Genomic DNA, 144,179 nt, shown 5'->3' on the forward strand with positions numbered 1-144,179 from the left:
AGATATGAATGATTACAGCACATATCATGCTTTACTGCCACTACTTGGACTCTGATGGCTATCATATTTACAATGATTGCAGGATTGCAATGCATTTGTAAAAAGTGTTGTGCATTTCGCCTGCAGCATTATCATAGTTATTTGGGTAACAGGGTAATATGGCTGGTACATAATAAAGGAATAGTCTCATGAGTTTCTTGCTGTTGTATGTATCACATGTAGCTCAACTGTATCCAAGCATGAAATACTTTTGTGCAGTTGTATATCAGATGTTATGTACTTATGCATGGTGACTGGTGAATTGCAGAAGTTTAATATCAAGTGGTTTTGAATGCACACACTAACTTTGCACATTGTACACTATGATTATGAATCTTACCAAGTGCACTTTTTTAAGATGTAGCATACATTACTGTGCTTTCTATTTAGCCTCGTTTTGTGTCTCCAAACGCATAGGACATAATTTGTTAAACATAACTTCACTTTAATTGTATTTTTTTTTTGTTTTGCTGATTTCCAAATATAATTTTATTTCTAAAGCGTCTTGGAATAATATTCAAAAAGTTATTTGGTCACTTGATATCAGTAATCAACGACACTATGGAAGATACCCATTTTACCCAGTGGCTGATTAAAATATATGGCATCAATCGCATTAATATTATTTGAATGATCACATGGCATAACTGTCATCTGTTTTAAATTAGCAGTTTAGAAAGTTGTAGCATGAGAACTGCTGTTCTGCAACTTACCTTATTGAACATAACTGAAGCTGAGCATTCCAGAGCATGTAAAACTGATTTAACCACTTCAGTTGCTAATCAAATCCACTAAATGATTGATGAAATAATTAACACTGCATAAGACATATTCCAGGACAATGAATAATAAAATACTTCTCCAAAACTTTCTGATGCTTATTTTCTACATGTATTAATGTACTTATTGTATGCATTGCAAAAACATGCTGGCGCATTCAATGCTCTCAGCACTGAATAACTCTTTGAAGTTAGCAGCACTAATAATTCATTCCCTGTAACAAATGAAGTTTGGCAACAAACTAAGTTGTCCCGGGACATCTTCATGGGGGGGGTTAGGTTAATATTAAGGAGAGTTAAGTGGGTAGGGGAGGTGAAATGGTTAAGTGGAGGTAGGAATGGTTGGGAGTAAGTGAGATAATGATGGGGAGGGGCTTAAGAGGTTTAGTCTAGTGTAGTGGTTAAGCAGTCACATTTTTGCGTGAACTTGCTACAGCAAGTACTATGTCCTTGATGACCTGTAGGTGCGTAAGGGTACCAGTAGGCCTTGGGGTTAATAGTGGCAAGGTATGGTAGAGTACATTACAGTTTTTACTACCTTTTTTTTTTTTCTGTTTTCCAAGGTTAGGGATATATATTTGCCGGATGTTTTTTTTAAGTTATGCCCCTTTTGGTAATCCTTTAGGACGGAGTAGGAAAGGGGATTTCTTTTAATACTTACAGATTTATTTAATTTGTGGTCAAGGACAGGGTTGGAGTGCTGTAGGGTGGTTAGGGTCAGTAGTTAATGGGGCTAGGAAATGGACACACATGGTGAACATGACCTGCAAGTGCAGGTCCTGAAGGTGGATTTTAGTAGTGAATACCAAGGAGGCAGCAAGGTCGTTGATGGGGTTGTGTGGTTATTTCACTGCGGTGATGGCTTTCCAGCTCAGTGAGGGAGTGGAAGCATGCCTCCCTGTTACAAGAAGCAGCGTAGCTTTGCTGTAAAATAAAAAAAAAAAAAAAAAATGAAGCAAACCTTGTAGTTTTGGTTTTGTCATGTGGGATGGTTTTGGGTGCTTCTGCGGGTTGCGGTGCACCTGTTTGTTGCATTTGTTTGTCAGTTTTGTGCCTTCCTGGTGTTTGTCGTGCGTCCTTGGTAGAAAACGGTACTGCTTGTAAGAGTAGTGAGGGTATTACGGGCTGTGGGTTGTACCTTTCAAATGATGTGTGGGTTCGCAGGCATTTTCATGAGCTAAGATAGGCAGGTATTGCTGGTCCTTTCCTGTGTGCATGCGTAGCTGCAAGGATGGGGAGTTTGTTGGAGTTTTAAGGAGTAGTGGGTTTTCTCCTGATGTCAGGTTTTGAATTCCAGCAAATGTACTACTACATATTTTCTAGCAGACTGAGAGTTCTTCTGTTAACTGCTACACGCTACATGGGATAGCGCGCTCCTCAATGGTTTGGTAGCAGTTTGTATTTCTTGTTGCTCTTTATGACTGGCTGCTGGAAATGGTTGTGGAGAGTGGTGAAGTCGTAATTTTTCAGGCTTTGAGATGCCTGTCATCTGCCCTGTAGCTGCTTATTCCTTTGTTGTGTGATGTAGTGAGGCGAGTACATTGGTATGGCTGTGGTCATTTTTTAAAAAAAAAAAAAAAAAAAAAACCAAGCCGCTTGCCTATACGATTGTACTTGTCTGCTTAATCGTTCACATCAGGAGGGGGAGATAGACTGTGACATTGGTAGGAGCAAACATCTTTCAGTTGTCCTTAATTTTGGCCTTCTGTGTCAGGGAGAAGATAGTTTCTTTATTGCTTTTCGGCATGTTAGGGTTTTACGAGATGGCGGTTGGGACTTTGTGACTCAGTTTTAATTTGAGTGGCTGCATTCTTTTCTAGGTTGTTGTTTCATTTATTGAATGGTTGATGTTTATAGCATGGTGCTTGGCATTGCCGGTGCTGCTTGGAGGCATGGAGGCACTGTGGAGAACGTGGTGTCCTCTTGTTTGTGGTTTGTGTCATGTGGGGGATGACAGGTTGCTCTTGGTCGACTGAGTGACTTTTTCCGGGCTCTGGTCCTCGCTACCTTTACACTGAGTGCATCGTAATTGTGTGTTGCACAGTTTGAGATAACTCATGTCCTTTCTTACAAAGATACTGTTCTTGCTAAACAATCTCTGACAAGGTTCCACTGTATTTGTTGAAGGTTTCAGAATGTATTTCTAAAGTGACTCAGCTCAGAAGTATCCTGAATATTTCACATTAACTGTGGAGATTCACATCTCATAATTGTTTGAAGGATATCAGGTCAGGTTGGTTTTATAAAAATGCTTAATGTCATGCATATATTTGTGCTGCAAAACACGAGCCTCGCTCCTCTAAGAAATCAAATCTTATAGTGCAAGGGAAACTTACACTGCATCAATAAGCTTAAAACCAACAGCAGCAGTGAATAATGTTTCATTTCAGAAGCAAAAGAAACTCTGCTGTCTTGTAATTACATTTGTGTTCTCTTTATAAAACTAGTAATACTTATGGTATGGCAAAATATTGTTAATAAGCAAAATTTATTAAAAAAATATCTATGGTCAGAAGATAATAAAACAAAGAAACTATTTTAATTGGAATGCATTTTGCTTTAGAAGAAACCATTGCCTTCAGGGGGTGGGGACAGATGCAATAATGATTTATTATAAAGATGTGTTGCTTCACAACAGAAAATTAAACTTCATATATTTCTTGGGGATATTGGAAAATCCATCTAAACAGTATAAATTTGAACTGTCCAATTAATTCTTGATTAATGACTGCTTATGTTCTACAAGTTAACATATTGCTAGGACAGTCTAACAGGGTTTATCTGTCTGGGTGCAGACATTTTAATACATGCCCCAGGATTCACGAAGCCTCCGTGTAAGAGTTATAACTCTTACACGGAGGCTGCAGTTAAACGAAGTGATGTCAGCATGCTTTGCATATTCATGAGAGCATGCTGAATCACACCTAAGTCTAACACGGTCCGTGTAAGACAGTAGGGGGCGTGTCTGAAGGCTGAGCCCTGCAAGCGGACACACCCCCAGAAGTGTAAAAGTGCCCAAAGTAAACACCCACAACAGAGTCCACGGAAATGTGAATAAACACAACACAACACATGCCCCCACAGACTATAAACATAAAATATATATAAATGAACATGTTATATATATTTTTTTAAATTGTAAAGATGTTTAACCGTGAGTGCGCTCGTTTGCGCGGGCGTGCCCGTAGTGCAGCTACAGTTAGCAGTCAGTGGGAAAGCATACAAGAACTAAATATGCAAAGTAAGCCAGGAAGCAATAGCGTAGCGGTAGAGATGTTGGCTGAAGAGCAGGCATTCATGGTTCGAGCCCCCACAACACCAATATTTTTTTTTTCAAAATAAGAAGGAAACAAGTCCCTGACAAATATGTACACATAAAACCCCAATATATGTAAAATGTAATGAAATTGCCCATTTATACTGAAGAAATGTGAGGTAACAAAAGAATAAAAAATGCCAGATGTGCCCATAGATGAGCTACAGTTTAACAGGGTGAGTGCATCTGCCCGTAGATGAGCAGTGGTTTAACTGGTGCAAAATGAGTGCCCGTAGCTGAGCAGTGGTTTAGCATGCTAAATCTATGTGCCCCTAACTGAGCTGAGCGTAATATGCGTGCTAATAGCCAAATGCGGCTTAAAGCAGCGTACCCCGTTTGCGCGGAGCTGCACACCGCACAAACAAGCTAACCGATGGGCAACGTTGAGCAAGCCGTATCAAAACTGCCTTTACACAGACACACCCCTCAGCATGTCTAGACAGTCATGAAAAATAAAAAGCAGTGGCCAGGTTCGAACCCAGGATACTATACACCATAGTCAAGGTACAGAACCACTAAACCACGACAGCAGTACCTTTAAATGCAATAATAGCTAATATATAGGAATTAATACAAACTAGAGCATGACAATGCAGGTTTACTGAAGTTGATACAATTCCAAAATGGCCAATCACAGATATGTGCGGGAAAAACGGACTATATAAGCTCCATAGGCGGGAATACACAGCATAAATGATTGTAGAACAGACCTGCAGGCAGAATGTCAGGAGTAGGAGAGGGTAGTCGCTTTCGAGCACAGAGGTGGGGTGTTGAGGAGTCCAGGTACATGGCCTGGCTCCTAGTCCACAATCATGAGGCCCAACTCATGCAGGGCCAGGTCCTCTGGGGAGCATACAGGACTGAGGCGTGGGACCGGTTGGCTCATGATCTCACCAGTACCACAGGGATTCCAAGGACTGGTGAGCAGGTCCGTCACCACCATGCGGACCTGAAGAGATGCAAGCAGGACCAACTGAACCTTTGGATCCAGGAGGCCCGGCAAACACCCAACGCCCCACTACTGAGTAAGTAACATTTAATTATGTATGTAAAAAATTAAACTAGCTGATATTATGCAGATGTGTATTCCAATATTACTTCATTTATATTACAGCTGCAGGTGTCCGTTCTGCGAACCGCAGAGCCTATGGCGATAGGCTGGTGCGGTTGCACCACCAGGCAGGTCAGTAATCCACTACCAGTAACTGTAAAGAAATATAAAAGTATGACAGTCAGCAAAAGAGTGCAGTGTAGTCAGTAAGGAATAAAATCTGCAAGTAACAGTGTGAAAGTGTATGCAAGTATTGCTTGATTACAAGAGTTTTCAGCCTGTAAGTTTAACCTAAACATGAAACTGTCCGACATATATTCTGAAATAAAAATGCCCTGCCTGTAAGAAAATAGTACACAACCTGCAGCAGGCTGAAAAGTATAGCTGCAGAAGATGATGAAATCACATGTGTGAAATATATCCCTGTGGAAATACTGAAACATGACAGAAGTGAGACTGCTGGAAAGGATTGTAATAACTACTGTTAAAACATGTCAATAAAGCCTAGAAGTACTATCCTGAATAGTAAAATGAAAGCAAGTGTGAGAGTGTGAGAAAGTGCCATGAATCCAGCAATACAGTAGTAATAACCCCTGAATAAAGTATACTGCAGTCAAGACAGAATGAAATGCATGTGAGATTCAAAACCTAACAGCAAAATCTGTTCAAAGTGTTGCTGCATCTGGAATGTGTATCCCAAAATCAGGATATGTTGCTCTCAGTCTGCAATATGCAGATAGGATGTTTGTCTGATATACCAAACATCCACACTTGTCTACAGCTATATAAAGCAAATGTAGCCCTGATGTAGCTGAACAAAGCTAGATATGAATGTGTATGAAGAACCATAAAATGTATATTGATGTTGCATTAACAGTCCTATCACCAAGTTGAAATAGTTATCATATAGGAAACTGTAGATAGAACAGTGTGTGTATATAACTGTAGCTATTAGAAATGTACAGCATATGTATTGTTATTCGAAGGTGTTAATATTACTTTCTTCACCCCACCCTATAACCACATATAACCCATTCCACGTGAAAATGGTATGTGCAATCACAATTAACACCCCTGGACGTTTGTCCTGTTGGGTCATATATATTTGCATGTCTGTTGATGCATCTGCCCTGTTCATACATCCACACCTGATGGCCTGTTGCCATCAATTAACCCTGCATGTTGTTGGACTGTGTATTTCTGTTCAAATTATGCATGTGTTATGCACGCTGTTCAATGGTGTGAATATCTGGGTGTTTGGTTAATGGGAATACTAATGCATGCTGTTACAACTAATTGTGAATGGTATTATATGTCACTAACCCAAACTGTCATGACATAATGCAAAACATAGTACGACAGGGAAGGTGGGTTCCAGCAGACCCACCTCTCCCACCTCAGCTGGTGAGTGCACCTGGCACTAGTGCCGAGTCTGGACCCTCCTCCGGTGGCCCTGTGCCACCTGCGGGTGGAAGCGCTGCAGGGGATGGGGCTCGCCCCCCCTCTGCAAGTGTGGCCGGAGGAGATCCACCACTCACCCTCCATAGCGTCCAGACTGTGGTGCGTAGGGAGATTCGGGACTCTGTCCTTGAGCACCTACGCCAGCTCGAGGCACGGGTGGCGCAACTAACGGGTATGCCTGTTGCCCCGCCTACACAGCCCCGCCCTGGGCAGTGAAGGAACAGTGGCAATTGCCTATGGGTGGGGATATCAGTTCCACTGTTGCCATCTGTGGGCTCATGGGCTCTGGATATCCAAACCTCCGTCCCCGTCAATTGTGTAACCCCCCCACACGTGTCATACACCGCCCCTGTATGCGTCTTGTTTGTCTTGTCTGTTTACTTACCCAACCTACCTCCCCAGCTGTACCGACTACCTTCACCTGACATACCACTCTCACCTGAAAAAAAAAAAAAAAGGGCACTCTGTACCCACAAAAAAATTATGCCCCATACATAGCTGCCCATTCCGCACACATGTCTACTGGACATGGAACCTATCAATTCCAATTGGCTGTATGACAAGTATTATTGTTGTCCTGACACCTCTCTCAGGGGTGGAAGGTTTCAAATGTCACACCAAATTACATACATATGCACAGCTGTTGCTGATGAAGAAATGGGCAGCTATGGGCCTTACCTACATCCCTCCTGCACATCCCAAGCTTGTTTCCCTACTGTCTTACCCTCTTTGTGACCCCTTTTTCACCACTTTCCTGTCTCCCCATTTTTCTTTTCTTTCAAAGAAAATAGCGCGGGTGTGCGCAAGAGTAAGCACGTTTAAGTAGTTGTAATCGGGTGTGCGCTTGTGTGCGTGGAGCTAACCGCCAGTGCGCATGCGTGAGCTCCACACAAACCAGCGCTAACCCGGTTACAACTGCTTAAAAGTGCCTTAGTCACTTTGATTGACAGGTCCTGTACTCAGTTCAAAAGCAAAATAAAATCCCACTGGGAGTCCCGAACCCAGGACCTTGGCAACTGTAGCTTGCATGACTTACCACTAAGCCATGACTCTTATACAAAAACATTGTGCTAAAGTAAATATATCATGTAATAGTAGGAATGAATGTAAAGGGAATATAGATGTGTAGTACACAAAGCATGACATTTAGAATTACTATCAAAACTACTGGATTTCCATAATAGTAGTGTGTGAACAGAAACAGCCATGCTAGTTGGAAGCTAGTAGGTAATAATGTCACTATAGCACCTTGCAAGACACACACATGCTCACAGCAGGATAAGCACTGCCCATACCCCACAACCTCTTACAGGAACACATCTGGACCAAGTAATAAAATATGTGGAGCAAAGGCCCTAAACCAGGGACACATTACAAATAATGTTACAACAAACGCAGACAGTTCAGAAAGTAACAGGGTCTGCACTTTGTGGGATGTTTGGAAAGGTATGCAGTCTGGAACTTGAATGTTTGTCACCATATTCTGACTTGAGCCCAGAGTGACTTGCCAGAAAAAGGTGTGCATGAGATATTGACCAAAATATGAGGCAGAAATGTGGACAACCTGCAAATATCTGTACACATGACGGGTCCGACACCACCATATTTGAATAGTTAAGAGACTAGACATAGCAACAGTGAATGACTTACAGGGATGCCCCACAGACCCCATGTGAAATGTACAAACAGTAGGCAGAAAGGTGTAACACATACAATGGTAACTATGGAGTCCTGAAAGTATTCACCACTTGCATGGCAGAAAAAGTGTAGTAATACATATGCTCATGCTAACCCACAGTCACAACTGCAGCACACCAGACATTTTAATGGGTGTACCCCACTGATATGTACCATTCCATGAGGCACATAACAGATGAACCTGAAAGTCTCTGGGGCCTGCTCAGCAGCATACTCAAATACCCTAATAGATGTCAAGGCCCACACCATGGCCAGACCACACTGCATGCTGTAACACCCTAGCAGATATAGCAAGCATTCCAAGGTGTGAATGCACATGGAAAATAGGAAAGCTACGGCAGCACACTACAGTCGAGACACCTAGCAGGCATGCAAGTAGTGACTGTAAAGGGCAACTATTGAAGCCTTAGCAACACAGTGCAAGCAAAAGTGAAAGGAAAGCACACACACACATACACACACACACACACACATTAACAGTAGTAGCAGTTGTAGGTGTCAGTGTACATACACAGTTAGTACAGGAAACTGGAGAAATGAATGGAGGAATGTTAATCTACAACACACCTGGAAATATGAGAGAGATACCAACCTTTACACTCACAGAACATTGTCCAAAGCATAACAGCATGGTCCCTGCCCTTAAAATCTGAAAGGGCTACGCCTATCTCACATACCTTTTTATAGCACTGTTCTGAAATCACAGTGAGAACTGCAATCAGTACACAACTGGCTGCATGCAATTAGCAAATGCTGGCTAACAATTGGTGCAGAGGCCATCACATGGGCATATGCAGATACCTACAAAAGTATGCTGTACTCCATGTCCACACATGCAATACTTTCATTGCACCCTGAGAAGGACGTGAGAGACAGACAGAGAGAGAGAGAGAGAGAGACAGAGACAGAGAAAACTGCAATTAAGCAGACAGAAACAAATTGTTCAGCAACAGCTACCTGAAAGCTGACAACTGGGAAATGGAGGAGCAGGACAGAGAACCAGACAGCAACACAAGCAGCTGTGACAAACACAGGTAATGTAAAGTAATACTATAAAGGTCTACATACTGTGAACCCTCCATATGTGTCATTGGTCTGTGTCCATATGTATATGAAGATGTGTAAAGGGCAGGGGACATACAGCAACTATCAGTGAAGGCTGTACATACATTTGTATGTGAGAGCATCTATGTGCACATATCAATGTTGTTTGATTGTAGGTTGTAGTGCCATGTACAAAGTAGGTTTCACAGTTATGTATGTTTAGCAGTATGTTAGTGTGTGTATACAGTATGGTAGACAAATATGTTGATATACCTGTCTAACATATGGATATGTATGTATGTCAACATATGTATGTGTATATATATATATATATATATATATATATATATATATATATATATATATATATATATGATATGCATATATGTATACATACATAGAGAGGGAGATGTAGGAATACATAGACAGATGTAGATAGAATATTGTGCAAACATATCTATGTAATGCACACATACAGATATAGATATATGTAGATACATATACATAGACAGACTGATCTGGCTACCTACAGGTATGACTGTATATAACGACCTGCAACACAGCCTGTCCCACCCCCTCTGTCACTCACACCCCCTCTGTGCCCCCCCCTCCACATCTATAGCAATATATAGCAATATATGTACATCAATATATATATGTGTATATGTATACGGACATATATATATATATATGCGCCAGTGTACAGGTACATATCCTGTAGTCAGGCTAGTGTTACATAGCACTTCTATATGTGTGTTTAGCTCCTGTCAGAGTTTATGTAGCATGCAACTGGGGATACCATCAGGTCCCATCCATGTTGTGTATTCTGCTGTCCTGCGGGTGGCTCTCACCTGGGCATCTGTGATGACAGGGAGGTTACAGTCAGCTGGGATAACGATGCCTTATTTCGGGGGAGAGGGCGGGGTGACACCTGCACTGAACCTGTTTGCCACAATGTTGTCGATATCTGTGGTGTCAGTGAAATATTTGTTGTTGTGTACTACCTATGGGCATAGAGGATGGCTCCTGACCAGGTTGCTAGCATAACTGAAGAAGGCCTTCTGGTTATCTGTAGTGTCACTCTTGATTTCCCTCTCAAAGTTGCCCATGTATTTTGTATGATGGAAAATAGATCCTTACTAGTGCTGCTCAGACATGCCCTCCCTTTATGGAATTATGCTCTGTCTTGCAGTAGCTTCCATCTTCTGTAATACAATCTGTCTATGGCTGGGGTCCACCAGACAGGATGCTGTCCCTTTGTGGAGAGTGTCTTGGTCATATATGGGATTGCATAATCCATGCATTCTCGGAGATGTCTGTAGAAAGTAAATGTGTAGGGGTCAGCATTGTGGGTTGTATCTGCCACTGGCCCAGTGGGCTGAAAGGATACCATATCACTGTTACAAAGTGTAAAGTTTGTATCTGTAATGTTATGCACTATAGTCATCTGTGCTGGTGGTGGAGGTGGGATATGTATATCCAGGGCAATCAGTGTGTGGTCAGCTCACAGTAGTTGACAATGTAGGCCATACAGTACCTAGATACAAACCCCCAGAGTGAGGAGGTGCTCTTGACCTGAATCAGTGTTCTGACTGCTGGGGTTTGGTAGTATGTCGTATGGAGTCTGCCAGGTACTGTTGCACAATTGCTGGCTGAGCACTGATACCTGGCCATCTACATGTGTATCCACCAATAGACAGACTGATGCTACATATGTGAGATATGTTGTATCATAACAGTCGAGTAGCATGTGTAGTATGTGTGCCAAATTCTGCTAACATATATTGCTGATACCAGGTTATTTTCTTTCTCAGGTACATGGCCCACCCGCGGAATCCCACCTACTCCACAGCTGAGGATGAGGAGATACACCAGAGCCTGGTGCAGGATTATGCAATACTCTTTTCCCGCACCAGCCAGAATCAGCAGGAGAGGGCTGCACTGTGGCAAGACCTTGTCCGTCGGGTAAATGACATAGGCACGCATAATAGGACATATGAGCAGATACGACATCACTGCAGTGATTTAATCAGACATGTCCGTCAGCGTGCATCGGATATCCACAGGCAACAGGTCGCCACAGGTGGTGGGGTGGCTACACATCCCCCACTCACCAGACTGGAGGGACTACTCATGAGAGTAGTGGCTCCAGTCCGCCAGCAACAACAACAGCAGCAGACATGCATTATGATGGAGGCTGGAGCCACACAGCAGCAAGACAGTGAACGTGCAGGTAATATGCCATATGTATAGTTGACTGTTGTGTACACTGGTAGTTAATGCATGTGTGAGGTGTGTCCTTGGTTTGTAGCTGTCACCATAGTATTTAATGTGCAAGTGTGATATCCTCAATATTAGCAGCTGACCTGTGAAAGGCGACTGTTGTACTACTGACCTGTATCATACTCAGTAACAATGGCACAGTTGTGCCCACTGACATTAGTTTCTTCACGTCTGCAGGACACTCTGGTATAACAGCAATGCAGCCTATCCATGCTGGTGAGTGTGTATTAACAATTCCTGTAATAGTGTTGATAGTAATAGTACTATTTGGCTCACTTAGTAGTGCTCTTTGTATGCATGTAGGTGTGTCTGTGTCTGTGTGGTGATACCACGCATACTGAGTACTGTACAACTGTGTGAAACTGTGTGCATGTGTGCATGTGTGCATGTGTGCACCTGTGCACCTGTGCACCTGTGCATGTGTGCATGTGTGTATGTGTGCATGTGTGCACCTATGCATGTGTGCATGTGTGCACCTGTGCATGTGTGCATGTGTGCATGTGTGCACCTGTGCATGTGTGCATGTGTGCACCTGTGCATGTGTGCATGTGTGCATGTGTGCACCTGTGCATGTGTGCATGTGTGCGCCTGTGCATGTTTGCATGTGTGCACCTGTGCATGTGTGCATGTGTGCATGTGTGCACCTGTGCATGTGTGCATGTGTGCACCTGTGCATGTGTGCATCGCTGGTAAAGTGTAGACTTTGTTAACTGTGTTTCCTGTTTCCCTCCCACAGGTTCTGTTGCTGCTCTGGTGTCATGTAGCAGGGAACCTGAGTCAGGTGCCGTGGGTACTGATAATGATGACATCTGTGTAATGGCACAGGAAGGTATGCCAGGGTCCGCCATTGGTCAGCCGATTGACAGTACACAGCTGTTGACCCCATCAATGCGCACAGTTATCCTGCCAATATACCCTTTGTCACCAATGTCCCTAGGTGATGGACAGCATACAGTGGGCATTGACCAGGGTAATGTGGTATCTGTGGCACATGCCTCCCCACACAGCAGCCATGGGCATGGCCCAGAAATGGTACCACACAGACAGATGTCCAGGGGTTCTCGTGGGAGCATCCATGGGCGTACTGCCCCTGTCAGACGTGCCCAAAGAGGTCTTACAACCTCAGCTATGTTTCGGACTGTCATGCAGGCACAGTCACGTATGGAACGGTACACCAGACAGGGTCTGAGGGAGCTGACAGCATGTTTCACAGCCATGACTGACAGTATGCGTGACATTGCGGCTGCCATCCGTGATTTCACCGATGTCATAGACAGACGTTGTGGGGACATATTAGACCGGTTCCACAACTACATGTCCATAAGCCAGGGCGATGGTGGGTGGTTGAGGCATCGACGTGGCCGTATGCCAGCAACAGCAGCAGCTGGCAGTCGTCGCTTATGACAACAGGGCCGCGGCCGCCCCCGTTGTGCCAGCAGCAGCCCCAGCAATGCTGGGTCTGTGCTGTCATCAGACCACCCCAGGAGACCACGTGCACGTGGCTCTGGCCAGGCCCAACAGGGATCTGTGTCCAGTCAACGAACACCTGCTTCTGATGACAGTACCCAGTCTGGGTTGGTACTGGATATGGTCCGTAGCACCCCTGCAAGACACAGGTACCATGTCCGTGGCCAGAGACACTGATCTGTATGACCTGGCAGGTACAGTCTGTGGCTGTCCACAAACACCAGTATATGGCAGCCATGAGGTGGAACTGTGTGCATCCATACACACATGCGAAATGACAACACCTAGGGCTACCGCATACACGCACACACTGCATCAACATTGCCCCACCTTCTACTGCTGTCCCTCACCAACACACATACACATACATGTCAATTGGTGGTATCGGTGGCTGACTCAGGCATACCAAGTTCACACCCTGTGCATATGATGAAACTGTGCCACCTCCTGCAATCTGTAACAACTGTGCAGGTACAGGTTAACATGTTGCTGATGCACAGGGTGACCACATAGATGTGTAGTAATAGTATCATGTTGTTAACAGTACTGTGTGCTGAATTAATTGTGGGTATATCACAGCATGCCTGATGCAGTAAGTGTGTGATTGTCATGTCCTGTTGTCTACACCCATGGTAAGTACCATAGTGTATCATCTGCACATGTTGGCATACTGGTGGTAATGATGTCAACAGAAGGCTACATACATAGGTAGCACAGGGGATAGAATAATGAATGTAGTAATACACAATGATGGACATGTAAATTGCAAGTGGCATGTTGCCCACACTAGACTCTGCAATGCAGATGTTTGAGGATGTTGATATGTGTGCAGTACTACACGACTGGTACAGGACACAGAGGAGCACCCTAGCACTGCATGTTCACATCTCATACCATGCTAGACAGCCCCAACACACATAACTAACTGTCACAGGAGGGAGAGTCCCCATATATGTCAGGGATACTGTGGTGGCAGGCCAGGGAGCATACATCCTACTAAGTATGGAACCACTGAGTGAAGGCTCAGTGTCTGTTATTTGACATGTGTATTACTGCAGGTATGAGCACATGGGTTTCTATCCAGTTGTTGTACATCCTGACAGTACATGGTCTGTACACTTGTGTGCACTGAGACTGGACCCTAGCCATCTGACCCGTGTATTTCCATGTACATGTGCATAGTGCCTGCATATTTGCAGTGTTACCTACTGGAACTGGTACAGCTTGTTTGTTGTAAAATGGACTACATGCAGCCCTGTTTACTGTAGCTTTGTTTGCATGCATGTTTGCTTGCAATTACCCTGGAATACTGATCACACCTGCAATGCATAGTTATAGAGCTTCTGTGGACTCCTAGTGCCATCTGCATAGCCTACTATATGTATGTCCATGTCCCACTTGACAGGATGTCACTGTTTGTCCTGTTCACATGTACATTGCCTGTGACACAGTGCATATGACTTACCTGGCATGTGTCCACGTGAGCAGTCATATATGCTACTGCTAACTAATCACAGGCACTACACCTTCACACATTCATCTTCTGTTGAACTACCTGCTTTGCTAGGGACGGCCTGCACCTGTCACCCCTGGGCTTTCAGATATTGGCAAAGGCTCTTGCTACCCCCATAGTGCCTATGTTAGGCAGGGCTCAAATAACAAACCCACCTTCATAGGTATCACAAGGGATAAGAAACTAAGAGCAATGCTACCCAACGCCAGAAGTCTAAACCTCCAGATGCATGCACCCAAAACACTCCTTGGCATGGAAAACATCGATATCTGTGCAGTAACAGATGCCTGGTTCAGGGCTACTGAGAGCACACCAGCACTACCAGGTTTAACCCGGTTGATTTCTTTGAAACAGTCACCAAGGCCATTGACGAGGGGAAGGTGGTTCACACAGCCTACCTGGACCTTGCAAAAGCCTTCACAACAATACCCCACTTGGGCATTCTAGAGAAGCTCACCAGCTTAAATATAAGCCCCTATGTCACTAGATGGATTGCACAGTGGCTCAAGAACAGAACCCACATGGTTAGCATTGCTGGAGCCATGCCAGACCCCACACCAGTTACGAGTTGTGTCCCACAAGGCTCAGTCCTGGGACCTCTCTTGTTTGGCATATATTTATTGGAGGTACAGGCCAACAAGGACGGACTGTGGCTGTCCAAATATGCAGATGACTGCAAACTGGCCACCATAATCGACTCTCCAGCTGATACAAGCATCTTCCAAAGGGGCATCATAGCAACAGACAACTTGTGCCAGAGCCATGGCCTTCAGCTGAACAGTGTTTAGAAAGGGGAATGTGCATCCTGTAGTCTGTTCACCTAGTTGCCAAAAGGGACATTTCCCTCACACACACTAACCCCCTCAGACAAACACACACTTGCAGGATTCAAACTCCTACCTAACTATGTTATGACACTTGAGACGGACGCATTAGCACAGCGCACTACTCGCATTACTGGGAACTTTTCCTTCTCCTGCTATACTTATAGAGTGCTGACATCATCAGTGTTTAGAAAGGGGAATGAGCATCCTGTAGTCTGTTCACCTAGTTGCCAAAAGGGACATTGTTCTCACACACACTAACCCCCTCAGCCATAAACACACATTTGCCAATTGCAGGATTCAAACGCCTATCTGACTATGTTATGACACATGAGACGGACGCATTAGCAGAGCACGCTATTCACATAACTGGGAGTTTTTTCTTCTCCTGCTTTACTTATAGAGTGCTGACATCATCAGTGTTTAGAAAGAGGAATGTGCATCCTGTAGTCTGTTCACCTAGTTGCCAAAAGGAGCATTTCCTTCACACACACTAACCCTCCTCAGACAAACACACACACTTGCCATTTGTAGGATTCAAACCCCTACCTAACTATGTTATGACACTTGAAACGGACACATTAGCAGAGCGCGCTATTTGCATGACTGGGAGGTTTCCTTTCTCCTGCTGTACTTATAGGGTGCTGACATCATCAGTGTTTAGAAAGGGAATGTGCATGCTGTAGTCTGTTCACCTAGTTGCCAAAAGGGACATTACCCTCACACACACTAACCCCCCCTCAGACAAACACACACACTTGCCATTCGCAGGATTCAAACTCCTACCTAACTATGTTATGAAACTTGAGACGGACGCATTAGCAGAACATGCTATTCGCATTATTTGGAGGTTTTTTTTCTCCTGCTGTACTTATAGGGTGCTGACATCATCAGTGTTTAGAAAGGGAATGTGCATCCTGTAGTCTGTTCACCTAGTTGCCAAAAGGGACATTTCCCTCACACACACTAACCCCCCTCAGACAAACACACACACTTGCCATTCACAGGATTTAAACCCCTCCTTAATTAAATTATGACACTTGAGATGGACACATGAGCAGAGTGTGCTATTCGCATTACTGGGAGCTTTCTTTTCTCCTGCTTTACTTATAGGGTGCTGACATCATCAGTGTTTAGAAAGGGAATGTGCATCCTGTAGTCTGTTCACCTAGTTGCCAAAAGGGACATTTCTCTCACCCACAATAACCACCCTCAGACAAACACACACACATTTGCCATTCGCAGGATTCAAACCCCTACTTAACTACGTTATGACACTTGAGTCAGACGCATTAGCGGAGTGCGCTATTCGCATTACTGGGAAGTTTCTTTTCTCCTGCTGTACTTATAGGGTGCTGACATCATCAGTGTTTAGAAAGGGAATGTGCATCCTGTAGTCTGTTCACCTAGTTGCCAAAAGGGACATTTCTCTCCCACAGACTTACACACACACCAACCCCACTCACACACACACACACTGAGCATTTGCAGGATTTGGAACCCCTACCTAACTATGTTATGACACCTGAAACGGACGCATTAGCGGAGCGTGCTATTCGCATTACTGGGAAGTTTCTTTTCTCCTGCTGTACTTATAGGGTGCTGACATTATCTGTGTTTAGAAAGGGGAATGTGCATCCTGTGGGGAGGCAGACACCAAGCACACTCTGGCTAAGCTGTAATTCCCTAGGGCAAACAGCCTAGTGTTGACCTCTACACCCATATGTTTAATTGTCAAATGCACATTATTTGTTGCTGATAGACTGTTTGCACATCTTTATTGCCATAGCATTCCCTGTTTGTATGAACAACTTGTGCATCTGTGGAAGATGTTTGCATATGGGAGGGATCCACTATATCACGTATGTCTCTGTAGTTATTTAACTGTGTGCACTGGGCAGACTGCTGTAATGTGGTTGGTTCCTGGAATAACACATAAAAATACCAGATATTTGTGTCCAACTGCTAAACCGAGATTTGGCCTAAGTGTGTGAGCATGCCCAGTTCAGCCTTCCCATGGCATGTTGTCTGACATATGTCTCATTTATCAAAGTGTGTGAGCATGCCCAGTGTGAGCATTCCATATGTTGGACTCTGCAGCCCACCACATTTGTGGATGAGTGTGAACTTCAACAAATATCACCCGTTTATGGTTGTGTATTGTGTGTCATGTTGTGTAGTTACTGTACAACTGCTTTGTGTGTGAACACAACAGGATTATACTGTGCCTGCAGTGTTTGCATGGGATACTTTGCATACAGTTGTCAATATCCTTTCACACTGACCTAACACTGTAGTACTGTATAGTGTAGTGGTAGTACTTTGACTGTGGTGGACAGTATCCTGGGCTTTAGTGCTATCACTGCTTTACATTTCGATAGTGGGCACAACAGCCTGGTTAGGGGCCAGTTGTGTACATCTGACCATGTTGCATTCTGTTCAGATATGAACTACTTAAACCAGGCTTGTCCAACATTGGTAGTGTATTCCACAACATAGGTGTACATTTGCAAACACTAGCGATGTGCCCTAGTCCATGTCTAATGCTAGTTGGAGAGTGTGTTTGTCCTTCAACACACATTGTAAGTGGAGTTTGCCATGACATATGTCATGGTTAGTATACTGTGCCTCTGTCTACCTGTGACATGACAGTGATACCCAGGATAAATCTACCATCTCCCATCCACTCATCAAGATTCCTATTGAGGAAGATTGATAAGTGACTCTATGGGTAGCCTGTACTGGGGTTCACTCATGGGTGGGGTGGCTTCTGTGTTATGGATCACAGTACAGCTTGTCCTATGTAAGTCAGTGCTGGGGTTCAGGTCTCTCATGTGCATAGGTCACTGCCATTCAGATTGTACAAGGTGCAGCATGTTTATTGATGCCAGCAACACAGGCAACACATGGCATCTGTGCAAGCTCTTTGATACTCCTGATGAGGTACTGTTGGGGACTTTACGGTTGATGGAGGTGTCTGCTGAGGTACATCCCACAGGGGCTATTGTAGTCAATTGTACCGCTGATGAAGGATGACTGCAGAGCCACAATGACCTCCCCTTATCTAGATCTGACAACCTTCATGATTAGATGGGTATATGGTATGTTTCTGTAAACACTACAGCACGTGTTTGTCCAATGCAGGATATCTATCACCTTGTGTCCCCAGGTCTCTCATTACATGTTAACTACATAATGGGTTAACACCTATGTGGTAATTGGTGGGCACTTACTGTATATCCACGGGGGTTGACTATACACGTTTCTGCAATTAGCTTGCTGACATGGCTATGGCACCAGTTGTCTGTTTCTATGTGGCCCTTTTGTGGGAGGCTTGTGTCAGCTGGTGGATCATATGTGGTGAGCAGTTTGTAGTCCTCTGCAAACATGTTCGGACACAGTCCTTCCATGTTTGCCTGTACCTATGGGACATATATACCAGACGAGGGAGATCCCAGGACAAAGCCTTGTGGGATGCCAGTTATATCTGGTTTGTAGTCTGACATGGCTGCAGCATGTCTGACCATGCCTGTTCTGTCCTTGGTCTGGTTTGCAACCCCTGTACTGACATGTGGGTTTATATTTAAGCTGGTGAGCTTATCTATAATGAACACATAGGGTATTGTATAGAAGCCTTTGCAAGGTCCAGCTACACTGTGTGGACAACATTGCTCTCATCAATGACCTTAATGACTGTTTCAATTGAGTCAAACATGTTTAGGGGCAGGATCTGCACTTGAGAAAGCCACACTGGGTTGGGTCCGGTGTCAGTAGGTCCTCAATATCTTTATGTCTGTGGTACATGCTGATCCTTTCCATAGCTGTGCAAACCGAACTTCTCAGGATTCTGGGGTAGTAGTTTTCAGTATCCATTCAGGCAACACCTTTGTTGAGAAGGACCACTGTTGTTGTACACTGCTCTTTGGGTACATATTCTGTGGTAAGGCTGACATTGAGCAGTAGTGTGGTTTGGCATTCCATTCATCTTGGAGTCCATGTTGCACTAAGCCCAGGACACCATCTCATACCATTGCTGCTGTGTGTTTTGCTTTGTAGATGTTGGCTGTTACCTCAGCATCTGCAATGTCAGGGGCCAGCAGTCTGCTGGGATAGATATTCTGCATTCTGGGATTTGCACTGCACCTGTCAGGATGTATGTTGGCAATATGTGTGCGTGTTTGTGATATTTGTGTGATTCAGGGCATATCTGTGAATTCCCAACATGGTTCCTACCATCAGTTGTGAAAGCCTTGGGATTATCCTTAGTGTCCTGTACAATTTGTATCTTCATAGGTTCATAGGTTCATACTAGGCTATCCACCCTAGGGCATTTGTTAGCCTAGCCAGAGTGTGTGTGGCTTTTGCCACCCCTTGCTATGTGAATATTATGGCCATTTATGATTTGACACAGTGAAGACCCCCAGTGTAACTCTACAATCATCCATCCACTTGGCAAGATTCCTGTTGAAGAGTGTCAGTGAGGGGCTCTGCCTAACATGGAGTGGGATTCTGGTCCAGGGTGTGGAGAGCCTCTGGATTATGTATCTGTCCCACCAGCACATCCTATTTCATTATTTGTTGAGGTTGACATCTCTCACTCTCACAGCTCCGATGGATTTGAGTTTTCTGGGGTAGAGCATGTCCATTACTCTTGTGTTGGCCATGGCCTCCTACAACAGGCATGCAATGCCTCTGTGTAGGCAGTATGTGACTGCATTCAGCTGGGGTGTCTACAGCCAGGCAGCATATGACATATATTTGAGACCCTTTATCCTCTTGGTGAGGTACCTTTGAGGTCTTTCTAACTGCTGCAGGTGTCAGGTAAGGTACATCCCATATGAGGCATTGTACTAGATTATGGGTGTGATTAGAGAAAAGTATAGGGGCACAATGACCTCTGTTGACGTAGATGTGAATCCTTTCCTGATACGGTGTCAAATGTAGACAGTCTTCCTAGCCACATTGGCAATGTGGGTGTCACATAACAGGTTACTGTCCACTTGTGTCCCTAGGTCCCTGGTTACTCCTTCCATACATAATGGTTTACCACCTATGTGGTAATTTGTGGTACCTTGTTTGGTATTTGATGGGACATTCATACTGTCCAGTGTCTTCAGGACGGCTGGGTGGGGTTACTGTGTGTGAGAGTGTGGTCTGTAGCATGCTACAGACTGTACAGCAGTCTTGCCTACAGTTAGTTGCACATGGGTGGACTCCAATGCCTTGTGCATTGTCAGTTACCTGGACCTATGGGTGTCTATGCTAACTATGGATACTCACCCTCCTTTTATGTTTTGTTCCAGGTTTTGGGGCCATGACACATGATACGTGGTATAACCTGGTAGTGCTGGTGTGCTGTCAGGAGGCTTGCAGCAGGTTTCTATCACTGCACAGACATCGATGTTCTCCATACTGGGGATGGCCTTGGGAGCATGCATATTGGGGTGTACACATCTGGCATTGGTCAGCATTTCCCTTATGTTTCTTCCCACTTATGTTTTCTAGGGTGGTGGGTCAGTCTTTTCAGCCTTGCCTACAAAAGGCTCTATGGAGGTGGCAAAGGCCTTATCCAATATTCAGACGCCCAGGGGTAACAGGTGCAGGCCATCGCAAGAACAGCTGCGTGGCTTGTCAAGCATGACATTCCAAGCAGACAGACATTGGATCCCCTTGGAATGACACCAGTAAGTGTGCCACTTGCTATGACTGATCATTCCGTGTTTGTACTGTGGCATTATTCTTGGTAAGGGTAGGATGCTGCAAATGGTGAGTGTCATATCGGCCTGGACTACATAATCAGATAGCTCATCTATGTCTCTTTTCATGTAGTCTAGGGCGGTACATCTCAGGTCATTCACACCAGCATGGACTATGACTGCATCATATTTCTACTTGCTTTGGAGTGACCTGCATACTTCTGTTATGTGGCATATTGTGGCAGCCTACAGGCAGCTTACTGTACCCTTTCCCTTGTTCAGTCTGGTGTGCGGGACAGCAGTGTGTCTGACTATGGAGTCACCTATTACAACTGTATCAGGCATGTTGTTTCTCCTTCTGGCCTGTGACTGTTTGGCACACCAGCTTTGTGTACTATGTGTTGCATGTGCTATGTTTGGAGGTTGTTTGATTGGGTGTCTGCTTTAGAGGCCTCTTTTGGTGTGCTGCATTTGTAATTTGTGCCTCCGGGAATGTTTTCCTGTGTTTATGTGTTTGGTTTGCAATTGTGATAGGTCTATGTGGGACTGTGTTTGTGGTGTGTGTGGTTACCTTCTCCTCCTGACTTGTTTTGGGAGTACTGAGTTGAGGGAGCTCAGCCTCCAGTTTGGATAGATGGTTGCATCTCTCACATATATTTGTATTTCTTGGGTGGAGTTGGGGGTTGTCTGTGTACTTGGGGCAGGTGTAACATTGCCTCAGGATTCACAGATTCCACTTGTTGTGGCTGGCCTTAGTGGATTGTATGTGTGGACAGATTTTATTGCCATACTACTGATCAGTGATTACTTCATTGTTTATGTTTGCTCTATCATGTAGTAGCTTCCTCATTCTCTTGCATGGTTTGGTTATGGCTGGTGTCCACCATGACAGATTTCTGCGTGTATGGCATTGTGTCTTGTTTTAATTTAGGACTGCATAATCCAAGCATTCCTGGAAGTGTTCATGGAATGGCTGTATTACAAGTTCTGAGGTGTGGCCCATATTTTGCACCTGCACGGGACCTTTAATGGATTCCACATCAGTTTGGAGGAGTGCAAATATTGCTTAACACATGTTTTCCACTGTGGTTTTCTGGCCAGGGACCGTGGTCAGGATTTGTATGTCCAGTGTGATTACTCTATGGTCTGGTTTTACCAGTGAGCAATACACTTCTCATCTTGCCATCCAGTACCCATGTTGCTGATTATCACATCCAGTATGCTTACCCCTCTTGTGGGAGTGGTACGTTGTTCCTGGGCCTTTTGGTTTATGGATTCTATGAACTTTTGTCCTACACTGTTGGAGCTAGTATAATGCTCCCAGTCTATGTCTGGGTATTTTCAGTCACCCAATATAACGTGGTTTGGAGGACTTGATATATTCATGTATTCCAGCATAGGCCGGGTGCAGTTCCTGGTGTTGGGACAGTAGTCTGTAGCAGGCTATAAACTGGGGGGCAGTTTTAGCCACTGTTACTTGAGCATGGCTAGTCCATGCTGCTTTTGTTGTGGTACCAACATGGGGGTGTGGTTATCCTTGACAATTCTTGCTAGTCACCCTCCTTTTGTAGCTTGTTCCAAGTTTTGAGGCTGTACAGCACAGTATGAGGTGTAACCTGGTAGTGTTAGGGTGCTGTTGTGAGCCTTGGCTCAGTTTTCTGTTACAGCGCAGATATCCACATTCTCCATACTGGTGAGTTTAGACTGCATGCATCTTGCTGTTTCGACTTATCCCTTATCTTATTCTTATCCCTTCTGATACCTATGGAGATAGGTTTTTGTTTTGAGCCTTACCTATTCAGGGCACACTGTGGGTGACAACAGCCTTTGCCAGTATCCATACGGCCTGCACTGATAGGTGCATGCCAGTCCTAGCAGGTGGTGCATCATGTCATGCTCAGCATGTCATCCCAGACTGGCACACATTGGATCCCCTTTGACTAACTGCGATACTTCAGTCAATTGTTGCACTTGATCATCTTATTGTCATGTTGTGGCATGATGCTTGGTGAGGGTATGATGTTAGTCAGGGTCCTCAGGTGTGCATATAGTACATGGTGTTACATTACTTAACACATAGCATTCATGCCTCAGGTGGTGCTCCAGGGCTGCCTCTGTCGGATGCGCATATTATACTTCCCTGTACATGTTTGAGAGCAGGTTGTGTCATGTTAGGCATCCCTGTTACTATATGAGTGAGTCAGAGAGGGGTATCATTCCCAGGGTTCCTACTGAGCCAGTGTATGTGCTATGCGTTGCCTCTTTGCCAAGGCCAGGGCATACTGGGCATGCCTCCTTCTGCCTACTGGGGCAGGCTCAGGTTGTTCCTCCTCCGAGTCACGCTCTGCCTGTGATGGCCTTGGCAATGGTGGGGGGCTGTTTGGCCCGGCCCTATGCTGGTCCTGCTGCAGCTGTTTTCGCAAGATCATATTATGTAGCATAGCACATACCATGACAATTTGGGTACACGTAGTTGGTGTGTACTGCAAGGCTCCACCAGATGTGTCCAGACACCGGAACCGTGACTTGAGCAGCCCATTATGGCGTTCCTGTTCAGGTGTGTGTGCGTTTCTGATGGGTGTCATCAGCCACGGCTCCAGTGCATAACCTACATCCCCCACTAGGTGTCCGTGCGGGATGTCCCCATTGGCAAATGTCTGGTACAGCTGCGTCAAATGCCAGATGTGGGAATCATGGTAGCTCCCAGGACAGCCAGCACACACATTCATTATTATGCCCTGGGCATCACACACGACCTGGCAGTTGATGGAGGGGAAGCCCTTGTGGTTGATGTATGCCCTACCCCGCTCACCGGCTGGTGCTTTGATGCATATGTGCGTGCAGTCTATTGCACCCACTACCTCAGGGTATTCCGTTATTTGCTGGAAGAGATGCATATTGCTGGCCAATACCTCACGGGCATTGGGGTAATATACATAATCACCGACATGTGCTGACATGGCATCCAGGAACTGGTGCAGTACCCTGGAGGCTGATGCCTGTGATATCCCCATCATATCACCAGTTGGTCTCTGGAAGGTACCTGTTGCTAGTATTCTTAGGCCAACACATACCTTGGTTTCCACTGGGATGGGTTCCCCTCTGTTGGTTCTGTGTGTGAGGCGTGGCCTGCACAGCTCCACTATTTGCTGCAGGAGGTCTCTGTCCACTCTATAGCACTCTACTATCTCCAGCTCATGTAACCCGTGGTAGGTGACCCTGGGCCTGTACACTCTTCTCCGTCTCCTCACTGTGGGTTGTCTGGCACCATCTGCATTGTCACCACCCACAGCAAGTCGCCTATGTCTCGTTATGACAGCTATGGAAGCCCCTAACATTTCTGCTCTGAGTTCAGCTTTTTCAGTTTTCACTTCTGATAACTTAACTCCTGTCTTGCAGTGTCTCTTGAGAGAAACATTCTGCACTGCTGTTTGCAGAGGTTTTAAGTGCTGGGCTGGGCTACTATTCTGCCTGTGTAATTGCCTGCATCTAATTGTTTTCACCTGCTAGCTCCAGCAGTATTCCCTGCTAACTTCCTACTAAATCTGTTGCTTCCTTTTTCCTTTCTGTTTCCTCAGGGAGGAGCCGTGTGCAAACCAGCAGAAACACGCTCACAGTGGCTTACATGCGCGCACACATACTTACACAGTTCAGAATCTGCTTATTCGGTTTAAAACGCGTGCACGCCCGTGCAAACAGTGTTAAACATCTCCCAACACGCTCCTACATGCTCAGTCTGCCTTACACGTGCGCACACTGCCTTACTCGCGCTTTGTGGCGCGCACACGTGCGAATACACATCCAGCAAGAAACTTTGGTGTAGGCAACAGTGTACACCTTCCATTTCTTGACTTTCTCATGCTTACTTAGTGGCACACCTCTTTCCATGATATCTGTCTGACATCTGTCATGTAACTCTGACCTCCAATGAACTGCATTTCTTTCTACCATTCCCCCCGTGATGTCACCTATCTCCTACTCTGTTCCTCCCCCTTATGTAACTCTTACACTACTCAGAATGTGCTCATTTGCTATGTGACAGTGGAATTCAGTATCCTTACACTCATTTGCATCAGATTGCCTACTAATACTTAGTTACATCTCTTAGACTCAGCTTCCCCCCTTAGCAACCACTACACGGTGGCCATGTTGGTTTTGGTCTGCTGGTCCCTGCATTGACATTCCATGTATTGCATAAAACCCACATTTGTGGGTTTAAAACCTTCGTTTTTATGTTCTATGCAGCGCAGCCCGTTTGCGCGGGGCTGCGCTGGGTTTAAACATCGGCAATCGACGAAAAAATAAATATATATTTTTCATATATTTGCATCAGGTTACCTTGCCAATGGCCACATATTTGGCCATTGGCATGCTGCCTGACACATATGCACCCTTTATTTGGAGCTGACATGGCTCCATTGCCGTTTTTGCAGAAACGTACTCAGTTGTCAACTGAGTACATTTCTGCAGCTAAAACGGCTCTTACACGGGCTGTTCTGGGCTTCCTGGATCGCTAATCACCCTCATTTGCATGCTATTCGGCTGCAAGTGAGGTGATTAGCTTATCCACGCCCACTCCGTGTAAGAGCCATTTTAGCTTGTCTCTTACACAGACTTTGGGCTGTTCCTGGATCGCGAAGGCTGCATGGAGTCTTACACTACTCTTAGACTCCGTGCAAGCCTTCGTGAATCCGGTCCATGATGTGTAACTTTCATTTCTATAAAAAAAAAAAAAAATGTCAAGATATTTAGAAATACATGAAATGCAAGACAACATAAATAATTTTACATGAACAATAATTAATTCAGCTCCTGCATTAGACAGACGTCAAATATTAACACTGTGTGTTTGCCATTGTGTAAGCTTTAACGTGAAATCTTTTAATACTTTATAGATAGCGTGGCTTTGAAATTAGTTTAGTTTTGGGTTGTTGAAGATTGTGGAGGGTACATTTTGGTATTGACTTTGTGCTTGACTGTGGTGGACACTGAATGCTTGGCCCGTTTGAAGAACCACAAATTTTTTTCGCGGGCTTTAGGCAGAGTGTGAAGTTTGCCTGAGGTAGTGTGGTAGGCTGCGCGGGCTGGGTGCTGCGGACGTTGGGCTGCTTAAATGTCATTTGTGAGCTGTCGCTGTATATCCACCATACCTCATCTATACAGATTAATCTTGCAGGATATCCAGATTCTACTGCATATTTTGTGTTCCCCCTAAAGAAGTACAGAGTTGAAGTCAGTGAATAATGACAAACATTTTAGTTTGAGACTCCACATCCCTCAGAGGATTCATGCCAATGCAAAACTCATTATTCAGTCAATTTGTTAGTTTACCTGGGTAGTGTGTATTGATAGGTCTCTTCATGTGTGGAGTTTAGTGGTAACCTATTCGACTGGTAGTAAATCTATCTTGGGTATTTAATAGGGTCAGCGGAGGCATAACTTTAGTTATGGATGCTTTGCCACATATGTGAGTGGCAGTGTCTTTGTATTTAATAGGGTCAGTGGAGGCATAGCTTCAGTTATAAATGCTTTGCCATATATGTGAGTGACAGTGGTGCATTCCTTCCTGGGTTGGCAGAATAGGTTGTCCTTGATGTCTTGGAATGTGTGGTATGTATTTTAGATGATTTATATCTCTTTTTTTTCTTGCAGATGGGGTCTTGGAATGCGGTGGCTTTTTTCTCTTTACATATTAGAGGGCTTAATTTTTCTCCTTCTCTTTGTAGATGGTGTGTCGAGTACCTGTTGTGGTGATAACAGTGAAATCGCAGAGGATGGAAGCAGTGACAAGCAAGGAGGTTACACATGTGAAGCACAATTGGGCAACAGTTATGGACGGAAATGAGGTCTTGGAACACTGTGGCTGTATTTGGAATAGATGGTGGAGTCATGGGTACCATTGCTGGCACCACACAGTGATTTTGCAGATGATGGAGGCAGTGGCGAACGAGGAGTTTACACATGGTGAGCTCAATTGGGCAACAGTTACTGGCTGAAGTAAGTATATTTCACAGTTGATTTTGGTAGAGGATTTACATGGTTAGCCAGAGAAGGACAGGCATTTGAGTGTTTGAATTCAAGCTTAAAGTGGTGGTACCGCCAGTATGTTAGATCAATGTTGGAATGTTGTTCCCACTGAAGGGAGCAGCAGCTATTTAGCCATAGGTAAGAGTTTGGGACTCGGTAGTGGGCTTGATGAGGTTACAGGTAATTTATGTTATGTAATGTTCATTACGACACATTGCTGTGGGTGGGGTGGAGCCACAACAATCTGAGTATGATAGAAAGTTATTAGGCTACTGGCTCAGGGATGATTACAAGCTAGACAAGTTCGGCTCTTAGTTCTGGGGATATGAGTTGTAAAAAAAAAACAAAAAAGAGGGGGGCTGGTTCCATACTTTGGTGCAAAGTTTGGCAAACACTAGATGGGGTGGCAGGGGTCCTTATCAGTGCCACCATGTTAAGTAATTATTGGTATGTGTGCACATAGGATTTATAGTTTTGTTTTCTTTGCAGATTGCTGAAGGTCAGAAGGCTTCATGCGGTGACTTGGAAAGATGATCTGAAAGGTGACGTTTTGATAGGATGGATTTCTTGCCTCCAGAATGGGGCACAATGTGGGGCTGAGTAATCACCTTATTAAGGCATATTAGAGCTCTGTGTTCAGAGAACCTTCGAGTGGAAAGGCTAAGGGTAGGCAGTGGGGTTTTCCAGCAGTGCAGCTGAATATGTAGTCACAAGGTAATGTCTTGTTTACTTGAAATTGTTGGGGAGTACCAGAATTGAACTTCACATTGTATTGTTAGCTGGGGTCTTCATTGATAGGTGTCAGGTAGTGTTGGGGGTTGGGGTTGAGTATTCTTGCTCCAGTGGCAGGTGAGACCTTGGTAAGCATTGGGTAATTGCCAAGGGCTAGTGATGTCCGGGTAATTGCCAAGGGCTGGTAATGTCCAGGCAATTGTACACCAAATGATGTTTGGCTTGACCCTTCCCTTTATTGGAAGTAGATTGAACAATTTTGGGTAGAAGGGCAGGGGAACAGCCTGGTCAGGCTGGTTGGTAGAGAAGAGGGATAGGCTTGCCCTCTTCTGTTCCCCTCTGATGTCTGGATGTTCATTTTCAAGGATTTGGGGAAAGGAAATGAGTAGTTGGAGGAAGCTTGCTGAATAGATAAGCAAGCTGAGGTAAGGATGGTGTTTATTTGGTGGATGGCAATTCAATGGATGGTGTATGAAGTGGGTTGGGACCCTGCTTCATAAGTAAAGTAAGCGAGCAGAGGTATGGACCCTGCTTGTTGGGCAGATTGAGCAGGTACGCTGCTCTTATTAACATTACAATGAATGGTGTATGAAGTGAGATGGGACGCTGTTTCATAAGTAAAGTGAGTAGAGGTATGGACGCTGCTTGCTGGGGCAGGGTGAGTAGGTACGCTGCCCTGCTTAACATTACAAGGATGTTATGCTGTATTTAGTATCAATTATATCATGAATAGTTGTAATTAATAAAGTTGGTGATCAAAGCTATGTTATGGAAATCTAATAAAGGTTGTTAAATGTCATTTGGTGTGATGTGTGTTATTGAAGGGGACCTGGACAAAGTAGGGTTATACTATTCACTTGTTACTAGAATAAATGAAAAAGGAAGTTAATCAGCATTGCATTATGGCCTATTACTGCTTCATATTTTCTTTCAGTTTTCAAGTGTGATGTATAATTATGAAACCATTTTGAACATGATATAGTTATCAGTAAAATAAAAATAACTACAAAAACAGTTATTTAAGTATAAATCACTGGATTTTGGAGACAATTAATTCTAGGGAACTGTAAAATACATGAATTGAAGCTTTCACTGTAAAAAAAAAAAAAAAAAAAATATGTAGATATTTTTAATGACCAGTGGGGAATATTACTAGAAACAAAGTCAGAGAAAAAGGAATTGGTTTAAAATTATTAAATATATGCAAAATTACTAATTATAAAATATACCTCTATAATAGAGTGTGCATTAGAAAGAAAATGAACTCTTGTGATCTTTCTGTTAACCTTCTCAGTGCTGCAATATAGATTGTTCAACACACTATAGAAATCCCGTCAAAAATAATCACTAAAATTCTGACAAGTACTGTCCATACAAGTGTGATGTATAATGACAGCTACTTGATAAATCTATGCCATTAGCACTCAGTTTTTGCATTAAGACATGTCTCATTCAAATTTACAGATCATTAACTTGTTAAAGGCATGCATGGTTTATATCAAGCATGATACTGCATATTACAAATAAATTGTCTTTATGCTGTCCAGAAATGGTGCTCTTTGCAAACACTGAATATAGTAGCGTCTGAATATTTTTTTAGTACTGAAAATGAAAAGAACCACAAAAAATATATCAGCAAGTAAACACAGACATGAATATATACATCTAAAACTGAAAATTACAAAACTGTGGATGTTGCTTTTAGTGAAATATAAAGGCTATTCTTCATAAACGCTCATCACATCATGCTGAGTGCGTTTGAATGATATGTGTAGATGAGCAGGTTGTGTGTGATTCAGAAAACTCAGCTACACTGTGAGACAAAAAAAAACACACACACACAGGCAACAAAAGGTTATAAACCATTTCATGTTACTCTCATATGTATTTGTTTATTGTGTGATGACTGGTATTGAGTAACAAGATCATCACTGAACAGAGGGTAATGCTAGTTCACTCTTACGGAAAAAATGAAGAAAATTCCTAGGATGCACTAAGATTTTGCCATCAGTTACACACCATTGCTTACCACCATTCCTTACCAGTAAATAAGTATGATAAAAAATCTAAGTAATATAAGGAGATTATTTTCTCTGTAACAGATTCCATGCCTCAATCTACGAATGATATGAATCTTCAGTGCACTGCATGCATGTTCTAATTTACTGGGGATGAGATGCTATTACATAATATTGTTTCCAGTCTTTAAGTGTAGTCCGTTATAATGAACATCTTTCTTACACAGTTTGCCTGAGAGCTACAGTGGCATAACTATGTAATCCTGTGAGCTATCCATGGGTTTGAATCCTGCACGTGAATTCATTTTTTACTTCCACTGCTGTGATAACATGAAATAAGTACTATTGACACCTGTCCTGTGAAAGATATTTGTCATGCATAGAAAATCCTTTGCTTTGTGAAATTTAACATGTTGAAAACTAACAATAAGCGCAACACACACACACACTATGGACTGGCAAATAAAAATTAAAAAATGTTCAAATAGCGCACAACACTTAGCATATATCAACAGTGACAGAGTGACAGACAAAGGTGTGTAGGAATAAAGGACAGTTTCTATCTTATGGCAACAAAATGAAGACAAGGTCTTCCTGCCACTCTAAAGATTTGGTGAATGTTGGGTAAGTGAGCTTAGATGCAATGTGTGTCAAACAGAAAGCAATAGTGATATGGAACACAGGTTGACATAATTATTTGAACTGTATCAAATCTCAGCAGTAAACAGATGGCAGGAAGACAGCATATTTAACCACTAAAATTGTTAGTGGAGTCATAATAACACAATACGTATATTTTACCAGCCATCATGCAAATGCAGTTCTCCTCAGTTCCTGTCATTGTGCAACTGACGTCAACCACAGGATTTGTTGTGAATGCCAGTTCACTGCTATTTTTCCTGACATCCTGAAAAGGGAGACATACCTGGTGAAGAGGAAGGTAGTTCACAGAGGTGGTGTGAGTAGGAGAGTGAGATCTTTCTGCATCTCCTCCACAAGTATTACTGTCACATGGTCTTGAATGGGGGCTATATCAGGTCTCAGTACAAGGCCAATACCTGGAATAGTCTGGCTAAGGCCGTCATCCATACTACTGGCATCCCATGGATTGGGAAACAGTGCCATCTCCGTTACAGTGACATAAATAATAGAAAGCCTGAACTCCTTGGCTGATGGGAAGAAGAGGTCTGAGACTGGTCTCCACCTGTATACTACAGGTATATCATCATTTAAACATCTCCTCACCTTTCACCATGACAATGCATGGCACTATACACATATTTAATATGCTGTCTATATATCTGCAGCTCCTGAACAGATAAAAAATACAAGATGTACAGGGAGTAATTAAAGCACTTGAGAGAGGGCACTGGGGTACATACAAGTTGATTTTGTTGAAACATGTCTAGGTTTCTATAGTAACAGGTAACAATTGAAATAATGGTAAAGTACATTTATACAGCAAGACAGCATCTGCCACTACTGGCAGTCCAAACTGAACTTGTGAATGCACAAATAGAGAATATTGATTCTCCAGACAACCACTTACATAGCTGGAAAGGTAACTCATCATGTTAAGTCTCTGTGAACAAAAGAAAAAAAAATATCAGGATGCTTAATGTTTTTAATTCCCACTATCAGAGGAAAAAAAGGTTTTCATGCTTTCAGGGAATTTTTTAAATAACATAGTAATGGAGCTGATAGAACTGTAACCGAACATCTTAAGATGTTAAAATAAACTTGTACATGCTATGATGAAACATTTTATTTGTCCTTGACTACATTTGATAACTAACAAATAAAAATTAAAAATGACATGAAATAATATCTTTTCCTCCAAGTTTTTTGTTCACAGTTTTGTATAATTTGTTTAACTGTCAACATTTTACCATTAACATACTGGTAAATGACAATGAGACAGCAAAATGAAATTGGCCATTAGTGTCATTCTACACAGTAAAGAGCAGGATTGTGCAAAGGTGAAGACTTTATATTTAAAAGATCACTGCTGGCATAGGTGTAGAAGAGGCTCATTACATTATCTGTTATGTGTTGTGATAAGTGTTATGACAGATGGTGGTTTAATTCCCATAAAAAACATGGCGTTGATGCTTTAGTGACCTAAATGTATTATTTCATAATACATAAAATAATATAATGGTAAACAACTCAAACAGTTAAGCTCTTATAATAAACGTGTATGTCTTAAGTTCTGCTTATTATTCTCTTTCACTGTGAAGTCTATGTAGGAAAAATACTTTGGAATGCCATTTCTACTAAATGTGTTATGTCTCTTTCCCTTCCCTCTTTTGCCTTTATTTTTTTAAAAAAATATATATTTTTCTTCATTTTTGTTACTATGTAACACCACTGAGAAACAGAACAGCCAGTCCTGCATGGACTATCATTCAGCCACTGGTGACAGTGTTAGCGTCATCACCACCACATGAACCATCAGGTACATTTGGGTCACAGCCTGCCAGAGTTGCCTCCCCATCTTCTGTCCTACCATCACCACCTGTGGCAGGTAGCTCTGTCCTGCACAATGGTGCATTGTTATAGCTCTGCCCTGCACAATGGTGCATTGTTACACACCTGCAGCAGTGCCAATGGAGGTGGCAAATATGTCACCTATCCAGATCTGGCAGAACTTGTGGGAAAAATTATGGACAAGAGGTTCAATGCCTGTATCAACAGCATGAAAAACTTGCTCCAGTGACTTATAAGAGGCATTTTTCTGTCCAGCACTGTCTGCACTTACTGAGGCAAGACCCACTCCTGACAGCTCCCAGTGAGAGAAGTGATTTTCCAGTGTGTCAAAGCTGGCACAATATGCATCTCTGAATATCCCACCCTACCCCTTTACCTGTTTGTGTCCTAGCCAACCCTGTCATGTTATACAATTCACCCTGTACCATTGTCTGCCCCTGTTTGTCTGATGTCTCCTTTACCAGTGTGCCCCCTTCAGTGTTTTACTCTACACCCTCTCCATCATGTCTGTCTGTATTTTTCTGCTACCTAGCCTCTCACTATTACCTACCTCTTAAATCCCTGCCTTCCTGTCCCATATTTAATCTCTCAAAGAAAAAATAAAAAAGCGTATCTGTCCCTCCCCAAAAAATGCATCCCACACATAACTCTCAACTACACCCATGTGTGTGATTCACACAAAGGATTTGGTGTAATTGGTCATCCTACACAGTTTGTTTTTTATACAATATTTAACATGTCCTGATCCAATCAATTTCAAATTAAAACTATAACCATTATTGCTTTGAGAAGACGTTGGGAAATATGGCTCTATTCCATCACTGTCCTGATCATTTTTAAACTGCGCACCTAGTGTTCTACTCACTGATTTCCTTCTATTTTCATCCTTGTCCTGTTCTTCCATTTCTAACCATTAATCTAGTCCAAACATGGATAGACACAGCACACACATGACCATAATGGCTTATATGCAGAAATAGCTATTTCTGTACCCGTGTGTTATGAAACTCTTGGCATCAAGCAGCATCACTGATGATCACTGAATAGAAGTTAATGTTAGTTACTCTCCTATGGCAAAGACAAATTAAATTTGTATGCATTCACTAATACTTTGTGATTTGTCACACAACTGAGATTGGAATCTGCGCATGTCAGTAAGCAAATCTGACAGAATTAAAAGTAATGTAAGGTGATTTTGCTATCGCTAACTGCCTTCATGGCTCAAAGGATGAGTGATGTGAGAAGTCCATTCCCATGCAGTTGGTGCAGGGATGTAATCCACTGAAGGTGGGATGTAGTGTCACATTTTTGTCACCATTGTGCAACTGTTTCCCATTCTATAGGTACAATGATAACATTTGCAGACTGATATCAAGACATGAACAATTGAAATACATGGTATGTTTTGCTTCATATCATTCTGCAAATGTAATGCATTTACCTGATATGTCTCACTGATAACCTCTACAGCATTAATTATATTAAATGTAACCGCTTCCCTGGCACAGTGTACTCCTGTTGTGATGTTAAGATTGTCACTGAGGTAAAAGGAGGATTGTAATCCATTGATTACTGCTTTCTGTTTAATATTACTCTTGTAGCAGTCTTTTACAATGTTGTAACACTCCCTTCAAATGTTTGCTTTCTGACAGCTGTTGTATACCATTTTCTGTAGTGTCAGTGGCTAGTGCACATGCTAAGAGAATGTGACAGGCAGGCAGGACATTGAGTTTAGGGAGGTGTATGTTGTATTACTGTGAAAAGAAACTGGTAACATACAGTAATGACTTCGTGAGCAGATGGGATGTGGGAATCCATCTTGGTTGTGATACTTCTACAGCTGTATGGTTTTGATTCCTTGAACGTTTTTACTCCCTTTTTACAATTACCATATACTTTCACACACCATTGATGACATTCCTTCAACAGTGTGTTTTCTGAGAACTGTTGTATGACTGGTTTGTGGCATCAGAAGCTAGCATACAAGTCTAGAGAATGTGAGTTAGACAGCCAAGGGTCAGAATATGCTGAGGTGTATACTCTATCAGTGTGAACAGCAACTGCTGACATGCAATAATGACTTAGTGAACAGATGAGATATGATGTCAGGGAATTCTTCTTTATTGTGACACTTTCACAGGGGTTGGTTTTGATATCCTATGTGTTATACTCCCTTTTAACCATGGCCATGCTCAATCACATACACTGTTAATGATATCCCTTCATTTGTATGCTTTCTGACAACTGTTGCATGACTTGTTCTGTGGCATCAGTAACTAGTACATAAGTCAATAGACTGTAAGCTGTGTAGGCAGGGCTTTAAATCCAGAGAGGCGTCCACAGTAAAAGTCTGTCATGCAATCCATAGCCTTCAATAAATACATGCAATTAGTGCTAGTGTATACAGTTAACTTAGTATGTCATTACAATAGACTGTAAGCTGTGTAGGCAGGGCTTTAAATCCAGAGAGGGGTCCATAGTAAAAGTCTGTCATGCAATCCATAGCATTCAATAAATACATGCAATTAGTGCTAGTGTATACAGTTAACTTAGTATGTCATTACAATAGACTGTAGGTTTTTATCCCTTTATTTGTGTATGATAATTAGAAATACTCAATTTGCCAGCATTACACAGTGACCTATGTGAAAAACAATAAACTCCCATTAACATTATCACAGCACATATGCAGACAGAAAGGGGTGTCACACCAACACAAATCAGCTAGCTATTGTATAATTTGTGCAACAGTTGGATGTGTACATTGCCTATACATGGGGGAGAGGATTGTGAGCCTATGATTTTGAAATGTTTTGAATACGTTTCATATTATAATGTGTTCCACAGAGCTCTAAAATTTTCAGGAATTATGTGTGTATGTTTAACTTTATAACTACTTCTTTTGTGATGCCATTTGCTAATATAATACTATGCAGAATATCAGACAGGCAGGGTGTTCAAATTCATGAAAGTCACCTTAAAGAATGTTTTTAAATGTCAACATTATATAGTAATAACATAATATAACATATAGTAACATGATACATGGGTCTGAGGGATTCAATGTCTCAATAAAATGCATACAGTGATGGGTGTAGAGATTGATGGAATCCCCAGTCCTGTTTTCTGTTACATCTTTTTCCCTGTGCTGTTATAGTCTTCAGAATTATTGTCACTTTTCCATGATATTTTGTATCCACATCTCTTCTCTACACATTCTGTGGCATACATTTGTCATGGACATGAATTTGGAAAATCGATGTTAAAGGCCCATTGTTTGGAACCAGGTATATGCATTGTGTTTGCTCTGATATCTATTATCTTGTTCCCATTGAAATATATTCACTTGTCAGCTTGTTCATGAGTGTTCCAATTGCATGCCTTGGTAATGCACTCTTTTGGTGAATACATACTTGAACAAAGTCAGGGGTTTAAGTCAACGTATATGCATTTTGTTTGGCATAATGTCAACTATCCTGTTCCCCTAAAATGTATTCTCCTGTCAGTTCTTTCATGAAAGCTCCCATAACATGTCTTGTTAATTCAGTGTTCTGGTGAATACTACATTAATAAGAATATGGTATTCTGGTGAATATATACTTAAACCACATCAGGGGTTCATACCCAGGTATAATCATTTTGTTTCTCTTCAGCATGCCAGAAATGCTGGAAAGACTATGGTTATGAACATAATCCTTCCTCTAAGAATGATGCCTAGGTACAAAAAAAGAGATAATTGGCTTCAAGAATTGATTAAATAGTTGAAGTCATTTCAGGGGGATCCATTTCCTTCCTGGGATTCCACATACTAGCTAAACCCTTCATTGCCTTCACAGCACCTTTTTAGGCAGAGCCCTGCTGATAGAATTACAAACAAAGCTAATATATCATATCCAAATGTAGCTCTGCTCACTGCCTAAAGTCTCAACAGCAAAATACCTGACCTTGAGGCTCGCCTTCATTTGGTGTACATACAGTCTGTATAGTTACTGAAACATGATTTAAGTGGTCAGAAAACATGCCGTCCATACCTGGGGTTTGCACATAACATACTTTCAGACATTTACATCTATGCGGTGCACTGCTAAAATGGCAACTGAAGTGGCACAGATTTCCAGGGACCCACACATGGAACTCTTTGAGTTCCAAGTCACATTAAACAAAACCAAATGATAATTTTATAGCCTGTTATAGGGCTTTATCTATGTCCACACAAAATCATGTAAAAATGAACTCCTTATAAACCAAAACTCAGTTATATTAGCAAACCTTAACTACCCATCAATAAGTAGGAGCACCTACTTGACAAATGTGGATTATGCCCAGAAGTTCCTAGATTTCATAAACAAATGTTTCCTGTAACAGATTATTAATAAACCCACTAGGCAAATAACATTCTTGGCCTGGTCCTTATGAATACAATGTTCACCTTAGTCGTCACTGTGGTCAATAGGTAGCGCACTTGCCTTTGTATCTGCAAGGTCAGAAGGCTGTGGATTTGATTTCCACAAAAGGTACTTGGATTAAATTTCAAATGCCAACATTGTACAACAGCATAAGAAAGGTGCTGCACTCCAGAGTGTGCTACTCTTCAGATGAGACACTAAACCAAGGTCCCATCTGCCTGAGGTGTTGATAGCTCAGGTGGTTGCAAAAGATTCTAGGCCATGTTTCAAAAAAGTAAAGGGTCTTTCTTTTTCTTTTCATAGTGACATATTCACATACTATTTAAAAGAAAGTATATTAACAATATCTATACATATCTATGAATATTCTCAATATTTTCATTTATATATTCAAATTTTACAACCCACTCTCATGCCCATTCATTCCTTAGAAACCTCTTTTTGGTTCAGTTTGTAACATCAGAAAAATAAATACATATTTTGTTAAATAAAACCTCATCTGATTTTGTCCTCCATAAATGCAATGCAGTTCCAAATATTGTCAGATCTAAGTCCAACATTTGTATACCTATAATATCATATCCATAATTATTTCATCCATATCTTAGAATCTTATTCATATGTTACCATTCTACATGTTTTAAACTCTTTTGCATTCCCCAAAAATATCATCTGTGTTTCTAATAGGTTCATAGGTTAATAGGTTGGTACTAGGCTATCAGCCCTAGGGCCTATGCAAGCCTAGCCATAACAATACCCTGGCTATTTCTTCCCACACTATTTACTTCCCTGGACCCCTAGCAGGGTGACTGACATGATCCCCGGGGTGAATTACCTTTCTCCCATCCAATCGTCAATGTTCCTTTTGAAGAGGGCCAAACAGGCATTCTGCTTGACTTGTATGGGCAGTCTATTCCAGAGTTTGGGGAGTCTCTGGGTCAGGAACCTATCCCTCCAGCATATTTTGTTTATTATGATGACAAGGTTTAGATCCCTGGAGCATGTGGCTCTGAGGGATTGGGATTTCTTTAAGTGTAGCATGTCCAGCAGCTTTGGGTTTGACATGGCCTTGTATGTTAAGCAGAGATTGCCTCTGAGTAGACGATATGCAACAGAGTATAGCTGGAGTTTTTTAGGAGGTCAGTGTAGGGCATTTGCTTTAGGCCTGTGATTCTTTTAGTGAGGTATTCCTGCGGCCTTTCCAGTTGTTGCAGATGTCTTGAGAGGTACATACCAAATGGGACATTGTATTCTATAATGGGTCTAATGAGGGATGAGTACAGTGAGACAATGACCTCCTTTTTTTCTGGATGAAAAGCCCTTAGTGATGAGGTGTGCCACATAGAAGGATTTCCTGACTGTTGTGGCGATGTGGTTATCGAAGGTGAGACCACTGTCCACCTGTGTCCCTATGTCTCTTATCACACTTTTGGCATTCAGTGTACTGCCACCTATGTGGTAATTCAAGGGTACATGTTTTTTCCCAAGGGGGATAACTATACATTTCTTGGCATTGAGCTTGAGCCCATGGCTCTGGCACCAAGCATCTGTTTCTGTAAGGCCCTTTTGTAGAGTATCCACATCATTTGGGGATTCAATAATGGCTCCCAGTTTGCAGTTATCTGTGAACTTTGTTAGCCAGAGTCCCTCAGTGTTGGCCTGTACTTCAGAGAAGTAGATGCCAAACAAGAATGTCCCAGGACTGAACCCTTAGGTACTCCACTTGTCACTTGTCTGGAGCTGTATTTGGAGTCGGCTACCTTTACAGTGTGGGTTCTGTCAGTAAGCCAGTTGTCAACCCATTGGGTGATGTAGGGATTAATGCCCAGCTTAGTACGTTTATCTATGATTCCAGAGTGGGGGATGGTGTCAAAGGCCTTGGTGTGGTCAAGATAGGCTGTGTGGTCCACCTTACCCTTGTCCATGGCTCTGGAGACTGATTCGAAGAAGTCAATCAGGTTTAGGAGACAAGATCAGCCCTTCACTAACCCAAACTGGGTGGGGTCCAGTGTTTGAAGGTTGCCAGTGTCTTTGTTTATAAGTTCCATGATAATACACTCCATGGCCTTGCACTCATAACAAATCCTATATCTTATGATCTTATAAAGCATTTGACCCTTAACAGACAACTTATCTAAACTTAGCCTTTATAAAAGCATCAGATCCTGTAAAGTAAATGGAATCTAGTGTGTTTTGCTGATATCTATGCTAAAGTTGCAGAGAAGTCTGTAATATTTAAATATGCTTCAGTGAGCTTAGAATATCTTGGTGTATTACAAGAGTTGAGCAGCAGCAACAACGCAGTGTTTATCAGTCACAGCCATGCTGTAAGTCATGAAAACAGTCCCATAAAGCAAGATGTACATTAACAAAGTTACAAAAAGTATACCACCCCAATGTTAGCTGCATGACATTCGTAAATACATATCTACAGCAGTCTGTCCAGTAAAGATATCTATGGGATATCTTAGTAATATATATTTGCTTTCACTTATGGATTACGAAGGAATCCTCAAAATTTCAGAGTTGGGGTATGGGTGAAGAAGAGAGACACACAAGAGGTAGGTTGGAATAGGAAAATCTGAGGGGCAGTCTGAGGGCCATAGACAATTTTTTTTTTTTTGGTGGGAATAGGTCCCCACTTTTTTTTTTTTTTTTTTGGATAATAGAAGGAAAGTTAAAGACATGGAAAGAGGAGGGGAAGGCCAACACAGCTAGTATACACATATAAAAAATATCACAAGATGTGATAGACAAAGGTCAGAAAAAAACATTAATGAAAGGTAAGTTACACAGATGTTGCACTCTACAATGTCGTTAACAGAATGTTGACAAATGAGGGATATGCATACCAGCCATGATGAAATGCAGAAATACATGAGTACCTACACAGTATTATGGTATGGCATGCTGCAAACCATGTGGTAGTCATACCTTGTGTATGACTGATAGCAATTGTGTGTTATTGGCATCACAGTACACATTGGGTATTTATTTATTTTATTATATCTACTTGTTTCCAGTACCCAAGTAGTCTGTCAGCAGTACAAGCATAAGCAAAGCAGCAGCACAGATGAGCAAATGGAGCTCATGACAAGCTGGTGAACACCAGCAGAGGACATAATTGAACCTGCGACCATGCATGTGAAGGGCAAATAGACAAGCACAGTGCCAAACAGCAGTCCTGGCTGGTAAGTATACAAATAGAGGAAGACAACACAAACGACATGTAACTGAATGCATATGTCACAGATATATGATATGTCAAAGGCAACACACAGGTGTAGATTTATATGCATAACCTTCACTGGCCTAACAGGAAAATATCAGAAAGCAATGTCAATATACATACATGCCAATGTCATTTAATAATAAGCAGCCAAAAATCTTTGATTAATGCTATATAAGCTATATCAGGTTGTCCACATGCATTTTGACAATGTACACTTGTTAATGTGTTACACAAGACAAAGATGTATTGCAAGCAGTAACCAGCAACTTGCATATGGCCTGCATCTGTTTAATGCCCATAAAGTTGGCACTCTCTGACATGCTAAGAAAACAACTTCATGAAAGTGTATGGGAATACCAACAAAGGTAAACATATACCATGCATATGTGCAGTATATATGACATACTTACAAAGGAGGAAGGGAGGTAGACAACATGAGCCTACATCAAGGAGGACATGGCAGCAAAGATACGTAGACAAATCGTAAAGCAGGACAACAATATGTAAGGGGACACATTGCAAAAACATGAGTACATCATGAAGGATGTTGCTGAAGTCAACCCGAAGTACATTGAAGTGAACAGGCAATAAATGTCACAAGGGGCAACTGCACTGCTGACATAACAAAAATGGCTGTGTATCAATCACACACCAACAGTGTTGTGTAATCATATAACAGCAAAAGTCATAGGTAAAAAAGCTAAGAACTGGTATCACACACACATATATACTGTCATGCCAGTGTAAAGCAACATGTGGAATAAACACCTGCAGTTAGATATTACTGACCATGGTATGACAGAACAAAGGACAGTCCTGTGAACAGCAGCACATTAACATGAAGTCAATAACTACTCACATTCCCAAGGTCCAATGGTGTTTCTGTATTGATCAGAATATGGACAGAGACATGTACATAAATCAGTGCATATGTACACCATTTGCCAAAAAGTTGAAATTTATGTAAATAAGACATGAATGAGGAAATATAATATAGGCCGAAGAAGGCATACTGTAATGTTAATGAATAAATTATCATTACCATGGTGTATACCTGAATGGTACTTTGGTGGTCTATGCATTCAATATAGTCAGACTACCCATATATAGCAGACATATTTATATGATACATCATGGTATCATCATTGTCAAAACATGCCACACCCAATGACAGTATGCCAGTGTGACAGTAGAAGTGTCATCTAAAACACAGGGCAACAACATGTCCTTCTATAGAACAGAGATGACATGGCCACTCACAAATCATATCCTTACCACAATGGTATGCATGGAATATGTAGAACATGTTGTTTGCAAGTTGCTGTCAGTCACACACAGGCATACAGTGGATCTCTTGCAGCAGTATTTGCAGCTGAAACTTAATGACAGCTGAATGTTTAATATAAGTCTAATTTGTAATGTGTGTCATGAACCCATTTCAATGTAATGCTATATGTCACATAACAACTGCAGTGTAAATTTGGATGGGCATCACATAAGTATGTCAGCAAAATACTATGCCTGCACAAGTGTGTCTATACAGTCCAATCACTTATATGACAAACACCATGATGGCAGCATTACACAAGTGGATCATATGGATAATACTCATGGTGTGGAGGGCCTGCCTCGATGGGAATGAACAACATGAATGATCTCCTTGGCTATTTCCCTGAATGAGTCTCACATAACCCATGCCATATCTTGGAAAAAATGTTCCCTTATGTCCCTTATCTGTGTCCGAAAAACATCAGTCACGACCTCTTGAATCGGTTCCCGGTAATTATCTTGTGTTGCTGGGCTTTGCCTCCTCCAGAGTGTAGCAGGGATGCTGGTACTCATTGCTGACATGTGAGAGTTACATGTGCACTGATCCCAACTCTGTCAAGGTGAATCACAAGACTAGAAAGAAAGCAGATTTGAGTACCTGCTACTAGATTACTACATAACATATCCACTGTGACACAATGTACAGGCAGAAAACAATTAGCATGAAACCTATAAATAAGGTATGGCCATAGTCAAGAGTACCACCATTTGCAATCTAGGTTATTAAACAAAACCATAACAATGAAAGCCACATATCTATCAGGCCGCACACTTCTATGAAAGTCATAGCTGACCTTAAACTGAAACTGATGTGCACATCTGAAATCTAATAGACATTACGTACCATCCTGTTTGCATGTGATGCCTGCATATGAAAATAAAGGTGCATCAGCATACATAACAGGTGTCATTAAAACATGAAGTGACCTAAAATGATTATGTAGGAGAATTTTAATAAACAAATTTGCTTCTAGCAGATGTCTTCTCATGCACAAAACACATTCCCTATGTCCTACTATCTATACTTATGGATGTTTTCAAAACAGGCCCAAGTTAGAGCCACTCTATACATCACAGAATGTGGGAAGCATACTCCAACATACTATGCTTTTATGAAAATAAAACTGCAATCATGAATGTATGTCAGCACAGTGGTCATAACACAAAAACACACCTGTAAAATCTCATATTGCAAACAGTGGAACACTGTCATGTAACGCATAGCTGTTCTTAACAGACAACTACAAACTCCTGTACATGACATACACAGAAATGTAGAATTGGTGGGAGGACATAAAATATATGCATATATGTTGCTGTCAAATTACAAATTATACCTTAAAATTACCCCTCATATTTGGGAATGTTCTTGTTCTACAGTCAAAAAGTATATCTGACCTTCTCACTTCCTCCAAATATAATGAGAAGGGTGTGTGATTTGAATTTGTAAATAATGACACACCTTATACATTAAACTCAATTTGCCAATGTTATCACTTCCACATTCTTTTTGCATAACTATCTCAGCATGTTCAAAGCTTTACACATAACAGTGTAGCAAAAGACCTGATATTGGCTGAACATTACAGAATACAGAGATATTTATAGAAATCCAACAAATAAATTCTGTAGTCGAAAGCATGTGCAAAATAATCATTAATATCAATAAGCAGGTATCTGTAGCAGCACTTCCCAAACTTTTATGCAGGCACAATGATTCAAATTTAACGAGAGCTATCACTTACATGGATTGCAAGCAACATTTAGCCACGATATATGCAAGTTGGACTTTTATTGTACAGGATGAGCTAACACACATCACACATTCCTTCTTATCAAACTTCTATCATGTATATGTGTGTGTGTGTGTGTGTGTGTGTGTGTGTGTGTGTGTGTGTGTGTGTGTGTGTGTGTGTGTGTGTGTGTGTGTGTGTGTGTGTGTGCATGTGTGTATGTACAATATTCCTGCAGATAATGAATGAATATGAAAAAATCTAATACATAATCACTATAGAAATTAATGCTCCACAAAACTGACAGATAACATCGTTTTACAGTGCAGAAGATACGTTTAGGCAATCAAACATACAGTAGTATTGCATTAAACAAACAGGATTTTAATAATGCTGTGCAGTTTGTAAAGCAAAATGCACTAACAAATGTCTGCATGATTTACTAATCACACATACGTAGGTAGACTGAGTTATACACTCACAGTATTATAGTAATGCAGAAATGGGTAGTCATCAGAGACCTAGACACTATAGGCATCGCTGATGCACAACCATACTGGATGTGCGAAACAATGCCCGTATATACTGGAAAACAGAAACATTTCAAATGTTTATCAGCATGTACATGATAAACAATATTAAACACATAAAACCTGTGGGAATCAAACCTAAAAATACAGGGAGAACAGTTAGCTTGCCTTCTCAGTTATCCAAATGAACTAATTGTCAGGCAGTGACTTAATGGGTAAGGCATATATCTGATGTATGAGTCACAGCTAGTGCTCTGATTTCGTTAGGAATGTTCAGGTATACATAGGATTGTGGGACTGATTGTAGGTATCCACCATCTATTTTTACACTTCAGAGACCCTCCAGTGAAGAGCTTCAGCATTCCTCCGATGCAGGTCATCATTGCAATGGTGAACTTGCACTCCAGCCCTGTAGAGTTCCTTACAATGTCGATGATCCTTCACAATCCAGCTCCATATATCAATTATCATAAAGTTCTGTAATCTGCCTCTCATGCAGTGCTCCACTCCAGTGTAGACAGTCAGCATTTGGGTAGTCTCCTCCTCAGTCCAATTGGGTGACCAGGCACATCAAAGCATCTTAGAAGTAGCCATCTCAATGATTATATTGAGAATGATTATATATCACAGTTCTATAAATTGCTCACTGAGGTCCCAGTCAGTTCATACATAGCAATGATCGGATCTGAAGATGTATAAAAATCACAATTTAAAAGTAGTGCTTATCCCATGCTATCAGATCATTGGAAGATAACAGGCACATACTACACATGGCCCTGTTTAATGATACCTATCTGGTATTTGTGTGGAGCTCCATCTTGTTAATGCACTGAATTTAAAGAATTTACATGGGTATGTAAATGGAATTCCAAATATTGAATTTTAATTAATCTAATTAATTATGTATGGCACAAATGGGGCTTAAAAGCTGTGTGCACATAGCTCTTCTTTAAAGTTCAGGTATACCTGACTCATAGATAGTTGCAAATGTAATTTTGCACCTGCTAGCATTGCTGTGGTGGGATATGTTTCTCTCCTGATGGACCTATGTTATCATCACTGCTTAGAAACTTATGTGTATCTGCTTAGATTGATGCATTTAGGGAATATTGTGTGCAATATAAAAAATGCATGTGACGTACAGCAGGGGTATAAGAATGAACTGTATGCATACAGATGGGTGCATCTGCATCACTAGCAAGCATCCCTTCCCCATATGCTGTAGTACAGAAATATGTAAATAGCAAGAGTGAACAGTACATAAGGACATACTAATAGATTTTCCATATAAATTGCTGGTGACTCAGTACAGTCTGTGGTATAGCTATGGAAACCTACGGAACCCAACATTATCCATATGTTGCTATGTATTCATATTGCTATTATGGATATGTATCCATTGATGCTTCTTAAAACATTCATCAGAACTATTGCCTCAAGAAAACTAGATCCCTGTTTATGTCTGTTTAAAATTGTTTCTGTGTGGTATGCATATGGATATACAAAATTTACATTGCTTTCCATAAGTTGTTCAATTGATACTTTTCAGATATTCTCTTCTAATGGGGATAGCATTCACAACTTATTATTGTTTGTTTTGATATAAGCTCATTATGTATAACAGTTCCTGTTAATATGACTGTCTTTTTACACAGTTGTCTGTTTATAATCTGGTTGCATTAGTGACTGCCAACAAATATTTGTGTAGTATATTAGTGTGAACTGCATGCAGAGGTTGGGGATTATGTGGCATAATGCTGTCATGTTTGCATTTATAATACTGTTGTATCTACTGCAATGGGTTCAAATCCCAAATACAGCCTCTACAGGTGTCACAAGTTGTGTTATTGTTACAAGTCTTATGTATTCAGGAATTGTTTTCCTGTCACATATGACTTTATATTTTAAAGTACTATATGGGACAGGGACTATTTCAAAGATTTTGGCGTTGCATAGAACTGCATAGTCCATACATTGGCATATGCTGTCAATATAATCATCTCTATATGTGGGACCCTACATTAATGTAAACTTGTGCATATAGCTGTCTTCCAGATGACAAACAGACCTAGGAGTGATAGTTTTTCACCACAGGAAAATGATATTCTAATAGATGCTCTGTGACAACATGGACAGATACTCCTTTGATGGGCAGGAAATACAGTATGCAGGAATGAAGTGTGGACCGACATCACCAACATGATTAATGCTGTGGGAGGTCAAAACAGATCCCATGAGGCTCATCGCCGATCATGCTCTGACTTGATCCTTTGTGCAGTCAACTGGGTACTCTGGTATGAGAGATCAAGGGATGCCATTAGTGGTGACCCACCTTTGACACCTTCTGATGAGATCAGAAATGTTGTCACATCACTGCATACATCAAGAGGAGAGCACAACATACTTGAGGGTGAGATTGAAGCAGGTGTTCCAGGCCACACATTCATGTGTTACTTGTATAACATTGATGCATATAGATTAACTCAGTAGATGTTGTGTTGCATGCACATTCACGTGTGTTTATTTTCGTGTTGCAGCAGGAAACTCGCATTGTGTACAAGTCCACACAAGGTGATGATGGACCAACATAAGTGTAAGTACGTGTTGCTATATAACTTCACTCCATACATAACAGTGCACCCAACATGTGTAATGTTGTCTGCATTCATTTGCACAATTCCATCTACCTTTGCATAACAGCAAGACCCAACAGGTGAGTGTCTCCACAGACTGTTACTATGACTATTACCTGTTATTGCCTCTGCCTCCTTTCATACCACTGGTGTATAACAACATAATGATATTTCCCTGACATTGTAAACTACAAGTACATCTTTGATGGCCTCTAGCCATACAGATGGACCTACCGACAGACCAGGTATGTTTCCCCACCATGCTGTTGTCTGAAATAAATGTCATTGTTTTTCTACACAGGAAATATGGGCAATGTGCACTGTACATAGTGAGTATCACCATATTCTGTTACTGTGTTGTATATGTTGTCATGCACCAATGCCACTGCATGCATAAAGGACTGTGTTTGCTTTGCCTTTATTGGCCCACTGCAGGATCTGTATTAAGACAGAGAAGATGACCACATCAGGATGGTGTCAGTGGTATGCTCCCTCAGTTTCATACATATCATTGTTGTTACTCCAGTTGTTATCCTCCATTAATCATGTGTCATTCTACCCCTGCATATGATAGTCAACATCAGCATCTCAACTGCAAACAACTGGTATGAACATGTATTACCTACTGTGTGTTTTACTTCATTTGGAATGGCACATAATGGCAAGTATGTATTAATAATGAGGTGTTCATGCCTTTGTTTTCCTATTACAGTTGCATTTCTTCCCTCCCCTTCGGCAATGGATTCATGTGAGGACATGTTAGGTGTGTGTTATGGTTGTATTCCTCATATATGTTATGTATGTTGCATATGTAACATAATTATGTGCCATAACCAGACAAGGTCTCTTGGTAAGTCATTATTATCTGTAACACTGAAGCATTGACATTTTATATATATATATCTATAGCTATCTATATATATATTTATCTATGTGTGTGTGTGTGTGTGTGTGTGTGTGTGTGTGTGTGTGTGTGTGTATGTGTGTGTGTGTGTGTGTGTGTGTGTGTGTATGGCATATATCAGTAATGACATCCAGCATCTGATTTAAGCACATTTTCCTGACCTGTGTCATCTATCTTTTCTTTCAGCACATCCATTGCCTTCATCTTCAGTTAGCATATTCACTGATCCAGATGTGAGATTTGATCTGTCTTAGTAGGGTAGCATGGTCCCTGGCACACAGAACACAGATTTAGTGATACAGTCCAGCCTAGATGGTGACAGTCATGTGGACAAGGCTGTAGTCTCAGATATGTCAGAAAACTTGTCCAGCCATTCTGATGATGTGAGGACATCAGATGGTGGACAATATGAGGCCTGTGGACCACAGCTCCATGTTGAGTCTACTGGTGATGATGACACTTCCCCACAATGAAGCAATACTCCCCAGCACTGCGGACATAGATGTGTAGCTGGTGTGCATGGGCATGTGTTTGAGGGTGTCTGCCTACTTCTACAGGCAAATGAACCTTCCCCGCAACATCATGGAGTTGACATTTGTGCACCTGCCTGAGCCACGAATCATGTTGCAGAGAAGCTGTGTGTGCTGGATGAAGAATAAGAATGCAGGCATTGTGAAGTCATGGTGGCATTGACTGCACAGAATAAAAACATATCTGTGGCACTGTCAGCAGAATCCCTGGTTACAGCAGTGCTACAGCAGTGGCATAGTTCAAGCAGGGTTCTCCATGTCCTGAGTGTGCTAAGCTGAGTGCCACATGTGAGGCAGGTCCCTTTCAGAGGAACAACCCTTGCCCTTTGGCATCAATTTCTATGCTTCAATGTGCACACACAGCTGCTACTGTCCAATCTTTTGCTGGTCTGGCAGTCACAAACCAGACAATTAACTTGCATCCATCCTGCTTCCCACATTGTGTCTCCAAATGCTGGCATCACTCCATCAGTGTCCTCTGTAGTCAGAGTGTTTTCATACATGGTAGGGGCAGTCAGGACTGAGATGAGAGCCATCAGTGTAGGTACCCCACACTGCATCACAGTAACAATGTTAGCTGATCCACTGTGCCCTGTAGTGTCAGTCTTATTCTGTGGAAATGATGATGGCTGTGCAGACCACTGATGATGTCATCTGTATGTGGTTGTTGTGAAGTCTGATACCAAAAGAGTCTGACATTCTTGGTAAATGTAGGTGACTCTATTTAGTACATTAACCTTTATCCATACTTTATATTGATAGATGTTGCTTGTGATATTGACAACAGCTCTGTAGTATGTCCTTATTTTGTTTCCTGTTTGCATCTTTTAATAGTGAAGAGCTTACCTCTCAACTATCCAGATTTTAGCACAATGTCCAGATTTTCGCCTTATATTTTTGGTCACTTCCTCATAAAATTTGTGGTTTTCTGGATTTTTCCAGCAGATCAGCGAGGAATGAATTGACTAAGTAATGACAGGCATTTTAGTTTCAGACTTAATAACCTTCAGAAAATGCATGATAACACAAAACTTTTATTCTTGCAACTTTCCAAATTTATGAGAGAAATATTTAAAGTTTGTTCCTATTTTCAGGGCCTTGTCCCTCCATTATGTTTGGCTTTGTCAGTTTTTTTATGCTAAGAGGTTGAGAGGTATGGTGGAGAGATAGGAATGGGTTTCACAGAGGTTTGTTCATTGTTATCTGCCATATACACTTTCAGTGGTATGAGTCTGCATACATACTTGTGTCATTTATGACCTGAGTTGACGGTCCATGTCATGATAAATTTGTATATGTTCATAATGTTATATATTGGAATTTGTTATGTCTGATGCTCAGTGTGTACATCTACTGGGTAGTTGCCATTAGATGCAATCTGTGCTACTGTGATGGGGCAACACCTGAACATCAGTGTTTAATGTGTGTACTCGTGTGTACTCATGTATGTGTGGCTTGTCATGCCTCAAAGGTGTGTGTCAGATGCTGCCATATTGCATATACCTGGACTTGTCGTCACACCCTATGTTGCCCACTCCTGTTTCTTCTGCTCATTGTGTCCTCTAACTCTTCCTCTGATAGCTGCGGAATGTCATCTTCAGACATATGGGGTTCTTGGGGTAGTTCATTCACACCTGCAGCTGGAAGACAGTCATGTGTTGTTGATAGCATATTGTGTAGAATGGTATACACAGCAATCATTTGTGCTGCCTTTTCAGATGTGTATTGCAGTAAACTCCTGGATGTGTCCAGACATCTGAGCCTGGCCTTCAGTACATCAGAGATGCACTCTATGGTATTTTGTGTTGTTGCATGTGCTGCATTGCATTTCTTTTCCATAGGGTTGGATGGTTCTTTGTATGGGGTCAATAGCCACAGCTCAAGTGAATAACCACCGTCAACTGTTTTGGGGAGTGGAAACACATATGTTGTTATGATGAATAATTTTGATAGGGATGTATATAATTTGCATCCTAGCTGTGTTCCTGAACGTACCCAGTAGTAATCCCTCAGGTATTTCACCTTGCTGGGATGCTGCCCTCATACCACTTTCCCTCCATATGGCAGCAGCATGGGCATTTTGTGGTCATGTTGCCATGATCTTTGTTATTATGCCATCTGCAGTACACACCACCTGACAATTCAGGGATGGCCACCCCTTTTTATTACTGTATTTTTCTGCATCTGGATGCACGGGGGTCTTAATAGAGATGTGGATGCAGTTTATTGCACCAACTACATGGGGGAAGTTTGTGAGGTTATAGAAATGGTGCAAGACAGTTAGCCACTCCATGGGGTAGGTGGAAAATGAATTTGCTCATCTAAGTTGGTGCCCACTACTCTTAGGAATGGTTGGAGGATACAACTGACAGCTGTCTGTGACACTCCAACAGCATTTCCCATGTGTCACTGGAATATCCCAGATGCAAGTACATGTAGGCTCAGACATGCTTTTGTTTTAATAGAGATGGGGTTGCCTTGCAATATCCCCTCAGACATGTGTGGGCCACACATATTGCATACAGCCTGCAGCAGCTGTTTGTCTAGGCAGTATCTGTCAATGATTTCTTGATCTAATAGTTGACCTTGTTGCAGTCTGGCTCTCTGTCTGTCTGTCTGTCTGTCTGTCTGCCTTCTAGGATGCACAACCAAATCCTACTCCATAGCTTGCAGTACTGAAGCCTGTTGCAGTTCATTCACTGAATGCATTTTTTTTTTGGGGGGGGGTGATACTATTATAGCTTCTGCAGGATTCCATGGAAATAGTTTCCTTTCATTGCACTGCAGTATGGCATTTGCCAAAGATTTCAGAAACAAATTTGGCATTGAAGTTGTTGCAATTAACTTGCATTGGGAGTGCAGAATATGTTTTGGAATCTGACAGGTGTGTGCAGAATCTGTAATTATCCTGTACTCAATAATTAAGTAGTCAGACTGCTTGCAGCGTACCTTTTGAAGTCCTGTCACACCTGTTGTGCTGAAGTCTTACTTCTGTATACTGCTTTGCTTGTAACTAGCTTTTGGAATCTGGCCCAAAATCTTGCACATATAACTTATTCTTCAGTCTAACCTTTCTATCTCCATTGCTTTTTTAACAACTTCAATACATTACTCCAGAAATTAAAATAGTAATAGTCCTTCATTATTTAATCATATCATGACATTTTCTTTCATATTTTCCTTCATATTTAATATCCATAACACAGTCTTTTGCCATTCGCTCACTTGCTCATTTTCAGTTTTCCCTTTTCTTTTATTTTCTTTCATTTTTGACAGAAAATTATGCTTTTCCAACATTACCCTGGGTCATGGCCATAAATGGTCACTAGATTATCCCACTTGCACAGCTAACAAATTGCAAAATAAAACAAGTTAAGAAATGTTATATTCTATGAATTTTCCTGCATTCCTTTTAGAATTCAAAACAAATTCAATGATGCTAAATGCACCGCTGAGTTAATTAACTGCAGACTTCCTTTCTCATTATTAAAGCATATAAACTATCCCTTTCAACAGGATTAAGCCTGGATCCCTGCATTACAGAAAAAATATTTACAGCAATTCTTTCTCTTTCTTATGTGAAACATATAACTCCCACCCAAATAAACCAATTAACTAATATCATAACTTTTTTAAGATTATTTATTTCTTGAAAGACAATGTAAAGGTTTTCAACCAATTCACAATATCCACTTATATCATTTAACATATTCTCTCATTGTTCCCCCACTATCCCCTTTCCAAATCCTACACCAAGAATAAAAATCTCTTTCAAAGAAAAAAATAAACCATACACATCCTTACCACATCTCCTATCCTTCTGCATTTTTCCTTACTTACACTCAAACCTAATATTCCGAGTAACATTCCTATATCTTCCAATACTTTATTCATCTATATTTAATCCCTTGTCACTATTATGAGACCATCTGTATAAGGAAGTACAATAGGCAAACCTACCCCATCTCCTCTGAAGTACGTGACTAATATCTTGCCTCAACCTGTCCTGATATAATATTAATAATTTTATTAAATAATATGAACAGTGTTGCTGGACATGAAAACGTGCTTGTATTTGTAAAAGAGTGATGTGTAGCATGGGCATGTGATTAGCACTGCTGCTCATCGCACTAACATGTAAATATTGTGAAGGATTATCACGAAAAGAAACACCACTATTCATGAATCCCACGGAGTGTCTTTTTGTATAATAAGAAGTATGAAACGCTAATTTCTGACATTATTCATTGATTGCAAGTGTCTGTGAGTTACAAAGGCCAGACCATATGTAAGAGTCAACATCAGGATTGGTGTGTAAAATCAGGGACACTTCAGGGCAATGGGATGTGTCCATGTAGGAGATGCATTTGGAACAGAGCCAAAATGAACTTTAGATAACACCAAGGAGAATTATTACTTGGATTAGTATCCTGTTGCACATTATGATGAATAAGAAGAATGAAGCTCGAATGCCTGGCATTACTGACTGACTGCAGGGATCTGTGATTTACATTGGCAGGACAAAATAAGAAAGGACATCAGGGGTGTTCTAAGAGGTGTGTATGCATGTGTGTGAAATGCCCCAATTAATTTTAACTGGTGGCTAGAGAGAAACCCAGGTTCAAACTCTCAACCTTGGATACAGGTAGTAAGAACCTGAATTCCCTACCCACCACCACTTGTGAAAAGCATTTAGATTTTTGCCTCATAGTTTGTTCTGTTCCTCATAAAATCTGTGGTTTTCTGGATTATCAGACATTTGAATTTCAGACTTCATATTCTTCAGAAAGTACTTAGTAACACAAAACATTTTATTCTAGCAATTTTCTAAGTTTATAAGATCGATATTTGAAATTTGTCCCTATTTTTGGGTGCTATATTCTCCATTATTGGCTTTGCACCATTTTTTTTGCTAAAGGGTTGAGAGCTATGGTGAGAATTGAGTTCACTAAATGATAGCCATTTAAGTTTCAGTCTTCCTGTCTTTTAAGAAACAGCTGATTTGTTCTAGTGGTATGTTGCTCTGACTGTAGTGCACAGGGTCCTGGGTCTAAGACTTGGCAGTGAAAAACATGGAAGTAAAACAGCGTTTTATTATAGCAACTTTCCAAGGTTATACAAGCAATGTTTAAAATATGTCCCTGGCTTTTGGGCTTTTGTTCATCCCCCAATACATTTTGGCTTTTTCCAGATTTCTTGTGCTCATGTGCTGCAAAGATGAGAGATACAGTCGAGTGGATTTTACAAGGAGGTAAGAGCTTCACAGGAAGATAAGTTTAGTGCTACTTTTGCTGACTCAGCTTGCATTGTTAATACCACAACAGGTCGTGTACTTGCTTTCAATATAGAAGACTGTGGGTTCTACTCCAACAGTATGTAGATGCATTACTGTACTGTATTGTACTTTTAAAGGGGGTAAATACTGCAGTCCTGAGAATGTCTTCTCTGGTGGAGATACCTAGTAACTATGAATCTGTTATCAGTTTGCCATCCATTCCCTATTGCAATATTACTAGCTTATCATTTAACAGACACTTTATTTGTAGATGAAACAATGAAATATGAAGTTGTTTGCTAGTAGCAACCTCTTCATTAGTTACAAATCTCTTTAATGTGGAATTATTTTGATGAGTTTTACTTCTGCAGTGATTGTGCATATTTACTGATATTGGTGGATTGTAGAAGTTTGAGTAGACTTTTTGATGGAAATGTTCTGAATTGGACAGTTTTGTCATTATTGGTGCATGCATTTTTTTCATTGTTTACTGGAAAATGTTCAAAACAGTAACATTAAAATGCCCTCTAACAACTGTATTGTATTATACAATGAATATAAGTTAATACAATCTGGAAGGTGTATCAAAGAACACATGTATGTTTCATGTGCAAGGGGCATATGATTTGGAAACAGCCCAATTTTAATCTTATCTGCCACTGGCCAGAAGTATTTTCTTTGAATATGGGTTTCAATGCTGTTTCAATGAATGTGAGTTTCAAGGGCAGAGAAGTTTTAATGCTAAATCTATTTTCATTGTGAGAACTGCATTGCTTTGTTTAGCAGATGTGTATTAGTGTTTGTGCTGTATAAAATGTTTAAATGAAATCCAAAACATTGTAGAAGTAAAGCAGTATGCACACACATTACAGTGTTTATGGTAAATGGGGTGAAATAGCCAAGTAATGGGACATTTGAATGGCTGCAGGGGGATGCCCAATTTGACCATGATTTTATGAGGGGGGAAACAGCAGTAAACACAGCAGACAGCCCTTGCTGAACTATAACTCTCAACTGCCTAGATTTTCACAGAATGAATAGATTTTTACTTCTTATTTTTGGTTTGTTCCTCATAAGATTTGTTGTTTTTTGGTATATCATTTAGCAATGAAGTCACTAAATAATGGCAGACATTGAGTTTCAGACTTCATACCCTTCAGAAAAATGCATACTAAAGCAAGACCTGTTATTCTATCAACTGTCTAAATTTATACAACAGCAATTTTTAGTACTGTCTGTATGTTCCCCCAATATATTGGCCTTGTCCAGATTTCCTGCATTAAGAGGTTGAAATAAATCACTTTATAGAATTAGGTATATCCAAACCTTTCAACTGTCCCCATCTTTTGCTCAAAATGTTGCGCTCCCCCTAATAATCCCTCCACAAAATGGCAATTTTGGAAGGAAATGTGGAGGGTTTACAAGTAAGAAAAAAATGTAATGATCAGAATTATAGATTACTTTTATTTCAGAAATGCATGTGTATTATCTTATCTTATTTTGTCAGCTGCTCAACTTAACAGTACTAATATTAAAAAGTGTCCATTTTTGACAGGTTCCAAGCTGTATTGCATGGCTATTTTATATTTTTGCATCACATGTTTGGTCCGTTTTTTCATAAAACTGTGGTTTTCTGGCAAATTAGTGGCAAATCATTAAAGATTGAAGTTAGAAAACAATGACAGACATTTGAGTTTCAGATTTCATACCCTTCAGAAAATTCATACTAATACATGACCTACTATTCTATTATCTTTCTAAGTTTATAAGAACAATATTTAAAAATTGTCCTTATTTTGGGCCTTTGCCCCACTTCTATTTATGGCTTTGTTCAGATTTCTTGCTCTGAGGTTGAGAGGTATGACAAATGTGTCAGCCAGATACATTTCAAATTGTGACATGCTTGTTGCAACCCTCTCCCCATGTAGCGACTCTGGATTTGTCCAAGCAGGGCATGGAGCAGTTATGCAGTGTAAGTGTGCAGAGTACCCCCCCCCCACATCCAAGGTAGACACAAATAATATAGTGGCTTTTCATCTGCCCTTGATTTTGCAGAATGTTCTAGTTTTCTGTCATATTTTTATACTGTTGATTTATGCTTATTATTATTCAGAAAATGCATGTGTTGCACTGCATGTTGCTCTGTGTTTAAGTAGCAAGGCTTTAATGACCATCGGGTAAACTTGTTTGAGATTGTAAGATGCAAGTAAGCTTTAATAAGCATACTGTTAAAGGATTACCAACATTGAAAGACTTTGTTGTTGCCATGCAGAGAATATTTACATAACTAGATAACGTATAAGCCTTAGGTATTGAAATGCATATGACAGTATTTGTAATAAAGGACAGGATTGCAGTATTTTCAGAAGCTCACTACATTTGTTGGAGACTTGCAGTTATCTTTGCAGGCTTTAACAATAAACTACACAGAATGCCAATCTGTCATGTGTGGTCCAAAACCTGTGCGGTAATCCTTTAAGCAATTTATCTTGACCTCATTTTTTGTTTGCTGTTCATTTTTTACTTTGATCATGTTTTCCCCATGAAATAAGTAGATAGTTGATGTTAGGCAGCAGGTCTTTTTTAAATAAGAAACATTTTTACAAGTGGGGGCATCACAGAGATTGCTACTTTCAGCATGTCACTTGGTACTTTTATAAAGCTGAAAATAAATTATAATTAGAACTGCATTGCAAGGAGAAGTGGTTCGAGGTGAGTGGTGCTTGTTTTTTTTATACTTGATTTTGACTGGCATTACAGTAATGTATTTAAAAAGTAATTTATTTTTTCATGCCTCACAACCTTTTTTTTCCCATATAGATATTAAGTAAGCTGTCATGTAGCCAATGGATTGAAATATCTTTTATACACTTCATTTTGTCTTGATTGGACTCTCATAATGATGGTTTGGCACCCAGGGCAGCATATTTAATTAATGTCCAAGTTGTTATGGTTTTGAGCATGGCTCTGTGCCTTTTTAGTTGGTCACACCCCTTCCCATTGGCCCCACCCATTCATCTGTCTCCTGCAGCCCCCCTTTGATTTGAAGTCACCAGCCTCCACTGGTGTGTGTGTGTGTGTGTGTGTGTGTGTGTGTGTGTGTGTGTGTGTGTGTGTGCGTGTGCGTGTGTGTGTGCGTGCGTGTGTGAGTGCGTGTGTGTGTGTGTGTGTGTGTGTGTGTGTGTGTGTGTGTGTGCATGTGTGTGTGCATGCGTGTGTGTGTGTGTGTGTGTGTGTGTGTGTGTGTGTGTGTGTGTGTGTGTGTGTGTGTGTGTGTGTGTGTGTGTGTGTGTGTTTCTGTGTGTGTTTGTGTGCATGTATATGTGCAAGTGTGTGTGAGGGTGAATGAGGGTGTCCCTCTGCCAATGTGTTGTATGGTCTGGCAGTGAGAACTACAATAGGAAAGTGCTGATTTGTATTCACAGTAGTTATGTGCAATTTAGAGAAATGCAATATTGAGGTCTTTAATCATTGCAGCTAATATTTCCCTGAACTACATTTCCCCCTTTCTGGAAACAGTCTATTTAGCCACAGCTCTTACCAACATTGGTGGGCCTCTTTCTGAATCCCTTGACCAGTCTTTTTATAATATACATGACTGACCACGGACTGATTTAATGGGCCTCTTTCTGAATCCCTTTACCCGTCTTTTTATAATATACATGACTGACCACTGACTGATTTAAAGAAAACTTGCTGCTTATGTAAGGGATAGTTTAAAGCTGGTTCTAGTCATTTAAGCTTGTCTTACAGATTGGTCAGATCATTATTTCTTTCCCGTTTAATATTTTATTACTTAAACATAAGCAGATGGACTTTTCTAATATTTTTTGAGACAACATACTCTCCATAATTTTTTTTATTAGACCTTCTTAACATTCCAGCTTTTCAAGTTATTTTATAATTATACTTTGTCAAGTAATGAAATGTTCTGGTTTAAAGATTCTCATGTTTTTATTCCATGGGTGTAATGAAGTCCAAGCTTGGTGATATGTAACAGCCAAGTTTTTATTTAATGTTATGTCACTTGATTCAGCAGTTTTAAATTAAATTAATTTTAATTTAATTTAAATTACATTTTTTTGTAGTTTTTCTTTTCTTTTCTTTTAGTTAGAAAAAAGATGATGTCATTGTCGTATCAGATTAAGTTGTCATTTTTAAGTGCATTGGCCTTTGCCAAGGCAGATTTTATGTAGTGAAAAGTACACAGTTTTAGTCAAATAAAGACTTAAGGGGCTGGAAAGGTGAATCTGTTGTTTACATAAGGTACCTATATCACCTTTCTGGGCTCTCTTGAGTTGGCTTTAGGCCCATTTAGGCTCTTACCAATATAAACCTTGAGAAAATTCATTGTACTGCTTCATGCAATTCACTTGAGGGGTCCATAGTTACGGATGCTATATCTCATGTCTATGTTCTCCTGATCATTATTATTATCCATTATGTTCTGTGTGTGATTTATCAGTAAGGAACTGTGTTTTCTGCAGTATAAGATATATATCAGTGACTGATGTCTCTATTGCATTTAACTGATCATGCCATGAAATTGCTATTTCAGGTAAACTTTAAATTCTAATAGAAAGAACTGGAATAAAAATGGCAAGCTGACTGATTTCCTTCTTTGTTGTTCTTTTGTACAGTTCTTCCCAGAACAGTTTATTGTATGAAGCAGTAAATAAAATATTTCAGATGTTTCCTCGTAAATAGCGACAGTGCTTTTTTGAAATATTTACTAGAAATGGATAGTGATTTCTTCAGAAATGCTTACTGTGGTTATTCTAAGCTTTTGTGACAAATTTCATACTTTCAGAAACTCTAAAAATGTTATCATTGTTCTGCACAGAGGTATTGACAAATTCTTCTAAGTGGTGCCTTTTTGCCTGATCTCCCGGAACAGGCAAAATATATTTTGCTACGCAAACAATATCTTTGTGTTTGTAAAAGTAAGAACTTAAATCCAGATTTGTTGATGAAATGACTTTTGTGCACTTCTCAGGACTTTATGTTTTAGGTAAGCTAATCAATGGCTGCAAATAAAGCATTATTTTATTGATATAAGATACATATCTAATCATGGCTTGCTGAGAGATTGTTACTATGCTCATCCCTTATCATCAGTATAATTAACTATCCATGAATGAAAATACAATCAAAGTTTCTAAGCAATCACTGCACAAATTCTGAAATTAAGCGTTTATTATAGTAAGTAAAGAAACTAACATAAGGAAGTCAGACATTTAGTTAAAAAATCAATTGGTACAGTAAACTCCCAGTTAAGCAGGCCTCAAGCAACTGGCACTTTCAAGCAACCAGCAAAAAATTCAAAGAAATACAGTATAATTTTCATATGTTGCACTTTCTGTTTTCCACCTGCAGAAACATACCTTACATTTTTAGATTTAGAGTTTTAAAAAGGAAGATAAGTCCCTCTTTCCCCAACCTGAGAACAAGTCAAAACCACAGAAATAATATAGGGTACAGTATTAGTCAGGCCTATTTTAACAGTAACTCTCAAGCAACCAGAAACTACAGTTATCTGGCATCTACCAATCCCCATGGGTGCTGGTTAACTGAAAGTTTACTGTATAAGAGAGAAGCACTACTGGAAATAAAATTGATGGGTAATTAGTATATTTGGAAGAACTGTGTGAGTATTTTAAATACAGTTTAAATCGACACAAAATTTTCTATAAAAACAAGTCCTTTAGTGGTGTAGAGTTCTGTTTGACTGACACAGGTATAGACTAGATGTGAAGAAGTGCATAGTGTTGAGACCTGCCTTGAGGGTCTGTGTTGATTTGTGGGGGGCTGGTAGATGGGAACTGTCAGCGGTCAATCTGCTAGTATGCAGGTTCATAGTAAAATAGGACTATAACACTGCTATTATTACTGTCCATTGCAACTGTAGTGCTGGAGAATAATATCTTCACCATGGTGCTGTGACTGTTTGTTTTTATGTCTGATAAGTTACTTTTCATTGTCTATTGTTTTTCTAAAGATTATGGATGGGATTTTGAAAAGTCTTACACTGAGATAATGAGAGTTTGGGGTAATTAAAAGGGCAATGCAATGTTTCTGGAATATTTAAAGAAGCAATGTAACAGAGTTCTTGGGTAATATGCAAGTGAACTGTGACATCGATGGGACAGTGGGCAAGACTGCAATCCAAGTTGTTGCCTGTTATAGATCCTCCACCATGTTTCAGGTCTCCCATTCCATATTCCAAAACACCCTGGAAAATATTAAGGTCCAACCCAACACACTCATACTGGGTGACTTTAACTACCCCTCCATTAACTGGGAAAACTACTAAAGTGCCAACACACTTGCTCAACGTTTCCTGGAATTCATCAATTCCAATGCCCTGGACCAGCTTATTCTTACAGCCACTAGGAGTAGTAACATCCTCAACCTGGTCATTACTAACACAGGTGACTGTTGCTCTACTGCAATTGTCAACTCCTCCCTGGTCAGATCTGATCACAAACTAGTTACCATGGATATCCACATCCCACCCACACCCCCCACAAAGGTAACCACTGTAAATAAAATTTCCAAAGCCAACAGAGGTGGCTAACTTCACAATGCCCATACAAATGGAGAATAAATGTAGGACTGCTGAATCATACTCCAATGCACTGTACAAACGCGTGCACAAATGCATGGAATGGGCCATTGCCAATAGAACCAAGATGCTCTCCTCCAAAAAAAAGAAAGCCAATCTGGTTGTTCCCTGCTATAAACAAACTCTACAACAGAAGGAAAAAATTGTTGCAGAACAAGGCAAAGTTCCAAGACTGGAAAAACTCCCTTGTCAGTTTTAACAAAAAGCTGAGATCCCTCATCAAATCCTCTAAATCTAGCTACAGAAACAAAATTGAGGCAGATGCTAAAAACAACCACAAGGTCTTCTATAGTTATGTCAAAAATCTACAAGGCAATCCTCAGATCTACTTGGAGCTACTACACAAGGGTAACTCCTATACTGAGCCAACAGGCATTGCCTATATACTGGCCAATAGATTCAGTGCCCACTTAACCTCTCCCCTCTCACAACCTAAAGGGCCAAACACAATACCTGTGGAATGCCTAGTGTGATGCCTGTGCATTGGCCCAGTAATCAAGGAGCCCCAGTCCTCACCACTAGTACCAGTGAAGGGCATGCACATTTGGAAGGATAACAAGTACACACACAGTAAAGTACAATTTCCCTTAAGGGCCCACAGAGATCACATTCTTGGGCTAGTTTCACCCTTTAGCTCTAGTTCCCCAATAAGACTTCCCACTGGCACAGCTATAGGGTCCAGATCTCAGCCTAGTGGTCAAGCCAAAACCTCCAGCAACCTCTCTGTCCAACTAGTGCTTCATGTCCCTGCCCAAGTAACTGACACACACACACACACACACACACACACTTTAAGATACGAGTTATATACAAACACACAGACACTCCTGGGGAAGGCTTGCACAGGTTTTCCAGCTATGCCCCATTCTCTGCCCAGGCTATAAGGTAGAAATCACTTCCATCAACCATTAATATCAGCTACTAATAAGGCCCTTACCAAAGGGTGTCCAATTGTCCTGTGCAATATTATTATTATTATCCTATTAGTATGTATGACGAACAGCAAGGCTTATTGGAGTGGCTTGGGCAGCTTCACTATATACATGCAATGTTTATTTATTTATTTATTTATTTTACATTTGTTGACCGGGCTAGTCCAGCTGGATACATATCCCTTTTCAGTAGAGGCCCGGGGAGAAAAGCTCCAACATAATGGCAATACATGATGAGAATACATGTTACATAATGAGAATACATGTTACATTTACAAGATAAAAATAGGAATAACATAGATTTTAAATAAACACAAATAGCAAAGCAGCAGGTTATACATACTAGTTATATAGCATAAACTCAGTGGAAATAATAGACTAGGTCACGAATTATCAGGTTACTTTGTGAGTTCAAGAGATTTTAATAATCTGAGTAAGGGATTAGGATTAAGGTGGTATGGGACTAGGTTGTTATGAGATAGATAAGTTAGTCAGGTTCTGTACATGGGCATAGCCATTGTAACTTAAGATGTTCTTTGAGGTTATTTTTGAACTGTTTATGTGAGGTCATGAGTCTAAGGTTGTTTGGGAGGGAGTTCCAAGGCTTTCCAATGGAGTTGGCATAGAGGGCATCACCACCCGAGTTCTTAGATTTAATAGTCAGGATCTGGACATTATTAGCTGATCGAAGGGAGTTAAGGTTGGAGTAGGGGGTCAGAATACTGCACAGTGAGGGAGTTCTGTCCGGTTGGTTGATTATTTTAAAGGCTTCAGTGAGTTGGTTAAGTTTGAGAAGATTGGGCAGTTCCAACCAGCCGAGTTTCTTAAGGTTAAGGCAATGGTGGGTGCGATATGGGGAACCTGTTATGAATCTAGCAATATGGTTATAGGCAAGATAGAGCATGTTAAGTTCACGTTTATTGAGGAAAGAAAGAACTGGGGAGGCATACAGGAGGTACTCTAGAGCCTAAATTATCTCTACACAAAACAGCCACAGTTGAAAGGTTTAAACTATTTAATAATAATAAAACACAAGACAAATCTCCTCAGTTCAACACAGTTCTAGTCAAAAGTTCAGACATCACAGAAAAATCCTTAAAATAATACTGTAGAATAGTCTGACATAAATATAGAAAACAGCTAGTCTAATCTTACTATTTTCTGTCTATTTCTAAGAGAAATACTAAAGTCTAAGATCCTACTTGCATACAGAGCAAGCAAGTGCTGGTGATGTTGTCAGTTCTGAATACAAATGCAAAATGCTATCTCTTTCTCTCTGAGATCTCTTAAATTGATATGACATCACTGCTGGCTCATTTTGAATTATATCACTCTTGACACCTTTCTGGTTTTCAGACTGCCAGATACTCTAAATTTACATTTCTAAGTAAGCTTGCACCTGGTCAGGAAGCCACAGCAATAAAATACATTATCCATGTAAAATCTAGCAATTAACTCTTGTCCTAAGACAATAGAAATAATTCCTTCATTCAGACATCCCATCTCCGAGCCCTGAGATCAGTCATAATGCTTTACTTATCAGCTTTCTTCCAGCAAGGTGCACCGTGTTTACATTTTTGAAGTTCAGAACATATAACACAGTTTTTCACACATTTAGTTTTCTTCCATTTGTAAAACAGCCTGTGGATTATACTAATATTTACAATGACACAGAATTATCTACCCAATTTTATCTAGCTGGGCTGGCAACCTTTCAGTTTTTCACACCTAGTACCCAAAATTACAGCTGCACAGTTAAAAATCTCACTGTCCAAGGCCAAGAATACAGCTTCCATGGGACCTGACAATATCCCTGGCTGTATTCTACATGAACTTCAAAATGAACTGGCACCACACTTGTGTGCCCTGTTTAGTCACAGCCTGATCTCAGGCTTTGTCCCCACCGAATGGTGCACTGCTACAATAATCCCACTCCACAAAGGGGGTGCGACTATGGACCGAGGGAACTACTGCCCTATTAACCTAACTAGTCTGGTATGTAAGGCTATGTAGCACATCATCATGGACCTAATAAATAAGGAAATATGGAATATCCAGACTCTAGACCCCACGCAGTTTGGCTTTGTTAAGGGTAGATCATGTCTGCTCAACCTAGTAGACTTCTTCGAATCTGTCACCAGAGCTGTGGACGAAGGCAAGATTGCTCACACAGCCTACCTCAATCTGGCCAAGGCCTTCAATACAATTCCTCACTTAGGAATCATGGATAAACTCACTAAATTAGGCATCAATCCCTATTTCACAAGGTGGCTTACCAACAGTACTCACACTGTGAAAGTAGCAGATTCCAAGTCAGACTACCAACCAGTCATGTGTGGAGTCCCACAGGGATCAGTCCTGGGTCCTCTCCTGTTTGTCATATACTTTTCTGAAGTCCAGGCCAAAACCAAGGGACTCAGGCTGACCAAGTCCGCAAACTGGGAGCCATTATTAGCTCCCCAAATGATGTGGACATTCTACAAAAAGACCTCACGGAGAGCAATGACTGGTGTCAGACCCATGGCCTTAAGCTCAATGCCAAAAAATGCATCCTCTATCCCTTTGGAAAGAACATAGTACCCATGAACTACCACATTAATGGTAGTCCATTGAACACCAAAAGTGTTTTAAGAGATCTGGGAACACAAGTGGATAGCAACCTCTCCTTTGATAATCACATTGTCACTGTGGTCAGAAAATGCTTCTATGTGGCACATCTCATTACAAAGGGTTTTGCATCCAGGAAGAAAGAGGTCTTTGTCTCTCTCTGCTCGTCCCTCATTAGACCAGTTATTGGGTACACTCTCCCATTTGGCATGTACCTCACTAGACATATGCAACAACTGGAAACACCACAGAAATACCTCACTAAGAGGATCCTAGGCCTTAAATACTTGCCCTGTGTGGAATGACTAAAAATCTCCAACTTTTCTCGGTATCATATCATCTACTTAGAGGCGATCTCTGCCTGACCTACAATGCCATGTCAGACCCAGCACTGCGAGATATGCAACATCTAAAGAAAGTCCAATCCCTCCATGCCACATGTGCCAGAGACCTCAACCTCATTACCACAATCAACAGAACTTGCTGGAGGGACAGGTTTCTAACTCAGAGACTGCTCATGCTCTGGAATAGACTTCCTTTACACATCAAGCAGAGTACCTCACTGGCCCTCTTCAAGAGAAATCTTGATGAGTGGATGGGAAATAGAAAGTTCACCCCGGGAATCATTTCAGTGGCCGTGCTGGACAGAAGAACTGGGAAATAACAATGGGCAGCATGTTGCCAGGGAATACTTTGGGCTAAGGTTGTAAAGGCTCCAGGACCATTAGCCTAGTACACTCTTATGAACCTATGAACCTATGAATAATGTACGTATGCAGAACATGTTGGCTTTGCTTGGATTATGGTTCAAAAGAGAGACATGCACATAGACATACACATGTGTGTGGGTGTCTAATCTAATAATATACATAGCATATATATATATATATATATATATATATATATATATGGATAGATATAGGTATATAGATATAGATAAATATGCATAGAGTAAGACAATTACAATATGTATATATAGAGAAAGAAAACATATTCTAAATTAATTTACAGTGACTGCTTTTGTATGCACCCACCAAGACATGGAAGTACATCATAGTTAAAGATGGGTGGGTATACAGCAAACTGTTATGAGAAGTTGTGGACAGCAAACACCTTACTGTATTAAGAACATAACATATCTATGGACAGCACATAAATGTGTTAAAACATACATCAGTGTTCATGAAAGTCGCTGATGACAAGCAAGACAGTGAAAACAGTGCCATCTGCACAGAGTGGCTTCCAAAGGAAGCATAGTAAATATAAGAACTATAATAATATAGTGGTGTTCAACAAACATATTGCAGGATAATTATAGTCATGTATATATTGAACACAATCCTAAAAGGGATACTGCACAACTGAAGTAACACAAAATCATTGGTTATACCTTGGGATCAGGCAGCTGCATTATCTCCTTGAGTAGAAGCAATCCCATATATGTGAGCATTTCAGAATTCTACAGACTTATGTGGCATATTGGGTGTCATATTTTGCTCTTTAGCACTATAATTAATTAATTAATTAATGGATGTCATTAGTCTGCAACAATCTTAATGTTGGGGAATGACAGCACACAGTACCACTGTCTATCAAACCTCGCTGAGTCCAACTGTATGTGCTAAAATCCAAAAGTCTTACAAAGAAAGACAGCTGTCTTTGTGTAGAGGAAGCTCACCTTCACTATGACCCAGACAAGCTGCTTTCAATTAAAGCCCAAGCATCTGCAAGAGCTGGTGGGAGACAGGATGTATGATGAGGCAGTTTTTGCTCTTCCCTCTTCAGATGAGGCATGGTGGTGACATGCTGGAGTGAAGTAGGCCATTCCTGAAGGCTTATTGAAGCTCAGGGCATAAACAGTTGTCAGACTAGGATAGTGTGCCATCACAACTTTCACCTAAAGAGATGCTCATGTCTAACAACTCACAATGCTCTTGTTAATGAGGCCAATATAGAAGAAAGATTGGGCTACCAGTACTGTCTCAAGCCATCTGTGAACAGCAATTTGGGCTCCCAATCTCACTACTGCTGCACTGTCTCTTCACAAGTCCATCACAGCTGTTAAACCTGGCCTGGGGGTTATATACTTGGGTGATACCATATAACTGCTGTATCAAGGAGAGGAGGGCAGAGGATAACCACACCTCCTCTCAAATCATTATATGCCACACAACCAACACAGATATTTAATTTGACAAGAGATAGCCACTGCTTTAATCTCTGCAACATGTTGTAGGACCTTGCATACAATGACTAATAAAACATTAATATTATCAGCTAAGGAAAGATCATGTGGGTACCTTGTCACACCATTAGTTACCTGTGTATCATCCATGTTAGGCCATAAAGCTAAAATGCACAGCAAGAAATTTATTAAAAAGAGGAAGCATTGAGCAATAATAATGCATACTTTCACAGCTAATGACAAGTTAAGGAATACGCTAAAGCCTTACATTAACTTAACATCACTTGGGTCATTCAAAGTCTTTCAGAGCAATACACTGCATCTGCCATAAATGCCATAGAAAGCAACATCCCTAGTTTCTTACCTTTCACTATTCAAAATATTATGTTTATAATAATTCTCTTAATTTCCTAGTGGTGGTAATAACTGGTTATGCTAAAGTGTAGTTTTTATGATATTTTTTTTTATCAAAGTTACAGATTTATTCTGGCTGACAGATTTTGCAATGCATAAGATATGCATTTTGACCCAAAACAATACTATGCTCTCCAAGTATCAAAAAGCTGGTCTCTCTCTCTCTCTCTTTCTCTCTCTCTAATATATATATATATGTATACACACACACACACACACACACACACACACACACACACACACACACACACACACACATGCACACACACACATATGTGTGTGTGTGTGTGTGTGTGTGTGTGTGTGTGTGTGTGTATTTCTATGCCAAGTATATTCATATGCTTGTCAATTTTGCCATCTGTACCAACTTACAAAGTTGCTTAACAAAGTAAAGGAAGTGACAATGAAATGATACAGAAAGATAATGTGGGATTCTGAAAAGTTTTACACCAAGTTACTCCAAAAAATAACAATGGGCAGCATGTTGCCAGGGAATACTTTGGGCTAAGGTTGTAAAGGCTCCAGGACCATTAGCCTAGTACACTCTTATAAACCTATGAACCTATGAATAATGCATTATGCAGAACATGTTGGCTTTGCTTGGATTATGGTTCAAAAGAGACATGCACATAGACATACACATGTGTGTGGGTGTCTAATCTAATAATATACATAGCATATATATATATATATATATATATATATATATATATATGGATAGATATAGGTATATAGATATAGATAAATATGCATAGAGTAAGACAATTACAATATGTATATATAGAGAAAGAAAACATATTCTAAATTAATTTACAGTGACTGCTTTTGTATGCACCCACCAAGACATGGAAGTACATCATAGTTAAAGATGGGTGGGTATACAGCAAACTGTTATGAGAAGTTGTGGACAGCAAACACCTTACTGTATTAAGAACATAACATATCTATGGACAGCACATAAATGTGTTAAAACATACATCAGTGTTCATGAAAGTCACTGATGACAAGCAAGACAGTGAAAACAGTGCCATCTGCACAGAGTGGCTTCCAAAGGAAGCATAGTAAATATAAGAACTATAATAATATAGTGGTCTTCAACAAACATATTGCAGGATAATTATAGTCATGTATATATTGAACACAATCCTAAAAGGGATACTGCACAACTGAAGTAACACAAAATCATTGGTTATACCTTGGGATCAGGCAGCTGCATTATCTCCTTGAGTAGAAGCAATCCCATATATGTGAGCATTTCAGAATTCTACAGACTTATGTGGCATATTGGGTGTCATATTTTGCTCTCTAGCGCTACAATTAATTAATTAATTAATTAATTAATGGATGTCATTAGTCTGCAACAATCTTAATGTTGGGGAATGACAGCACACAGTACCAATGTCTATCAAACCTTGCTGAGTCCAACTGTATGTGCTAAAATCCAAAAGTCTTACAAAGAAAGACAGCTGTCTTTGTGTAGAGGAAGCACACCTTCACTATGACCCAGACAAGCTGCTTTCAATTAAAGCCCAAGCATCTGCAAGAGCTGGTGGGAGACAGGATGTATGACGAGGCAGTTTTTGCTCTTCCCTCTTCAGATGAGGCATGGTGGTGACATGCTGGAGTGAAGTAGGCCATTCCTGAAGGCTTATTGAAGCTCAGGGCATAAACAGTTGTCAGACTAGGATAGTGTGCCATCACAACTTTCACCTAAAGAGATGCTCATGTCTAACAACTCACAATGCTCTTGTTAATGAGGCCAATATAGAAGAAAGATTGGGCTACCAGTACTGTCTCAAGCCATCTGTGAACAGCAATTTGGGCTCCCAATCTCACTACTGCTGCACTGTCTCTTCACAAGTCCATCACAGCTGTTAAACCTGGCCTGGGGGTTATATACTTGGGTGATACCATATAACTGCTGTATCAAGGAGAGGAGGGCAGAGGATAACCACACCTCCTCTCAAATCATTATATCCCACACAACCAACACAGATATTTAATTTGACAAGAGATAGCCACTGCTTTAATCTCTGCAACATGTTGTAGGACCTTGCATACAATGACTAATAGAACATTAATATTATCAGCTAAGGAAAGATCATGTGGGTACCTTGTCACACCATTAGTTACCTGTGTATCATCCATGTTAGGCCATAAAGCTAAAATGCACAGCAAGAAATTTACTAAAAAGAGGAAGCATTGAGCAATAATAATGCATACTTTCACAGCTAATGACACGTTAAGGAATACGCTAAAGCCTTACATTAACTTAACATCACTTGGGTCATTCAAAGTCTTTCAGAGCAATACACTGCATCTGCCATAAATGCCATAGAAAGCAACATCCCTAGTTTCTTACCTTTCACTATTCAAAATATTATGTTTATAATAATTCTCTTAATTTCCTATGCTAATGTGTAGTTTTTATGATATTTTTTTTTATCAAAGTTACAGATTTATTCTGGCTGACAGATTTTGCAATGCATAAGATATGCATTTTGACCCAAAACAATACTATGCTCTCCAAGTATCAAAAATCTGGTCTCTCTCTCTCTCTTTCTCTCTCTCTAATATATATACATATGTATACACACACACACACACACACACACACACACACACACACACACACACACACACACACACACACATGCACACACACACATATGTGTGTGTGTGTGTGTGTGTGTGTGTGTGTGTGTATTTTTATGCCAAGTATATTCATATGCTTGTCAATTTTGCCATCTGTACCAACTTACAAAGTTGCTTAACAAAGTAAAGGAAGTGACAATGAAATGATACAGAAAGATAATGTGGGATTCTGAAAAGTTTTACACCAAGTTACTCCAAATTTTTGTACACATGCCACCCAAGAAATGAAGCACACTGGTGTACAACACAGTAATTAATGCATGTACCACAGTAGCACTCTCACAATGACACTGGCAGAACGAATGTCTACCACAATGCAATTCAACTGTTTGCTCACATGTGGCCGTGCAACATATCAAGGGATAAGTCTGCTGTGATGTAATGTTTGTTGTATGACATCAGCACATTGACACAAAATGATTCCCTATGCTAGAATCAAACATCAATCTATACAACTTCTCCAAATTAACAATATGGCTATTAATCAAATGTACCGTAGTGGAACTTTTATCACAGCTTTTGAACTCCACCTATGTGAAGTCATTCGATCAGCTGTATTTTATTTGCCCATAATATTCATCTGCTAAAATTTATGGGGGAGGACTCTGCCTCTCTATATGTACACAGTGTAATTGGAGGGATGTCATTCCTGCACAGCAGTTAAGGACAGAGATGCTAACAGTCACTCAGTGCTGGTTTGGAACACTTGCCTAAGCGATGAGAAAATCAGTACCATAGAGAGATCAATGAATGTTACATGGCATAAGTGCATCACCAATTGTCTTATGTGTGGTTATGTGAAAGCATTATATCATGTGTATGAATCAAGGAATATGTGTCTTTGTAATTACTTAGAAATAATCTTGCTGCATGTCAGGCAACATTGCCTGATGCTAGGTATACCCAAACACACCTGTGGTCCAGTGCTGCTGTCAGTTGTGACGGTAGAACAATGATTATGTACAATGTGGATATAATACCGTACTGGAACACATGCCTTATTTAGGCAACAACATACATTACATTATCTCATATCCTCAGTCCTGAGGAGGTGTTTCACTGCAACTACTATGGAAGGACAATCTATTCCAATGACAGTATCACTGTTCAATACAGCCATTCAAAAAGATATTTAAAATAAACTCATGTAAGAGGAAAGGACATCTACAAATAAACATAGAACATAAGTGGCATCACTATTAACAACATGTACAGTGACTGTGAGCAGTAACGTCGGGATATAAACTATATACCTAACAGAACAAGCTAATGACAATTTGCTGAAATAAAAGATCAACTCAAGATTTATTTTGCAACTGTGACACTGAACATTTCAATGGATGACATCTCCATTGTGTATAGCCTTGATGTTTGCACTAAAAAGTCATTGCACAGCACAAGCACACAGTATAGTTATACATCATATATTTATTTGCAATCTGTAGCATACAGTACAAGGAAGAAAGACAGAAGATAGACATTCTTGTATTTAAACTCCCTACCTACCAACTGACACAATCTACACACAAGTATATTATATGCATTTACCATATGAGATGTCTAATAGCATGTGAGCCACACTGCATCTTTGAAGGGATGAAATTAACTGTGTCATGCAAAGGATATGTGCATGCAAAAATGACTTCCACAGCTATGTGGATTCTAAATGTTGTCAGTACTAAGAGGTGTAAGACACTCCTCCATCCATTTACATTCACACACATACAGTCAGGGGAGTCTCACTACTGTATTCAAACTCCTCACCTATCTATTGATACAATCTACATGCAAGTGCATGATAGAGATGCAACACAAAAGAGGTCTAATTTTAGTAGTGTGAGAGTGCATTATTGAAATGACCTCATTAGTGTGTTGCAGACAGTATGCATTTGTGAATACAGTGAAATGAGGATATGGGATTGATCTAACCATGTAAATGTTTCTCACCAGTTAGAGTCAAATGAGCACATTTGCTGAATTAATTATCCAGTGATACTATGGATCCAAGATCATACATACCAATTGACTACTGTGAAATTAAAACCCCTACTTATCTAGTCACACAATCTAGAAAACACAGTACTTATTGTACCACTGCAGAGGTCTGACTTCTACACTTTGAGAGTGCACTTTGTGGGGGATGACATCAGTGCTATGTTGCACAGGAGATGATGTTGGGAGAAGGGACTGCCATTGATGTGGACTCACCCTGCAGTGAATAGGTTTCTCCATAATGCTTATTCAGAAAGACCAACAGTAAGTAAGATCATATTTACATGGCTTTACATAAAAACACACAACATTTGACCGTTGCAAGATTAGAATTACTGTCCTTTCTATTCACACAATCTGGAGGATACAGTTCTTAACACAAGCACCACCACAGAAGTCTGACTTTTACAGTGTGAGAGCACACTTTATAATGCATGACATCATCAGTGTATTGCAAAGAAGATGATGTTGGGAGAAGGGTTTGATATTGATGTGGACTCACCCTGCAGTGTAAAATTTACATGACTGTATACACAACCCACATGCACACAATTTGACTGTTGTAAAATTAGAACTCTCCACCTATCTAGTTACATAACATAGAGGACACAGTACTTAATGCAAGTGCCACAACAGAAGTCTGATTTCTACAGTATGAGAGTGCACTTTATAGAGGATGACATCAGCATTGTGTTGCAGAGAAGATGATACTGGGAGAAGGGTCTGACATTGATGGGCACTCACGCTATAGTATACAATTTTCCACAGACAAATTTTCAGTAAGGCAGTACTACATAAGGGCATATTTACATGACTCTAAACACAAGCTACACACACCCACACGCATCCCCCCACACACACATGCGCACACACACACACACATGCACACACAAACACACACACACACACACACACACACACACACACACACACACACACACACACACACACACACACACAGTTCAACTGCTGTGAGATTAGAACCCCCTACCTATCCAGTTAGACAATCTAGAAAACATACTACTTAACACAAATGCCACCACAGACTTCTGAGTTTCATAGTGTAACAGTGCTGTGTAGATAGGATTAGTTTCTCATTCTGTATCTGAGAAGATATTGTGATGTTGAAGTTTTTGTGCAAAACCATATTTGTTGATATGAAAGAGTAAGTGTAATCTTATGATCAATAATACATACATATTGCTGACTTAGGTCAGCTATGCTGTTATTAATGCATATTGCAGAACTGAAACTGACATGCACCTGTGTTGCATACCTGAGGCACACAGACCTGTGAAACACAGGTTGGACAATGAAGCAGTCATGGATCATTAGGTTATGACTGTGACACTGCCAGCCCAGCTATCTCAAATTTTGTAAATAATCATATTTAATTTGTGAATATCAACATGATTCATATGCTTTCCTACAAATGTAAGGGAACTATGTCGTATGTGTATATTAAACTACTGGTACCGAAGTGTGCATTAAACAGGGTTTGTACAGCACTGAGCTTCAAGGATGTGTACACAGTGTACACTACTGGAAAAGAATAGAAATTTTTATAAACTATATACCTGTGCAAATGTATGTTTTAATAGTAGAAAATGGAACATACAGAGTTAACTTGCAAAACTTCAAGAAAATAAGTTGAAATTAAATTATGTTATGATTATTATAAAAGTTAGTTTCAATGCAGCAAGGAGACAGGATATCTAGAAATAGGGTGCTTTCTGCAGAATGTTTGTCCCCAATTATAGTACCATAGCTGCTCCCCCTCACAGACCTGACAGGGAAAAACCAGCCAGATAAGTTAGTGTGGATCCCAGCATGTTGGCAGGCATTCCAGAAGCTTAAAGGAGCTTTGGAAGCACCCCCTGTGTTAGCCAGTCCAAATTACAGAGAAGAATGTGTTGTGCCAATGGATACATAAAACCACAGAGTGGGGGTTGTTCTTAGCCAGGTTTCCTCAGAGGAAGAAGAGCAGCCAGTGGTTTGTCTCAGTTGTAGACTCCAACCCAGGGAGGAATGCTATGCAGCTGTAGAAAAAGAATGCCTAGCCATAGTGTGGGCACAGCAGAAACTTCAGCCTTATCTGTATGGAAGGAAATTCACTGTAGTTATAGACCACAATCCCTTAACATGGCAACCTCAAGCCAGCCAGCAAAATGCCAAATTATTAAGATGGAGCCTGGGTTGCAAGCATATGATTTGACAGTGCAGAACCACAGTGGGGTTAACAATGCCAATGCAGATAGGGTCCCAAGACAGGGAATGGGGTAAGGTATTCCCAGATAGCCTCAACCCACTCAAGCTATGTATCTCAAGGGTCACTTGAAAAATTAGCCTGAGTTTTTTTTTTTTTTTTTGGGGGGGGGGGGGGTTGTGACACTACCAGCTCAGCTATCTGGAATTTTGTAAATAATCATATGTCATTTGTGAATATTAACATGATTCATATGCTTGTCTTGCAAATGTAAGAGAACTATATGTTTGTGTATATTAAACTTCTGGTACAGAAGTGTGTGTTAAACAGGGTTTATACAGTACTGAGCTTCAAGGATGTGTCCACAGTGTAACCTACCAGAAAATAACAGAAATGCATATAAACTATAACCTGTGCAAATGTATGTTTTAATAGTAGAAACTGGAACATACAGAGTTAACCTGCAAAACTTCAAGAAAATAAGTTGAAATTAAATTATTTTACAATTGTTATAAAAGTTAATTTCAATGCAGCAAGGAGACAGGATATCTGGAACTATGGTGCCTTCTGCATTGTTTTGTAAGTGTTTTATTGTTTTACGGCTTCTAAGATCTGCCAAGATCTGAGAAAAATTTATTTCTTACACAGAGATATTAAATCCTATTGGTTTCTGGTTTAGCCTGGAAACTGAAGCCAGGTGACAAAAAGTTATGTCATAAGGCTAACCCAGCAGTAAAATGTGATATTAATTTAAAAACTCTCTCAGAGAACGACTAGGCATTTTATATTTTGTCTTGAACCTAGTAAGAGCATCAACTCATCAATATCTGCACTTGCCTTGCTAATAGTAAGTAACCAGGGTACAGTAATTTCTTTTAGATATAGATAGAAATATAGTAAATATTATTTTAGATGCTTTCCGTATTTATTTGAGACTGTCCTGTAATGTTGTTTTAAAATATTTCCTGTGATTTTGAACTCTGAAGTAACTGTTTTCTTTTTGAGTATTGTCTTGTTATTTTATTATTTATTATTAAATATATTTAAACCTATCTTTGTGGTTTATATTTGTAAGACATATTTAATCTCTATGGTACTTGCATATGTATTTAGTGACACTGTGCAGGCAACTCCTAAATAGCCTTGCAAGTCTTGGTCAAAACTACCATTTGGATAATAGCAACATTACACAGTAGGATCGGACTCCCTTTGTAAGGGCCTTATAGTTGCTGATAAGAAAGGGTGTCCGGTGGCAGCTGTTACTACCTTATAGTCTGGGTAGAAGAGGCATAGCTAGTAAACCTGTGCCAGCCTTTCTCAGGTGTGTGCGCATTTGTATATCAGTCAAATCTCAAAGTGTGTGTGTGTGTGTGTGTGTGTGTGCGTGTGTGTGTGTGTGTGTGTGTGTGTGTGTGTGTGTGTGTGTGTGTGTGTGTGTGTGTCTGTGTGAGCTACTTGGGCAGGGACAGGAACCACTAGTTGGACCAGAGAGGGTACTGGAGGTCTTAGTTTGTCCACTCTGCTGAAATCTTAACCCTATAGCTGTGCCAGTGGGGAGTCTTGTTGGGGATATGGAGAAAGAGAGAGAAATCAGCCCCAGACTGACTGTGTTCTCTGTGTGCTCTTAAGGAAAATTGCACTTCACTGTATGTGTACTTGTCATCCTCCCATTGTGTACATCCCCCACTGTTGCCAGTGGTAGAGATTGAGGCTCCTTTCTTACTGGACCAGTGGAGGGATGTCACAATGACGATGGTATTTAAACCTTAATGAATGCTAAAGGTATTAGCAGTGTTATCTGCTTATGCATGAGCAATATGTCAATACCAAACAATACTTAATGTTTCAATGCAGTAGAGCTAAGTAATGATAAAGTATGTGTGCCAATACTCTATGTGGTTGCATATCATTTGCAAGTATAAGTGCTGCAGTGCAGACCTAATTGTCCAGAATGAAGTGATCAGTCAACCACACAGTTTACTGCTGTCCATTTGAATACATTAAGCAGTTTCCGTGTAACAAAGTAATACAGTCTAGCAGCAATTCTTATTTTTGTTCAAAATCTCTTTCTAAAGTTCAATGCTGAAAAACATACCTGAGTGGATGTTGGAAGGAATTAGCACATGCATGATTATAATGGAAGGAATTAGCACATGCATGATTATTCTTTGAGGTCTTGAAGTTATAATGTGAAGTAACAGTGTTTAGTGGCATTCAGTGGTGCTCCCTGCCAACCTTTGTCCAAATAAGGAGCAGGAAGAAATTGTTGTGATTGTGATTAAATGCAGAACAGATTTGTTTCATGTAAACCTCTTGCATATATGCACTTTGCATGTTGGAGTCTACCTGTCACATGTTAGGAACAAAGCTTAATTCAAAAATGAATTGCTGTGCTTGGATGCCCTGTTTTGTGATGTTAGGCAGTGAGCAAATAAGGTTCCTTGCTGAAGTGAAAACTTTAATTGCTTTAAACTTCTGTAATGCAAACTGGATTAGTGGCGATGCTCATCCATCAGCACTCTGGACTGTACTGAGGGGAGAAAATTCACCTGTCACCTAACTTTCTTTGTGTCACAAGGTGTAAGCTCAGTGAGAAAAATGAAAAAGCAGAGCTGAAATAGGGTTAGCATGCGGTATGCATATCATTTAAAAGGGTGTCAGGATGCGATTATCATAATTAATTTTGATCATGACTAAAGACTACATAGGAATGAGTATTCTAAATATGTTGATTGCCCAAATTGTGTCAGCACATTCATTAAAAGCATTAGTTGGCAGCAGTATTCATTATACTTATTTCAATTGTAGCCCCCCTTACACTTTACGTGATATCCAGCAGACTGATACATATGGAAGAGTAAGTGTATCAGAGCTTATCACCCTAACTGTGTTATTGTGGCACAGTGGACGTATTGTCATTTGTGTTAAGCTAACCATGTCAAGGCAGTCTAAGGCAAAAACTCACCACATTTTATAATAAAACTTGAAATGCCATTTAGCATCACACAGTACACTTGTTTTTTCCAGACCTCATGTAAAGGTTGAGGGCTACAACTGACAAAACAAAGTTAGACAGCTACATAGGCAATACATACACAAGAAAAAAAACTTATAAAAACAGGCAAAGTTTCACCTACTGCTGGCTTAGAAACCTTGTCAAGATGCAAAATTAAGTTTATAGACTTGATCATTATCTCAGCACAACACAAAGGAAATCCTACTTCACACATGTTAAAATCACACCATCAAAGGGACACGTTTAACCTATTGAGAAAATAGAAGATGTAGGTATTAGCCTTCAGTAAAGCAATGAGAATAGGAAAATGCCATCAGATGAAACTTACATCTATCAGCCTAATGAATAGTCAACAGTACAATGGGGTGAGAGAGAAGGGTTGAAGACAGAGAGAGATGGACAGAGACATATCAAAGGTTGGTGTTATAGGTCATTAATGCACATCATTATGGTGTGTCCTCATTAGTCATCTGTCATGCACTGTATCATTAACTGATGGCTATGAGGATAAAGAAACTATAGGAGAGGTAAAACCTGATTAAAACATAAGTAGTATAAGGTTGGATTACTAACTCTTCCTTATGAGCATGGATGCATTTGCAAATGCTTTTTTGCAACAGTATTCAAAATATGTTCATTACAGATCATAACTGGATAAAAATTAAGATATGTGTCATGAAACATATCATAGAAGTGGGTTTATATGACTTCACTGAGTTTTCGAAAACTCAAAAGTTCATATGATCAAGACCATGTGATCGAGTTTTCAAAGACTTGAAATTAAAAAAAAAAATCTACATCTTTGCAAGGGGGGGGCAAGCCCCCACACCCCATGCAAATTATATATACCAACTTCGAGATTGCACTACAGTGGGGAAAAGGGTGAACTCCATAGAACTGCTTCAAAGGCAAATTTACCCTTTTTTCCCCATTGTACTGTGATCATGCAGTTGGTATATATAATTTGGAGGGCATATGGGGATGCAGGGAGGCTTGCCCCCCTGCAAAATTGTAGATTTTTTTTTTATATTTTGAGTTTTTGGAAACTTGATTAAATGGTCTCAACCATATGAATTTTGAGTATCTGAAAACTCGATAAAGTCATAGAAACTCCTAAGAAGTATAACATCACAGTAAGAAACAGTGTGACATACATCTGGAATCAAACTTATAATGCTATGGTGAAAAAGCAGTCTTCAAACAAGTGATTAATGTCAACACTCTACAAAAGAAGTTGCACTTTTATTACATCTAGTAGTGAAAGAACTGTTGAGTAACTGTTGCCAAGTATTGTCTTTATTCTTCCCTTACTCTGCATTCTGATAGCACAGCATGTTTATGCACTTTTATAGGAGGACTACTACAGGTGATGATAGCAACTGACCAGATTTTGCCATAGGATATGGGCAGACATTTGCTTTCACTTGTCATTGGTGTGTGATTCCAAATGCTGTGCAAACTCTGAGGCCAAAAAGTGAAGGCTTTCTTATGGGCTATTTCTGTTACATGGTTCTATTTTTTGACCAGATTAAACGTGTAAAAAATGGTTGATGGTTAATTGATGAAATTAAGGTTCTAGCAGAGGGGAAGACACAGGGGAAAGAACAAAGGAATTTGCAGAAAGATAGTGGGAGAGAACCATAGCTATCCATTTCTTCATAACTTAATTGCAGAAGTGCAGCCAATATTTGCTGATTTTGGACTGTCACCACACCAAGGGTAGGTGATAACAACAGGGCAATGCTGTAGAGCCAATTTTATCAAATCAAGTGTGTCAAGAAGATGCATAAATGAAGTGGAGAGCTATGCATAGGCTTGAGTGTTTTTTTTTTTTTTTTTTTGGCAGGACAGGCACCCATTTTATTTTTAAATTACTAAGAGAGAGAACTGTTGGTGAAGGTGCATAGGAATGTGAGAGTCAGGTAGTTAGGGTAGGTGAGAAAGTGAAACATTTTATTTGGGTAGCCTGCTGTAGTGCAAACAGACTTACCGGTGATGCACTGCCATTAGCATTCTGGACAGTACTGAGTGGAGAACACCTACCTTGTGTGTAGCTGTCTCTGTGGCATTGACTTTAGAGACAAAGGACAGGTGACCCAGGGTTCAAATGCAGATAATGGTTGTCCTTTCTAAAGGTGTCAGAATGTAATTTCTAACAACCACATAATTGATTAGGAAGGTAATACTACATGCAAATGGCTATCCTAAGCAGGTTGATTTCTAGAAATGTTCAGTAATGCTTTGATAATTACAGCTTTCTAGGTAGCATGCCTCATTAATGACTTACTTATGAAACCCAGTTGACTGTGTGTGTGTAATTGTTTAAGCATTGCAATTATGACAATTAAAATGTACTTCAATATTCATGATGGGCAAAATACTTTTATGAAAATAATCTTGACTCCTCACATAGCCAGACCATGCTTAGGACAGTATGTGTTGTGAATTATGTATGTATCATTCTCCAATATGTATTACTTAGCTCATGAAAGTCTATCCATCTGGCATATCTTTACAAACAGTAATACTGCCTCTTTTATGGAAATGCAGTTCACAGGACTTCTTAAAGTCACCCACATACAAGCCTATCTGAAGTACATCTCCATTCATACTGAATGCAATATATCTGTAATGAGCATGACTGAAAGGGTATTCTGCTACAGCACTGACAAATAATAGCCTGGCTTGAAATGTATGAATTATTTATTCCATAGGTTTGATTCCTACCTTGTACAACTAACCTTTTACACTGGGTTTCATAAGAAAGCCATTAATTAGATATGTTCTTTAAAAAGCTGTAATTATCAAAGCATTACTGAGCATTCCTTGCAATCAACATACTTATGCTAGCCATTCTATGTAGTGTTACCTTCCTAACCAAAGTGTTGCATTTGTTATCACTTTTTGTCAGCAACACAGGCTTAAAGTAGTAATCAGAAAATGTACATACCATGCAGATCTGACTTAAAAGACCATCAAATTATACATCCATGAGAAGAAAGATCAGAAAATGTTCTTTTCTTTTTTCTTAAACATATCTGGATGAATTGGATAATGAGAAATAATTTAGGCTAATAATAGCGCATACCATGTTAATGTAAGGTTGCTAACATTGCCAGCTATTTCTTTTCTTCATTTTCTGAGCATCTCCCCCTCCAAAAATGCAGTGTCCTGGCCATTTATGTGCATCTTTTTTTCAATGTATAATGTAGCTCATTAGCATTTAAGAAAGATTTTAAGCAGAAGATGGAAAGTGTGATATTATTACAAGAATATAAATGATGTTAAGGTTGTTCTCATAGCACTCAAGGTGCCTCCACTTTTTTTAAGTCTACTCTGCATGATGCACACACTTCAGAGAGAAGCTCCTCTTCATTATTGATTGTTGTTGTAGCCAGATTAATCAATAACACTCACAAGCCACTGGGAGCTATGAAATGTCATTGCTACTCCCTGTAGTCCTGGGGCATTTACATGCAACATGCAGCTACCTGCACTATGCCTACTTTCCCTACACCAAGTGTTTTTTTTTTTTTTTTTCTGGTATTCACAAAAGTTAATGATTTAGCACCTCATTTGCATCTTCACAGTACTCAGAGGCCTGAATCTACACTATACAAAGGTAATGGTGTAGCTCTGGAAGCAGAAGGAGGGGATACTAATTTGATGGAGACAGACCCTTACTCGTATTTACTTGGAAGATATTTTTCTACAGACTACAGCATTATTTCATAAGGTATATTTGCCCTCTTCATGAACTGCTTACATTTTCATATTATAAATGTATTTCAATATGTAATAGATTTTTTTTATCTGTATGCATTTTTTCATTCACTGTTGGTACACTGCAGATATGGCAGTTCTTGCTGTGCTTTACAAATGTGTTAATGAATGGTATGGTTACATCACAGTATTGCATTACCATTTACTCCTGGAATTTTATCAGTAACTATGGGCAAGTGTATTGTGTTTATTATCCCTATCAATATGTGCATGTGTAGCTAACAAGGGTATTAGGCTTCTCAGATGTCCCATTGCAACCTCCACAACAAAGGAGTAGCTAGTGATGGTACTGCCATCCAGTAGTCAGCTACACAACTGCTGTTCTCATTACAGAAATGTTAACAGAATTGTTGTAATGCTAATGTATTACTATTTTTCTTTTTTGGGGGGTGGGTGCTCCCTTAGCTTGTGTGTAGTCTGAAATGAGCATTGTATATAAAGTTGTTTTATGCTGAGAATAGGTGCACACATTTTATTTGAGGAGAATGATTTCTCTATGTGCTACAAATATGTTTTGTCTTTTTTTCTGTTTCATGTCATACAGGACTATAGCACACAGACCATCTGGTCCACACAAGCCACCATTCAGTGATGCAGAGAATAAGGTCATCATCAAAGCCTTATGCTGCCATAGATCCTTTCTGGTTGACAGAGGCAGTGGTGAAATGTCTGCCAGAAAAAGCATATGGTAGGAGGTCATCACTGACATATACACAGTGGGTGACCAAACTATAATCAGTTTGCAGCACCATGCCACTGATACGATTTTAGTGGCATACAGGAAGGCAGCTGTTGTATCATGAGAAGAGATGGCTGTGGGAGGTAGTTATGATATTGAACCACCACTCACTGAAACTTATCAGTTCCTGTCCACTCTCAGGCATCCCAAGAGCTTAGCAAAGGGTTTACATAGACTCCTTGATGTTGGTGCAGATGTGGATGACAGGCCAAGCATGTCAAAAGAACTTCCATGTATGCTATATATAATCCATTTATTGTCATTCTAGGCATCTTTATGTGTTACTATTTGTACATCTGGAAACACTTAGGTTGCTATGTACATTCCTTCACTAGTGCTATATCCTTTGCCTCTTAGGTGGTGAGTGTGTGTGCTGTCCTTTACCTTTTAGCCAAGGTAAGAGCTCCTTGTGCAGCTGCATGCTCTTTTTCAGAATCCTTGTCTTTATAATTTGGAAGTGCTTGCCCCGCTTGTGATCCAGGAATGTGTGGTCAAGGCCTTTTCTGTCTATATTGCAGCTGTTTCTTCAAGATGATATTGTGAAACATGGCACGGACTGTGAGAATTTATGCATAGATGCCTGGGTCATACTGCAAGGCATCTCCTGATGTGTCTAAACAGTGGAAATGTGACTTCAGCATGCAAACATGAGTGTTATGATCTTTCTAGTTTGAGTGTGGGCATCACCTTATCCTCCTGTGGGTGTATTTGCATTTCTGATGGGTGTCATAAGCCACTGTACTAATGCATAACCTGCATCCACCCATTAGATAGCCTTTTGGAACATCACCCCTAGCAAACCTTGTGTAAAGCTGAGAGATGTGTCATATGTGTGAGTCATGGTAATTGTCTGGGTTGCCTGCACACACATTCCACATGATCCCTCGGGCATTACAGACAACCTGGCAGTTGACTAAAAGGAACCACTTCCTGTTGATATATATCCTTCCTTCTTCACCAGAGGGAGAATTTATTTCTATAACTGCAGTCTGTGGCCCCACAAACTTCAGAGAAGTATGCTACAGCATACAATTTCTGCACTGTTCTTGCTCCCTCCTCTGGAGTGTGTCGGAAAACTGTACTCCCTCCCTTGTATGTTGTAGCATAGCATTTAAACATAGGTGCAATATTATGGAGTCTGAGGCCTGTGACATCTTTAGTATATCCCCTATGGGTCTCTGGAATGTACCAGTAGCTAATATATTTAATGTTAAATATGCCTTAGTTTCCACTGGTATATGTTCTTCTTGATTTCCCACAGTGAAGCCTTGGTGTAGCCCTTTGCTATGAATGACAAAACCTGTGGAAATACAGCCACCATTGCACTTAAAAAACAAAGCAACGTTAGGGACTGCAGGTGCTCTCTTGCATGCGTATGTGCAAAAGGCTCTTGCAGAAGTTGCAGATTTCCTGTAGTGTGTCCCTGTCAACCCTGTATCATGCTAATACTTCAATATCATGCAGTCCATGATATATTATATGGGGTTTGAACACCCTTCTTCTCCTTGGACAAGGTCTACCACAATCATCTGCAACAGCCTTTTGCACATACGCATGCAAGAGAGCACCTGCAGTCCCTAATGTTGCTTTGTTTTTAAGTGCAATGGTGGCTGTATTTCCACAGGTTTTGTCATTCATAGCAAAGGGCTACACCAAGGCTTCACCGTTACTTTATAGTTCCCTGAATGGTTCTGCCATCTTAGATTGGTTAATCAGCATGCAGTTTGGCTACTGTTGCTTTCATTAACATAATCTGACATTTTCTTTTTCTGGCAGCTCTACACAATGTGTAGAGCTGTTTAATGAATATAAAAAAGCATGCTATTGTGTGTGCATTGTGCCACACACACACACACACACACACACACACACACACACACACACACACACATTACCGACCTGAAAATTAGCTGTGTTCACGAATTCATGGGCCAATAACTTCTCTTGTTTAATTTCTCTAAGCATTTTGGGTTTTTAATACCATGAAAGGAATGGACCCTATCCCTGTGATTTCATAAAATTACTATTGTTTCAGTCTTTGATGTTAACCAAGAGTGCTTTTCTCAGGACCAGCAATGCGCACAGAATTCCCTCCTTCTGTAATTCATATGGGGTTACATGTATTGGTAGTAGAGCTAAGTATAAGTGTAAATGATTTTTTATTAAACTTGTTGTTCCTACTACTTTTGGAACTGTCTGGGTATCTTTCCTCCTCATTGCTCTTATTCCTACTTGCAAATCTTTATATGTTATAACTTGGTGTCTCTCAACACATAAGAAATGTAATTACTGGGTGTAGCATTCTCAATGATCAATGCTGCTTTTGTCTTTTTTTTCAAGGACTACTTTATCTGGTTTTCTCACATCTATTTTTTGAATTGTTAGTAATGGGTGAGCTGATGTGATATACACATCATCATCATCCTTTATATTATGGTTCATGTTTCCAGTGCTTCTCAGTGGGTCTGTGTTCATTCATCAAATAAAACTAACAGAGAACATCTCTAATACTCGAACGTTAAACTGCAAACATTAATATAAGCGAAGATACTTATCTTCAAAAACAAAATCATCAAATGGGCATAGTTGGCCAACAACCAGGAAGTACCCCAATGCATAAGGTAAGCTTAACAAACCCTTTATAAATTGTTTCCCTATTCCCCACTGTAGTATGATCTTGGAGTTGTTGTATAAAGTTAGGAGGGGTGTGGGAGGCACAGCCCCTGCCTTGGTTAAGAAGATGTACAGCATCATTGGACATTCATGATGTTGGCTGACTGTGGCCATTCGATGATTTTACTTTTGAAAATAAACATCTTCAGTAATATTAACATTCAAGGTTTAATGTTCTAGTATTAGCTGTTGTCTGTTAGTTTTATTTGATGAACAAACATAGACTCCATCTCAGCTGCTTCTATATTGTAGTGTTTGCACAATCTCCATTTGTGTCTTTCAGTATATAGGTACTCTGCCAGGAATGTATCACATCCAGCAACGCAATGTATGACTGTTTCCAATTCTTTTCTCTAGAACCTGCATTTATATGTGAGTGAGTCACCATTGTTAATCTTACATCTTTTGGTTTCAGTTCACCTCTCTTTAACCATTCTTGCTTCAAATTTTTGTAAACATGAGGTTGTTTCATGAGATCTCTGTACTTGTTACTTTATTTATGGATTTCCTAGTTTTCTTTCCTCTCATCTGATTCTTCTGTTTATATTCTTTCTTTTGTTTATTGGCACATCTACTTGTCTGATTTTTGTCTACTTTTGGTTTGGTTTGATTATCCTTCTGCTAGGCATTAAAACGCATCTGCTAAAATAAGCAGCAATGCCGTCTTAGACTTCTTATCATCATGTTTTCAATCTTTCACTATGTTTAGATATGATAGGTTCAGCAGATATGTATGTTGTCGCATGACTGCAGTTCTTTATATGTAATCGATTTTGAGGCGGCTCATACTTCCTTCAGTGCAAGGAATCTATAATCACAATATATGTTGATTTTTATATATCATTTGATAAGCAGAAAGCTTTTTTCTTATTTTAATCTCCAACAGATACAATATTTTTTTAGGGACAGTCGATCACCCCAAATTTGCAAAGTCCCTGGTGGTCATTAGCCTAGTATATACCTATGAACCTATGAACTTAGGAATAGCAAACTGATTTACAGCTTGGACTTTGTTGATCCTTCTTCTATTCCTAAATATGTATACACTCCCTCCTGCTCAACTTCTTTTATATCACATTCTTCTCCCAGGTTGATATTTTCTTGGTGCTGCAGCTTTACTTTTTAAATGTTGTTTTTGAAAATTTATCAAGACCAAATGTAATTCTTGTATCATCTGAGAAAGTTTTAACCATTTGTAGTTGTTCTTTCATCTCCTACTCACTACACAGTTTAAAGTCATCTATAAAAACTAGAAATCTTTAAATGAGGCTGTTTTCTTGGAGCCAAATTAAAGCCCTAGCCTAATCTGTTAAGTAAACAGCTTAATGGGTTTAGGGCATGTCAAAGCAGCGACAGTGACAAAGAATCATTCTGGAATGCCACCTTTTAATTTTTATTCCTGGGATAATAATTTGCCATTTGTCAATGCTCAAAAGCAAAGTGGTATGTCACTGTTTCATGGTCACTGTAATGTAGTGGTTCAATATAGGGTGTATGCTATACATCTATAAGCATTCCTTTATCAAATAATGTGGAATGCTGTCAATTCTTTTTTGTAATCTATCCATGCCATATTTAAATTCTTCCCCTTTTTTATAATTCTCTGTTATGGATTTACTTAACAACAAATCATCCTTTGTTCCATATGACCTCTTTTATTCTATTGATATAATTATTTATTTTTAAATGACTATAAACTCTGTCACAGTCCCATTATATAGTTTATATATTATCAGAAAGCAGGTTATTGGTCTATAGTTCTTAGGATGGCTTGCAGGTTAACTATTATGGAGGAGTATCAGTTTTCCTGTTGTTAACCAGGCTGGTGGGTGTCTGGAATATGCATAAGGGTACTTCTTACTCAGGTCTAAATCTTTGTGTAAAGATGGTAATGCTTTAAGCTAGAAGTTATGTACTATGTCCTGCCAATGGTGTTCCACTTAGGAACTTTTCTTAATTTTGTCTCAATTTCTCTGGCCATTAATTCATTCAATTCAATATTGACTTCATTATAGCTCTGTACTGTTTCTTTTAATTCTTCAACCCATTCAGCATCTTTGTTTTACTAAACAGGGTCTTCAAAAATACTTCTTAAAATGTGCCTTTTTCTTCTTTTTTTGTGGTGTTTCTATTCCTTTTGCTTTGTTTCTCAGTTCTCCATAGAACCTTTTTGAACAGTCAGTGAATTGCTTATTTTGTGTGTTTCCTTTATATTTATCTGCATATTTTCTTAGTTTTTCTGCCTGTGCTGATATTTTTAGTTTATTATTGGCAATGGTATATGATTAATCTCAGTCTGTTTTAATACCGTGTGTGCTGGATTTACCACGTCTATCTTTCTAAGTATTTTTTTTATTTGAATGCAATATGTTTATTTGACCAATTATGCTTTTTAGCTGTTTCTCTTAATTTTTTTGTTTTTAAAACAATAAATAAAAAAAATCAATTATAAAACACACAAATAACTATTTACATAGGTCCATAGCTGATCAATACATCAGTTATACATAAATAACAATTAATATTTTTCAAGCAAGTCTTTAAGTTTAAGCCAAGATTTATATGAATGTGTAATAATAGTTCTCATTTTTATAGTATGGAATTCACTACTGCAAACAATTTTTGCCATACTAATAAATTCAACACTAGAAGGGGTAACTTTACTTTTCCGAATTTTAGTAATTACTTTTCTGGCTATAGCAAGAATAAAGCAAAGAAAAAGCACTTGAATTTTTTGGAATTATCTCAGGACTTGGAATATTAAATAAAACTAAAGATTTAGAAATATTCCATCTATCTGATCACAGAGTTGAATAAAGTTTTTTTCCAAAAAAAGGAGATGACTTCACATTCATATACCATATGGATCCAATAAGATATTACTTCACAATCATATCTCCAACATTTGCTTCTATTTCATTTATACATAATTGCAATTTTGTTAGGAGTGAGAAAAGCTCTGTGTAAAAAATGTCCAAGTGAAAAATTTCCAGTATAATGAAGTTGTAGTTTTATCTGTAGATTTTAATATTAATTTCTTGTATTCTTCAGAGTGGTCTTCATTATTAATTTTGAGGAGTAGTTCCAATAGGCATTGTCTAAATATGCAAAATCTAACTTAAGAATTTTATAAATTTGTGAGAAATATGATTTATTTTTCATTGCATTATTATTCATATTTATTAAAAAGTCCAATAAATTGGGGAATGATTTCTAATCTAGGTTGAATATGTTATTCATCCCTGGGTTCACAAAGTCTATAAATATTTGGAAAATTAAACAGTTCTCAGTATATTGATTGCATTTGGACCTTAAATTTTCAACAGTATATATATATATATATATATATATATATATATATATATATATATATATATATATATATATATATATATATATATATATATATATAGATATAGATAGATATAGATACATCAGTACCATTAAAGAATTGATGCCAATACATTAAAATACTTTGTTGTTTCATTACTAGCATTTTGCTGAAGTTATGAGTTTGCAAGCAGTCATTTGACTAAGTAATTGGAAATATAGACAATATTACGTCTTTAATACAGTGGTTAGAATATGTGAATTTTGGAAAGAGGAAATTATATTGTTTAAATGGGGAATTTGAGAAAAGGGTGTAATACCATTTATGCAAAAAACTTTAATAACCAAGTAACACTATTAGGTACTATTTGTTTATGACTGGTTGCAATATATTTATTATTTACTAATAATATTTCTTCATATATTTCTTTCCATTTTGAATCATAAGATGAATTTATCCACAAAACTATAAATTTTACAATTATTGAAATAGCATACAATTGAATATCAGGGAATCTTACTCCAACGTTATACCAACCTTGTCTCCGCCAATCAGAGGAAACACTTGGTTTATTAGGATGCAAAAATATTTGAGTAGCATATTATTTAACGTCTTCATCATTTTTTTTTGGTGTAGATAGTATGAAAGATTTTAAGCCAAGCAATATTTTAGTAAGAATTACCATCTTAATAAGTATTAATCATGTTTCCATGGTAAAGAAGAATTTGTTCCAAATGGTGTCTAATCTTAAAATTTTATCAAGAACCTGTTGAAAGTCTGTTTGCATCATTTCTTTACTATTAGACATAATGATTATACCAAGGTATTTCATTTGATTGCTATTCCAATAGAAGTTAGCACATTTTTGCATGATTTTTTAAATTTTTTATTAATTAATAATTTACTTATTTTATTATGATTAACTCTTAAGTTTGAGACTTCTTCAAATTGGCTCATAGAACTAATTATATGTTCTAATGAATTTTCTGTATTTCCTATAGTTAGTAAAATATCATCAGTGCAGAGCTGAATCTTCAGTCCAAAATCTTTTATTTTGATGCCATTAACATTCTTACTAGATGTAATACTACTTGCAATAGGTTCTATAGCTAATGTAGAAAGTAAAGGTGAGTGTGACTATACAAGCTATTGCCAGCACAGCTAGCTGGAATTTGGTAAATTATTTTATGTCATGTGTGAATATCAAACTGATTTATTCAAGTTACTTGTGTTACAAATGTATTAGAATTCTATGTCATGTGTATATCAAACTGATTTATACAGATGTTTGTGTTGGAAGGGTATTTGCAAAGTGCTTGTGTTGGAAATGTATCTATAGTGTGCTCTACTGGAGAGAACAGAAATATACATATGGTACTGTAACTATTTAAATGTATATGTTTTACTAGAGGCAATCGGAAGGTTAACCTTAGTCCAGCAAACTTTAAAATATATCTGAAATTAAATCACTTTACAAGCTAGATCTTAAAGATGCCATATGACAGATTTGATTTTAATGCATCCAGAGACACAAAGTCTGTACTAGGAAGTTTATGTATTGTCTTTGTTGTGAAGTAATTACTAATCTGGAAGCATGGAGATAGGAAATTGTTTTATGACTTCTAGCACCTGCCACAGTTCTGATGAAAAGCACTTGTGTATGTATTTTTATAGGTAGGTGCTAAATCCTGCCAGCTTCCAGCAATAGAGGTTTGCATGAGAACCTAATGACAGGTGACCAGTTGAGTTCATTCTGCCAGTCCTTTTGGAAATTATATTTTAGACATTTCAAAGTAAAATCTCAGAGTGAGACAGAACATTCTGTATTCTGTCTTGGGTCTGACAACAAGAAGGACTATTCACCACATCATCTGTCTTGCTCTATTAAGTAAGTTATTAGGGAATAGTATAATTATCTTAGATTCAGTCAGAAATATAGTGAAGCTTAGTTTATATATTGTTTTTCTTTATTTGTCTGAGCCTGTCCTTCAACATTATTTTAAATATTTCCTGTGATTTGAATTCTGTTGTCACTGTGAATATATACTTAGCATTTTCTTGTTCTTTTATTAATTTATTATTAAATATATTTAAACCTTAACAGTGTGGCTGATCATTGTAGAGATATTTAAGTTTTGAGGGTACTTGCATATTTATTTGGTGACAGTGTGGGCCACTCCTAATAACCTTGCTCTTGGTCAAACTACCATTTGTATTAATATTAATTTCACTCAGTATATTGGGTACCCTTTTAAGGGCCTTATGGTAGCTGCTAGGAGTATCTGGTGGCAGTGGTAACTATCTTAAAGTCTGGGCAGAAGGGGTCATAGCTAATAAACTCTGTGCCAACCTTCCCCAGGTGTGTGTGTGTGTGTGTGTGTGTGTGTGTGTGTGTGTGTGTGTGTGTGTGTGTGTGTGTGTGTGTGTGTGTGTGTGTGTAAATCACACCTCAAAGAGTGTGTGTCAGCTACTTGGCCAGGGACACAGAGAACTGGCAGGACAGAGAGGGTGCTGGAGGTCTTGACTTGGACACTCAGCTGAGATCTCAACCCTATAGTTGTGCCAGTGGGGAGTCTCATTGGAGATCTGGAGAAAGAGGGAGAAACCAGCCCCAGACTGTATTCTATGTAAGGAAAATTGTGCTTGATTGTGTTTGATACAGAGAACTGCATCTGGAGATTTTGTGTGTACATGTTATCCTCCCAGTGAACATCCTCCACTGTTGCCAGTGGTGAGGCTTGAGGCTCCTTGATTACTGGCCCAGAGATAAAGGGTCATTACAGTGAGCATAGACAGACTAGTTTTGTGCCTTTTTGCAAATTAAAGGAATTAGAAATAAAATAATCTATTTTAACATAAGCACAAGAGTATAACTTAGAAATTAATGCAATTAGCTCAGGTGAGAAATTATATGCTTTAAGTGTTTTAAACAGGTACAACAAAAGCCTTATCTAAATAGACACTAATGATAGAAAGTTATTTTTTATTGTTATTAGTATAATCTGTTAATATATGTATTCTTATTATATTATTCTGTACTTGTCTATTTAAAATAAACCTGGTTTGATCAATTTTAATTAGTTTAGGTATAAGCAGATTAATTCTGATAGCTAAAATGGACATGAACATCTTATAGTCAACATTTAAAAGTGAAATGGGTCTGTATGGTGAACATTTTGTAGGATCCTTATCTTGTTTTAAAATAGATGATATAAGGGAATATTTCCATGATGGGGGACTTCAGCAGTTGTTTTATTTCTCTATATACCTTAATAATATATTAACTGCATCATCAGGTAACATTTTATATAGCTCTGGTATGAGACCATCTAAGCCTGGCACATTATTATTTTTACATTTTTTTATTTGATCTGTTATTTCTGTTGAAGTGAATGGTCTGTCATTTTTTTTATTTCCTCACTTGTTATTTTATTATTTATATTTTCCCCTAAAAAATTGTACTATATCATCATTATCTAGGTTATTTGTATTACAATTTCTATTTTCATAAAATATTTTAAAGCCCACAATAATGCCTTTAATAGCTTTCCACTTTCTTTTTTATTATTTATATGAGTTATAACTTCTTTGATATAATTAATTTATTCATTTTATTTAATCTAAAAGCAAGTTTATGAAAGATTAAAGGGTTTACTGAATATGCCTGAAGTTTAAGTTTGCCCAAGTTTATTGAAACTTTATGATTTAGAATTTCAACATATTTTATATTTAAGTTTTAATATCAGACTGACTGATAGTGTCATTTGCTTTTAGATTTAACTTTAGTGTGTCTATAATATATTCAATTATTTGTCCCATTTTCTTGCTTTACTAATATACCAGTTTGTAACTCTTCCATTTAAGTAAGCTTTTAGTGATTATCACAGGACAATGTCAGTTACTTCACCATTCATGTTTATTTCTAGGAGAGTTTTGATCTTTTTAACATACTAATCTCTGAATCCTTTTATTTTAATAATGTACTTTGGTAATCTGCTGTGATGTATTAGATTGTTAATTTTTAAAGTGATATTAAAAATTATAGCATTATGGTCTGATAATGGGTATGACACTATTGAAACATCTCTGATATGTGATAACAGATTGTATGAGACAAAAATTTTATCAATATTTGCTTGTGTTCCATATCTATATAAATAATGGGTAAATTGAAGTGAGTTTGTTTTTCTTAGCTCATATATATCCTTTAAATTCATTAGATTTACAAAACTGATTAAGTGTTTGGCTGAAGATGTAATTCTCCACTTTCTATCTGTAGTAGAATCTTTGTCTGATAAAATACAATTAAAATCACTAGCCATTATGACCTCACCTTTCATATAATAGGCTATAGTATCTAAGTAATTTTTGCTTCTTTAACTCCAACCCCTGCAATCCAATAAGAGTTTTCCAATGTATATTTTTTCCCATAATCTTTATTCCTTTTATGCAATATAATAACATATTTAGAAACAGACAACAACGTCAACAATTGAATTTTGGAATAATACTTTAAACCATAGATAACTAAAATACAAATATTTACACAAATGCCATTTATCTTAAAAGGTATAATCTTATTTGCACGTCAATGATAAAAATAGAAATGAGAGGAAATAGAGAGATTGGTAAGTATAGAAAAAGAGGTATGGAATACAATGCACCTTTTTACCAATAATGAATTCCAACATTTTAAGTTAGAAGTAAGAAAAGAGCCAGCCAAAGTGGCAGTAAAAAAGTAAGGAGTATATAATAGTATCTTAAAGTTACTAGGGGTAAGTAATTATTGTAAAATAAGTTTAAGTAGTTCAGTCCAGAACTCAACAAAATCTAAGTTATCTTTTCTTATTAGACATCATAAGTTTATGAGCTTTAAGAAAATTGATTGCCATTCTCTAAACCCATCCCATGTAACCAATGATCTAGTTATCCAATTTAAACTGATATATAGTTTGATTAACATGAAAAGTGTAATCAACGTGCTTATATGCATTTCAGTCAAACCGGGGGAGGAATGTGAATCATAGTAAATTCCCAAGAGAGGGTTGATTATTCATACCCCATTTTTTGAATGAACTTTAAGGGACATCCAAAGCTTGTAGACACATTTGCAGCTCCAGAATGTATGCAGCAGATCAGCTTTTTGAGATTTACAATAAGGACAGAGTGGTGAAATTGAAGAGTTGAATTTATTTGAAATCGTTGCTGTAAGGTATGCATTATTAAGTATGATAAGGTGCATATACAAAGGTTTTTTGAGGGGGTATTAACTTAGATGTCAGTTGTATAGATTGTTTCATTTGTTTGGTAGCAATTGATGAGTTCACCTTAGCCCAGTAATTTGAAAATAATATTTTATTCTGATATTTAATCGATGCGTTTAGATTGTATGTGTTTGAAATCATTTTCTTCTGTAGCAACATAAATTTCCAAAGGGACTTACAGGTCCCTATATCATTCTCTACTAAGTTACTGTTTTTTTATATATATATATATATATATATATATATATATATATATATATATATATATATATATATATATATATATATATATATATATATATATAGTTAGAGTACATTTCTTTGATCTGTAAATAATACTGTAGCTCTTGGGGAGTTTTAGAGTGGATCTCATCTCCACAATGTTACAGTTATGCGGAGGATAGAAGTCACTCACTTGTTTATCTTTTAACAAGGGAAAGTTATTTAAGTTCAACATTATATTATTTAATTTTACATTTGGGTTAAGGTGAATTGGTTGCAAAGTAGTAAATGCCTCAGATAGATTCAGTGATTCAAAAAGTTTCTGTAATCTACTTATATAGAATTTTATAGGAGTAAGGAATTTATAAGTTTTTTTGTGTCCTCTTGTTAAGGAAAGGGAGGGGTCTATGATTAATTTTACATTATTTTATACACTTATGAAGAATTTCTAACCATGGAGAGCACCACGTGTTAACCTTCACATCATATTCTGCAATTTTAAGTAGTCTGCTGATGATGATAATGTCAAAATAAAGCCTAAAATCTGGAAGGTTGAGACCCCCATTTTTTTGGGCCACATTACTTTGTAATAAGAAATCCTAACTGATTTAGGTGACTAGATACATTTAGCCAGAGTAGAGTGTATCTTTTTAAAGAATTTATTATGTATTATTAACTGAGAAGCTGTAAAAATATATAATAACATTGGCAAGATATTAATTTTAACAATAGCAACTTTGGACATGAAGGGTAATTTATGTTTTATGTTATGTCATACATGAACAATGTTATTTTGATAGAATTCCTTGGTGTCTTGATAGAATGAAAATCCTAAATATTTTATAGATTGTTTTATTTTGTTTTCCGTTGGGCAGGGGTCTATAGATAGAAGATTTGATGAGTTAAGTGGAAAAAATAGCAGATTTTTCAGGGTTAATATTATAATTAGAAATGTATGATAAACTTTCAAGTGAATTCAGTAATTTCAATATGTCAGAACTTGGTAGGGTAAAATATAAATTCAGGTCATCTGCAAATGCTGATTAATTAATTTTAGTACTTAAGATCAATGGGGGATGATGAAAAGTACTTTGCTTAACGAGTAAAAATAAAGGTTCCATGTACAAATTAAAAATGTAAGGGGATAACGGACATCCTTGTCTAGTTCCATTTTTAATGGGAATTATTTTGGAGGTACATCTATTTATATATAAGAACGTATAGGCTGTATCATATATTAACTTGATAAATTGGATAAAACTTGAAGGAAATGCAAAGTAAGGTAGCGCTGATAGAAAAAAGTTGAAGTTCATTCTATCAAAGGATTTATAGGCATCCACGACTAATGCAAATATTGGATAATTGTATTGTTAGGAACAGTTCATTAGTGTTTCTAGGGTAAGTGTATTGTCACACATCTGTCTAAGAGAAATTAAGCCTGATTGTTATGGTGAGGAAATATCTGATATTAAACTATTTAGTCTATTAGCCATAATAGCTGTAAGTATTTTAGCATCTAAGTTATTTTTGGCGTCTACGTTAGTTAGGGAAATGGGCCTATAACTCTTAAGATCTTTGGGGTCAGCATTTTCTTTGAGAATGAAGATAGTTTTTGATGAATTAAAGTGGGTGTCTGTAATTTTGTTATTTATAAAATAGTTAAAAAGGAGTAGTAGCACTTTGGCGATTCTTAGACAGAAGGCTTTATAAAATTCTTCAGTAAAACCGTCAGATCCTGGCACCTTATTGGATTTTAGGTTATTAATTATCTTGATGATTTCTTGCTGAGAGATAGAAGATGAAAGGTTTTTTTGTTGTTTTTGGTCTAGCTCTGGGAATTTTAACTTTTGTAGTACATGAGCTTTCTCAAGTTCTGACACAAAGGAGTCTTGCTCTCCATATATGTTTGTATATATATTTTCAAAGAGGTTAAGTATCTCTTCATTTGAGCTGTCCGATCTATTATTGTGGGTTATTTCCGAGATGGTAGGTAAGTATTTTTTGAGATTAATTAGGCGAGCCAGGAATCTGAAGAGGGTTGCGCCTCTTCTGCATAGCTAGCTAATATTTTAGTCTCATGGAATGCTAATTGATGTGCATTGAGCATATATAGCTCTTTCTGAAGGTTGAATAACTGATTTTCAATTTCTTTTTTGAAGTCTATTTGCAATTCTAATTCCAGATTGAAGATATTTATTTTAATTAAGCTTTCTTTTTCCTTATAAAGTTTTTTGTATTGAGTTGCTTTGTTGATAAGTAGACGTCTTATCATTGCTTTGGTAGTAGCCCATTCGATACCTAAGGGAAGATGAGACAAGGGTGCTTTTTCTATTAGTTCATCTAGTATCACCTTTATTTTTTCCTCTATATCATTTTTTAAAAGTAGGTTACAATTCCGGGTCCAGTTGTACCCCTGTATTTCAAATTCTGTCTGTATGATCAATTTATCTGAAGCATAAGTTTAGAGTGGTCAGAATAAACTCTAGTATCAATATAACATTTAAACTCAAATTTAAAAAGAAGTCTGAAATTTAAAGAAATCAATCCTAGACCACATTTTATGGCATTGTGAGAAATATGTAAATTTATCCTTCGCTAAATTGTGATTTTGGTTATTATAAGGGTCAAATAGTGCAAAATCATTTCTTTAATTCTGAAAGAATAGTCATTGCTTGAGAATTGTAAGATTTACTTGAGTTTGATTTATCTGCTAGTGGATTGTGATAAGCATTCCAGTCCCCCCTAAGATTAAGTAATGATTTCAGAATGGGGATAGTACTTTAAATAGAGACATTAAAAAAGTCTTGTTGTTTACTACAAGGTGCATAAATATTTAGAATATAGGTTTTAGCAGTATGGGGACCTTTGCAAACCAGATAGCACCACCTACCTTCTGAGTCAGAGTCATAATGTAATATATTATCTTGGAAAGAATTCTTGACTATTATAACAACCCCGACACTATTTGTTTCTTTATCCAAAGCTATTATCATCTTAATCCACTGTTTCCCTATATATTGTGACTATTGTTCTTTTGTCATATGTGATTCTTGTATTAAAATTATATTAGCTTTAGACTTATAGGCAAGATGAAAAAAAGTTTCCTTTGCTTAGCTAGTTGGATCTCCTTCACATTCCAAGAATCAATCTTCCACAATCTCTACTAATAAGTACAAAATTAAACAGAAACAATACATTGAAGCAAATAATGTAAAACAATTCATTTGACTTTCCCCACCAAAACTAGCCTGATGCATGTAGAACAATATAAGAATCTTTAAAACTTGAGTCGCCCATTAACTGCTATTCTGATGAATCTTTGATTCATTATTTCTCCATAAAGTTTGGAACTAGAACCTTTAATGAACCATAAAATTCTGGGAATTAGGTGCAGGTAGTACAGCTAAATGCAATAAATTGTTACCTGCTATTACCTAGCATAATATGACTGGTTATATACCATTCTCTTCATAGCATAAACTGACATAACTTTGGTATTGACTCTAGATTATTTCTAGTTTACAGGTCAATTGTTAAATCTAAGTACTGTATCATCTGCCCCTATAAAACATAACACCTTCAGGATTGAATCCTGAACTTCCATCAGTATTGTAAATACAATAAAGTAATTGCAAGCCTAATACAACTCCTCAACAAAGCAAGTTCCCAGCACTGAAAAAAAAAGAAAGGAACACCATTCCTTAATATACTAGACAGAGTAATAAGTATTTACAAACTTGTACATTGTTTTGAAACAAGTCTGAAAGTATTTGTAATTGTCTGACTTGACTGGTTACACTAAACCATTCATATATACCTTGTAATTATGCTTATCCTTATGGCTTGAGTCATGGGTGGAAATGGTCTGAGAATGGCCAGTTCACTTATACAGATAAATAATAACATACATGCATAATTGCATGACATTGATAGAAATCAATATTTTGATCCAAGTGTGTCATTCTCAACCATTCCCTATGTTTATACTATGTATGATAGAGTAATTTGTAATCAGTTCTTTTGCTTCTTTCTATAATGCATGGCTCAAAAGGAATATGTTTTGTTTGGCAACAATGTGGTCCGTGCTTCACAACAAGGGTTTTGTCACTGCCAATGTGTATGTCAGAAATAACTAATTCAGCAGGAAATACTTTAATTGTCTAGCAGCTATAAATGGAAGTGTAAGACATCACATCATTATTGCAGCCAATAAATAATCGGATAAAAAGGAAACAAAACTCTTTATCTTAACAAGTGGCAATATGAAAAAAAAATAGCATGCCTGAAGATCCATATATGCTATTCTATAATAAGGTAATTAGTTGTGACTGTAATATTGAGGAATGACAGTATACTTCCTATACATGTCTAACATATGGAAAGTCAGAATTTGGGAGGTGAAACATAGTCTTTATTCCATATGCTCATTTATGGTTATGAGTTGTTTTTACTTCATGTGAATTGCTGTGTAAATCTAAAATATGAAAAGCAAAATGTAGCAGGTTTGATGCTGTCTAAGCAATAATCATTATTGAGCAAATTTCATAATTCTTCTGTCTTCTTTGCCTTAGTAAATAGTGTGGCCTAAGCCTTTTTTACTGGCACCTTGCTGGATTGTAAGCTTAGGCAATATTGTATTCTGAAGATGTTTTTAATAGCTAACTATCTAAACAATAAGCCAGTAAACAGTGCATTATTTATGTCTTTTTTATAGAAGGTGGCAATGTAATCATCATTTCTTTGAACTGCTTTTTCACCATGACACTTTTGCTATGTACATATTATAAAATAACTTGGTACTTCATAGAAAACTGCCTTCCTAAATCTCTCTAGTAATGCATTGCACTGAACAGTTCTAGTATTTAATTAAGTTTGCATGCATCAGTACATATTTTGTTTGCTTGTAACATTCCCACTGAAAGGACACAGGAAACTTTGCTTCCAATCTCATTTTGAAAAATGAATAAAATACTCATATACTGTTTTGAAACATAACCTTCCTTGTGGTTTAGATTAGTGCCAAATCTGACTACTATCTATGAAATCAAGATCTGAAAAAGTCAAATCACATTACCTTTAAATTAAAAGGCAATTACACTCTCTAAGTGCGCAAATATCCTAATTGCTTACAAGAAATATGACCCTGAACTGCAACTTAGCAGGTATTTCTCAATGACTGCAGAATATAACTTAACTAAGGTCTGACTCAATTAACTGTTCCAATTAAAAAAATAGTTAAGACTGTTTTCAAGCTTTTCTCATAATAACACAGTACTGACCAAAATTAAGTTGAAGATAGAGCATATTTGTTCTCTGTCCTTTGTATTGTAGCCAACCATAATGTGAAAACTTCTGATAATGGAAGATTCTCGCAACAATTTACTTAAAAAAGAGAAGAAGTTTGCCACTGGCAGATATCAACTGGAAAACAAATAAATGGATAGTAGAAGAGCTCCACGCAGGACACCAACAAAATTGTAGAAAGCAGCTTTATTTAACACGTATTTAACGCCAAATGTATACAGAGCGTTTTCATCCGAGTATCCCCCAGACTTCATCAGAATCAAACACATGAGCATATCAACTGGATAATTACCATGAGACGGGGGTTATGTCACAGGAAGGAAGAGACAAACACAGTTTGTTCCGTGCCTAAAGTTCTGATAAGAAACTCTGCCTTCTAATTTATATTCTGGAAATGTTTTAAGCTATTAGAGCCCTTAAATGGAGTTCTGGCCTACCTATAGCAATAATTAGCTCGCCAAAAACCCCACACAGAAAGCAAGTGATAGTACCACCAGGATACACTCCATTTTGAGTTAGGTAGTGGAGGGTTCCAACTTAGGTATTTCCGAAGATCTTCATAAAAATAGCTTTTGCTTCTGAAGTATTTAGAATCTCAATAAGTAAATTTCAAAGTGCTCAGGAATTTCATGTGGAACTTATTTTGTTTCTGAATTAGAAATCAGCAGCAGGGCACAAGGGACTGTCTCACTTGCCTAATTTGGAGAGGAAGATCCTGCCTGAAAGAAATCCTGTACCCATGTCATGTCAGTGAGCCTTTATTTTTGGCAGTTTGCAGAATTTTCAGGACATGTTGGTAATCCAAAAGTTTAAAATAAATCTGTCTCGGATTGCCTAGATTCTGTGTCAAGCGTAGTGCACAGTGAACCCTTTCTATATTCATTTGCTTCACCTCTTCAGGATTCTCCAGTAGAACAATTAGTATCTGGTTAATTGCTGATATTTATCAGAATGGGCAATGTCTTCTGGCATGCCCCTGATAATAATATTATTTCTTCTTGAAGGGGCTTCCAAGTCCGTAATTTTTGCTTGCATCTCTTGAATAAGTTTCAGGTTATTTTCCGAATGGTGTAACTTTTCAATTTTGATTTTGTTGTCTGCAATCGTATTTTCTGATTTTTCAATCCTTGACATTGTTTGATTAAAGGACTCACTGAACATTTGGAATTGCACGATGAGATCCTTAATTGCTTGGTGTATCAGCTGAAGGGCAGTTTTCAGATCTTACACATTTGCCGGGTGGTCCGATTTTGATTTCACAGTAGATTTTGCTGAATCCTGTTGTTTCCCAGTCCTTGGTCTTTTAGAGGTATTGTCTTTCTCTGGAGAAGCAAGTACTGAACATTGTGCTTTAGTGGTTATAGTCAATATATTTAGTTCATCACTGGACATTTTAGAGTTTTTCTTATGTCTCTGTATGTTGGTAAAGGCCTTTGATACCTCATAGCAATTGAGTAACAGTAGATGAATTTCAATCCACAAAATCTAAACACTTACAACCAAGAAAAGTAAAATTCAGTCCCAGCATCAGGTAGATAATGAATTCTTTTATATTTTTAACTGAACAATATCATTTTTTAGTTGCCACTTAGCATTTTTCTGATTGTTTTTTCTTGAAAAGTATAGGAGCGTCAGGAGTTGCAGTGTCTATAGGACAGAGGCCCTCTTTTTCTCCCAATGTATATTGTTTTCTGTTCCACTGAATTATAACAATGCTTAACATACCATTTTTATCAACATAGGTATCTTTTACTTTAAGCATTACTGGTGAGTTCTTCCATAAAATGAGGGTGCCTCTTCTTTTAGCTTGAAAGCCAGAATCTGCTAAAACCAAATAACTCTGAATATAAGTTTATTTATATCTTTACTAAGTAAATGTGTTTCCTGTAGAAATACTATTTGAGCTTTATGTAATTGCAAGTATTTGAACAGACACTTCCTCTTTACTGCATTACTCAATCTATTAATATTAATATATATGCTTTTAAAATCAGACATTTATATAAGAGGAAAATGACACAGGTATGACAAAATTGCATTTATGTGCAGAACTTATTATATACTTTATATATAATAATATGAAATCTTCAGCTATGGGCAAAACTTTTGAAACAAATAAAAAAATACTTAATGATATAACCCTAAAACATTCTACCATAGAATAATGTATTCCTAGTTTACTGCAAAATATGAACAAACTACCTCTCAAACTCTTCATTAGACTAACAAAGCTTAACTCATGCTTCTGATTCATATTAATGTGTCTCATCTTTTAGTATGCATCATCTTAAAAAGCCCTTCAGTTAGTTATTATGAATAATAAAAGTTAAACTGGTGTTCAGAATCTCTATTATAAGTTGACCAAACTGAATATATGTACAGTCATCTTTCTCTGTGTCTCACATTATCTCCCTGGTCTAGTATAGGGAGGAAGTCAGTTGTTATTTTCATATTTATTAATTTATAGATTTTCTATTGTTTCTATTTTATTTATGTGTAAAACTGTCCAGCTAGCTGTCCTTGTGGACCATGGCAAGCTCAGCCAATTGATGTACTGATGAAGGGTGGTTAACCCAAAAGCTTTGTATTAAAAGATTTGGCGTGAGTGATAGAGAAGCTCAGCCAATTACCCCATGTGAGAATTAAACCCTGCACCTGGTGCCTATAAGGTAAACACCTTAATCACCATGCCAGCCTATCACCCTTGCAGATATGTTTATATTCTTTAACTATATACATATTTACTTATTCTGATTCCTTTCTATTTCTGTTTATATACTATGTCTTGTACTATTACTATATTCCTATGTTTTATATTTTAGCTATAATCCTAGAGTAGAGTGTCACATAATAGAACATTTTATATTTACCCTTATATAGTTGGGTCTATATTAGATAGTCAAAGTTTCAAAAGAACAAATGCAAAATAGTGAAACCACAGAATGCCAAATGACCAGAACAGCGATTTTTTTTCCCAGGGAAAAAAATCACTGGGCCATTGTTGGGACTTTGCTGTTTCCTTTACTGTGGTGTGATCTCGGAGTTGGTATATTTAAGTAGGGTGGGTGTGTGGGGGGCAAAGCCTCCCACTTTATTTTGTCTGTGGATTTGTTTTTTTTTTTTTTGGAGCAGTGATTTTTTTTTCCCTGCAAAAAAAATTGCTGTTCCGTACGTTCAACTTTCTGTGGTTTCACTATTTTGCAGTGTTCCCTCTTTTGAAACTTCAACTATCTAACATAAACCCATATATTTGATCCTCTTTAATTTAGCAGTACTGTCAAAATCAGTCTTTCTAAATATTTTTGATTATCTGTTTTGTTTTCTGTGTTCTTCTATTAGTGATACTTCTTGCTTTAACAGCTTTATAGTTTTCTCTATTTGAGGCTTTATGGTGGCATTTTACTAGTTTCCTTCCCTTCCTTTGTTACTGTACAGTTTTATGGTAGCACATAATCCATTATTAGTTTAGCTGCACATAAATATATTCTATTTACTTCTGTTATATAACATGAATATATCTTAATAGTTGTGATTACTGTTTTCATCTGTTTTATCAATCTCCTCACATTTTTGGGTCTCATTTACTTTCTGTAAATGATTTCTGTCATCTATCTTAATATGTCTCACCATCTCTATTAAATCAAGCAGGTCTTCTCTTAAATTAATTTCTTATGGATTGAGAGCATCTTCTTTGCACTCTGTTTCCTGTGTCGACTGTACAGAAAGTTTCAGAAAATATTCCGATGACATATTCTTTTTAAATGCACCCTGCTTCATCTGCTGTTCCTTCATATGGGAGCCCATTGACCTATCACTCTGCAACATTACCTGTGTCAGAGTTGCCATTGTTTCCTGATCCTTCCCTTGCTGTGTAGCCTCAACTGGACTTTTGTACCAGTCTCCTACAGAATGCTCTAGAGCATCATCGTGTTGCAAATCATCTTCAGGTGCCGTCTGTTCTACCTGTTGCTGCTTAATCTGGGGACCTGTGATTCTATCATAGTCATTATCCTTGTTGGATTCTCCACACTAAATCTTTTACTTTACAGATAATCCATAACTTCAACTTCTGCCTTACTAATTTTTTTCACATTCCTCCTTTGTTTTCTTATTCTATTTATTTACTTGTTTCTAGATTCAGAGATTCAGAGAATGTTAGGCTAATGTCCTGGGGGGTTCTAAGGCTATCCATGTTTTCCAGAAAGAAGAATGATGTAAAGTTTCCAAAGAGGACATTGAGAGCCAGGCATTTATAACATACCTCTGTCCATAAGTGATATGGGTGCCAAGCCTGGTGTCAGTTTCCTATTCCCCAGCCACTGGTCTAGGGTCCACTTAAACTGGCTAATAGACAAACTCTGCTTCACATGGATGCGAAGTCTGTTCCAAAGTAGGGGCAGTTTTTAGGACACATATCTGTCTCTCGAGCATGTTCTCTTTAAGTCACAGACAAAATTCAGGTCTCTAGACTTGAGACTATGACTGGTCTAATAAGGGTGGAGTGCAGTGGGATAATGATTTCTTTGGAACTAGATGGCATGTACTTTCTTATAAGTTGTGCAACAAAAGTTTGGGTGCAACAATTTCAAAACTCACATATCTACTGCTCAAAGGCTAATGTTTTACCACTAGACCATGGGGACACACATGACATATTTTGATTTGTGAAATGTTCCATATCCAGGTGTTCTGCCTGCATTTCTCTTCAAATATATTTGGTGCTGCTTTTTTGAACTGATTAGTTTGGCTTTCCCCTTTGCATAAATGTTGCACCAAACCAGATCTCTTTCTCATGTTTCTTTTTTATACCATTAAAAAAGCACATTGTTTTGTTCTTTATATATTTCACACTTCCTCTGTTGCTTCTTTTTTTCAGGCCACCCAAAGTTCCTTTGTCAATGTACTGTTTTTTTCAAACATCTGTTGCATTGATGAATTCAAAATTTTATTTGAAGATTAAATTGCTGTTTTATTTGACAAATTTTCTTGCACAAGTATTTTTCTTTACTTTAACATTTCTCTTAATCTTTCTAAATATCTTTCTATCTGGAAATTCTGGACTTCTTGTATAATAGCAACAATACATCATTTCTCCTTATCCTCAGCAGTCCAGTTTGTCATCTTCATGGGTTCTTTTTAGCCTGTCAGTTTTTGTGTTTTTTGTGGACTACTTCCTCCTTCAACAACAGGGGAATATCTTCCCCTTGTGCCTGGCCTAGCCCTGTTGCAGGAATATTTTCATATCCTGAGGAATCTACATTGCCTTTTTTCCAGTCCTAGCACCAGTGTATACACCAGGATTGGCTACTTTTTTTACTTAGACTTATGTATCAGCTGTCTTTTTAACCTGCCATTCTCCATGTTGTATGCCATATAAAATACAATCTATCAGTATCATCATTTTGTGAAAATAGGGTCCACCATGTGAAGGTACGGAGGAAGAATTCAATACCAGCTGTACTGGTCTCCTTTTCTTGCTGATTTCTTTTCATTTGGGTACCTAGGGGCCTTCCATTACAGAAAAAGAGGTAATATGTCAGGCCCTGCAGCAGCATGGCAAGAACTTACTTGGACGATGGGCAATACATTGTGGAATACACAGATGTGGCATGACCTCACTTACATAGTGAATATTGCGGATGATCGCAACAGATCACAGGAAACATGTCATTGGCACTGCTCAGACACAACCCACTGTACAGTTAACACACTCCACTGCTATGAGTGGGACAGAAATGCCACAGGTGGAGAACCAACTGTACCTCATCCTGATGAGACAACATTAGTCCTACTTGTTAGGACTGTCATAATCCAATGGGATGGATTGAGCCTGGTGTGCCAATATGTGATGATATGCATATTGTTCAACAACATGACCACATAGAAGATAATATGTATATGGACTTACATCCCAACATGACTTATCTGTTCATATGTATTTCATATCAGCATTCCAAAGACCAGTATGGTGGGATACCTCTCTGAGGACTGACTTTGTAAGACTTTCTCTATATGGGGTACATTAACCCATAGTTTGATGTGAAAATCCTATCTGATGACGATGTCTTCCTCTTCACAGGTTCTTCACATATCGCCATTAATCCAATACCATCAGGTATGTGTTTGACTACTTCGATAGGTTTGACTGTATTGTTACACATGAACAAGATGATCTCAAAGTGGATCACACTTAGTTGTTGTATGTGTTCCTTTATTACTCACAGTGACATTCCATTGACAGTTATGGTAAAACATCTTGTATGAGGACAGACCTGGTAAGTCCATGTCTATCTGTAGTATAGTAACTTGTGATTAGGTGTCATTGTCAGCATACTGTCTGATGATGATGATGATGATGACTACGATGATGATGATGTGTTCTCCTTCACATTGCCTTTGGATGTCACCATACATCCATGACTATCAGGTACGTGCTTGTTTACTCAGGAAGGACTGACTAAATGGCTAAACCTGAAACACTATGATGTGTGTCAGAGTGTTTTTACAATTACTTCTTGCATATGTTCATTTTTAATTCAGAGCAGCATCCCAACGCCAAGTAAGGGAGAACTCCTCTGATCCTCTGATGAGAACTGACCTGGTAAGAGTGTTTCTGTATAGGGTATATTGATGTATAGTTAAGTGTCATAGTAAGCAGCCTGCCTGCTTATTATTAACAGGTTCTTCACATGCTACCAGACATCCAAGACTAACAGATGGTTATTTGTGCACAATGATAGGGCTGACTGCATTCATAATCCTCGCTTCATACTTACTTATTGTATCTGTTCCTTTGTATTTCACAGTAGAATTGTAAAACACATCAGAGGGGATGAAGCCAGAGGAGAACATGTCTAGTATGTATGCATGTATGGGTGCTGTTACTATGCCAATAGTATTTGGATTGATGATGGTTGCTGCTGATTTTTACTGTTCTTTAGGGGCATTGCACCACCCACAGTGATGCTGGCCAAGTAAGTCGATATTTCCATTCCATTCATGTATAATTAGTGAATTATCAGACTATTTTCACATATATTCAGTCTTGTACAGCTCTGTTGCATGTATCTGATATGCCACATTTCTGTGTTTGCACCACTTTCACTTCCTCCCTCCTGCACAAACCCGTCTAGTGATCCTGAGGCAGGATGTGATGTTTCACAATTAATCAGTACAGATAATGTAAAACAGGGCACTGCACTGGGGTCAGTGTCAAGTTCTGGAGGGGTGAGTCCTGTGCCTCAAGGTATAGCATCCAATAGGGTGATAGTGTGAGGATAGTGGAGCACTGGATATTGGTCATGATGATAACCTCAAGCAAATGTCACCAGATGAGTCTGAGAGAGGTAGAAATTCTGTTCTAGAATGGAATAGTAATATCCATAGGTCTGCAGGTGGACAAGAGACCATTATGTGTCAGTTTGTGTACACCCACTCTTACAGTTACATGAATGTTCCCAGTAACATTATGACAATGGCCTTCATGCACTTGCTCATGTTACCAGCTGTATAACATACCAGCTCCATGTGTTACATGAAGATCAGGAGTACGGACATGAAGACATCATAGCAGCACTGGCTGTACAGCTTGATAGTGTGGTATCTGTTACATCCTCTGTTGGAAGCCTTATAACAGCAGTGCTGGAGTATTGCTGATATACAGCTCAGGTGTTATGTGCCCTGACACTCATGAGCAGAATGCCACCAGTGGGGAGAGGGAGACCACCTCTTGTCTGTGCTGCAATATGCCCACATAGCAGCTCTTGGTCATTATGATCATACCCTATTAGTTATGCCCTGACACTGCTCAGACCCACTGTGTATCCCAGTGTATATATGTCACAACACCCAGCTCAATGATACAGCATCATGGACATAGTGTTTCCTAATGTGGCATGGGCAGCTTTGAACCATAGTGTGAACCATCAGTGTGAATGTTCTTATCTGTGTTAGTGTGATGCTGACAGTTACTCGAGTCTGTGTCTTGTTGTGTAACCATGATCCTGTGGCAATGATGACTGCTGTACTGGCCACTACATCATGTACAGGTTGGTGATGTGCAACATGTCTTTTGTCACAGGCTGACGATTGTATGATTGATATGATAGACTGCATAAATGTTGTATCATGGTGCACATATATGCACAGGTTCTCTGTATCTCTCATTACTGACATTTTTATTTATGTATATTGCTGATATTGATGCCTCCATTTCACTTTCCCATCATACTTGATATGCAAAACTCATCTGTTCATATCCTAACTGTACATACTACTGGATGCATCATTTATTTTCTTCATAAAACATTGTCTGCCATTTTTGCTTGCACAGCTATTCTTCAAATGGTATATCAGTGTTACATCTGACACTTTATTGTGGTACTACCACTGCATCTATGTCAACACACCCTGTACCTGCAGTTTACATTTCCACCTTCATTACATTATTATAATAATCAGGTATGCCTTTCCATGCATAACTCCTTACACACATGTTTCATACATATCATGACATTACTGATACACGGCTAAGTGTCCTATGGCTGGTGCTATTGTATTGCAGTACATCTGTACCAGCATAATACATGTTACTGCATCCACATGTGTGTTATACTATTGTGTATACTATTGCATAACACAGTACTATAGGCCAAGACAGTCCTGGACAGTAAGACTTGTATGTCATTTGCTAAACTTGTTGTTTTGTTGGCACGCCTTACCATAGTGCTAATATTGATGCAATTGTATGCTGGTTAGCCTTATGTCCCACAGTATGACACATTATTGAAGTATGTGCATACTGCATATTAATGTTATCATACATCCCTTATGTATACCCTCATGATTTTTGCTATATACCCATATGCATACTCCAACAGGCATAATTGTATACACATTATGTTGTTTCACATACACTCTCATTAAAACTATGCATACAACATCCCTGGCTATTGGCAATTTTTGCTGAATGCACAACATGCATGTTATACATATATAGGTATGTTCATCATTGCAGTGTATGTTGCCTATTGTACTCCAGTTACAATTTCCTGTCTAGACCCATCAACAGGAATTAATTGTGTTTGTATATAAAATTGAATAATCCATTTTTTATCAAATGTTATAATGGTATGTATGATGTTCCTTATGGATAATTACTGGGTATGTTACTGTAGTTGTCAGCTGTGATGCTGCAATGAGGCACCACTGGGTAAACATCAATAGTTTATCTGTGTGTATGTGTATGTGTGGCTTATCATGATTAAATGTTTGAAAACAGATGTTGTCATGTTACTTGCTCAACCATGTATGGCCATAGCTTCTGTAGATCAATATGTGTGTACAGCTTTATGAAGATTTTAGGGGCTTGCACAAGTGTATAAATACTGAGAACGTGCAAGCCTGACTGCCATTTTGAAGTAAGCTGTTGAGATGTAAGCATGTATATCTGTGTAGTCTGTCAGTTAATCAGTTTGTTTATATTTTGTAATGTTGCTATCCATCCTGATGTGTATCTATGTAATAAAGCATGTAAATGAGCTACTCCTCCTGTTTCTCATCTACACTAGAGAGGGATGAGTGACATGGTGTCAGAACAGGCATGTCTAAAGGGACATGGTGTCAAAGGAAGCATTGCCAAAATGACTTGTTGCCAGAAAGAGCTCCAGTCTCTGCAATTTGAGTCCAAAAAGCACCCGCTCGGTATTGTAGGAATATATAGGAGTAGGTCATCCCTACTGCATGTATAGTTCACAAAATAGGTCAGAAGTGAATATGAGATGTTAAAACTTGCTCAAATAATTTCTTATTTGCAAGATATGAAAGAGGCATACAGAATGGTCAAAACAATATTTGAATAAACCGATATGTTTGATATTGATGCAAATATTTGAATTACTACAGAAAATGTTTGAAATAAAGTCCAAATTGCATAAAATGAATAAAATAAGAAAAAACTATCACATTTTTGCTAATGACATATTTTTCATATTAATTAAAGATATCTGAGTTATAAGAAGTATGCAATGCTTTTGCATGTTTGCGCAGTTTTATAGTAAAGTAATTTCACAAAATACAGTCATTTAAGACCATATTTCACAAAGTACAGTGTTCTTAAGGGTTTATTGTGCATTTGAATGTTATTACAAATTCACAGAACAGTTTGTTCATACTTAATTACAAGGGCCATATTTTCGGTGTGTTTGTGACTATGGTTGATGGATTTTGAAAATCCATTGCACTTGTGTTTGACAATAATATTGCAGAGAACTGGAAAGCATTTGAGCAAGAGTACAACATTTCATACAGGCTGCAATTTCTAATAAAGATGACAGTACAAAGGCATTCATTCTGCTTAATTTAGCTTGATCAGAAGCCATAGAAAGGGATAGTTAATTTGTGTATGCACCTGCTGTCTTTGCAGGAGAGGGGGAAAACCATCATATAGTTTTACCAGCTGAGTCAAGGGAGGATCTCAAGTGCTTGAAATGTACATTTAAAGAAATGTGTAACCCCAAGGCAAATGTTACAATGGAAAGGCACTTATTTTATGCAAGGGATCAAAAGTCTGGTGAAACTTTTGCAGCATATATAAATGACTTGAGGAATAAGGTTAAAATGTGCAGATGTGCTGATTTAAGGGATGAATTGATAAAAGACAGACTGGTGTGTGGTAATAAACATGATGCTGTGAGAAAGATTTTGCTTCATGACAGTGATTTAATTTTGAATAAGGCCACTGAGAGTTGTCAGATATATGAGCTCACAGAAAAGCACACAAATATGGTTACAAATAAGCAATCCAGTAACTTTTAGAGCTCATGTTGATAGTCTGCAGCACATGATAAAAAGAAACAGCCAGGACCACGCACATGGCAGCAACTGTAGCCCCTGCAGCACTCACTGGTCAACCCCAGAGATTTCCAGCAAATTCCAGAGTTCGTACAGTCACAATGAAGCATAACAGTGAGTCAGCAAACTCAGAGCATGGGCCCCCACCCTCTTTCATTGCCAACTGTCATAATTGTGGTGGAAATCATGAATCTAAAAGGAAAAAAAAATGTTTAACTTTTGGTCAGCAATGTTGCAAATCCAATAAGGGGAATCATTTCAAAAGGTTTCATAAATCAAAAGGCTCACATTCTTTCATTAAAAGGGAACATTTTAAGAAACAGGTTGATCAATTAGAAAGCTGCAACCCTACTATTTATGTTGAGAGTGTGTCAGTGCTGTATGAAACAGCCAATGCAGTAGATTTAAGGCAAAGAATGAAGTATTTTGTACTGTTTGGATAAATGGAAGACCCACAGAGCTCAAGTCTGACACAGGTTCAATGTTATGTCTGCAGAAAAATTTGCTAGAGTATGCACTGGTGAGAAGCTTGATTTGGCAAAGTGTGCGAAGGTTGTTGCTTATGATGGTGAAGCAAGTCAGACTGAAGGCTCAGCAGCAATTTCATGTTACTTCGCTGGGATATGTCACGACTTGTCATTTTATGTGGTCAAAAGGCACATACAGTCATTATTAGGGCTCATAGACTATTTGAAAATAGAACTGCTTTTATTTAACAAGGAAGTCCATCATGTTAGCTTTTAAGACCCCTACTCTAATTTTGCCCAGTATATTTTTTCAACCTTTGCTGATCTTTTCCAAGACAAACTAGGGAAGCTTCCAGTTGTGTATGCCATGAAGTTAAGCCCAGATGTCAGTCTAGTTATCAGGCCAGCTCAGAAAGTTCCAATAACCATGCAGGACAGAGTCAAAGCTGAGTTAGATAAAATGGTTCCACAAAGTGTAATTTCTCCAGTTGATTTATCTGCCCCTACTGAATGGGTATCTCCCATGGTGGTAGCTCATAAGAAAAGCTCAGATGACATCAGAATATGTATTGATCCATGAGATTTGAGCAAAGCACTAAAAAGACCTCATCATCCAATGCACACAGTTGAAGAAGTTGCAGCTCTGATGTCAAATGCCACTATTTTTCCTGTCTTAGATGCAAAGAGTCCATTTTGGCAAATTCAGCTTGACAAGAAATCATCATTACTTACTACATTCAGTATTCCATTTGGCAGGTACAGATTTTTGAGAATGCCATTTGGGATAAATTCTGCAAGTGAAGTCTTTCAACGTGCAATGGAACACATTTTTTCTGGGTATCCTTGTGCTATTATTGTAGACAACATACTAGTAGGAGGTAATGGTGAAGCTAAGCATGACAGAAACTCCGAAAAGTTTTGGAAGAGCACATCAATTGAATCTTAATCTCAATCCACAGAAATGCAAATTCAGGCTAAAAAGAAGTTACTTATGTTAGTCATTTATTTACTAGTTCAGGCCTACAATCAGACCCTTGAAAACAAACAGCCATTCTTGAGATGCCAGCTCTAGACACAGTTCTAGCTATGCAACATTTTCTTGGCATGGTCAACTATCTAGGCAAGTTCATTCCAGACATGAGCCAACTTTCAGCACAGCTTAGAGAGCTGACATGTAAATATGTATCATGGTCTTGGCTAGAGCAACACCAAAGAGCATCTGTTGTCCTGAAACAGAGAATTGCTAGCCCCCCCAGCTGTCAGATATTATGAAGTTCACAAGCTAACTCTTTCATGGGATGCTTCAAGATTTGGTCTAGGTGCAGTCATTCCTCAAGAGGGTCAACCTGTTGCCTATGCATCCAGATCTCCATCCCATACTGAAATGCAGTATGCTCAGTTAGAGAAAGAACTTTTGGCAATTGTGTTTGCTTGTTCAAAGTTCCATGATTCTATTAATGGTCGACCTATCCAGATTGAAACAGACTACCAACCTCTAGTCACTGTTTTGAGAAAGCCTATTCATACAGCTCCAGCCAGGTTGCAGCATATGATGTTGAGATTGCAGAAGTATAATTTCAATCTTGTCTACACAAGAGGCAAACTTCTTTATCTTGCTAATGCATTGTCCAAATCACCCAGAAACACAACTGAACAACATGAGAATGAGAACCTTGATTTTGAAGTCATAGAAGTGAGAAAGTTTTTGTCCACGTGTCTTGATGAGTTAAGAGGTCACACAGCCACAGATCCAGTTTTACAAAGGTTCAACCACTTTATCTATCAAGGATGGCCATTAAAGCAATCTAGTTTACCCCAAGAAGTGCAATGTTGTTTTACATACAGAGATGAGATTTTGTCTGACAAAGGTGTCATTATGAAAAGTCCAAAAGTAATTGTTCCAAAGTCCTTGCAACAAGAGTACATTACTGTCTTGCATCATGGTCACCCAGTAGCAAACTCTACCAAAAGAAGGTCAAGAGGTCTAATATTTTGGCCTTCTATGTTGCAATACATTGAGACAGTACTTTCATCTTGTTCTATGTGTAATAATACTAAGCCACATCAACAGAAAGAACCACTTCACCAAAACCAGATTCCTGAACTACCTTGGTTGACAGTAGCATTTTTGAATGGAATGGTCAACATGACTTGATGTTAGTAGACTTTTATTCCAATTGGTTTGAGATTAACCTACATCCTAACCTAGCATCCGGTACTGTCATTACTAAGATGAAGTGTCATTTTGCAGTCCATGGTAGTCCACACAAAGTTATTTCTAACAATGGCATGCATTTTATAAGTCAACAGTTCAAAAGATTTGCTGAAAAGTGTGACTTTATCCATGTTACGAGTAGTCCTGAGTACCCGCAGTCAAATGATTTTGCAGAACATGCAGTTCAAAGTATGAAACAGTAATTAGAGAAGTTGAAACAAGACAATAGTGATGTTTTCCCAAATCTCTTGATTCTCAGAAATATTCCTAGCAATAAACATCTTGGGTCACCTACCCAGTCACTTCTGTCGAGACAGACCAGAACTACCTTACCAGTCAACAGTAGTTTATTAGTTCCAGGTGCTAAGAACAACAGACCAGTAAAAGCCCAACTGTTAAAGAAACACTTATCCCAGAAGTCTTATTACGACAAATCCAGCAAACCACTCAGTCCATTAAATGATGACGAGACAGTGAGAATGCAAACATGCAAGGTTATGATCAAATTGGAGTCATGAAGAGTATTTGCCCAGAGCCAAGATTGTGCATTATGGAATTGCATGGAATAGAGTTTAGGCTGAATTGGAAACATTTCATGTCTGAGCCTGTACCACAGCACGTAGCCTCTGAGAAAGACTCTTTATCTCAGAGTGAGTTATCCAGTGTTCCAGTTCCAGAGGACGTTGCAGTAAATATCTCTGTTCCTGGGAAGAATCCCGAAGTTTCTGATACGAGCTGTTCACCAATGACTGTCCCTGTTGCTAAACCCAATTCTTATTACTATATCACTAGATCATGTTGTATTTCCAGACCATGTTACAGATACATGGCAACATGGAGATAAACATTGCATTTGTTTCTTATGTCTATATTATTGCATGTGTTATTCCAATGTCATTTCATTGAGTGCAATCTATTTGAGAGGGAGGATGTAGATCAATATGTGTGTAAAGCTTTAAGAAGCTTCTAGGGCTCGCACAAGTGAATAAATACTGAGCACATGCAGCCTGACTGCCATTTTGTAGTAAGCTGTTGAGATGTAAGCATGCATGTCTGTGTAGTCTGTCAGTTAATCAGTTAGTTTATATTTTGTAATGTTGCTATCCATCCTGATGTGTTTCTATGTAATAAAGCATGTAAACAAACTACCCTGCCTGTACATCATCTATACTAGGGAGGGACAAGCGACAACCTCCATCACCCCCGCCTGGATTTTCTCATCATTCTCTCATCTTGATCGTCTTGTGAATGCTCCTATAGTTATGTTAGACATCTGGAGTTTTTAGGGGAGGTCACTGACACCCAGGGCTGCCAGGCCACCGTGTTTAGATGTTAACATATTGTGTAATATGGGACACACAGTGACTATCTGTGACTCCTTTTCTAGTGTGAATTGAAATGCACCCCTTGGAGGTATCCAGTCATCTAAATCATGATTTCAGTACACCAAACATTCACTTAATGGTGTTTTATGCCAAGGTATACAGTCTGTTGAACGCTTCCTCAGCAGGTGTAGATGTGGCTGTGAATGGAGTCATAAGCCAGGGTTCTAGTGGATAACCACAGTCATCTGTCTGAAGAGGCATACACATAATTAGTCACATTGTTTAATGTTAACTTGTCTTGGTTCAAAGTACATTGTATCTGAGGGCATATATGTACCATGTAGAAGCCCCATAGTGATGCTAACCTGTTGGACCTTGGGTCAAATTGCCCCCATATTGCAAAATCATCCACTGTACTGGGGTGTATGTCATAAGATTAATAATAAGGTCAACTACAGAGCACACTACCTGACATGTGAGTGATGAGCAACTTGTTCTATTGCTGTACCATTTAGCATCATTTGATACTAGAGGTGTTATCAGTGTCTGGGTGCAGTAAATTGCATCAAGGGCATGAGGAAAGCTCGCAATGGCATAGAACCATTTCATGTTTGTAGAGTGCTACCTTGATATTACTGAAGAGTGGATGAATTCATTTACTTTGTGGCATATAGCTGCCAGGTAATGCCTTAGTATGCGACTTTCAGTTGTATGGGACCACATTTGTTTATACCAAGAAGGACACACAATCTACAGTAACTGTCTAGCCATCCTATACCTCTTAATTACCTTCTGGTCAGACAGGTGGTGTAATTGTAGCCTGTCTTAGTGCCATGCTACCTGTCTTCCAGATTGTCCTTTAATATAGGTTATAGAATCCTAGCCTGCTAAAGTGCATTTACTGCATCTTACACTTTTATGTGTTTTCTGCAGAATTATCAGGGATTTTCTATATTTCAGCTGAAATCTGTAGGTAATAATGATAGCACCTACGGCTTCCTCTGTACTTTTAAAAAAGTGTTTCCATGCTACTGTGTTGCAGTTTATTCATGTTGGGTGCACCTGCTGTGTTTTGAAATCCTACATGTGTACAAGTAATCCACAATTACCCTACACTGAATAAATTAATATTGTGCTTTACTTTCACTACTTCTTGGAATAATGTCCAACTTTACTTCTCTGGCATCTTCTTTTGGCAAGCTGTGCCGTGCTGTGCACACCTTTCTTTTGGAATCTTGCCCATAATCTACCTCCTTTTAGTGTATGAATGCATCATCCTATCTTCAAAGGGACACTAAGGCAGTGAAGAGGAGAGTCAGTGTACCTATACAAAGGTAAAAAATGTGTCAGCTATTCTTCTATTCAAGGTATTCTGGTATGTTGTTTTAATCAAGTGTTACTCTCAGAATGAAAAAAATAGTCTCCTATCTCCACAGAGCTGTCTGACGGTGAAAAAGTGTCACTTCATGAAGTATCTCTTTAAAAGGATTCTTAAAACCCTCTACCATCTTCACAATGGTCAAAATGCATCCTTGTTTAGCTACAGGGGTGCCTGGTATGATACCGCTCTGTTGGGCACTGCAGTGTGTTTATTTTTTTAATATCTGCAACAATCTGCCACCTTTTACAAATATTGCATAATATAAGACCAGCTTCTAAATATTATGCTTTGAGCAATTTATAATGCTGGGGGAGAGATGGAAAATAAAAAAATGTGAGCAAAGTAAGTAGCGAGATAATAATGTGAAATGTGTAAAGAACACAAGCTTAGGAGAAGGCAAATTGATGGTTAATTCTAAGGACCTATTTTTGTCACTGGTAGAAAAAGAAATACTAGTCTCTGATATAAGATAACACAGGTATATACCATGATGTAAACAACTAATAAGAAGGGAAACTGGTTTGAAAGATAGTTAAATGGAAGAAATAAAAAGGTAGTGGTCAAATGTGGATAGTCAAGTGAGAGTGGTGTTTGCTGAGGTCACACAGGTATGACTGGTCAGGCCTGAATATCTGTATAATGTTTCGCTGTCATACAGTCTTATACGGAGACAAAGTAAGATGATTAGATTCACAGATAGCACCAAACATAAAGCAGTTGCACAGGATAGGGGACTACATGTTTATACTAGATATGCTTCCACTATAATTTACTGGATTGCTAACAATAGAGGTTCACTGGCAAAATTACCTAATGGCAAAGGTGTTATTCACAGTCAGAGATGTGAAAGAAGTAATATATAATAAATAGATGTGTCAGCAAATAGAGCAAGGGGGATTAGATGTGGGTAAACAAATACTGACATACAAGGTGTTTGGAACACTAAGACTGCATTACAAATGAAAGAAAGGTTAACAGACTGGATGTAGTAATGTATCAGTTTCCAGTTACATTATTGGAATATGTTAAATAAATGTGAGGTGCTGTGCATGGAAATTACACATTGCTGCCCTATAGGGGACATCAGTCTGTGAACTAGTTCATCAAAGGAAAGTCAGTCAAAACATTGGGTACAATCAACCTCAGAGACCTACCTACATACCTAAAACTACAAGTCTACATAGGCAAGATTCCTGCTAAGAAAGATGTAGGATTGTGATTTGCTGCTGAAGTAATATTTGTTTATTTATTTTTTTCTTTTATTTATTCATTCAGGGGTAGCCTGTGAGCACATACTAAAGAAAGCATTGTACTCTATGATTGATCTGATAAGGGTGGAGTACAATGGGATAATGACCTCTTTTGACCAAGATGCCGTACACTTACTTATAAGTTGCGCAACATAAAAGGATTTCCTCATCACTGTGGCCACATTGTGGTTGAAGCTAAGGCTGCTGTCTATGTGTGTACCCAGATCCCTAGCCACTGGGTAAACCCTTAGAGACATATTATTAGCATGGCATTTAGCTGCAATGGTTGACTTCCCAAAGGGTACAATTATTCATTTCTTAGCATCGACTTTAAGGCCATAGCTTTGGCATCATTTGTTAGTAAGAGATAGGCTTTCTTGAAGAATACTAGTGTCTGCAGTGCAGTCGATGATAACCCTCAGCTTGCAATTATCTGCAAACTTAGTTAGCCATAAACCTTCTGCATTTGCTTCCATTTCAGAGAACTAGATGCAAAAAAGAAGATGGCTCAGTATGGAGCTCCGGGAACTCATTAACAACTGGCCTTTTGTTGGAGGTGGCCTCACCTATTTTGATCTCCTAGGTTCCTATCAATGAGCCAGCTGGCTATCCAGTGGGTGATAAATTAGTGAGCTTGCAATGCCTGAGTGGGGTATTGTATTAAAAGCCTTGGCCAAGTCAAGGTAAGCTGTGTACATAATCTTACCTTCATCCAATGCTTTGGTGACCCTCTCAAAAAAGTCCTCCAGATTTAATAGTCCTTACCTTTGTCCAGTGTTTGCAGGTTACCTATGTCCTCATTTATCATGTCCATGATGATTCTTTCCATGGCCTTTTATATGTGGCTGCTCAGACTTATGGGCCTGTAGTTACCCATATCAGTGGTTGGACCGCCTTTGTGCAGGAGAATGACTGTAGCCATCTTCCATTCCTTGGACATAGAACCTAACAGTAGGCTACAGTTGAAAAGTTATTCAAGTGCTGCAGAGAGTTTATGTTTTATGCTATTTATTAAGCATAACAATAAAACCAGGAAGCAGAAAAAACAAAATCCTTGGACAACTTCTCAACACGACAAAGTTCTTTTATTAGAACACCACAAAAAAAAGTTATGCGCTTTCATCAGCCTAATCAGCTAACTTCATTAGAACAAATTAAAAAATGCTAACAGATATATATATATGTATATATATATATATATATATATATATATATATATATATATATATATATATATATATATATATATATATATATATAAAAGTGCCAAGTACATAGAAACATATATAAAAATGCATCCAACTTGTTAATAAAACACATACTATAATTGACGTTCCTAAAAAATTTCATAAACAACAACTACAAGGGACGTTAATAAATAACACTGGTAGCCTAAAAACAACAAATTAGAAACAGTGCGGCGTGTCAAAAATATCAAAACAGAATAGTCAAATCAAGACAAAAATCACATCACATCATGTCTTGTATGAAAGCAACTTTAACAAACTGCTATGATTCAAACTGTCATTTAGTCCAGGGAAAGTAAGTGCATCAAGTCTTACTTGCTACCATAATTCTTGAACTCAAGGTAATCCTCCTAAGGACCCCCCCAAGGATCCTGTAACACTTTTTCAAGTACAAAAAACTTGAATTTGTGTCCAGGAAATTTGTCAATATGTTCAAATAGGGCACTTGTGTTGTTGCCAATTCTAATGTCCCTCAGATGTTCATAAATTCTCTTCTTAAGCTGTCTTTTGGTTTTACCAATGTAAAAACTTTTACAGTTTGTGCACAAAGCCAAGTAAACCACCCCTAAGGTGTAACAAGAATATTTGCCCTTCTATCTAATAGTAGTATAGTTCATTTTTATTTTATCTGAACACAAAATAAAATTACATTGGGCACAAAATCCACACCTCGTGGTACCTAGGTCACTAGTAGACGAGATAACACTAGTCTCCTTTCCAAGAGATTTTTGATAGTTGTCCCTCTTCTAAAAATCACACGGGGCTCCATCCCTACTTTACTTAAAATACTCTCATGTCCATAAAAAAATACATAGACCTACATATGTAGAGGTGCACACATGTAACTTAACCAAGTCTCAAAGGCCTCCCAGATTCAGTCCTCAGAAACTACATGCACAAAAGCAAGACAACTCCCACCACAAACCACAAAACTGCATCTCATAGTGTCTCAACTACCAAAACTATAAGGTATAACACTGCACAACACAACACAATATTTTGGTCATAGGAGACTCCGTTGTGAGACACACTGATGTCCATGTCACCAGGATGAATAAGGAGAAGTTTACAGTAAAAAGTTGCCTGTCAGGGTCCAGAATTCACCAGATCACACAAGCATAGGCTCCAATTATCAGTATGACTCAGTCATAGTTCATGTGGGTGTAAATGACCCGAGACATACCTCCCTGGACTATATGAATAAAGATATATGTGTCACAGGAGGGTATAAGCCTAGCTATGAGCAGCATTCTACCATCTCCAAAAATGATGCCACAATACCAGCAGAAATTACTGACATTAATAATTGGCTTAGCGACTGGTGTCAGTTAAAAGGGGTGCAATATTCAGCCTTGAGGCACTGCAGCATTCACAAGGCATCCATATATGTGTAATCACTGAAACCTGGTTTGAGTCATACCTAAGTTTAATGCTCACCATACCCTCTGACCCAACAACAACTGTGATGAGATGTCCATATTTGTCAGAGACTATATTACCTCTGGACAGATTCTTAGAGACCCATAAACTGAAATTAATCAAACACAAAATTGCATAGACAAAACTCAACTATCAGTTTATATATAACCTGTTACATGACCCCTTCCTTGACAGCAGGAATGCATGTCAGCTTCCAAAATGTCATAGATGAACTCCCCTTAAATAAGAACACCATCAGTATGGAGGACAGTTACTATCTGCATGGCAAAAAGTGAAATCTGTGTAAGATTAAATATCTTAAATCAAGGAAATAATGCTTGTTTTTTGATTTACAGGATTTTTCTATTTTTTATGTAAGAGAAGTTTGCTTGTTTTCTCATGTTGTCCTTAATTATCTTAATAAGATTATTTAACTTGTTACTGAGATTTTATTACTGATTTTAAGTAAATAAATGCTTAAAACTAGAACTATAAGATGCTCAAGCATGCATAATTGGTTTGTTGCAGTCAGAATTTCTTACTTCAAGTATTTTTTTCTTTCACCTGCTCATTAATGCATTGCAATCATTCAGATAGCAGAATTTGGTTTTTAAGCACATGCTTATCTGTTCAGTCATCCTTTATTGATGTAAGATACTTGCAAAATAAAGTTTGCCATTCATCTGGTCAACATGAACACAAGCAAAAATAATATAACATTTTATAGGCGCCTTTCAAGTCACTCAAGGATAACCTTAGACATATGCACGTCTACTTATAGTAAAACATTTGTTAAAAAGTCGTTAAACAGCACAAATATGCAAATAAAATCATAACCTCCACAAATAACAATGTAGTTTGTGACAGTAAAGGATACAACTGCTTGCAATTCCGATGACACTTAGAACAAGTGGCTTGGACAGTGACTTCACCAGAACATGCAAACAAAACATTTCCCCCATTTGTAACTACATTTCTCCATTTTTCCTCGAGCATAGCAACTTTGCACACTGTTTTCTTGTTCAAAATATCCTTAGGGTGGCACAATACTGGTGGGGTTATCACTCATGCTCCCACCACTGAGGTTATGGGTTCAAATCCCATGTGGGTGAAGTTTCAATGTTCTGCACATGTCACATGGATTTATTCTGGGTACTCTGGTTTCCTCCCACAGTCCAGAAACATGGAGGTTAGGTGAATTGGTCATGTGAAATTTGTCATGTGTATGTTGTGCGAGTGAGTGTTGTAGTCCATGCCCTGTGATGAGTTGGTGCCTTGTCCAGGGTTTACCCTCCCCAACACTCTATCCCCCTCAAGATGGGCTCCAGATCACTCTGACCCAGAAATGGGAAAAATAAGTTTTTAATAAAGTTTGTGTGTGTGTGTGTGTGTGTGTGTGTGTGTGTGTGTGTGTCTGTGTCTGTGTGTGTGTCTGTGTCTGTGTGTGTGTGTGTGTGTGAAATATCCTCAGTAGCAGTCAATGTGAATTGACAGACTTTATATCTGGGAATACACTATGAGTCATTTGAACTGTTGTACATTTCCATTACATCCCCAAAATAATATTTGATATGTATAAAAATTTGGCTGTTGTTGTGAATTGTGCAATAAGAGGTAAAACTAACCAGCTTTTCAGCATCTGCAAACTCGGTGGCCTGTGCAAAGTGTGTGGCCTACTCTTGAAAAGCCATGATGTTTCTGTCAAAGCAAATAGTTTGAAAAGGTTGATATTCCAAAAAAATAAAACCTACAATCAACAATAAATATGTTTGTGACCAGTACAAATTCTGGCATATTATCATAATTTTTTTTTGGCAAAAATCATGGACTTCTGAGTTATGTATTTATTATCATTTATGACAAGCCACTTGAATGATACAGCGTGGTTTACCTCATTTAAACCAAAGACATCCCTCAGTTATCCATGTAAATATTGTAGATCTTTCACCTCAGATACAGGTCCCATCTCCCTTTCACTTGAAAAAATGGGCTGCACTGAGCAGTCAACATTTTGACAGCTTTCATATATTTGGTTGTATTTCATCAAAGACTTGCAAATATTTTTGAAATTGAGTTTGAAGGCCTACTGTTTAAAGAAACAATATTTAGACTCCAACCACATAAACATATGTCTGACCATTGGGCCCAATGATTTTATTTGTGAAGGTAAATGTATCATATAATGCTGTTTAGGTATAACAGGTACAGATACTATTTGTATAATTTCTATTAGGTCAGTTATCAGTCGGATATATTCATTGACTTTTAAACTCTCCAAAAGAAGTGCCAATATCCTTAGCGGCAAAAGCATTTGCCCTGATGACCGGTTTAGTTTACCATCAGTTGAGGACAATGTACTACACAAAACTGCGGATGGACAATCTCTAAGATCTAGAGGAGAATAAGGGAAAACAAGAATAGCAGAATTCACAGAGCCCAGATCAAGTTGTCCTACCTGTACAAGATGATTCAAAACACATTTGATTTCTAATGGGGCAACACCCTCCAGAAATATATCCATTATGTCTTGTGGAGTATTTTGTATGATATCAAAGGCTAGGAATTCAACTAACTTGTTCCTTTTGTTGATCCCATATGTTGTTTTCAAGCTGTTGCAAAGTAAGTCTGTCTTTGCCTTTTTTATCTCATCACACTGTCAGACATGTTTCTCTGATGTCCTTTTAGTATATGCATCCTCACTGAAGTGCAACTGCATGTCCTCAGTAGAACATTTGCAGTTTCTGCACTCACTGTAGACAAAGTTTACACCCTCTTTGAACCCTGCAAGTTCGTGTTGTGCCAGGGTGTCTCCACAGACAGAAATCATGGCACCATATATTTTCTTCTCCCTGTAAACAGTTTGGATTTTAACCCCATTGTACAATGCATCCATGTCTTCCTTGATTCTATTCAATATTCTACACCAGATTGACAGAGGTCTGCTGATCTAGCCATGGCAAGTAACCTGATAGCAGCCAGTTTAGACCTGTATTTTACGTCTATATTTCCTAGGGTGCAGTACACCATGAACAACTTGCTTTTAGATGCAGAGGATCCTAGTGGGTGACACAGCTGTATTTCATCTGTGTAACTACAGCCTGCAATGCATTTGGTGTCTCAAAAATAAGGAATGTGATTTTAGAAGATCTCTATCAATAATATCAGGGAAAAAGACATTCTCTGCACCTCTGAGGTCCAATTTCAATCATAGACATAATCCTTGGATGTGATAAGAACTGTTCTAGACTCTTGATTCATGGTACATAATGAAAAAATCTGTCTTTTATGAATAAGTCTTCACCTTTCTTCTTGTATATGGTTTGAGAATTGGAATTTCCTCTGCATACAAATAAATAAACTGCTTCTTAATAACACTGTCCTATCAAAATATTGTTGCAACACAAGCAAAAGGGTCAACAGAATTGTTAAAAAAATATCCATTACATCTTTTTCAAGTTGAGCTGTTGTGCTTGCTGCATGCTTCTTTGGCACTCTCTCCACCTGCTTCCTTAGATTTTCCACAATGGAGTGTGTGTGTGTGTGTGTGTGTGTGTGTGTGTGTGTGTGTGTGTGTGTGTGTGTGTGTGTGTGTGTGTGTGTGTGCCCACCCAAAATGGAGTGTGTGTGTGTGTGTGTGTGTGTGTCTGTGTGTGTATGTTCCCGCAATGAAATGTATGTGTGTGTGCATCCAAAATTATTATTTATTTAAGATTTTTGGATGACATATTATTTCTTTGGAAGGGCTCTCAAGATGAGATGGATGATTATATAGCCTATTTAAATCAAACTACAACTTTTTTGAGATTCACCAGTAAATTAGGTAAGAGTTCGATTGATTTTCTGGATTTGCATTTATACACAAGCAATGGGAAGATAGAATCAAGTTTATTCAGGAAAAAGGCATACAGTAACACTTTCCTACACTACGAGAGTTGCCACCCACATTATATTAAGAAAAACATAATAAAGGGTCAGATGATTAGGTCATTCCGTATAGTAAGTAATGACATCACATTTTTAGAAGAAGTTGATACATTAAATGGTTCATTTATGGAAAGAGGTTATCCTATGGACTTATTAACATTGACCAAGAATGACATTAGAAGGGGAACAGACTTTAAACCTATTCTAATAGATAAACAAAGAGACATAGAAAAAGCTGTTGAAAAACATCATAAACACACTGACACCCAGGCAGGGATGGTTCTGCAGTACAACACTACATCTGGTAAGGTGAAGGAAGTCATTGAAATGGGATGGCACAACATATTCCCTACAGATATGCTAAATGCTATAGGAGATGGTCCAAAATTTATTAATAGTCGGGGTGCAAATATTAAGGAACTTTTAGAGAGAATTCCTAAACCTGTTGGACAAAGACCTGTAAGGATGGCAAAATGTGGAAAATGTAAGGCATGTAAACATATCAATGATGGTCCATATGTACAAGTTGGTAACTATAAAAGGTCCCTGGTGTGTCCAGGATACTGTAATTGTAACACGAATATGGTGATATATGTGGCCACTTGTTTATCATGCCCAGCGTTTTATGTTGGTATGACTACAAGGAAATTAAAACAAAGAATATTGGAACATACCAGGGACATAAAAAATAAAAAGTTAACTAATTCCTTGTACATGCATAGCAAGGACTGTTTAAATTTTAAGAAATTCATATTTTTTGTCATTGACAGAATTTATACAAAAGATTTTGGGGGAGATTATAAAAATATACTTAGGTTCATAGGTTCATAGGTTCATACTAGGCTATCTGCCCGAGGGCATTTACAAGCCTAGCCCATCGTTTTGTGGCTTACGCCACCCCTTTAGTATGGGGAACTATATCCATTATTTTGCTGTGCCTCTGTCGAGCAGTGACACTGAGGTAATCCCTGGGGTATATCTGCGATCTCCCATCCATTGGTCAAGATTTCTCTTGAACAAGGCCAGCGAGGTGCTCTGCCTCACATGTACCGGGATTTTGTTCCACAGCATAGGTAGTCTTTGGGTGATGAATCTATCCCTCCAGCACGTCCTATTAATAGCCATGTCAAGGTTTAAGTCTCCCGCCCTTGTGGCTCTGATGGATCTAGATTTTTGAGGTGAAGCATATTCATCAAATCTGGGTTTGACATGGCCTTGTATGTTAGGCAAAGGTCACCTCTGAGCAAGCGGTGCGACTGAATAGAGCTGGAGTTCTTTCAGTCGGGCAGCATAGGACAGATTTTGAGACCCTTTATCCTTTTGGTGAGGAACTTTGTGGCCTCTCCAGCTGCTGCAAGTGTCGGGTCAGATACATTCCGAATGGGGCATTGTACTCAATCATTGGTCTGATGAGTGATGAGTAAAGGGAGACTATGACCTCCCTTGATCTAGATGAGAATCCCTTCATGATAAGGTGGGCAATGTAGAAGGTCTTCCTAACTACTTTAGCTACATGGGTGTCGAATGACAGACTACTATCAACCTGGGTCCCCAGGTCCCTGATAACTTCTTCTGTGCTCAGTGGATTGCCATCTATTTGGTAGCTAGGGGTAACCTTGTTTTTCCCGAAGGGTATGACTATGCAGTTTTTGGCATTTAACTTTAGGCCGTGGCTCTGGCACCAGTTATCCGTTTCTGTGAGACCCTTCTGAAGGATATCTGTGTCAGATGTGTTTTCTACTATGGCCAGTTTGCAGTCATCTGCAAACTTTGTCAGCCATAACCCTCCTGTGTTTGCTTGTACTTGGAAAAGTAGATGCCAAACAAGAGTGGGCCCAGGACTGAGCCCTGTGGGACACCACTTGTGACAGGCTTTGAGTCTGACATGGCGCCAGCAACTCTGACCCTGTGGGTTCTGTCACTCAGCCAGTTTGCAACCCATCTTGTGATGTATGGGTTGACATTTAAGCTGATGAGTTTTTCAATGATACCCGAGTGGGGTATTGTATCGAAGGCCTTAGCCAGATCGAGGTAGGCTGTATGGACTGCCTTTCCCTCATCAATGGCTTTGGTGACTGTTTCAAAAAGTCAACCAAGTTTAAAAGGCATGATCTGCCTTTGACAAAGCCAAACTGGGTTGGATCCAAAGTCTGCAAATTCCCTATGTCTTTATTTATGAGGTCCATTATGATCCTCTCCATGGCTTTGCAGATAAGGCTTATCAAGCTAATGGGCGGTAATTTCCAGGGTCGGTGGAGGCACCGCCTTTGTGAAGTGGTACCACAGTTGCCGTCGCCACTCCTGGGTATGTATCCAGAGGTAAGACTTTGATTAAACAGCTGTCCTAGCTGTGGGTTTAATTCCTCATTGAGTTCATGGAGCACACAGCCGGGGACACCATCAGGTCCCATGGATGCTGTGTTTTTGCTTTGGAGAGAGCAGTTCTCACTTGGGCTGGAGATGTTTGGGGGCTGCAATCGTTTGGTATAGATATCTCTCCTTTTGGGGAGGGGAGAAGTTTGCACTGAACCTGTCAGCCAGTATGTTGGCAATGTCTGTAGGATCAGTAATCTTCACATCATTTTGAACTAGCTCTGAGCATATCTGGGAGTTTCCCCAGGTTTCTAACATAGCTAAAGAAGGCCTTATGATTGTCTTTTGAGTCTTTAGCTATTTTTCTCTCGAAATTTGCTTTGGATGATTTTATGAGAGCTCTTAGTTTTTACTTATAGTGATCAAGGGTGTCTTACCTTTTAAGGATTTTGCTCTATCTTGCAGTAGCTTCCTCCTTTTGTTGTAGAGTTTGTTTATGGCTGGGGTCCACCAGACTGGACGCTTGCCTTTGGTACAAAGAGTCTTTGTTTTGCTTGGGATTGCCTTATCCATGCAGTCCTGCAGGTGCTGGTAGAAGGCATTTGTAAGTGATTCAGCGGCTTGAGTACTGTTTTCCACGCCCGGGGCCTTAAAGGAGACCACACTAGTCTTTAGAAGTGTGAAGTCGGCTTTTGAGAAGTTCTTTACTGTGGTCTTTTTTATTTCAGGTGGGGGTGGGATGAGGACCTCCAGCGAGATTAGTTTGTGGTCTGATCTCACCAGTGAGGGGTACACCTCCGGTGTTGAACATTGTGCTCCCATGTTCGTGATGATGAGATCAAGTATGTTATCTCCTCTTGTGGGGATGGTGACTAGTTGTTCCATGGCATTTGAGTTTATGAATTCCGGGAACTTTTGGGCTAGGGTGTTTGGGCTTGAGGAGTGTTCCCAGTCTATATTAGGGTAATTGAAGTCACCTAGTATGATGGTGTTTGGTGATACATTTATCCCCTCTAATGTTTTCAGGAAGGCCATGTGAGGTTTCTGAGTTTGTGAGGGTGGCCTGTAACATGCTACAATTTGCAGAGCAGTCTTGCCTATGGTTAATTGCACCTGGATGGTCTCCGATGCATCGTGCGTTGCCACCAGTCTTGAGGTGTGGGTGTCCTTGATGAATATGGATACCCCTCCTTTCTTGGTATTGTCCGGATTTTGGGGCGGAACGCATGATATGAGGTAAAACCTGATAGCTGGGGTGCTCTCAGGAGCCTTGAACCAGGTTTCTGTCACAGCACAGACATCGATGTTCTCCATACTGAGAAGGGCCTCGAGTGTGCATTTTGAGATTTAGACTTCTGGCATTGAGCAGCATTACCCTTAGTTTTTCCTTTTTGTGTTCTAGGGTGGTAGGTTTAGAATTTGAGCCTTGCCTAAAAAGGCACTATGGGGTGGCAAGAGCCTTTGCCAATATCCGGAATCCCAGGGTGACAGGTGCAAGCCGTCCCTTGCGAAAGCAGCGTGGCTTGTCCAGCATGTCATCCCAGGCAGACAGACACTGGATCCCCTTTGAATGACACCAGTGTTTAAGCCAATTGTTAAAGCTGATCATCTTATCTCTGTATTGTGGCATCATTCTTGGTGAAGGTAGGATACTGCTCAAGGTCAGGGTCATACCTGCCTGGGCTACATAATCAGAGAGCTCCTCAATGTCTCTTTTCATGTAGTCCAAGGAGGTACGTCTCAGGTCGTTTACACCAGCGTGGACAATGACTGAGTCATATTTGTACCTGCTGTTGAGAGACCTGAGTGCTTGCGTTATGTGGCGGATTCTAGCGCCCGACAGGCGGCTTACTGTGACCTTCTCCTTACTCAGTCTGGTGAGCGGGACGTCAGTGTGTCTGACTATGGAGTCACCAATGACTAGTGTGTCTGGCATTGTGTTTGGCCTTAAGGGCTGTGACTGTTTGACACTCTGACTGTGAGGTCTATGTGTTGCAGGTGTTGTGTTCTGAGGTGGTGGTTGTTTGGGTGTCTGCTTTGGTGGCCTCTGCTGTTTTGGTAGATTTTTGATCAGAGCCTCCAGTATGTCTTTGTGTGTTTATGTGTATGATTTGAGGTTGTAATGGTACTATGTGAGACTGGGTCTATAGTGTGTGTGGTAACCTTCTCCTCCTGACTGGTCTTGCCAGTCCTATGTTGAGAGAGCTCAGCCTCCAGTTTGGCCGTATAGTTGCATCTCTCGCATGTATTTGTGTTTTGTGGGAGGAGGAGAGGGTTGTCTGTGTACATGAGGCAATTGTAACATTGCCTCAATATTCCCAGGTTCACCAGCTGAGCAGGAGAGGACACTAGCAACTGATCCCTCGACATGCTAGAAGGAATAGACAAAAAAACTTTAAAAAGATTCCGGGGGACGTGGGTGACCGAGAAATGGGGCGTTGCCTTTTTGGGGTACTATCTATGACAAGAGTGCCGTATCAAGGTAATAAGTACTGTAGGAGCAAGTGCTACGTTTAACAGATAGAGAATAGTCTACTTGGAGTCAAGTAGAGATGATCTTTTTAATTATAGGATACGCTGATTAGATCAGTAGTATAGTTCGAGAGAGGTAGTTTTAAGGGAAAATTTGAAGAGTGGACTTTAGGTAGCTTGAAGTTAGAGAATGCCTATGGCAAATTAGATTAGATGCCAGTACAAGACCTGGCATCAATGACACTTTATCTTTGGCATGTATATTAAAATACAAAGCTTTTAGTATTTGATACATTTGGGTTTTTCTAAAAAAGAAAAATATAGGTGGAATTTTCAGGGCAAATGTTTTGTGACATGTTGTTAGTAAACATTTGGACTGAATGAGTAGTATAGTTTCTTCTGATTATTAAAATTGTGATGTATTGTTAAGAGTTAATTCTAGAGATCATTACAGCAACTTTATTACATTTGGACGCTCATTGGTTGTAAAGTTGTTTGAATTCCATTTATTGACTGTTAGAAATTTTACTAACTGACTCTGAGGATGCCCTATTTGGGTGAAAGCGCTAAGTCAGTTGTGTTTGTACTTGTTGTTTGTCCTATTAAAGCTGATGGTGGTTTTACTATTTGTTTTACCAGTTATATCTTTTTAGTATGTGTGAACTACCACACCCCACACCTAAAGTCTAGGTACTGTAAGATGTCAAACAGGTCCAGTAGGCATGATCTGCACTCAGTCAAGCTGACCTGGGTTGGGTCAAGCGTCTGGAAGTTACCATTATCTATGTTAATGAGTGCCATGAGGATGCGCTCCATAGCCATGCAGATCAGGCTACTCAGGCTTATGGGGTGGTAGTTACCATGGTCAGTTGTGTCACCACCTTGGTGGAGTGGAATAGCTGTTGCCATGCACCAGTGAATGGCCATGTAGAATGTGTAGAGGCTGATGTTGAAATGCTATATTAGGCGGGGGTCACTTTGTCTTGTAGCATCTGCAGTATGCAGTCTGGGATACCATTTGCTTGCACTGATGCTCTGTCATGCCATTTGAAAGGGCCATTACCACCTGTATGTCTCAGATGTCTGGTATACTGCACATTTTGGTATTGTTGTGGGCCCAGTATGGAGGTGAAGCTTGCTGCGAATGTATCACCAAGTGTGTTGCTGATATCAATAGGGTCAGTATATTCAGTGCAATATTGCACCAGCACAGTGCAAATCTGTGTGTTATTGCTTACATCCTTGACATAGCCAAAGAAGCCTTTGTGGTCATATTCCGAATCCATGCCTATTTACCTGTGGATGTCAGCCTTGGATGATTACATGAGTAACATAAGTATCTTGCCAATACTGATCACGGATGTCTGCATGTCTTGGGATTTGCTGCTGCTCTGGACTACTGTCCTATTTCTGTTGGATAGCCTGTATAATGCAGGGGTTCAGCAGACTGGTGTCCTTGTGTAGGAGTAGTGAGTCCTGATTTACCATTGATGGCACGACCCATACATCTTTGTAGGTGCTTATAGAGTGCATTCGTAATTCTGTCTCTATCTTCAGCAGTGTCATCCCTGAGTGTGTGGGCTGTGAACCTTCCCACTTCTGTCATTAGTAATGTGAATGTTGCTGTAGGAAAGGTCTTCACTGTGTGTTCCTTGGGTGGGGGAGATGGTTGGGAGTGGAAATCATCAGTGAATAGGGCATGGTCAGATCTAAACAGTGACTGGTTTACCTCTGCTGTAGTGCACCTGTTGCACATGTCAGTGATTACCACTTCTAGTATGTTTTCACCTCTCGTTAGTCCATCTACCAACTGATACAGACCATATGAGGTGATAAATCCTAGGAAGTCCTGGGCCTGAAAGTTAATACTTGAGTAGGTTATCCAGTTAAGTGTAGGGTGGCCAACCTTGACCAATAACAGGGTCTCTGGGAGGTCTAGCATGTTTACCACTGTCTCCAGATACTTGTAGTGCTGCTCTCGGGTCATGGAGGGTTATCTGTAGAAGCTCAGAGTTTGCACTGCAGTCATGGCTGATGTTAGCTGCACATGGATAATAACAGAGGTATCATGCTGCCCCACTAACACGGAGGTGTAGGTATCCCCGTTGAATATGGATACACCCCCTCCATGTTTGTGCCAGTCCATGTTCAGTGGCTGAAATGTGTGTTATGGGTTGTAGTCTGGAAGTGACAGTGTGCTCACAGGAGCCTTATACAGGTCACAGTCACAGAACAGATGTAGAAGTTGTCCATACTGAGGGGTACTGTGAGTGTGTGCATGTTGTGAGTACTACCCCTGGTGTTGAGTAGCCTAACCCTCATTGGTTCCGCTATTGTGCAGTTCATGGAGGTGAGATTCACCTCTGAGACCTGCCTACAAATGGCACCATGGGGGCGCCAATAGCCTTGTCAAGCATTCCAAAGCCTTAGGCTGACACATGCAAGTTGGCATGGCATTGTTGGAGGCATGTTTTCCATCTGTGCTTGTGTCCCATCTTTCCTGTAGGTAATCTACTGGCAAGCAATACAAAGCCTGAAACCTATACATGTCCACTAGCTTCCAAGATAGACTTTTGGAGTGATTATGTATCAGTAGTCTGTATGCTCTTGCTGTACTTAACTGTTATCTGATTACATGGTGATTTTACACTGTATATTGTGATCAGAAAACTCTGTATAATCGCACATGAAGTTGGAGATGGCCTGCACTGTAGAGGTTCACAGATAGGTATTAGACTATTTGCCCAAGGGCATTTAGAAGCATAGCTATAGTGCGGTGGCTTTACCTGCACCATTGATGAAGTAACTGAGCCTCTGTCAAGCATAGCCAATGAAGTGATTACAGGCAGAGTTGCTGGAAGCTTTTGACGACTGGAGTGTTGTAGGGTGAAAGGGGCACATAGTGATCTCAAAAGGGCATGTTAACATGACAGCCCAACAGCATTCAAATTCCCCAACAGGTCTTGCAGCTATAAAACTGGAGTGGCTGTATGTTTCTGGGACACATGATCCCAGGGGTGTATATACTGTTGGCCAGTCACACATCCAGGTTTCCCCCGAAGTGTGGCAGTGAGAGGCTATGTCAAATGTAGTTAGGATGTTAATGTATAGCCTCTCAATTCATGTGTTATGTCGGTATTTCAAGAAGCTCACTGAGTGTGGGTGGCTCAGCCTTTTGTGTAGCCAAGCTTACACATAAGATTCATGGACATAGGAAATAGGCAGAAGAAACGTTAATGTCAATAGTGTAATGGCTACAGCATTTGCATAATATCTGTGCAGTCCTGGTTCAAATCCCAATAAAGTCAGAGATGATTTACATGTTACATAGTATACCTTAACTATCTATATAACTATATCTATATAAATCAACATATATATAGAGAGAAAGAGAGGGAGAGAGAGAGAGATATATATGTCGATATATGGGGATATACATATATATATATATATATATATGTAAATATATAGATAGGTTAACAACATCTACACAACCATGGAGGTACATATACATGGGATACCTACCAAATACCGAATGCTTGCCATACCGACGTGAGTAATCATGAGGCTTAAAGACCGAAAGACCACAGTACCGAAACACCAGAAGTGCGAGGTTTAAAATCCCCATGTTAAGGGACATTTAACTAGTGCTTCTGGTGTTGCGGTTCAGGTAGGATACTGTGTGTAAGTGTGTTTCTTAGGGCTGTAGTGTGTGTAAGTGTGTGTTCTGAGTGTGGTGTGTGTTCCTGGGGGACTGTAATGTGTGGGTGTGGGTTTGCTTTGTGTGTCTGTTTGTGCGATCCCGGAGGTAGAATATTAAAGTAGAGGGGGTGTGGGGGGCACAGCCATCCACATGAGGGGTGTATGGGGGCTTGTCCACCTGCTCATACATAGTGTAGGATGGTTTGTTTGGATGTGGTGGGTAGTAGTGTGTCTGTGAGTGCATGTGTGTGTTCCGTGTTTGTGTTACTTTCACAAGTTTGACTGTCGCGAGTTTGAGTGTTTGGTAATGTTGGGTATGGGAGTCTGAGCCCTGTACTGTGGGCATCGGAATTGTGTGCGTTCGGGATTCCATAGGTATCCCATATACAGCAGTTGAAGTGTTCATATATGAGTATAACATGGACCATAACAATCACACATTCCGCCATGACCAAACTTTATGAAGAAAGGATATGGAGAGTATATGCCTATACACTATTACAAATATGTGCTATGGACATGAGCCAAAGATAGGGTTACCACCTGTCCCACTTTGTGAGGGACAGTCCCTCTTTGGGCAATTGTGTCCTGACCAAAAATAATAAAAATGGCAAATGTCCTGAGATTGTAGGACATAATTATGTCCCATATATAATGTAATAGTTGCATAAAATAGTTATTTCTGTGTTACAAGAAACAGGATAAGCAACTAAACTGCTAGAAGAATAAGCTTATATTTAGGCAAAAAAGGAAAGTTCTATCCTTTGTACTGAACGTGGGTTTTTGTCAGCCTATAAAATCTTATGTGTGTCCTGAAAATGTCCCACTATGGCCATTTGAAAAGGTGGCAACCCTATCCAAAGAGGGTCATTCACCAACACAACTCCAATGACTGCAAATACCTATGACAGAAATACACAGACAGCTTCCATGTAGCAACACTTTATTACATTCCGATGTATTGCTGAAAGGATTCAAGGACTAACATCACCTGCATGCTCTACAGGAACCAATTAACAGTGCCTTAATGAATCAGCCTGCAATTACCATAGTATTAGTCCACTAAAGGATAGGTGTTCAAATAGGGAAGGAACCCTCACACACATATGGATTATGTATAAAAGCAGTTCCTACACACCTGCTATGTACACCCACCAGCATCTCCCCCACACTCAAACCTATTACAGTACAAACTGTAATAACATCACAAATCATTCACTCACTGTATGACATCTGCAGAAGCCTTAACATACCTTGTCAGAGACACACTAACATGGCCCTATGTGAAATAGTTGCTGTTATACAATGGAACAGCTGCTGATGTTACAGGGTTTGTTTGCACTAATCCCATTTCAGAGGGTTGTGTGTACACCAGGAAATGTTACCAGTTACTGATTAACAGCACAGTATGATACACATGTACACCAAACCAAAGATGTCTGGTGAGCACACTGTAAACCACCTAACATTTCATGCATAGCCATACAGCCTTGAACTGCCCAAACATCCTTGCCAGACTGGAACATCTGCAGAAGTATCAGGTACAAACAAACCCTACATAAGTAGCAATGCTCTGAAATATAACAGCTTACTCACATGTAGAATAACATCTTCTAGCCATTACACACAATCCACGGGAGTCATGTAGCTAATATATCTCTGTCTGTCTCCATATAGCTGTTGCAATACATCACAAACAACACATCCAGGCCGTCTTCCTCGAAAGTAAGGCAAAGGGACAATGCCCAAGTGGAGTACTCAATTATACACCACTGTTGCCATGGTACTGGCTAATGGAGTAGCTGCACAGCTGATGTGCATGTAATTAACTACTTTGGAACACCAATTGGTGGTCAGGATAGCACGTGTTACCGATATTTAACTATAAAAGGATGGCTTGTCACACATTCAAACCATCTGTATATACCAGCAGAACATTACAAAGAAGATTGAAACATAAACCAAAAAGGATTGAAATAACAGTCAACGACACCTTGGGTTACTAATAAGGTATGTAGAACACTCAGTATGTCTGTGTATGTAGTACCTGTTCTTTAAAAATTAAAGTGTACGCAATGCATATAGTGGAAACAGTTATCTTGTAGTGATGTATTGTTGAGCATAGTAACGCTTGTAGTATTTATGTGTGTACTGCTGTAGGTCACAAGGAAAACACCACATACACCACAAGGGATGCTATATAAGGGCTTTGAACTCAACAATTCCTCTCCAGCTGCTGTCAGTGGCAGGGTTGGCCCAACAAGTACGTGCTATAACCGGGGATATTATATGTAGATATTTTGTAACAGTAGGCATATGTATGGGTGTATTACTGAGAATAACATGTCAAAGGTGGGCCTACTGTGTAATTATGATTTGCATTGTGGGATATTGTGCCAACAACTGTGTAATGTACAGTATTGTAGGCAGATATGTATTACATTTTACATAGCATTACTGTTATGTTAGGCAAACATTAGTTATGTCTATTGGCATTTACAATACACAATAACAGGATACATATGACTTGTAGTCACCCAGCAGTTTATCAGCATAATAGCAAAGTAAAATGGAAGAGCTAGTTAACTATGCATGCACATAAGACATGTAATAAGTTCAAAGGTAGGTACTAGGTTGTCTGCCCAAGGGTATTTATAAGCCTGGCTAGAGTGTGTTGACTTTTGCCACCCCCTTAGGTTAGTTCCCTGTGCCTCTGAACAGCAGAGCTATTAGTTCCCTGTGCCTCTGTCCAGCAGATCCACTGCAGTGTTCCCCGAGGTACATATCTGTCTCCCATTCACCTGTCAAGGTTTCTCTTGAAGAGTGCTAATGAGAGGCCCTGCCTGATGTACATTGGAATCATGTTCCAAAGCATGGGGAGTCTCCGGGTCAGGAATCTATCCCTCCAGCATGTCCTAGTTATCGTTGTGGTTAGGTGTATATCCTTAGATCATGTGGCTCTCAGGGGCTTTTGTTTAGGTGGAGCATATCCAGCAATACTGGGTTGGACATAGGCCTTGTATGTCAAGAAGAGATCACCTCTGAGTATGCGGTATGCAACCAAGTACAGCTGGAGTTTCTTTAGTTAGGCTGCATAGATCATCTGACTGAGGTCAGTAATCCTCTTGGTGTGGTACTGTTGTGGTCTTTCAAGCTGTTGCAGTTGTCTTTTAAGGTACATCCCAAATGGGGTGTTGTATCCTTTAATGGGTCTGATAAGTCATGAGTAGAGAGGCACAATGGCCTCCTTTGTTCTGGATGCGAACCCATTTGTGATTGGGGGGGCCACTTGGAAGGATATTCTAACCACCTTGGCATTATGGTTATCCAAGGAGAGATTGCTATCTACTTGGGTTCCCAGATCCCTTATTACCTTTTCTGTATGTAGGGGACTAGCACCTATGTGGTAGTCCATGGGTAATTAGTTTTATTCAAAGGGGATGACTATGCACTTTTTGGCATTCAGCTTGAGGCCATGATATTGACACCAGGTATCCATCTCAGTGTGACCCTTCTGGAGGGTGTCTGTATCAGCTGGGGAACCAATTATGGCCCCTAGTTTGCAGTTGTCTGCAAACCTTTTCAGCCAAAGTCCTCCTGTGCTTGCCTGTACCTCAGAGAAGTATATACCGAACACGAGGGGTCCTAAGACTGAGCCCTGGGGGACACCACTTGTAACTGGTTTACAGTCAGACCTAGGGTATGCAACTCCCACTGTGTGGGTTCTGTCCGTGAGCCACTTTGCAAACCATCTCATGACGTAGGGGTTAATGTTCGGGTGGATGGGTATGTCGATAATACCATAATGGGGAATGGTGTTGAAAGCCTTTGAGAGATCAAAGTAGGCTGTGTGGACCTCCTTACCCTCATCTAATGTAGGATGGTTTGTTTGGATGTGGTGGGTAGTAGTGTGGCTGTCTGTGAGTTATGTGTGTGTTTCGTGTTTGTGTTACTTTCACAAGGTTTGACTGTCCTTGGTTTGAGTGTTTAGGTAATGTTGGGTATGGGAGTCACAGGCCCTGTACTGTGGGCATGGGTGTGTCGTTAAGGGTTCCATGGGGTATCCCATATACAACAGTTGAAGTGTTCATGGTACTCAGCATGGACCATAACAATGCACATTCCACGCCATGACCAAACTTTATGAAGAAGAAAGGATATATGGAGAGTATATGCCTATACACTATTACAAGTATGTGCTATGGTTGCAGGCCAAGATAGGGTTACCACCTGTCCCACTTTGGTAGGGACAGTCCCTCACTGAGCAATTGTGTCCCTGACCAAAAAGTAATAAAAATGGCAAATGTCAGGGTGTAGGACATAATTGTATGTCCCATATATAATGTAATAGTTGCATAAAATAGTTATTTCACAATATTTACAAGAAACAGGATAAGCAACTAAACTGCTAGAAGGGAATAGAAACATATTTAGGCAAAAGGAAGTTCTATCCTTTGTACTGAGCGTGTGGGTTTTGTCAGCCTATAAAATCTTATGTGTGTCCTGAAAATGTCCCACTATGGCCATTTGAAAGGTGGCAACCCTATCAAAAGAGGTCATTCACCAACACAACTCAATGACTACAAATACCTATGACAGAAATACACAGACAGCTTCCATGTAGCACTTTACAACACATTCGATGCTTATTGCTGAAAAGGATTCAAGGACTAAGCATACCACCATGCTCTACAGGAACAATTAACAGTGCCTTAATGAATCAGCCTACAATTACCATAGTATTAGTCCACTAAGGATAGGTGTTCAAATGGGAAGGAACCCTCACACACATATGATTATGTATAAAGCAGTTCCTACACACCTGCTATGTACACCCACCAGCATCTCCCCTACACTCAAACCCTATTACAGGTACAAACTGTATGCTATCTAAATCATTCCCTCACTGTAGCAGCATCTACAGGAAGCCTTAACATACCTTATCAGAGACACACTAACATGGCCCTATGTGGAAATAGTTGCTGTTATACAATGGAACAGCTGCTGATGTTACAGGGTTTGTTTGCACTAATCCCATTTCAGAGGGTTGTGTGTACACCAGAATGTTGCAGTTGCTACAGTTAACAGCACAGTATGATACATGTACACCAAACCAAAGATGTCTGGGTAGGCACTGTAAACCACCTAACATTTCATGCATAGCCATACAGCCAGACTGCCCAAACATCCTTGCCAGACTGGAACATCTGCAGAGTATCAGGTACAAACAAACCCTACATAGAGTAGCAATGCTCCTGAATATAACAGCTTACTCACATGTAGAATAACATCTTCTAGCCATTACACACAATCCCACAGAGTCATGTAGCTAATATATCTCCTGTCTGTCTCCATATAGCTGTTTAAGTACATCACAAACAACACATCAGGCAGTCTTCCCTCGAGAAAGTGGGCAAAGGGACAATGCCAAATTAGATTACTCAATTATACACCACTGTTGCCATGGTATGGCTAATGGAGTAGCTACACAGCTGGTGTGCATGTGATGCTAATTTGGAACCTGGTGGGTGGTCAGGATATACCGTGTTACGATATTTAACTATAAAGGATGGCTTGTCACACATTCCAAACCATCTGTATATACCAGCAAGAACATTACAAGAAGATTGAAACATAAAACCCAAAAGGATTGAAATAACAGTCAAGCGACACCTTGGGTTACTAATAAGGTATATAGAACATAGTATATACCCAATGTATGTAGTACCTGTTGCTTTAAAATTAAAATTAATAGCAGTACATATAGTGGAAACAGTTATCTTGTAGTGATGTATTGTTAGGCATAGTACTTGCTTATGAGTATTTATGTGTGTGTACTGCTGTAGGTCCTAGAAAACACCACATACACCACAAGGGATGCTATATAAGGGCTGAACTCAACAATTCCTCTCCAGCTACTGTCAGTGGCAGGGGTTGGCCCAACAAATGCACGTTATACATGGGGATATTATATGTAGGGTATTTTTGTAACGTGGAGGCATATGTATACAATTACTGAGGAATAACATGTCCAAGGTGGGCCTACTGTGTGGTATGATTTACATTGTGGGATATTGTGCCAACAACTGTGTAATGTACACAGTATTGTAGGCAGATATGTATTGCATTTTGCAGCATTACTGTTATGTTAGTAGACATTAGTTATGTCTATTGGCATTTACAATACACAATAACAGGATGCATATGACTTGTAGTCCTTGGCAGTTTAGCATAATAGCAAGTAAAGATGGAAGAGCTAGTTAACTATGCATGCACATAAGACATGTAATAAGTTCAAGGTAGGTACTAGGTTGTCTGCCCAAAGGGTATTTATAAGCCTGGCTAGGTGTGTTGACTTTGCCACCCCTTAGGTTAGTTCCTGTGCCTCCTGGCTTAGCAGGGCTATTAGTTCCCTGTGCCTCTGTCCAGCAGATCCACTGCAGTGTTCCCAGTGCATATCTGTCTCCCATTCACCTGTCAAGGTTTCTCTTGAAGGGTGTAATGAGAGGCCCTGCCTGATAATACATTGGAATCATGTTCCAAAGCATAGGAGTCTCAGGTCCAGGAATCTATCCCTCCAGCATGTCCTAGTTTATAGATCGCTGTGGCGTTAGGTGCTTGCATCCTAGATCAGCGTGGCTCTCAGGGGGCTTTTTGTTTGGGTGGAGCATATCCAGCAATACTAGATTTGGACATAGGCCTTGTATGTCAAAGAAGAGATCACTCCTCTTAGGTATCGGTGGGTGCATGCGGTATGCAAACTAAGTACAGCTGGAGTTTCTTTTGAGTTAGGCTGTGCATGTAGGTCATCTGACTGAGGTCAGTAATCCTCTTGGTGTGTGGTACTGAGTTGTGGTCTTTCAAGCTGTTGCAGTGTTGTTCTTTTAAGGGTAAGCATCCCAAATGGGGTGTTGTATCCTTTAATGGGTCTGATAAGTCATGAGTAGAGAGGCACAATGGCCTCCTTTATTCTGGATGCGTAACCCATATACTTTTGTGATTGGGGGGGGCTACTTGGAAGGATATGCCCTAATCCACCTTGGCATTGCCATGGTTATCCAAGGAGAGATTGCTATCTACTTGGGTTTCCTGTGATCCCTTTATTACTCCTTTTCTGTATGTGGGGGACTAGCACCTATGCTTGGTAGTCCATGGGCAATTAGTTTTATCTCAAAGGGATGATCTATGCACTTTTTGGCATTCAGCTTGAGGCCATGATATTGACACCAGGTATCCATCTCAGTGCGCTTGGGCAGGCCCACTTCTGGAGGTGTCTGTATCAGCTGGGGAACCAATTGCTGGCTCCCTAGTTTGCAGTTGTCTGCAAACCTTTTCAGCTCAAAGATCCTCCTGTATGCTTTGCAGTCTGTACCTCAGAGAAGTATATACCGAACCAATTTAGGGTCTCCCTGGACTGGAGGCCCTGGGGGACACCACTTGTAACTGGTTTGGTGTGTCAGACCTATAGGGTATGCAACTCCCACTGTGCGGGCGTTCTGTCCGTGAGAGCCACTTTGCAAACCATCCTCATGACGTAGGGGTTAACAGTTCGGGTGGATGGGTATGTCCCGATTTTTCAATACCATACAATGGGGAATGGTGTTGAAAGCCTTTGAGAGATCAAAGTAGGCTGTGTGGACCTCCTTACCCTCATCTAATGCCCTGGTAACTGTCTCAAAAAAGTTCACCAGGTTTAGGAGGCATGGTCTGCCCTTTAACAAAAGCCAAAAATGGGTGGGTCAAATGTTAGTTTGGAGATTACTCAATGTCTCTGTGGAATGCAGATCCATGATGATGTGCTCCAGTTAGTCTTGCGTGACCAGGCTAGTCAGGCTTCTATAGTAACCCGTAGGTCCCATGGTCCATTACGTGGTACCACCTTTGTGCAGGTTGGATACTTTATTTGGCTGTGTGCCAGCCCAGGGGGCACAAAGCCTGATGCAAGAGCTATTATTGAACATGGTGTGTAAGTGGATAAGCTCGCCAGTTCGATCTTAGGAAGTTTTAAATGCATGAAAACGCACTTGGCCTAGGGATGTTGCCCCTCTCATGGATGCTGTGTGGATATTGGGTTTAGAGAGTGCAGCTTTTACCTGTGTAGTTGTGATTACAGGAACTCTGCATTCATTCTTCCTGTATAGATATGGGCCCCTTTAGGGGTGTAGGAGGGGGAAGGTAGCTTAGCTGAAACCTCTCTGCCAGGATGTTAGCAATATCAGTTGGTTCTGTAAATGTTAAGTACCCTTTGTGCTTGTAACTCAGAGCAGATCTAGGTGTTGCCATGAAGATATTTGACATAGGTATAGAATGCTTTGTAGGTTGGAATTCTTCAGTATTTTGAGTTTTTGTTTTCCTAAGCTAGCTTTTGGAGGATCTTATAAAGTGGGATCTCAGCTTCTTACTGAGGTTGACAGGGAGCTCCCTCCACTCATGGGATTGTACTCTCTTTTGCAACAGTTTCTTCCTTCTGTTGTAGAGAGTTTTTTTTTATGTTGAGGGTAACCACCAGATTGGCTTCCTTATTTTTGGAGGATATGTGTCTTGGTTCTTTTTAGGATAGACGATGACCATTATTATTTTTTGCACAGTGTAAGTGCTTATAGAGTGTATATTTGTGCTTAGTGGATTCAGCAGTTGTAACTGTATTGTTCCATTTGCATGGGTGCTCATGAAGTTCACCACTTCTGTCTTAAAGAAGCCAATGTAAGTTGTCTCTTTTGTAGAAAATATTATACTGTTGTTTCCTTAATGTGGGGGTGGGAAGTAGGGATGTGGATCAAAGTGTTTAGCTTATGGTCAGATCAGATCAATGAGGAGTTGAGTTTAGGTGTGAAATACTGGTCAATCGTGATGGTAATACCTAGGTCTAGGATATTGTTTCCCCTGGTGGGTATGTGGATAAGTTGATCCAGGGCACTGGAGTTTATGAATTCCAGAAAGCGTTGAGCTAATGAGTTGGTACATGAGTAGTTTTCCCAGTTAATGGTGGGATAGTTGGAGCTAAAGCTCCATTTAGTAGTAGGGTGTTTGGTTGAACCCTAATAATTTCCAGTACATCAAGAAAAGAGGAGTGGGAATCTTTGGGCATGGTGGGGGATCTGTAAAAAGCTACGATTTGGATTGCAGTTTAGCCCACAGGTAGTTGCACTTGGATAACCTTGGATGCATTGTGCTAAGCAACTAGCCTGGGGGGGTGGATATCCTTAATGAATATGGACGCACCTCTGTCTTGGGTGTTTCAGTCCAGCTTACATGGCTGAAAAGTGTGGTATGAGTTATAGCCTGGTAGTGTGGGGTGCTCTCTGGAGCCTTGAACCAGGTCTCAGTCACTGCATAGATATCGATGTTGTCCATTGCAAGGAGTGCCTCGAGTGAGTGCATTTTGAGATTTAGACTTCCAGCATTGAGTAGCATTACCCTCAGTTTGTGCTTGCCTGTTCCTGTTATGGTGGTGAATATGTTATTTGAACCTTGCCTAAAAGAAGGCACTATAGGTGCAGCAAAGAGCCAGTAGCCAATATCAAGATCAGGAGTGATAAAACAACAAAAACGGCAGGCAGCGGCTGTTGTGGATACTAGAATTAAGCAGAGTATACTCAAATGGATGAACTTTGGGAAATAAGTAACAATATTTTTATTTCTAAACTTTTAGATCCGTGGAGCTTCTTCAGAATGGAATCAAAGAACAAACCCACTCATTAAATACACAACTAGTTAATACAATCCCTTAAAAATAGAATAATCATCTATGAATAATCTATCAAGTTGCTCCTAACTGTCTCATTAATCATGTTTGCCATCCCCTTCCCTCAAGCATCTATCCTGGAATCCCAGGGGCAGCAGATTGCAGGCCATCTTTGGCAAAGCATCATGGTCTAGTCGACCATGTCATCCCAAGCAGACAGATACTGGATCCTTTCTTTAAGAATGACACCAGAAGCCATAGCCAATTGTGGAGAGTGAATCATTTTGTCCCTCATTACTCTAGTATCGATTCTGGGCGCATGGCAGAATGCTGCACTTCCAGGAGCTAAGGAGTCATACCTGTCTGGGCTACAAGATCAGAGAGCTCTTCCATGCATCAGAGGGAAATGCTTCCATGTCTCTTTTCATGTAGTCCAGGGAGGTCACGTCTCAGGTCATACACACCCAACATGGACAAATGACAGAGTCATATTTGTAAACTTGTTGTGTAGTGACCTGAAGTGCATGGAATTATGTGGTGGTGGATAATTTTCCTTGTTTAGCCTGGGCAAGGGTATGAAGTGGGACATCAGTGTGCCTTGACTATAGAGTCGTACCTACATGACTAGTGTGTTGGAGTGCGATTGTTTTCTGCCTTTATTGGCTGTGGTTGAGTGGCACACTGGAATCTGTGGGCTATATTGCCATTAGGGGTTGTGTTGGGGTATGTGGAGGCTGCTTTATGCGTTTCCGCTTTGGCACAGGTCTCTGTTGCTTAGACAGATTATTACTGAGTAGCCTCTCTGCAAAATGTTTTTTGTGTTACTATGTGTGGATTATGGTGGTGTAGATTTGAGTGAGACTTAAGTAATGATGAGTGTGGTGTGGGTGCAGAACTTTTTACCTTCTCCACATGACAGTCAATCCTCAGGTCTTGGTTGGAGAGAGCTTTACCTCAGTTTGGTTGTAGATAAATGCATCTCTCTCACAAGTTGTGGTGTTGGGTGGTAGGTGCTGGGTTGTCTGTCCAAAGTACATGATGGGCAATTTCTACATTTGCCTCAAGATGTCCAGGATTCATCAGATAGACACAGGAGAAGAATACTGGGGAGCTGACCCTTGGACATGCCCTGAATATAAAACTATTTTCCCCTTAGATAGAAGTGAGGGAAAGTGAGTACAAGAGCTGTTTTAACACTCTAGAAAGCAAGTGAGAAAAGTCTGTTAGCAAAAAGAGCCTGTTTACTCTCAAGGTTGTGTGGGGAAGAGTGAGTGCTATAGTAATTGGTAGCTTACGTGAGTGCTTAAGCAGAGTTCACAGACAAGTGCTGAGCATGAATAGAAAAGCAATCCAGATAGGGTCTGCGCATAACATAAACACACTGCCCCCAGCAGGTGCACAATCATATATCCATGTAGACTACAGAGCCCTGTAAGCCACAACTATGCAGATACAAGAAGCTTCACCTATAGGCTGCATGGGACCTGTCCACATCCCAGGGTTGTATCATACACATATGGCAAGTTCAGGTTGCTCTCCACATACACATCATGTAAAAACATAGCGCTCATGTCAGGGCTGTGTACACACTGAATGGTGCACACCAACAGTTATCACCAACCCACAAGGGGGGAGACACCACTGATAATGGGAAGTAATTCTCGCACTACTGCCCTGCTGGAGTCTGGTCTGGAAGAAGACCATGAACCTTGATCAACTTATTTGATGTCAGCTTGTACAGATGTATATGACAGTAAGGTTGATTTCCACACTGCATATCACTTAACCTTGCCAGGTCATAGGATGGTAATCACCCATGTACTTTCGTGTTCCACCTACACTCAGTATACTAGATGTACATTCCTATGTCACAGGAATGTTTTGCAATGGGACTGCTGGCAAGAACCAACACACTACAGAAGTTGTGTCCTGAATAATGCATTTGCATATTGCATCAGTGCCAGCTACAGTAAGATTGTGGGTTAATTCATTTTCCCCCTCATTTGTAGTCTATACCAGCCACAGATTCTAACAAAAAGACATCTGCCTATTGAAGTATATGAATGACTATGACCTAGGAGCAATAGTTGACTCAAGTGTTGTGGACAACATACATAAGGGAGCTTTGTAGGTGAGGTGTGTGACCTTGGCCACAAATCTGAAGCCGATTTTGCATGTGCATTGTCACCTATGCTAATAACCTGTATCCATGAACTACCACTTAGGCGGTAGTCAACATAATGGACACTGTGTAAGGGAGTGCAACTGAGCAGTTGTCTTTCCTGTGATGGTTACATCAAACACACCTGTGTCAGGTAGTCCTATGTGGCAGCCCTAATCATGACAGGTGCCATCCATGAATCTAGCGTCATTGTCCAGCCATACTCAACACTCCAAATGACCTTATCAGATCACCCTATTTCCTTTAAAGAATTATTGGCCATGTTTAGATGGCCTACACCAATGTCCCAATCCCCATCTCCACTATGGCATGATGCCTACCCTAAATAAAGCCATGTCTAGCAGTGATGTTGGATATATGGCGGTACATCCTGATCTCAAACACATGCTTCCTTGGACATCACCTTCCCTAGTACAAGGATCACCACATGATGGACAGATCCTTGTCCCATTACTTACATACTCCAGCCATACTATGCATTCCTGTCCAGCAAAGCTGCACATTGCCCCTCTCAGACATGGTGTGATGACTGCATGGTAATGTATCATTAACCTGTGGATCAGTTATGTGGCACTGCTTCACCTGGCCCCAGAAACACCTGTTGGCTACAGCTAGGTAACCTTTCATCCTAGATTCATGGCCCAGGGCATATAGCCTACTAGTTGACTTTGTATACATGCTATAGTTGATATCCATCCCTGCAAATACCATCACTAGCCAGTGTCCCATGTGTATCACATGTGCAACACAAGTGATACATGGCAGGATTTTATACTGCTGCACAGTGCCATGTAGATGTATATGGCAAAACACATACATGTAAAACCTTCCATGAGCATGTCTGCAGGGTCACAGATCATGTCCGTTAAGGCAGTGTGTCTTTATATGTGACATATACACAGCATCAAGTTCGACTGCATTAATGTGGACACATCCAGGCATGTGCTGATAAGTAAGAACACCAGTACAGGCAAACAGACATCCCACATCAAGACAGCATCCACATGGAGTATGAACAATGTAATTAGGTGACACACACATATATGGTGTGAATATCCAATCACCATTGACTGTCAAATGTGTGTGACACAAACATGTCAGTGGTGTCAGTGTCATGTAGATTTGCAAAGACAAGTATTTAATTGTAATAAATGTGATACACATATATGTTCATCTCTGAGTTACTGTGACCTGTCTCCATCATTATGTCTTCCAGGTATGCCGCGTGCAAGGCTGCCACCTTATACCCACTTGGAGGATGAGGCCCTCATCCCATACCTACATGACAATCATGATGTCCTGTTCAGTCATGTGCTGCAAGATGCACAGCAGTGTGATGCCCTGTGGCAGGAACTTCGCAGGAGGGTTAATGATGTGCGTGGCCACAACCGCACATACCAGCAGGTGTGCAGACACTGTACAGACCTCATTAGATGGGTGAAACAGTGGCAAATGCAATCACCAAGGAACAAAGTGCAACAGGTGGTGGGCCACCAACCTAGTCCCCACTCACACTTACCTGGGAGCTACTTGCCAACCTGGGGACACCTGCAGAATAACATCTACAAGCCTTAGCTGATATTGTGGTGGTGGGTGTCTCTCAACCACTGAGCCTGGAGTTGCCTGGTAAGTCACTATTGCACATATAACAACTATATTCCATATAGTTACATGTGTCACTGTACAATATCTAATGTAACATCATATGCAAGGCATGTATACACACATGCATATTATAGTATACTCTGTGTATGCACACATGTGCATACCATAGTATAGTCTATTGTACTGGCATGTGTTAACATGCACATTGCACCCTGTAGCTATCATACAGGCATGGATAATGATCATACTGCTGTGTTACTCTATTTAGGTACCTCTGGTGTTCCACAACAGCAGCCCATTGCAGGTGAGACTGTTATTATTTATCAGGCATGTTAATGCACAGATCTATCTGCCATGTGGCCATTACACATGTACACATAATGTATGGTCCTGTCACATATACAGGTCACCTGCAAATCACACTACCCATGTAATAATGAAACTATGTGAAACACTGACATGAAACCTCACAAAACCTGTCATTGCCAGATGTGTGACAGCAGTGCATACAATGGTGGAGGTGTGTTCACTGTAGGGACATGTACACAGATCAGAACTACATGTGAATACAAACAGTACTACAGTGAGCTGGAGTATGGCCAGCCCACAGGATTCACTAGTGTGGATTATACCTCTGCTATGAATGTCACACAATGTGATGTGCTATCTGATATGTCCATGACATAGTATTGGCTGCAAAGTCAACTATCCTGAAAAACATACCACATACAAACATACCATGTGTCTGCATAACCCTGTCATCAGTGGAGCATGACATCTATGGGTGTATGTCATATGGGACAACACAGACATGTGAAACAGATGCTGCCAACCATACCAACACATGTACACACATGGCCATGGAGGATTGAGAGCAAGCAACACACATGTAGATGTGATGTTTGTACCCTGTTGTACATTGGCTACATGGTCCAACCATGGCCTTTGTGTAATGGTTATATTGCAGATGTGGAACACTAGACATCCCATGGTGTGACATCTTGTAGGTGTCAATCCAACATATAAGATGTGTTGAACATCTTGATGTCAACATGACACAGTCAAGTATTAGCCATATGGTAGTTGCATTAACATATCATTACAGGACACAGTACATTCCCTTTGTTGGTCACACAGTACCTTGTCATGTGTACATATATCATGGCCCAGCACAATGTTCAGA

The sequence above is a fragment of the Protopterus annectens genome, chromosome 2.part0 (genome assembly GCF_019279795.1).
Source record: "Protopterus annectens isolate FY-2018-M chromosome 2.part0, PAN1.0, whole genome shotgun sequence".
In the NCBI taxonomy this organism is placed as follows: Eukaryota; Metazoa; Chordata; order Ceratodontiformes; family Protopteridae; genus Protopterus; species Protopterus annectens.